Below are 115758 nucleotides of genomic sequence, written 5' to 3'. Positions count from 1 at the left end.
CTAGGTGCTGAGGGGTGGGGAAGGAGTGACCCTTCAGTGTAGGAAACTGGGAGGCAAGTGAGCCCTGTGAAGGAAAAGCGCACCTGAGACATCCACTGGGCTGTGATGAACCCCAGGAGAACAGCCTCACAGACAAAGGAGAGGCTTCTGGATGGGCCAGCCTGGACTTCCTGTGACTTCCGGGAGTTCCCTGATGCCTGGTGTCATCTAGGCTTATCGCAGGGGCCCTGTATAACTGCTGGCCAGTGGGTTGGAACCATGAAAATACATGAGTGGCAGTTTTATTTTTACTATGAACCTCATGGCTTGAACCCTGTGAGGTAGAACTCCATCATATACAGAAGAGGAGACAGGCTCAGCGAGGCCAAGCCACACCAGCACCTCACACAGGATTAGAACCCAGAACCCTTGATCTTAACCACGGTACCCTGCCACCTACTATTTGGGATCTCTGCCCACATGGTGCCTTATATATTTTTTAACTGCTTGTGAGCACAGCAGCTGAATCACGGCATCATAGAATCCTAGATGCCCACCTTGTGGTCTAGGTAGGTGATCAGTCGTAGAGAGGTCAAGGAACAGGCTTCAGGTCACACAACAGTTTGGAGGTGGAACTACTCCGTACCCCAGATCCCCACCCTCCCCTTGTTTCCCTCTCGAGGCCTGGCACCCCCATGCACGAAATACTAGTTGTTAGCACATATTGAGTCCCTATATGTGCCATTCAGTCATCATCACCACAGCCATGAGAGGTATGTGCTAAGATTATATCCATTTTACAGATAAAGAAGCTGAGGTTCAGGGACTTCCTTGGTGGTCCAGAGGTTAAAAATCTTCCTTGCAATGCAGGGGACACGTGTTTGATCCTTGGTCAGGAAACTAAGATTCCACCTGCCGTGGAGCAACTAAGCCTGTGCGCCGTAACTCTAGAGAGTCCATGTGCTACAACGAAGGATTCCACATGACCCAGCGAAGACCCCGCATGCTGCAATTAAGACCTGACCCAGCCAAATAAAAGAAATGAATATTAAATAAAAGAAAGAAACTGAGGCTCAGAGGAAGGGAAATCATTTGCCCAAGTTGACACAGCATGTTGGTGGTAGGGCTGGAATTTGAACCAATCCCTTGGTAGACCCAGGAAGCCTCACTGGAGGCATGAAGACCTCTGGACAGGAGGTGGGCAGCCCCTTTGCAGGCTCCCGAGATAAGCAGTGTCCAATTTATAGTTTCCACACAGGCCTGGCCTCCCCGGGGCGGGCAGAAAAGTGCTGAGGCTGTAGAAATGCTCTGAACCTTCCCAGAGGAGGCGGCCACGGTGGGAGGGAGTGTTTGGTGTGGACCTCAGAGCCAAGTGTAGACGTGGTGGCTGGGCCCGCTGCAGGCGAGGGAGGGCAGGTGGGGTGGAGCCCCGAATCGAACTGGCCTCTTAGTAGCGTTCCAGCCATCCGCCAGCCAGGCCCGGCCCCACCCGCCCTTCTAGCTCCTCATCTGGATTTGAGATGAGGACGCTGGGCCTAATAAAAGCAGAATGGTAGCAAAGGCAGGGCCTGGAACCACAGCCAGCAGGATGCTGGGATCCCCCATCATCTCATGCTGGCCTGGAACAGGTTTCTGAATATTTAAAATAATAGCAACTGCTTATGAAGTGGACACGTACCAGGCATTGTGCTAAGGTCAGCCCACGGTAACTCATTTATTCCTCATGATCACCCCAATGAGATAAGACTCTTATTAGCTCTATTTAATGATAGAGAAACTGAGGCACAGAGAGTTAAGCAACTTGCCCCTGATGGTTATAACAGTGTTTTACTGCTAAGCACACACATGTCCGTCCCAGGCTTCATGCTAAGCACTTTCCATGTGTTTTCCCATTTGAGGAAAAGGCATGAGGCATCCTAGGCAGATAAGCATTTATTTAGATGATGAAAAGAAATGAGATCCAGAGAGAAAAGGGACTTGCCTGAGGTCACATGGCTGCAAGGGGCCACTCAGACCCTGGACGCTAATACTAGAGAGAGTAAGACCTTGGCTTCTGGACTCAAGACAGACCTAAATATGCTGGTGACATCACGGATCCTTAGCTGTGTGGCCTCGGCAAGTCACATCACCTGCCTGAGCTTGTTTTCTCCTCTGTAAAATGGGGGTTGGTTGACATGATACTAATACCACCTGCCGGCTATTAAGCCCAGCTTGGGAATAGTAGATCATTTACATCACGCGTTTAGTTTGTGCATGGGCTGTGCTTAGTCGCTCAGTTGTATCCTACTCTTTGTGACCCCCAAGGACTCTAGCCGGCCAGGCTCCTCTGTTCATGGGGATTCTCCAGGCAATAATACTGGAGTGGGTTGCCATGCCCCACTCCAGGGGATCTTTCCGACCCAGGGATCAAACCAGGGTCTCCTGCATTGCAGGTGGATCCTTTACCAGCTGAACTACCAGAGAAGCCACTAGTTTGTGTATCCCCTCATTCAATCCTCACAACAGCGCCGTGTGGTTTGTAGCTTTTCATTCAAAGCGTGGTCAGCAACTTTGGCATCTCCTAGGAGCTTGTTGGAAATGCAGAATCTCAGGCCTCGCCCCAGACCTACTGAATCAGGATCTGTATTTTAACATGACTCTCAGGGGGGTTCATGTGCACACTATAGTTTGGGTTCATGACCACAGGAATCAACTGGGTGATGAGGGTGGGGAGGTGTCCCTTATACCTGAATGTTCCTAGAAGAGCTGCTGCCTCCGTGATCTCCAGGAGAAAGATGTTCCCTAGGGTCCACTGAGGAGAGGTCAGTGAAATCAGCAGTCTTGGGCTGCTGTACTGATTCATCCTTAGGTGCTGGCTGGGGAGGAGTCAGCCCACAGCAGACTGCTCCTCATGTAGCAGATGGGCCTGGGAAACCTGGCTTGTGACCTGCCAAGGAGAAAACTACTCAGGACTTTGGAGGGAATCTACTATACGTTGCTGGATTCCTACTTAAGGGACTTTTTTTTTTTCAATTTTGTTCTAAGGTTTTTTTTTTTTTTTAATGTGGACCACTTTTACAATCTTTATTGAATTTGTTACGATATTGCTTGTTTTATGTTTTGGTTTTTTGGCCTCAAGGCAACTGGGATCCTAGATCCCAATCCCCAAAGGGGATTGCACTCGAACCCCCTGCATTGGAAGGCAAAGTCTTAACCACTGGATGACCATGGACATCTAGGGGATTCTATTTTGAAAGGCTCATCTGCTTGGCTGAAGGAAGGTAGGGGGTGGCCCGGGCGGATGTTGGAGCTGGGACCTTCACTTCGCCTGCTCCCATCCAGGCAAGCAGTTCCTAAAAAGCTGCCCTCAGAGCATGAATTGGGACCAGCCATATTGACTCGGCCCTGTAGGAGTTCCAAAGCACCTTCACCCTTTATCGTTTTTGATCTTCATAACGATCTTATACAAAATATGTAAACAAACAAAAAGAACAAAACCACCAGTCAAGCATGGAAGTTTCCTGCCTTTAAAGAAGGGTGAAGTGCAATCCCAGGAGTGTTGCTACTTAACTTGTACCTCCTTCTTATTTTGTTAAAATCCTGTTCTCAGATTAAAGGTGCTGTTGGATTAAGAGGTTAGGTCATGGGTGAGTCCATTCTTTCAATTTATGAAGTTGTTCATTTAAAGCATGCCTGTGTAGCTCTCTCAGTAAGACATAAGTATCCACGCAGGTTTATTCAGTACTCTCTGGAGCTCAAGAGTTTCCCTTTAAGGGCCAGAGCACTATTTGAGGAGGCCAATTCCTCCTTCTCCCATTTCTGCCATTGGAGAAGGGATCTCCTGCCTGCCACCCGCAGGTCCCAAGCATTACTCAGTACCATGAGGCAGCTCCCCAAATTGCAGGCAGACGCTCTAGGAGGAATCTGTCAGTCTCTACAAGGCTTGCCTTGTGTCTCCAAAACTTATTAAGTGACATCATAAGGCTTGGCAAATAGGATGAGGGAGTCTGACCAGTGAGGACAGACAGAAGCCTGCAGGCATGGGTGCAAAAGGGTGTTGAAAGAGTTTGTCACTCTGTCGTGTCCAGCTTTTTGCGACCCCATGGACTGTAGCCCACCAGGCTTCTCTGTCCCTGGAATTCTCCAGGCAAGAAATACTGGAGTCAGTATCCATTTCCTTCTCCAGGGGATCTTTCCTACCCAGGGATTGAACCCAGGTCTCTTGCATTTTGGGCAGATTCTTTATCATCTGAGTCACCAGGGAAACCTCCAAGCAGAACAGAAATGGAGACTGCCAGGAGGCAGAGGTGAGGACAGCGCTGAGTGCTTTGAAGAGAGAATGAAAAACCCCAGTTAGCTTTACAGGACACGTTCATAAGCAGGGTCTCCTCCAGCCTCAGCAGCCTTGTGTGGCAAAATTTAATCACACCCAATTCACAAATGAGGATCCTAAGGTCCTGCAAGGTCATTGAGCTACACTTAACCGAGCCATGTATCTTAGACCTGTGCTTGTATGAGTGAATAGTTGACGTTTGTTGAATAAAAGTAGAAAGTGTGCATTACATGGCACCTTTAAAAAGAACTGTAGGGATTTCCTTGGCAGTCTAGTGCCCATTGCAGGGGGCACAAAGATTCCACATGCTGTGCACTGCGGCCAAAAAATAAATAAAAAGAATTGCAAATGATGAGAACTTTACATTTTTAGATAGTCTTAAGTATCTTCCTACCAGATACTAATTACAAAGATACCCTTTATCATAGAGAAACCTCCTTAAAACAAGTGAGATATATATATATATATATATATATATATATCAGTTATAAAAAAGAACACAATTTTCTCATTTGCAGGAACATGGATGGACTTGGAAGTCAATACACTAAGTGAAATAAGTCCAGCAAAGGTTAACACTGTATGATGTTACCTATATGTGGAATGTAGAAAATATAATGGGGCTTCCCTGGTGGCTCAGACAGTAAAGAGTTTGCCTGCAGTGCGGGAGACTCGGGTTTGATCCCTGGGTTGGGAAGATCCCCTGGAGAAAGAAATGGCAAAGCACTCCAGTATCCTTGCCTGGAAAATTCAACGGACTAAGGAGCCTGGTGGGCTACACAGTCCATGGGGTCACAGAGTTGGACATATATATATATGTGTGTGTGTGTGTGTGTGTATGTATATATATGTGTGTGTATATATAAACAAAAAATAAAGAAGTAGACACATAGATACAGAGAACAAACTAGTGGGTACTAGTTGGGGGACAACGTAGGGATAGGGGAGTGGGTGGTATTGGGTGTAAGACCAATATTGGGTTTAAGACCTTTTGAGGATGTATTGTACCAGACATGAAGAATATAGCTAAAGTTTTGTAATAATTATAAATGTAACATTTACAATTGCATAAAAATTTTTAAAAATTAGATAAACTATAAAAATCTTGACAAAGTGACACATTAATATATAGCTCCTTTGGATGACACCTTCTCTACCACTGCTCATTTTTCTCTTCTAATTTGAGAAAATATTTCAAGTCTCTGTATATTCCAGATTATTCTCACCTCGAAAGCCACCTCTCCCAAGAAGTTCTACATAATCTCTACTGCTAGAAGTTGGGTCTTCCTCCCTTGAAATCCCACGACCCTTACTGGCACCTCTCTTAGGGCATTTATCACCTCGTGGTGGACATCTATGATATCGTCCACCCAGCCCCACTGTCCAGCTCTTTTTCCTCTCTCCCTGACTCCAACCATGATGTTCTTACTGGGAGCCACGATGTTGTTACAGATCCCACTCCAAGCGACAGTTGATTGGTCTAGAGGGTAGACGTCTGACTCTGCAGGGCCAATCGGAGACTTAGTTCCAAAGGGGGACGGGAACTCAGTCCCTCCCCCACTGGAACTGAGAAGTTCATTGGTCTGTTCCTGGTTCCTGGAGCCTGGAGATAGGAAATAATGGAAGCCATTAGCCATCGTGTCCTCTGACACATGGAGGAACTCTGTCTGCAACTAGAGAGAGAAGATGGCTAACACAGCAAAAGAAGGAGGGAGAGAGAGCTGGTTCCATCTGGCTTTTTGCTTGGATTTGTGGGTTTTTGTTTGTTTGTTTAAGTAGCAGATTAATTTCTCACAATTTTGGAAGTCTGAGATCAGGCTGCCAGCATGGCTGAGTTTTGGTGAAGGCCTATTTCTTGGATTGAGACAGAAGCTTTCTAATTGTATTCTTACTTGGTAAGAGCAAAGAGAGGACTCTGATTCTATCTGCTCTTGAAGTTTTCCATCGTTTCCAGGAATAGTTGATTGGTTGGTTGGCCCTGCTGTCTACTAGGTAACTCTCAGAATCCAAGCTTCTGATAAAATCTCCTTCCAATAAATCTTTATTAAGGTAGCCAGCATAGTTTTCTGTGGCTTTCAATCAAAAGATACTCAGAGTATAACTACTCTGCGTTATTTACATCAATGTTTTACCTCTCCCTCTCATCTGGGGATCGCCAAATGTCCATCTTAGATACAGTTCTGCCTGGCCTGCAGCTGGTGAGAAAACTGGGACAGTTACTTACAAAGATAATTTTCAAAAATTACTAAATTCTGAGATAAGTCCTTTTTAAATTTTATGGTGACAGAAAGTAATGCTCTATTTCACCTTTTCTTTAATGTTCTTTGACAAATAACAACGTGTTGGCAACTGTGTGCCTCTTTCAGGGATGTGAAATCCCAGAGTCTGGGGAACGCTGTCCAGGTATTGATTCCTTTGGCAGGGCCCTCGTCTGGCTCCTCCCGAAGCTCCTGGCATAGCACAGGGTAGGAGATGCCTCCAAAAGTGAGTGGTAATGGGTATAGAGAGCAGTTCTGGTCTCCTGCCTGTGACGAGATGATCTGATTTAAAACTTACAGCTTGTCCATTCATTCTTTTATGATTTTTCAAAGGAAGCTTCATTTTTAAAATTTTATGTATGTATTTACTTTTGGCTGTGCTGAGTCTTCATTGCTGTGCAGGCTTTTCTCTAGTTGCAGCAAGCAGGGGCTTCTCATTGCAGTGGTTTCTTTGGAGCTTGGGCTCCAGGTGCATGGGCTTCGGTAGTTGTAGCACATGGGCTCAGTAGATGTGGCACACCGGTTTAGTTACTCCAAGGCATGAGGGATCTTCTTGGACCAGGGATCGAACCTGTGTCTTCTGCATTGTCAGGTAGATTCTTTACCACTGAGCCACCAGGGAAGCCCCCCTCCCCGCCCCAATCTCTTTATATATTTGCATAATGTCTCACTAGACTTGCCTGACTTTTCCTTTTAAGTGGACATCAGATAATTTTCCCCTTTATCCTAATTGTCAAGGAATGGCGTGGCTAGGAGGAAAGCTCAGAATGAGCTCACTGTGGTGGGAGAGAACACTGGAATGGAATTCAGACAGCACTGTAGTCCAGCTCTGGCTTCCCCTCCGGCTTGCTGCAAGGTCTTAGGCTGCTGCTGCTGCTGCTAAGTCGCTTCAGTCGTGTCCGACTCTGTGCGACCCCATAGACGGCAGCCCACCAGGCTCCCCCGTCCCTGGGATTCTCCAGGCAAGAACACTGGAGTGGGTTGCCATTTCCTTCTCCAATGCATGAAAGTGAAAAGTGCAAGTGAAGTAGCTCAGTCGTGTCCAACTCTTAGCCACCCCATGGACTGCAGCCTACCAAGCTCCTCCGTCCATGGGATTTTCTAGGCAAGAGTACTGGAGTGGGGTGCCATTGCCTTCTCCGAAGGTCTTAGGCAACCTGCTTCATTTCTGTGAGCCTTGGTATCCCCATCTGTGAAATGGGAATGATATCTAGTCTTCCTTCTGTACAGGACTGATGGGGCTGAGTAAGGCTTTGGCAGCAATTTGGGAATTGGATGTGGAGGAAACAGGTACCGAGCGTTGTTTTACAGGAGCTGTTGGGGGCATTGGATAGGGAAATGATTAAGAAATAGAAATGGAATTCAGGGAAGTGCAGGGGAGTGGCAAAGGGCTTCTAGCTAGTCCTGGCTCTGTCTGTTACTTGCATGTGACCTCACCTCTCTGTGCCTCAGTTTCTTTATCTGGAAACCCAGGTCCCACTGTCAGGAAGTAACTCTTCCTGATCCTTCACACAGGGCATCAAAGTATGCGGACAGCTAGTTGGAGGGAGAGGAGCACTCTGGGGGGCGGAGTCTGCATGAGGAAGGCTTGCAGTTAGGAATTACTGGATAAGAAATACTGGTCTCACGTGTTTCGTTTCATGGGGACAATCATAAGATTGGTTTGGCCAAAAAGCTTGGTTATGGAAAACTCGAACGAACTTCTTTGACCAGGCTGATGCTTCTCTATCGTGATGAGAATTAAACAAGATAATGTAGAACACTTAGCACAGGCTGGCACATCGCAGACTCAGTAATGATGCTTGTCCTTGCTGCTCTTGTTTTATTTTACAGATAAGGAAAATGGAGCCTCCGAGAAGATGTTGCGGCCAGCCCAGGCACACAGCCATCAGTGGTCGAGCAGGATTTGAATCCACGTCTTCCTGACTCTGAGGCCAGGCTCTGAACCACTGTGTTACAGTCACCCCATTGTGGGGCCTCTTTGCCAGACCCCAGCTGCCGGCCTGACTCAGCATCTGTGGGTGGCCTCGCTCCAGTGCGTGGGCAGCAGAGCCAGTGAGAAGCCTCCCAGTTCCTTGAAAACCAAATATGGCCAGACCAGGCCCTCGGAGGTCCGACCCCCAGGCTAGGCCTGCTCCTGCCTGCTCCTCTGTGCTGTGGGGCCCTGCTCGCTGTGCAGCCTCCTGGCTCTGCCCCAGAGGACTCTGGGAGAGCCCCCATCCAGATCCCTCTCTTCATAGGATCTTGTTGAGCAAGTTACTGAAGGAGAACACGCGAGACCAGTGTCTCTTCTGTGCTGTGGTGATTCCCAGCTCCAAGCCTTTGCTCACACAGTCTTCTCCGCCCGGACTTCCTCTCCCTCTCTAGCCAGCTCTTATGCATTCTTTGGTGCCCAGTGTGAGTTGTCAGGATGTGTGTGACCTTGAGTAAATCTCTCATCCTCTCCATCCATCCATCCATCCATCCATTCACCCATCCTTCCATCCAGTGGGCACTTACAAGGTGTCAAGCATTTTGACATATAGTCACTCCTTCCAGACTAGAAGCTCCTTGAGAATTGCAGACCAGAGGTAGAAGATAATTGTTCAACTCATATCCATGGGCCAAGTCTTATCCGTACCATAGTCCTGGCGAGGCTCTTATCATGATCACCCCCTTTTCACAGTTGGAAAGACTGTACTCAGATAGTTCAGTTCAGTCGCTCAGTCGTGTCTCACTCTTTGCTACCCCATGGACTGCAGCACACCAGGCTTCCCTGTCCATCACCAACTCCTGGAGCCTACTCAAACTCATGTCCATTGAGTCAGTGATGCCATCCAACCATCTCATCCTCTGTCATCCCCTTCTCCTCTTGCCTTCAATCTTTCCCAGAATCAGAGTCTTTTCCAATGAGTCAGTTCTTCCCATAAGGTGGCCGAAGTATCAGAGCTCCAGCTTCAGCATCAGTCCTTTCAATGACTATTCAGAACTGATTCCTTTAAGAATGACTGGACTCCTTGCAGTCCAAAGGACTCTCAAGAGTCTTCTCTGACAATGTACTCAGACAGTGGATGTCCAAAGGACTCAGCAGAGGGGACTTCCCTGGTGGTCCAGTGGTTAAGAATCTGCCTTGCAATGCAGGGGACAAGGGTTCAATCCCTGGTTGGGGAACTAAGATCCCACATTCTGAGGAGGCAACAGCCCATAGGCTACAACTAGAGAGTCTGTGCACTGCCATGAAAGATCCCATATGCCAAAACTAAGACTCAACACAGCCGCATAAATAAATATTTAAAACAAATACACCCCCCACCCCAGACTCAACAGAGATGAGTAGAGGTGAGGCTTGAACCCTGACCTGTTGGACTCTGGAGGCCAGATTCCTGGCCACTAGGCAGTACTGCCCGCTCCCCGTGGAGAGCTGGATGGCGGTGAGAGCTGGGTTCTGGGGAAGGGCTGGGCCCACTTCTCCGTCCGCTCCTGGCTCTTGAGTAGTCTCCTTAATCCAGCGCCTTTCCAGTCTGGAGGCAGCTGTTCCTCACTTACCTTCCCTACTCAGCCCCTCTGTGACCAGAGGTAGTCTGACACTTGCCAGGGTGGCTGGGGGAGGATTAATTTTTTTTCCCTTGCCTCCCCCTGACTGAGACGTTGAGAATGCCTATCCCATCTCAGCTTTCCAGTTGGTGCTAGTGGTAAAGAACCCGCCTGCCAATGCAGGAGACATAAGATGCTGGTTTGATCCCTGGGTTGGGAAGGTCCCCTGGAGGAGGGCATGGCAACCCACTCCAGTATTCTTGCCTGGAGAATCCCATGGACAGAGGAGTCTGGCGGGCTACAGTCCATAGGGTCATAAAGAGTTGGACAAGACTGAAGTGACTTAGCATGCACAGCATGCACGTCCCATCTCAGAGCCTACAAAGTCCTTTTCAAGATCAGCAATGTTTCACCTCAGCCCTGCAGGGGAGGCAGGGCAGGGAGGCCCTTCCTCATAGTTCCGCTGGGGGAACTATGGCCCCAGCACATCAGGAGGCGGCCCGGCTGCGCCTGAAATCTTTTGCTTCAAGGAATGGAGTGTGGAATTGTCTGCTAGATCTTTCCTGAAGCCATGGTCTGAGGTACTTAAGAGTCTGACAGAGATTCCAGCTCTGCTACCCACTAGCTGTGCAGCCTTGTGGGAGTCACTTCACCTCTCTGAGCTTCAGTCTCCTCCTCTGAAACACAGGGGCAGTGCGACTTAGCATGCACACGTGCTTGTACCCATCTGAGAGAGGCTGGGAGGCTGAAATGAACTAATGCTCGCGAAGCACATAGCCGCAAACATAGTGGGTGCTCAGACAATGAGGTTATTATTGTTCTAAGTGCATAACATGGAATATCAGATCAGGAGGCTCATCCAGGCCAAGGGTAATAGTCCCTAACATTCCTTTATCATTGCTGTGTACCAGACTCGTTCATCAGAACAACATCCCTGTAATTCAGTGCTTCAAGGAACAGAGTGTGAATTGTCTGCTGGATCTTTCCTGAGGCCATGATATGAAATACTTAAGAGTCTGACAGATCCCAGCTCTGCTACCCAACCAGCTCTGCAGCCTTGTGGGAGTTACTTCACTCTCTGAACCTCAGTCTCCTCCTCGGAAATATGGGGGCAGTGCTAGCAGCCATCTGAAAGAGGTTGGGAAGATGAAATGAACTAATGAACTAATTTTACAGATGGGGTAACTGAGGCTCAGAGAGGGAAAATGACTCGCCCTAACTCCCTGCCCAGTGAGGGGAAGAGCCTGGGCATGGACTCCAGTCTGTGTCAACAACATCAGCTTGGATCCACTGTGCTGGATTCTTCATCTCCCTCACGCTAAGGCCCAGAAAGGGAAAGAGAGTTACTTGGGGCCCCACAGCAGTTGAGGGTGGGTCAAACCACATTGCAGAGGCCTTTTCCATTCTGGCAGCTCCACATGGGTCTGGATAATTCTCCAGCCCTAGGGCTAAAACTAATACATTCACAGTCCTCAGAACTCAGGTCTGGGGGTCTCATCCACAATCTCAGGTTGCCCCCCAGATCCCATCTTCCCCAGACATCCCATGATCATCCCTTCCCCACTGCAAGCTTTCCACATGGACCCCCCCTTTGAAAAAAAAATCAGCTGAAACTTTGGCCAAAGAAAACTCATTGATGCCCACAAACCAGCCAGCCAGGGAGGAGGCTGCCCTGGAATGTTGGAGGGGGGTCATCAAGCTGTTTGTGAGCTGGCCAGCCGAGAAATAAGAGCAGCTACCATTTTTGGTGAAAGCCATAACTCCCTCTATGGGAAAGGATCCAGGGCAGGCCAATTCAGAGGCTCCGGCCTCAGTTTCCCCTTCATCACCACCATAGAATTTATGGGGTTTGAATAACTTCAGCTATTAATTCAACAAATATCGGTTGGGTGCCTGCCGTGTGCCAGGCACTGAGCTGGCTGCTTGGGGGCACAGTGGGGTGAAAGCTAAGCTCTGTCCTCCAGGACTCACTTTCCAGCAGAAGGCAATCTCTCGGTAAGTCTCTCAAAGAACCAGAGCCTGGTGGTCCAGGCCCACAATGCTAGATCAATACTCTTGGGTCTGGATGGGTTTCAGAATTCAGAAATTTGGGGGATCTTAAATGGTGATGGGGTGGGGTCTGGGCCCACTCATTCCAATCAAACAACAGATATTGCTGTAGTGAGAAGTGTGAGCGTTGGTAAATAAAAGTTCTACACAGCTTCAGTCCATTTGGGTCAGATTTTGCCTCCAAATGAGTTTTCTTGGAGTCTACAGAAAAGCTCTTGGTTGTCTAGGTGTTCTGGACTATGGTGTGAAAGGTAGGTGTTAAGGACCTGATTCCTCTCCCCATTATACAGATGAGAAAACTGAGACACAGGGCAGAGGAATCACATGCCCAAGTTCCTGGAGCAAGCAAATGGTAGGTGGGAATGCTGGCCTCACTGACTCTAAATTTAGGGCTTGCCATCGCCAGGGACCCTGGCTGGGAGAGAAGCAGGGACGGAGGAGAGAAGGTTCCTTGGCTCAGCCTCCATGGCCCAGCAGCCAGTTCTGCCAGGAAGGAGTTAAGCCCCACCTGGGCCTCCGCCAGGCCTCTGCACCGCGTCTCCTTGCAGGGCCTGCCTGTCTGGGGCCTGTTTACCAGGCCGCGCTTGCATCACCGGCTTCGACGTGCAGTGCAAACACACTCACATTCTTGGGTCATGAGAAATGCACAGTTGCGGTGACATCATGCCCGGAGAGGAGGTTTTTGCCAGCCTCCTGCTGCCCACAGTCAGAGCTGTTTAATTAGCACTCTTAACTGGAACTCTTGTCTTCCTATAAAAACCAACTGGAGGAACTCTCATGGGTGGAGATGATGGGGGTTGGAGTGTGTGTGTGTTTTAAGGGATAAAAATAGCCCATCTGGGACTCCTTTTGGGGTATTTGTAAGTATTAATGCATCACTGTTTATATTAAATCTATGTCACTCGGACATTTTCGTTTGAATCTGGCTTGGAGATGGGACCAGAGAAACCACCCATGTCCTTTTGTTGCCTCTAGTTTTTCCTTTTGGGAGGGAGACACGTAGGCCAAGTGAAAGGGCCCTTGGAGACCATTCAGACCAACCCTTCATTATGCAGCCAAGGAAAGGGAGGCCCAGAGAAGGCAGGGCCTTCCCTGAGGCCACACAGCAAGTCTCCATGTTCCCACACCCCGTGCACGCATTTTGCAGCGCTGCCCCCACCCCCAACTTTGGTTTTGTGAGTTGGCTTTTCAGGGTGTTGAGAAGAGAGGTACTTCTGGCTGGAAACTTCCTAGGTGTGTTTGAGATTAGAGTGGAGGTGATGGTGGTGGTGGTGGGAACAGAGAAGACCGATTGGGACACAGGAGACTTCAACCTCACCCACCTTGCCTCCCTAATAAAACCTCATCCAGGCTTTGAAATGTCTGTTCCTCTCCCTAGACAGTCCCAGTCTCCTTTTGCCCAAGAAATACTCTCATTGGCCTCCTTTTTGTGACTATTGAAGACTTATTTCCCACAGAGTGGGTGCTAGAGTATTAGCAAATGAAAATAGAAGACACTCAGTTAAGTCTGACTTTCAGACATACAAAAAGTAGTATTTTCATACAAGTATGTCCCATGTGATTTTTTTTTTTTTGCTATACTGCATGACTTGCGGAAACTTAGTTCCCCAACTAGGGATCGAACTTGCGCCCTTGGCAGTGACAGGAGGAGGTCCTATGCCAGGGAATTCCCTGTCTCATGCATACTGAGACAGAGAGTTATCTGGCAGCCCTATTCTCTTTCATCCTTGTCATCATGACTGTGGCTGACACACTCGACCATCTTCCCATCAGCCTTCCTTCTCCTTCTTCATTAACTGAGCCCTGATTTTGTCTGGAGCCGCATTGTGTCCCAGGCAATGAATCATATGTGTATAAGCTAGTCCTGACAACTCTGGTCTCCTTTGCTTTCCCAAATTCCCCTGCAGTCAAGGATGATCTGGTGACTGCAAGTTTCTTGACACCTTCCTTTTCAAAGAGAAGAAGCTCACTCCCTCTCCTTGAATATAGGCTGGACTTCCTGACTCATTTCAAAGAGTGACTTCCAAGGCTAGGTCACAAAGACCATTGTTGCCCCGCTCTCTTTGATGACTCACTCTGGGTGAAATTAGCTGCCATTTTGTGAGAACACTCAACAGCCCTGTGGAGAGGCCCATGTGGGAAGAACTAAGTCCTCCCTCCAACAGCCAGCACCAACATGCAGGCTCATGGGTGAGTGGCTCCAGCCCCAGTCAGGCCTTCACGTGATTACAGTATGGGCCGATATTCTGACTGCATCATGAGCCAGGGAGATACTCGTATTAATCATAGTTTTAATTTTCTATGTTTTATGATGTTTTAATATCTTTGGGGACTTTGGTGTCTGGGAAGAGACTGCCCCTCCCGAGCCCAGCTCATTCCTAGACACAGTAAACAGCTTGTTCCGTGAGCCTACTCTTCATGTACAAACCAACCAACTCTGAGTCCATACCCACAACTACCTCCTTATCTAACTGTCACATACCAAACCAGTATTTCCTGCGCTGTAAGTCAACCCAGAGAGGGGCAGGCACTGGACAGCAAGGGGCAGTCCCTACGCCCCCAAAGCCCACTGGAATTTTTCAAGCTAGCCAGTCCTAAGCAGTTTACTCTGCCCTGGTTTGCCCTTTCCACAGAAACCCCAGGAAAGGCTGTGCTCTTGAGCTTCTCTTCCCTCTCTGCCTCCTGACTGACACTGCTGCTTTCACCTGTAGCCCTTCGTGGCTCACTATACCTTCTGCTTCTAGGGGCACTGTAAGTAACATTAAACTTTTCTTTCAATGGTATTGACTTCCCCATGTTGGCACACAGTTACCTTTATAAACTGAGTCAGGCACAGATCACTCCTGAGAGATCCTTATCTAGAACCACCCCACTAAGCCATTCCTGGATACTTAACTCACAGAAACTTCTAGAGATGGTGGATGTTTACTGCAGCAGCTAGGTTTTGGGTAATTTGTTTTACAGCAGTGGATTACTAATGCAGATGGTCATGTGACCTAGTTCCAGCTAATGAGACGTAAGAGAAAACATGCTGAGATGCTTCTAGGGAGCTTCCCTGATAAAAGAATCAGAAGGAAGAGAACTCAGTTAGGGTTACAAGGATGATGGTTACAGAAGTGATAGCCATCCTGGGACCATGAGGTTCTCAAATATAATGATGAAGGAGTGAAAAAGTAGGAAGAATCCATGTCTTTTATGACATCATTAAGCTGCTGGAACAACTCTGTGGTCTCCTGCATCCAGATTTGTAGACAGGCAAACAATAAATATTAGGGTAGGAAATGGCACCCACTCCAGTGTTCTTGCCTGGAACAAACTATGGGCAGAGGAGCCTGGTGGGCTACAGTCCATAGAGTCCCAGAGTCGGATATGACTTAGCGACTGAGCACAAATAATAAATATTTTTGTAGTTTTAGCCACTGTGTCCTACAACTTGCAGCTTAATGCATCTCTAACTGATAGAATGTGCACGCCCAATAGCATCTCACTTAATGGGAGTAACTTTATTCGGTGACTTTATTATCTAGAATCTGAAATGGCTAGAAAAGGACATCTGAGCACCAAAACCAGCATCACAGTGTCTACACCAAGCACCTTACTCTTAGGTAAGCTTTCTGAGCCTTCACTCATAGCCTTTTTACTTTTACTTTTCATACAGTAATAACCAGCTTTTTTTCCCCTTATTTTTTGGCTGCATCACATGCATATGGGATATTTTCTTAGTTCCCTGACCAGAGGTCAAACCCGTGCCCTCTGTGGTGGAAGGATAGACTCTTAACCATCGGACCACCAGGGAAATCCCCCAACAAGATTTCCCAGGGCATCTTCCCAGGCCATAGCTGGAAATCAATCAATCCCATAATTAATCATCGGCTACATGCAAAGCACTGCAGGAGTCACCATGTTCGCACAGATGAGTTTCAAGCTGGAAAGCAACATGGTTCAAACTTGAGCTGCAATGTCGAGATTGCAGCAAGCCTGGAAAAAAGAGAATATTTTCTAGTGGAGTGTCAATTTATTAAGGAAGCATATATTTAAAATTATTTCCCATGGAAAATTCCATCTACAGGGCAAATCACTCTAACTCTTCTTATGTGTTGCTAATACTGGTTTCCAAAATACTTGTCTGTTTTGACTTTCTGAACCCCGTAAAAGTTTTTAGAAATGAAATAATGTGCCAGGCCTGAGTTCTGAGGAGATGCAGCAGTTCTAAGCTATGCCAAAGCACGATTATTCTGCCTCTAGACCACATAGACTCTAAGACCCAGGGAAGGAAAAGGAACAGCTCAGTAAACGAGGGGCAGAGTGAGGACTAGAACCCAGGACTGTATACTTTCCCTTTCTCCGGGCAGTGAGGAAGGCAGTGCTGATTCCCTCAAACCACTCAAACATTTCCTCGCAGGAGGAGCAGAGCCTTGACCCAGTGCTGCGAGCTCCCCCGGGGTCAGGAAGCTCAGCCTCCCCAGGATTTCCTGTGTGTGGGAAAGAAACAGGATGAGCAGATAAATCCTCTGAGGCTTATTTCCAAGCGTGTGAAGACTTCTCCTTGGTGAATCTGCAGCAGCCCTGGCCAAGTGGAGCGACCCGCTGATGTGTTTTGTGCATTTCTAAAAGTAATAAAAAAAGGATGACCTGCACCCACGAAGCACAAGGCTGGACATGGTAGGGAGAAGAGCGTGGGTCACTGTCCCTGCCCTTGAGAACAGCCTTGGTGTGCATTCTCCCTGAAATGGACTCTAAGACAAGCATTTAAGAGCAAGTAACCTATCTTGGAGGTAATTCCAGGGCATCCTTGTAGGGGAAGGAAGGGAAGGTAGCCAGTAAAGGGAACATTATCCAGGCAGTTGCTGTGATGGGAAACCAGAGCTCAGGAACTCTCAGAGACAGGGTAGAGGAGCCTCACTTAGCCCAACACAGGGGCGAGGGAGCTGGGATACCCATCCTTTGCTGATTGAGTTCTGGGGTGTGGGGGTGGAGGTTGGGGTGAGTCAGAGGGATAGGAGCCAACTCTCAGGGCACTTCCAGCTTGCCTGCGTGCAGACCTCCAAAACGCTCCTGGGTCCAGAACAATGCCCTTCCCCAAAAGCAGCCTTTGTTGAATCCTGCAGCTGTCAGGGGGATATGGGTGGTGTCTGCTCTGGGGTCTGAACAGTAATTGGTTTTACACTCACAGGAAAAGACCGACACAGGCCCAGGAGACCTGCCTCCCCTCCCTGTGTGAGGATGTGGAGGCTGTGGACAGTGCAATAGTCGGGGCGGTTGCCTGTCCAGGTCCCTGTCACTGCTTTCTTCTCATGCTGGGGAACCACGTTGCCCACTGCCACACAGGCACCTGTCTGCCTGAACATCTGCGTCTTCCTCTTCTACACTCAGTGAGACCACATCTCCCAGCCTCCCTTGCGGTTAGGAGGGGTCATGTGACTAATTACCGCCAATGAAATGTGAGCATAAGGGACACGCATCATTCACAGACTTAGGCCACTGAAAGCTTCTAGGTTCCCTTCTGTTTCTCTTTACCTCTCAAGGCGGCCTGGGAAGCCATGTGACGTGGGTGGTGGGCTGTCTTCCGTGGTCCTGGGAGGAAGATGGCATCACACAAATCACTATTGCCAGTTAGCTCTAAGGAGAGAGTTTAGGTGCCTTGGGCACTCTGGTGATCCAGGCTGAGGACACTGCATGGGCAAAGGCCCTCAAGCAGAAATAAGGAAGCCAAAACGAGCCTGTGTGACTAGAGGTAATGAGCAAGGGAGAGTGGCTTCAGAGGAAGATGGCTTAAGATACAAGAGTGGCTTGTATCATGATCCTTAGACAAGATTCACGGGTTTTGGGGAACAATTTAATGGGCATGGCCCAGACACCTCCTTAGCAGCCTCCTCACTCTCCCTGGCTGCAGAGCACCAGTTTAAGGAACCAGATTGTCAGACACTTTCCTGGTGGTCCAGTGGCTGAGACTCTGTGCTCCCAGTGCAGAGTGCTGGGATTCCATCCCTCCTCGGGGAACTAGATCCCACAAACCACAAGTAAGAGTTCGCATATCACAACCAAAGATCCCACATGCCGCATTTTCAATGAAGACTGAAGATTTTGGATGTGGCAACTAAGACCCAGTGTGGCCAAAAACACAAAATAATTAAAAATATGTTTTTTAAAAAGGAAACCAGATTATCCAAGAGGGGTCGAACCTAGAAACTCAGAATGTACGTGTGTGAGTGGTTTGGATGGTCATGGGGTTCACAGAGCCCCGTGTCTGGAGTCCCTTGTCCCAGAGTCAGTGCCCCCTGCTCGGTCTATGGTGGGGGAGGGGCTTTCCTGTCACTTCAGAAGATTGTAGGTCACAAGGCCTGAATTTGGTGACTCTTGAAATCAGCCGGCCCAGGCCCTCTGGTGACCCGGGTCTCTCTTATCATGTCTAGAGAGATGACTCCAATATCAACGATTTAGGCTTTCCTTATGGGCTAGCCTGGGAACCACACCACATTGTTTGGTTAAACCTCGGGTAAGGATGGACTTAATAATGAACTGTTGGGCCAGCGCTACTTGCTTGACCTCCAGGGCTGTCTTTTGCCTGCCGCTCCCTCTCCCCCAGAGCAGTGTCCTCTCGGGAAATGCAGCTGACCGGGCTGCATCCGTGGGAAGGCCTGGCCCTGCTGAGGCTGCAGGAAATGACCCTCTTAGCAGCCACGAGCTGTGATCCAGAGGACAATGACAGGGGGACGGAAGCCTGTGTGTCCCAGCAAGCTTGTCCCTTTGGGTGTGTGCCAGCTGCTGGAAACACAGCCCTGAAGATTCAGTGGAAAAAAAAAAACAAAAACATTTTTAAGAGAATTAACAGACCCTCCTATGGGCTTTAGCCAACTTCAGAGGCGCTGAGGGGTTTTGTTTACTTTATTGGTGTGTGTATGGGCATGTGCTTTTAAAACATAAACAAGACATAATCAGAGAATCTAAGGTTTGGAAGGTCAGCTGTCCCACCCAAGCAGGAGGCCCCTGGTGGCATCTGTCTTCATGTGGCTGGGCCCCCCCTCTCCACACCGCTGTTAATCTCGTCACTTGGCTCTGGCCACTGTCTCCACCCCATCTCCACTTACTACCTAGAATCCAGAGAGTTCTTCTCAGACACAAATCAGGTCAACACCTCTTGGGCTCTGCAGGCTGGCCCTGTCTCTCCACTTATCACCTGTAATGCCACCTCCTCCAAGGGGCTTCCTGGCCGCTGTCTATGAAATGGCATCTCTCAACGGTGCTCTCTCATAGCACCTATCACACTGAACCCCATTCAGAATGCTCTGGCTTGTTTACACATGCCAGGCACACAGTAGGCACTCAATTAATGTGTGCTAATCGACCGAATGTTTTTCAGTGGTTGTTGCATTCACATCAGAGTTGGCTGAGAGAAGCCAGATTTTACTGTATTTCAACTAACATTATTGAGTACAAATTGTGTTCCAGGACTGCGAGGCAACTCAATCAGGAATTCCGCTCATTCATTCACTTGTTCAGGAGCTTCCCCGGTGGTTCAGCGGTAAAAGAATCTGCCTGCTAAGCAGGAGGCATCTGTTCCATCTCCAGGTTGGGAAGATCCCCTGGATAAGGAAGTACCTATTCCAGTATTCTTGCCTGGGAAATCCCACGGACAGAGGAGCCTGGTGGGCTACAATCCATGAAGAGTTGGACGTGACTGAGTGGCTGAACGATAACAACAAATGCATTTGTCCACTTGGAGGGGAGAGTCCTGAGTGAACAGTGACTCGGTCGAGAGGTGCAGAAAACTTCACAGGAGAGGGCATGTGAGGTGGGCTTTCCGTCAAAAGGAAAGCCAGGTGGGGTGGAGGAGATTCTCTACCTGGAAGGAAGTGCAGAGGTTTGGAAGCTGATAGTGAATGTGTTTGGAAAAGGAGATAACTGTGGAGTGTGGAATTTACTTTATTCCCGCTTTGGATGCCCAGGAAAGGCTGGGACCTGGCAGCAGGGGAGGACACTCCATCTTGTTTAAACAATGAGATGGATGTGCGTGGCTGAGCTGAGAGACAAAGCTGTTCTGTGGAGGCCTTGAATGCCGTGCTAAGTAGTCGGACTTTTCATCCATAGGCAACAGAATCTAATAAAAATAATCTGTTTTTTTCTCAGTGCATGGCTCTTGAGATCTTAGTTCCCTGACCAGGGATTGAATCGGAACCCTCAGCCGTGAGAGTGTGGAGTCCTAACCGCTGTACCACCAGTGAATACCTCTAAAAATAATCACTTTGGGAAGTCTGTTTTAAGAGCCTAGATGTCATCAGCTCCTGCACTGCAGTTCTCTATCAATGCAGACAACCTCAGGATACTTCTAGAAAATATAGTGGCCCCATCCTGGAAGAGTCTGACTCTCTGTAAGTCAGGGTTGGGGCCTGGTCCCTCTGATTTTCACTTTTTCTCTGTGTTCTCATCATTCACAGGGTGTGGTGACTAGTGAGGCTCAGAGAGGTAAAGGCATTTGCCTAAGGTCACCCAGGCAGACAGGGGCAAAAGGGGCATTTTGAACCAGGTCCTCCACTTTGTATCGGCAGCCTCCTCTGGACAAGATCCTTTCTACAGTTTTATTTTTCCCTGAATGCAAGAATCTGGGCCATGGCTGGGTCCGCCTGCCCCTGCGCTCCCTGTGTCTCCCGGCTCCCAGCCTCAAAGGTCAGGTATCTCCCAGCTTCCCGCGGGCATGTCCATTTATGGCTCTGTTGTTCCAAAATGTGGCCAAATTTATAAACTCCCCTTTCCCGGAGCCATGAAGCAATTTGTACGCAGAGTGCAGTGCGGGGGCAGAGCTGGGAGCTCCGTCCGAAGCCTGGACTTCAGCCCGGGGCCCGGGCCTAGTGAGCTCTGGCATTGGAAGGGACCCAGACCCTCCCTGGGCCTCAGTTTCTCCACCGACAGTGAAAAGGAACTGGACTAGACCGCTCCATAAACCCTGAGTCTAGACACTTCCAACTTACGGCTTACAGATGCCAATTCCTAAATCCCTGGGCCCAATAATTGTAAAAAGAGGTGTTGGAGAATGGAGTGCATGCAGCCTCTGGCCTCTTCCTTTGCATTGCTTTCTTTTTTCTGCTTGATTTTTTTTTTTTTTTTCTTCTTTTTTCCTTTTTTTGGGCCACACGTGGGATCTTTAGTTCTCCTACCAGGGATCAAACCCGAGACCCTGCATTGGAAGCACAGAGTCCTAACCGCTGGACCACCAGGGAAGTCCCTATAACACATTGTCTTTTGCATCTGACTTTTTTTTCTTAGCATAACTGTTTGGACATTCATCCATCCTGGAGAGTATATTGTCTTTTTTTTTTTTTTTTTTTTTTGGCTACTCTTCCATTGTATAGATATTTTGCTTTCTAAAGACATTGTATAGATATTTTGCATTGTACAGACATTTTGCTTATCCATTTACCAGCTGATGGACAGTTGGAATGTTTCCAATTTGGGGCTATTGGGAATAACATTGCTATAAATGTTTGCACCCAAGTCTTTGTGTGGGCGTGTGCTCTCATGTCTCTTTGGTGGACACGATACTCCCAGCCTTTTAAAGTGCTGTGGTGTCCTCCACTGGCGGGACATATTCTGATGTTATCACCAGTCCCCTATCTGTGGACACTTAGGATGTTTCCAAGCTCACAAACCTTGCTGCTCTGAGCTGCTTCTCGCACCCATCTTTGGGCACGTGTGCAAGGAGAGAGCTGAGTCAGAGAGTATGTACAGTTTACATTTTTACAAATCGCTCCCCCCCACCCCCGGGATAATCTTGCCTTCTTTTCAAAAGAACAGGAAATGATGAAAGAGAGAGAGAATCTACTGTAAAGATATCACCCTCCCCACCCCACCCACTGAGCTTGAGGGACTGGACAAGGAGAGAAAAGGCTGCTTCAGGGGAAAAGTCCCCAGGACAGGGCAGTCCCAGGATGGCCGAGGCCAGGAAGGAGGAGGCAGAGGCTTGTATAGGGACTAGAACCCTTCCCCCTAAACTTCTCCTTTGCAGGGCAGGTAGGTAAAGAGCTCTCAGTTGTTGAGGGTATGCAGAGACTGGCCAGCCATGTGGCTATAAAGAAATTTTCAAAATCTGATAGGGGTGGGGTAGGGTGGGTACTTCCCTGGTGGCTCAGTGGTTAAGAATCCACTTTCCAATGCAGGGGACATGGTTCAGTCCCTGGTCAGGGAACTAAGACCCCACATACCGTGGGACAACTAAGCCCATTCGCTTCACCCAGATAAACCAGTGAGCTACGGCGACTGAGCCCACGTTCTCTAGAGCTCGCGCTCCACAAGGAAAACTTGCTCACCACAGCGAGAAGCCCTAGCGTTACAATTAGAGAAAGCCCACGTGCCGCAAGAAAGACCCAGTACAGCCAAAAAAAAAAAAAACAAAACAAAAAACTGATAAGGAACTGGGCTGCATGGCTTCTAAGACAGCCGTGTGGCTGTGGGGCAAAGAATGTGGTAGATTTTTGCTAGTAAGGACCCTTGATTTAAACCCCAGCTCTGCTGTTTCCTAGCTCTGTGATGCTGAGTGCCTCCAGCCTCAGTTCTCTTAGCTGCAAAATGGGGATATGATTCCATCTCCCATAGTCAGTGGGGAGATGTCAGTGATGTCATGTGTGTGGGGTTCAATTTTGGGACCTATGATTTTGACTGTCTTGATCCTGTGATCATGGGCTAATCTGCCTCAGGAACTGGGCACTGGAGGGCAGTGACATGTGCCCAGTAGCCTCCAGAGAAGGAATGCCCTCAGCAGCCCTCATAGCCTGTATTTATATCTAGGTCCTCCCTATTCCAGCCATGTGACCTTGGGCAAGGATGTAATCTGTAGCTCAATGTCCTCATCTGTACAACAGTAACAAAACCAACCTCATAGGGCTGTTGGGCATGGAGAATAGGTTAAAATTTCATGTGACAGAAAATCCCAAAATAACAGTGGCTTACCCAAGAATTGTTTCTGTCACCTCTAGAGATGAGCAGGTGAGAAATCCAGGGCGGGTGTGACAGCTCTGTGGAGTAGTTAGGGATCTAGTGACCAGCTCTTCCAACCTCAGTATATGGCTCCAATCCTCACAATCCAACAGAGCAGCCAGGGATCCAGCTGTCACATCTATATTCAAAAAGGAACATGGAGGAAGAGGGGGCAAAAGGGCAAAGAATAGGAACCAGTCCTTGAAGGTTTCCCCCACTGTGTCCAGACCGTTCCACTTACATTTTAAGGACCAGAACTTTGTCAAGTAGCTACAATAGTGGTAAGGGAGAGGGGAACAGATATAGGATAGACAGGGAACAGCGTTGTTTCCTCCAGTACGCAGGGAACCATTATTCCAACTCCTGTCACCATAGATTTATCTTGCCTGGTCTAGAACTTTATACAAATGTCATCACACTGAACATTCTCTTGTATCTGGCTTATTTCATTCCACATTATGTTATGAACTGAATTTTTTTTTTAAATCTCCCTCCATCCAGAAGGAGACATTCATCAACATTTGGTCTTTCATTAATTTCTTCCATCACTGAGTCACTCATTCAACAGCTATTTCTTGACCCCTTACTATGTGGGGAGGGCTGGCCAAACACAATCATTCACAGCAAAGACTGATGAGCTCTGAGTCTCCCAGGATGTTCTCTGACCCCAAACTCTTTTGGCTCCAAATTATGATGGAGACAGCCCTCCTCTGAACTTCTCCAGTATGGAGGAGAATCTTCAGTAGGCAGAGGCCCCATAGGCTATGTGGCTAGGAGCTGGAACTCTGGCACCCTGAGATGGGCACTTAGTAGGTGTTTAATAAACAGCAGCTGCAACTGTTTTCTTGGCACTGGCACAGGAGCCTTGTAAGGAGCAGAGCCCTCCTCTTTTCTAATTCTTCACTGGCCTTGTAAGGTAGGTACCGTTACGTTTTACCAATGAGAAAATGCTCAGAGAGGTGAAGAAACTCCCCTGAGGTGGCACAGCTGGCGAGTGGCTGGGCCGGGATTCAAACCCAGGTCTGTTGAGTGTGGAGGCTTGAGCTTCTCTGCTCTGGGCAGCCAGCTCATGGCTCCCTGTGCTTCCTTCAAGCCTTGCCTCCCTCAAGGGAGAGCCCAGCGCTGTCATGGACAAAGGCTGCACGCATTTTGCTTTGCCATTCTTGTTGTCTTTCTCCCACTTGGGGGTCAACCCAGGGTGCTCTCTTGGCTCCAAAGCCAGGCGTGTCTGTTTCTGCTTAAAATCATGTTGGAGGGGGTAGGGAGGGCATAACTTGCCAGCGGTTCTTGCCCATGTCCAACAGCTCATCCTGGGTGCTAGCCTAGATGGTTTCACAGCCATTTTCCCCACCCTCCATCTTGCTTCCTGGCGACTGTCACCTCGGGGCTGTAGGAGCTCTGCTTCTAAGCTTCTGCGGAGTGGCCCCAAATGGCTGCATTTTCCTAAGCGACATTTTCTAAGTGATGTGCATGAGATTACACATCTTGGTCGGTTGTTCCCAGTGTCCTGACTCACCCAGCCCGCTCCTGTGAGTGAATGAGCCTTTCATTCGAAAGTCTGGCTTTTAAAGGGCCCTTGCATCTGTTTTTCCGACCACAGAAAACCTATTAGAGAGGGGGATAAAATGTCAAACAAACAGTTAAGTTTTCTCCATGGAAGCAAATTTTCCAGGGAAGAAAATATGTCAATCTTGTGATATAATTGAGTGGCTCTCAAAAAATATGTTTTCAGCATGAATCCTTTTGCAGAGGCCGGTTAAGCTGAAGTTCAATGTCCAAATGGTAGAGGTGGAGCTATTGGGATAGGAGGAGTGGGGTGACAGCGGAATGGCTTCCTTCTAACTCCCCAGACACCCACATCTCTCTAAACTCGCTTCTGGGTGTGGAACCCAGTTTGAGAACCTCTGAGACTCAGAAGTTTGGGAACCTTGGGCCCGAGCCCTGGGGTCCTCACATGTGATTCATGTGAGGGAGTGGGCTTCCCTGGACTCAGTTTTCCGATCTGGGAAATGGCACGGTTGTACTAAATATTTCCTAACCTTTCCAGTTCTAAAATTCTGTGTGACTGGGGAGAATTTAGTCTGAAGTGCTGAACTGCTGGAATATAGACTTTTTGAAAAAAGAAACAGAGTTCTCTTGTTTGAGGAGCTCGAGTAACAAACCAACTGCTATAAAAGCGTTTTCCAAGTAGAGGTGCTGTGGGCCTCCTTTCAAGAACTGATAGAAAAATGACCATTTACTTCATTATTTGAAAGTAGGAGGACTTCCCTGGTGGTCCAGTGGCTAAGACTCCGTGCTCCAAATGCAAGAGGTCCTGGGTTCGATCCCTGGTCAGGGAACTAGACCCCAGTGCCTCAATTAAAAAATCCCACATGCAGCAACAAAGATGGAAGATCCTTCAGGCTGCAACTAAGACCCAGCACAGCCAAAAAAGTAAAATAAATAAATATATATATGGATACATTTAAAAAGACCATCTGAAAGAGAAGCTATTATATTTTTTAAAAAAGAAGGTAAAGTTGAATCATTATGCACTTTAAAATTAAATAATGCTGAATGTCAGCATATCTCAATAAAACTAAGGGGGAAATGGGAATAATATTAAAATGCAAAAAAAAAAAAATACTACTCAAGAAATATCACTCCCATAAATCAATCAAAAAAAAAAAAAAGTCCCTAATGTATTATCTTATCCAGCATGTGGAACACTCTAAGGAAAAAAAAAAAAAAAGTAGGCTAAAGATGTCCCCTGCTCTCCCATCTGTGTAATTAATTTGTCAGTAATCCTTCCCTCATGCTCGGTATATGTAACGGACTAAGTAGGAAAAGTATTTAGCAATGAAAAGTCAAAGTGAACGTTAATATAGACAGTTACTAAACATTAACGCCAGTGGTAAAGAACTTGCCTGCCAATGCAGGAGACATAAGAGATGCAGGTTCAATCCCTGGGTTGGGAAGATGCCCTGGAGGAGGGCATGGCAGCCCACTCCAGTATTCTTACCTGGAGAATCCCATGGACAGAGGAGCCTGGTGGGCTATAGTCCATGGGCTCACAAAGAGTCAGACACAGCTGAAGAGACTTAGCATGCACAAACATTAATGGAGACAATTTAAAAAATCAAGCATACACATACAACTGAAATAAATAACTATTCCGTTTTGCTCTGACTGAGGGGTTTCTTGGAACACAGGACTTTCAGTGGCTAAAACCAAGAACATCCCAGGTAAACCAAGATGAGTTGGTCACCAACCTTACACAGCAGTTACTATGTGCCAGACACTGTTCTAAACATTTTTCACATTTTAACTCTTTCAATTTGCATTACAACCCTATAAAGTACATACTATTAATACCTCCATTTTTACAGATCTTCAGGGAAAACTCAAGCTCAGAGAGGTTAAGTGGCTTTTCCAGGGTCACACAGCTGACTGGAGCCAGAGCCAAGATGAAAACCCACCCAATATGACTCTAGTGTTCCTAATTGTTACATCATATCATCTTTGCTCCTGAATCGTACCTTTGGCACATGACAGAGCTGTGGCCAGCCTGTGACCAAGGCCAGTTTGGCAGCAGGAGACTCAAGCTTGGCTCTCTGTGGAATAATATTGAGCAGCCCCCAGCTTCTCTGAGTCCTGGCTTGTAGCTCGGTGAAATGAAGAGGCTGGTCTGGAGTAGTGGTTTTCCTTTTTTTTTTTTAAACAGGAGAGCTTGTCAGATAATTGGGACCCCAATATATAAAACAGACCATAGTCAGGAAATTTATGTCTTCAGGGTTGAGCTGAAAATTCTTTAGAGTATATAGAATTCCCGAAACTCTGCCCCATAGCCTGAGGCTTCCAGAAGCTGAGTGTGAAAACTCGTGATTTAATTGCTCTCTAAGGACCTTTTAGGCTTTAAAATTAAATCCAACATTTAATTTAAACATTTTATTCGTTCACACTGCAAAAATGTTTGAGCAGGATAAGATTTGCCAGGTGCTGGTCCAGGCGCTGGGGCTTCAGAGATGAGGTAGAAAGGGTTTCTCTGCTGTCTTCTGGGGCCGCATGGTTCTTTGTTCTGTCCTGCGCATTGTGGAACGCTCAGCAGTATTCCCGACACCGGCTCGCAAGGCGCGGGGAGCGCCTGCGCAGCTGTGACAGCCCAAGGTGCCTTCAGCCAATGCCAAATATCCCCTGGGGATAAAAATCGGCCCTGGTTATGAAGTACTGAGCTGAACTAATGAAGACCTCTTATCTCATGAGCTTGTGTTCCTTCCCTGGGAAAGAGAAAGCCAACAAACATATTTTTTGGAAAAAAGAAATAAATGGGAATTCCCTGGCAGTCTAGTGATTAAGACTGAGCTTCCACTGCAAGAGCACAAGGTTCAGTCCCTGGTCGGGGAACTAAAAATCCCACCATCCACATGGCACGGCTGAGAAAAAAAACAAAGAAATTTTCATAGAATGATCAATGTATGATGAAACTAAAATGAGAAGATAGGTGTTATTGAAGCACTTCTTCAGGGGGGGTTGGGTGGGCCGAGAAGATGTCTCTGAGAAGGTGATATTTGATCTGAGTGTTGAGCAGGAAGGAGCCAGTCACACAAAGATCTGAAGGAAGAATGTTTTGGTCAGAGGAAGAGTGAGCGCAAAGGATAAGAGGATGGAGGGAACTTGGCTTGTTTAAAGAACAGAACAAAGGCAAATATGGCAGGAGCATTGAGGATAAGGGGCAGAGGGGGAGAGGTGGGCTGAGCTGGGTGTGGAAGGCAGGTAGAGATGGGGAGGATCAGATCATCGAGGGCCTCTTAGGCCAGGGGAGGGAGGTTTGATTTTATTTAAAATATAAACATCCTCTATGTGCTCCTGGGCTGGTGCTGGGGGACACAAAGGTGAGTAAGATAGTTTATTTGTGAGCCCACAGAGGATGAGGCAATTAATTTTATCTGGTGTGAGTCTAGGAAGGCTTCATGGTGGAGGTGACATCAGCGCTCACTTGAAGGATGAATAAGAACCTGTTATGCGTAGATAAAGGATGGTGGAAGTTGTTTAGTGCACGTTATACAAGTGATTCTTTCTACACAAGTTGTTAAATAAATTGCTAACTCCTGGATCCTGTCCCTAGAGGTGCCAGGGCCCAGGAATCTGTACTGAAGCAGTACTGTAATGATTCTGATGCAGGTGGGGGGAACCCCACTTTGATAACGGTGCTCCGTGGCTTTTGTGCCACTCATGGAGGGCTCAGTGGAGTATGAATGATGTCTTCTTCCAAGTGGAAAACATTCACTGTTCTGTCTTGTACCAGGATCAAGGATAGAAGACAAATGGAGAAGTACCCAGTTTCTGCCTTTCTAACACCCTCAGTTACTCACTTCTCTTGTATAAGGAAACTTCTCTTGTATAAGCAGATGTAGAAAGGAGGGGACTTCCCCAGTGGTCTAGTGGTTAAGACTTTGCCTTTCAATGCAAGGGTTGCAGGTTCAATCCCTGGTAAAGGAGCTAAGATCCTACATGCCTCATGGCCAACAAACCAAAACATAAAACAGAAGCAATACTGTAACAAATTCAATAAAGACTTTAAAAAATGGTCCACATTAAAAAAAAAGTGTATATATATATATTTTTATATATATATATGTGGAAGAAAGAAAGAGAGGGTAAGTGTGTATATATATATATACACTATATATATACCACTATGTATATATACTGCTATATATTGCCACTATATGTGTGTGTGTGTGTGTATATATATATATATATGGAAGAAAGAAACTTAGAGAGGGTAAGTGTATATCCCCCAGGGTCTCATGGGTGTTTCCAGGTGGTACTAGTGGTAAAGAATCTGCCTGCCAATTCTGGAGATGCAAGAGACTCAGGTTCAGTCCCTGGGTTGGGAAGATCCCCTGAAGAAAGAAATGGCAACCCACTCCAGTATTCTTGCCTGATGAATCCCATGGTCATAGGAGCCTGGTGGGTTATATCGTCCATGGGGTTGCAAAGAGTGGGACACGACTGAGCGGCTGAGCACAGGGCCACGCAGCTCAGAAGAGACCCATCTGGACACTGAATTCAGGCCTGTGGACTCCTAGTCCAGGGCTCTTCCTCTTCCACCAGCCACACTCAGGCCGCTCTTCCCTGGAGGTGATCCCTTACAGCCACCTGTGAAGCCAGCGTCCACTGGTTGCAAATCAGCCCTGACTCACCCCAGACTGCCCTGAGTTAAGCCCCCAGGCCAGGAACAAAGGAGCCGAGGAGGAGCGTGTACACAAGGCACTACGTGCGAGGCTGCGAACGCGCAAGTGCCCTGAGTGTGGCTTGCTTTCCTTCCATCTCGACAAGCACTTAAATGTTCAGGCCAGAGGAAATGTGTTGGCAGCTGTCAGATGTGTAGACAGGGGCTCTTGCAAGAACTGGCTGGTAGGAGGCAGGAGCCAGGGATGAGAGTGGGCCTGGCTGCTGGGAACGTGACTAAGAGCCTTCCTTCCCTGCAATCCAACTCTCTTTCCTTGTTAACGGGGTGTCTTTGCAGCTGGGGCTCCATTGGGTCTGAGTCTGGACCTATGTAAGTGGGTCCTAACGTGTAATTGGGTCAGAGTGTGTAATTGTGTGGGATTCCCTGGTGGCTCAGAGGTTAAAGCGTCTGTCTGCAATGCGGGAGACCTGGGTTCTATCCCTGGGTCGGGAAGATCCCCTGGAGAAGGAAATGGCAACCCACTCCAGTATTCTTGCCTGGAGAATGTGTAAGTGGCTACACAGGTAAGAGGGAGAGTGAGCAGATGAGCAGGTGAGTATGTGACTGTGTTAGTACCTGAGAGGGTAAGCATGTAAAAGACACGAGCGCAAGAAGGTATGCATGCAGCATATAAGGAGGTAAACAGACAGGCTGGTAAGACTATAAGCATGTAATTGAGTAACTAGGTCAGGGAGTAAGTGTGTAGCTGTAGAGAGTCAGCAAACAAAAAAGTGATTGTGCAGGCTGGCCAGTGTGTAAGTGGGTACGTGCACAAACATGGGAGCATTTGTGTGTGCTTGACGAGAGACACGCAGCCTCCAGACACGGCACTGGTATGTACCAAGGTTGCTTTCAGAACTTCAGTCTGATTGTGGTTTCGGCCTGTCATCGGGTGAAGCGACAACATCTAAGACCCAGTCTGGAGTATTGTAAGCACAAAACAGCCTCAGGCTATTTGGGAGATTAATCCTACTCACCGCCCCCTGCGGGCACAGCAAGCCTCAGTGCATCAGTGTGCTGCAGGGGTGATGCCCCGAAGTGGCCTCCGTGTCCACGAGATGATTTCAGGTGCAACAAGGATAAATGCTTTCCCCTATCATTTCATGTGCTTTAGAGGAAAAATTTAACACTGGACATCCAAACTCGTGATTTCATTATGGCTGTTGGTTTTGGGGAAGTGTTTATTATTTTTTTTTAAAGATTTATTTTTAAAAATGTATGTATTGATTTTGGCTATGCTGGGTCTTAGTTGCAGCGCATGGGACCTTCGCTCTTCGTTGAGGCATGTGGGATCTTTAGTTGCAGCATACAAACTCTTAATTGTGGCAGGTGGGATCTAGTTCCCTGACCATGAATGGAATCCAGGTCCCTGCATTGGGAGCTTGGTGTCTTAGCCACTGGACCACGAGGGAAGTCCCAAGTTCATTATTATTATTATTATTAATTTTTTTTTTTTTTTGGTCATTACCATGAAGCTTATGGGATCTTGGGCTTCCCTAGTGGCTCAGATGGTAAAGAATCAGCCTGCAATGCAGGAGCCATGGGTTCCATCCCTGGGTTGGGAAGATCCCCTGGAGAATGGAATGGTGACCTACTCCAGTATCCTTGCCTGGAAGAGTCCATGGACAGAGGAACCTGATGGGCTGCAGTCCACAGGGCCACAAAGACTAAGGGATCATAGTTCCCCAACCAGGGATTGAACCCGTGGCAGTGAAAGTGAAAGTCCTCACCCCTCGACTGCTAGGGAATTCCCAGGGTGAGTTTAAATTGCTAATAGATATATTTGAGTTTTGAAAACGTGAGGTAAACTCAGTCCACAACTGGGGTCTATGCAGAGCCTGATCTACCAGCTGCAGTAGCAGCAGCAAAGCGAGAGGCTCCCGTAGCTCTCATTCCACATCCAGGCACTACTGGGCGGTGCCATCCATCGTAGTGGCGGCAGCAGCGCACGAGAAGTCGCTCGGTCGTGTCCACTCTGAGACCTCATAGACCACAGCCCGCCAGGCTCCTCCGTCCATGGAATTCTCCGGGCAAGAATACTGGAGTGGGTTGCCAGTCCCTCCTGCAGGGGATCTTCAGCAGCAGCAAAATCGTGTTTCCCTGCTCTCTACCCGGTGGCATACGAATACCTACAGGGCTCAGCAGCTTCTGCCCACCCTGACCTCTTCCACAAGGTCCTCAATGACAGTAGATGACCCAGAATAGCACATCTTCTACCTATGGCACCAAAAGGAACTGAGCAGAAGCCCCAGCATCACGAGAAGAATGAAACAGGTTAACAATAACATTACAAGGACTTGGAAAAATTAAGCTGTCATTGGAACTGAAGACCACAGAAATAGTCCAGAACCTATGCTGAAAAAGGGTGATTTCTAAAATACAAGATTTGAATAGGCTCAAGAATCTCCTAACAAAATAACCAAAATGTCCAGGATGCAATAAAAAATCATAGTTTATACCAAGAACTAGAAAAATCACAATTTGAATAAGAAAAGATCAACAGATGCTAATATCAAGATGGAGTAGATGTTGGAACTATTTGATAAGGATTTTGAAGCAGTTATCATAAACAGGCTTCGATAATAATAACAAATTCTCTGGAGACAATATTTTTTAAAAATGTATTTATTTAGGCTCTGCTGGGTCTTTGTTGCTACGCGGGCTTTTCTCTAGTTGTGGTGCTAGAGGAGAGGGCATGTGGGATCTTCCCGGATCAGGATCAAACCCATGTCTCCTGCATTGGCAGGCAGATTCCTCACCACTGAGCCACCGGGGAAGTCCCAGAGGACAAATTTAAAAATTGAAAATCTTATGTTTCTCTGTTGGTCCAGTAGTAAGGAATCTGCCTGCCAATGAGGGACACTGGTTTGGTCCCTGGTCCAGGAAGACCCCACACACCTTGGAGCAGTTGGGCCCATGCAGCACTATTACTGACCCTGTGCTCCAGAGCCTGGGGACCGCAGCTGCTGAGCCTGCGCACCATCGAGCCTGTGCTCCACAAGAGAAGCCACCCCACTGAGAAGCCCGCACCGCAACTAGAGAAAATCCTGTGCAGCAACAAAGACGCAGCACAGCTGAAAACAAATACAAACAAGTCAAATGCTAATCTCATAAAAAATAGAAAATCTCAACAAGGAAACAGAAATTATAAAAACAACCAAATAGCATTTCTAGAACTGAGAAATACAGTAACTAAAATAAAAACCTTGCTCGATGGACTCAGCAGGGATGACAAAGAATAGAATTAGTGAATTGAAGATGTGTCAATAAAATTCAATCTGCACAACAGAGAGAATAAAGACTGAAAATATATGAAAAAAATATATCTGATAAATGACTCTTACCCAATATATACAAAGAACATTTAAAACTCAACAATAAGAAAACAACCTGACTGGGAATTCCCTGGTGGTCTAGTGGTTAGGACTCCTGTGCTTCAACTGCAGAGGGCCAGAGTTCAATCCCTGGTCAGGGAACTACGATTCCAAAAGCTGTGCAACCAAAAACAACCCCAAACCCAAAACAAACGAACAAAATACCAACCAAACACAATCTGATTAAAAAATAGGCCAAAGATTTTAATAGGCACTTCACCAAAGAAGACATAAAGATGGCAAATAAGCATATGAAAAGATGCTCTACAACATATGTCCACATATAAAGCATATTAAAGCAATAGTTAGATACCACTACACACTTAGCAGAATGTTCAAAATCCAGAACATGGACAACATCAAATGCTGGATGTGAAGCCATGGGAACTCTCATTCATTGCTGGTGGGGATGCAAGATGGTACAGCGACTTTGGAAGACAGCATGGCAGTTTCTTACGAAACTAAACATGTTCTTACTATACAATCCAGCAATCACACTCCTAGGTACTTACCTAAAGGAGCTGAAAAGTTATGCCCACACAAAAACCTATACAAAGACTTTCTTAGAAGATTTACTCATAATGGCCAAAACATGGAAACAACCAAGATGTCCTTGTGTAGAGAATGGATAAATAAATATGGTACACCCAGACAATGGAATATTACACACTGTTAAAGAGAAATGAGCTGTCAAGCCAGGAAAAGATATAGAGGGAACTTAAGTGCATAATATTAAGTGAAAGAGGCTAGTCTGAAAAGCCTATATACTGTATGATCTCCACTCGTGACATTCTGGAAAAGGCAAAACTATGGAAACAATAAAAATATCAATGGTCATGAGGACGTGGGGGATGGGGGATGAATAGCCAGAGCACAAAAGGTTTTTAGAGCAGTGAAAATAATGCTATAATTTGGACACACGTCATCATGCACTTGTCCAAACTCATAGAACGCATGAAACAAAAAGGTGACTGTGTAATTCGGGTGATTATGATGTGTCAACGCGGACTCACCAGTTGTAACAAACGTTCCATTTTGTGGGGAATGTTGATAATAGGGGAGGCTGTGCACGTGTAGGGGCATGGAGTATGTGGGAAATCCCTGTTCCTTCATCTTGATTTTGCTTTGAAGCTAAAACTGTTCTTTAAAAAAAAAAAAAAAAAGGATTAAAAAAATTGAATAGAATCTTGCAGATCTGTGGGACAATAACAATGGACTTCACCTTTGTATTATTGGAGTTTCAGAAGAGGAGAAAGGAACTTCCCTGGTGGTCCAGTGTCTAAGGCTCTGTGCTCCCAGGGCAGGGGGCCCGGGTTTGATCCCAGGTCAGGGAACTAGATCCCTCATGCCACAACTAAGACCTGATACAGCTAAATAAATAAAATATTTCTTAAAAGAAGTAGAGGAGAAAGTGTAGGGTAAAAATGTTCAAGGAAATAATATTTGGTCATGTTCCAAATTTGGTGAAAGACATAAAAATATAGATACAAGGAGTCAAGTGAATCCCAAACAGGATAAATTCAAAGGGAGCCACAGCAAGATACCTCATATTTAAACATTAAAAAAAAAAACAAAGACAAAGAAAAAAGGTTAAAAAGCAGCAGAGAGAAATGATGCATACTTATATAGGAATACCACCTTGGATCACAGCAGATTTCTCGCCGGAAGCCATGGAAGCAGGAGGGAAATGGCACAACATTTTTCCAGCGTTGAAGAAAATGAGCTGGATCCAGTGAAACTATCTTGCAGGAGTGAAGGGGGAAATAAAGACATTCTCATATGAATGGAAACTAAGAGAACTTCTTGCTAGCAGACTTGCCACGGACAAATGGTTAAAGAATGTTCTCTCATCAGAAAGAAAATCATCACAGAAAAAGTCTGAAGCCTTTAGAAATGAAAGAACAATGGAATGGGTAAAAATAGAAGAAACCTATTCTTCACTTCACGATTTTAAACCATATTTTGTGGTTGAAGCAAAATTTATAATGCCATCTGATGTGGTGGTATTGGGAGGCAGAGATATTGAATAATATCCTCCACACTGAGAAGGAACGTTGAGGCTGAAAAATGAAGTAGGCAACTCCATAAAGTCCAATTATGAAGTTTATTGTGAGTAACTTGCATACAGGTAGGAAGGATTGGGCGGATGGATGATCAGAGGCACTCACAGCTATATTTCATGCCGCTGAGGGGTACTGGAAATTTGAATTTTACTAAAGGTACAAATGAAATATGACCACTAGCGAGAAGCACAGTCACACCAGTGGGAACCAGGGGGTTTTTCCGACCCCATTAACCATCCGTGTTAGTGAGAGGAGGCTCATGCCCATTAGCTATCTGTGTTGGTGAGAGGCACTCTTCCGGGTTTCAGGTCAGATGAAAGCAAGGGTGAAAGCTGATGGGGAACTCCTCTGGTCTGGGCACATTCCTTGGTGAGTTAGGCTATAGTTCATTCACATGGAAGGCTGAGCTGACAAAACGTGAGTCTAAGATGGAACTGACAAAGGGGAGTCTGTGTGGTTCTGCTGCAATGTACGTAGAAGAAATGCTTAGGACAGTTACATTTAAAAAGTGAGAGGGTGAAGGGATCTAAATCAAAGTATGGTTTCCAGGGACCTGCCTGGTGGTCCAGTGCCTAAGACTCTGGGCTCCCAGGGCAGGGGGCCTGGGTCTGATCCCTGCTTAGGGAACCAGATCCCACATGCGACAGCTAAGGGATCCCTCAGGCTGCAGGTAAAGACCCTGAGTGCCACAGTGAAGACCGAAGATCCTGAGAGCCGCAGCTAAGACCCAGAGCAGCCAGGCAAATAAATATTAAAAAAAAAAAAAAAAGTATGGTTTCTACATTTCACACAGCGTGGTAAGCATGGACACCAGTGTGCTGTGATGGATTACACAGTGATACCGAGAACAAGAATTAGAAAAAAACCCTATGTATACATTTATACATATTGCTGCTGCTGCTGCTAAGTCACTTCAGTCGTGTCCGACTCTGTGCGACCCCATAGATAGCAACCCACCAGGATCCCCCGTCCCTGGGATTCTCAAGGCAAGAACACTGGAGTGGGTTGCTATTTCCTTCTCCAATGCATGAAAGTGAAAAGTGAAAGTGAAGTCTCTCAGTTGGGTCCAACTCTTAGCGACCCCATGGACTGCAGCCTACCAGGCTCCTCCATCCATGGGATTTTCCAGGCAAAAGTACTGGAGTAGGGTGCCATTGCCTTCCCCAATTTATACATACATGTGTATATAAATGTATATTCATACATACATTTACTATACAAAGCAATATACTAAAAATATTATAAATATGTCACATTTGGACTCTAAAAATAATACCTAAATGCTTAGGTAACTCACATGAAGGCAGTAGGAAGCAACAGGGGATGAGAAATAGAAGGAAAAGATAGAAATATGTATAAAATGGCACATTTAGGCCATAACACATCAATAGCTACTTTAAATTTTTTTTTTAATTTAAAACTTTTATGTATTTATTTTGGTGGCGCTGGGTCTTTGGAGCTGCGGGAGGAGTTGTGAGCTTTGCAGCGCTCGGGCTGCTCATTGCGGGGCTCCTCCTGTTGAGGAGCACAGGCTGTGGGGCACACGGGCCTCAGTAGCTGTGGCTCATGGGCTTAACTGCTCCACAGCCATGTGGAGTCTTCCTGGACGAGGGATCAAACCCATGTCCCCTGCATTGGCAGGCAGATTCTTATCCACTGGACCACGAGGGAAGTCCATCCATAGTTACTTTAAATATAAATGGTGTAGATATACCAAATAAAAGAGACTGGCAGAATGTGTAAAAAATTATGATCCAGCTGGGGGAATCTAGGGAATTCCCCTGACTGTACACCATTTAGGATCAATCAGCCATTTTGATACATTACTATTAACTAAAGCCCTTTCTTGGTAGCTTGGATGGTAAAGTGTCTGCCTGCAATGCAGGCAATCCCTGGGTCGGGAAGATTCCTGAGTTGGGAAGACCCTCTGGAGAAGGAACTGGCAACCCACTCCAGTATTCTTGCCTGGAAAATCTCTTGGACAGTGGAGCCTGGCAGGCTATGGTCAATGGGGTCGCAAAAAGTTGGACACGACTGAGCAACTAACACTTTTCAAAGCCCATAGTTTATTTAGATTTTCTTAGTCCTTCTTCTGTTCCAGGATCCCATCCAGGAGACCACTTGCCATTTAATTGTCACTTCTCCTCAGGCTCCTTTAGGCTGTAAGTTTCTCATAATTTCCTTGTTTATGACTTTGACAGTTTTTTTTTTTGGCTGAGCCGCATGGCTAGTGGGATCTCAGTTCCCTGACCAGGGATTGAACCTGGACTCTCAGCAGTGAGAGCTCGGAGTCCTAACTGCTGGACCGCCAAGGAATTTGCAACCTAGACAGTTTTCTTAAAACTTTTTGGCCTTGCCATGCAGCATGTGGAATCTTAGTTCCCTGACCAGGGATCGAAACTGTACATTCTGCATTGAAAGTACAGTCTTAACCACTGGCCCACCAGGGAATACCCAATTTTGGCAGTTTTGAAAAGAACCGGTCAAGTATTTTGGAGTCTGCTCCAAAATGGATACTGGATTCGTCCAGTGTTTTTCTCAGAAAACCAGGTTATCGGCGGGGGCTTGGGTGGGAGGGGTGGGGAGAAACCTCAGAGCTCTCCATTTTTCCATGACATCATATCAAGCACATGGGCTATCAACGTGATTGATGACTGTTGATGTTGGCCTCGATCACCTGGCTGACGTAGTGCTTTTTAGGTTTCTCCATTGTCAAATTATACTTTGTTCCTCTCTCCATGTTGTACGTTTTGGAAAGAAGTCCCAGTGCACAGGCTGGGCCTAATAAGCGGAGAGTTATGCTCCCCTGCCTTGAGGGTAGAGTAGCTACATGAATTCTTTGGAATTCTTTTGTGTATTAGTTTCCTCAAGCTGCCATAACAAATTACCACACACTAGATGGCTTAAAATAAGATATGTATTCTCTCAGAGCTCTGGAGGCTAGAAGTCTGAGGTCGAGGTGTCTACAGGGCCATATTCCTCTGAAGGGACCGGGAAGGATATGTTCCTTGCCTTTTCCAGCTTTCTGGTGGCCTCAGGCATCACTTGGTTTGTGGCAGCAGGACTCCAGTCTACCGCCACCAGGTCATCTTCTCTGTGTATCTCTATGTCCTTGTTATAAGGACACCAGTTGGGACTTCCCTGGTGGTCCAGTGGCTAAGACTTGTTGCTCCCAGTGCAGGGGGCCCTGGTTCAATTCCTGGTCAGGGAACTAGATCCCACATGCCACAACTAAGAGTTCTCATGCTTCAACAAAGACCTGTTGCAGCCAAAATTTTTTTTTTAAAGGACAGCAATCATTGGATTAGGGGCTCACCTTGAATCCAGTATATCTTGAGATCCTTAACTAATTACACTTGCAAAGACCCTATTTTTGAATAAAATCACGTTCTGAGTTTCCAGGAGACCTGAGTTTTGGGGACACACCCTTCAGCCCACTCCATCCAATGTGGGATATCTCGTCTCTGGCCCTCATTAATTTATTCAATCATTTATATCATTATGAATTAATGGCTGGACTGGAAGAAACACAAACTGGAATCAAGATTGCCGGGAGAAATATCAATAACCTCAGATATGCAGAGGACACCACCCTTATGGCAGAAAGTGAAGAGGAACTCAAAAGCCTCTTGATGAAAGTAAAAGTGGAGAGTGAAAAAGTTGGCTTAAAGCTCAACATTCAGAAAACGAAGATCATGGCATCCGGTCCCACCACTTCATGGGAAATAGATGGGGAAACAGTGGAAACAGTGTCAGACTTTATTTTTCTGGGCTCCAGGGTCACTGCAGATGGTGACTGCAGCCATGAAATTAAAAGACACTTGCTCCTTGGAAGGAAAGTTATGACCAACCTAGATAGCATATTCAAAAGCAGAGACATTACTTTGCCAACAAAGGTTCGTCTAGTCAAGGCTATGGTTTTTTCTGTGGTCATGTATGGATGTGAGAGTTGGACTGTGAAGAAGGCTGAGCGCCAAAGAATTGATGCTTTTGAATTGTGGTGTTGGGGAAGACTCTTGAGAGTCCCTTGGACTGCAAGGAGATCCAACCAGTCCATTCTGAAGGAGATCGGTCCTGGGTGTTCATTGGAAGGAATGATGTTAAAGCTGAAACTCCAGTACTTTGGCCACCTCATGCTAAGAGTTGACTCATTGGAAAAGACTCTGATGCTGGGAGGGATTGGGGGCAGGAGGAGAAGGGGATGACAGAGGATGAGATGGCTGGATGGTATCACTGACTCGATGGACGTGAGTCTGGGTGAACTCCGGGAGTTGGTGATGGACAGGGAGGCCTGGCGTGCTGCAATTCATGGGGTCGCAAAGAGTCGGACATGACTGAGCGACTGATCTGATCTGATCTTATTTTTTTACTTTGAGTCATAATCCAATGCTACTTTAACTTTTTGCTCAAGTTGTTTCAGCTTTGGTCATTAAAAGCTTCTTCAGTTGGTTCCTGTGATAGTATTCTTATTAGGAGCACTTCCTTGCTCTCTAGCAGTACAAGATACTTCAGACTCATCTTGTATATTTCCTACTCCAGTCTTAGAATCAGCCATTTCTCTAAGGAGCCCTGGTTCCTTTTATTGGGGAATGGCATTAGAATCCAAAATCTGGGCATTAGGCCAGATTCTTAAGGTTTCTGGAGTGTCATTTCTTTTAGGCCCTCTCAGCTGAGAGAGCGAAAAATGTTTTCCATATATATAGCACATACACATATTAAACACATTTATTACATAACAAATACTATTGTTATATAATAACAATAAAATAAATTGCTTCAGTAGTGTCTGACTGTGCAACCCTATGGATTGTAGCTTGCCATGGGATTCTCCAGGTAAGAATACTGGAGTGGGTTGCTATGCTCCCCCCTCCAGGGGATCTTCCTGACCCAGGGATCGAACCCATGTCTCTTACATCTCCTGCACTGGCAGGCAGGTTCTTTACCACTAGTGCCTCCTGGGAAGCCCATTATATAACATGAGTGAATGATAATCGCGCAGTTGTATCCAACTCTTTGCGACCCCATGGACTGTAACCTGCCAGGCTCCTCTGTCCATGGACTTCTTCAGGCCAGAATACTGGAGTGGGTTGCCATTTCCTTTTCCAGGATTACATAACATATGTATATATATATATATTAAAATTTGAAGAAGGCTGAACACCAAAAAAATGATGCTTTTGAACTGTGGTGCCAGAGAAGACTCTTGAGAGTCCCTTGGACTGCAAGGAGATCAAACTAGTCAATCCTAAAGGAAATCAACCCCCAGTATTCATTGGAAGGACTGATGCTGAAGCTGAAGCTCCAATACTTTGGCCACCTGATGCGAAATGAGGCTGGGAAAGATTGAGGGCAAAAGGAGAAGGAGGCGGCAGAAGATAAGATGGTTAAGTAGCATCAGTGAATCAAGGACATGAATTTGAGCAAACCTTGGACGACAGTGGAAGACAGAGGAGCCTGGCATGCTATAGTCCATGGGGTTGCAAGGAGTTGGACACGACTTAGTGACTGAACAGCAACAAAGTGGTGGTTCTGAGATTCAAAGAGGGACTGTTCTTTTGGCTTGGAAAATCCTTCTCCACTCCCAGACCAGGGCTTTGACCACTTGACCATTCCTGCCCTGGTCTTTACCCAGAGGGCTTCACTAGTGTCTCACTGCTTCTTACTCCTCCACCTCCAACTCCTTGAACCTCAAACTGAACTCATTACTTTCTTCCTCAAACCTGCACTGAATTCTTTATTTACTCTTTCGGAAGGGGCAACCTTTCCCCTATCATGCATGCCTGCCTCTGCTTCCTCCATATCTGGTCAGTTATCCAGCCTGTGAACTAACCCTGATGTCTCTTCCTCCTCCTCTCCATCACCATGGCTGCTCCTAAGGGCGGAGTCTTTCTAATCTGCCCCGGACACTCTGGACTTGGTGCTTCAGACAAACCATGCTCTTTCATGCCTTTGCACCTTTGCATTAACTGTTCTCTCTGCCAGGTTGTACCCTTCCCCTCATTAACTGCCTGGAAAATTCATAATTATCTTTTAAAATTCTGCTTGGGCATCTGGAAAGCTTTTCTTATCTTCTGTTTATACTCTTGCTACTCAAAATGTGGTCTGCAAATGACCACACTTTGGAACATCACTGGGGAACTGGTGAGTGAGTGAGTGAAAGTGAAAGTCGCTCAGTCGTGTCCGACTCTTTGTGACCCCATAGACTATACAGTCCATGGAATTCTCCAGGCCAGAATATTGGAGAGGGTAGCCTTTCCCTTCTCCAGGGGGATCTTCCCAACCCAGGGATCGAACCCAGATCTCCTGCATTATAGGAGGATTCTTTACCAGCTGAGCCTCAAGGGAAGCCCAAACTGGTAGGAATGTAGAATCTTAATTTCTATCCCAGACCTTCTGAATCTACATCTGTTTTTCAAAAGATGCACAGGGGATCTGTGTGCAGGCTGGACTTTGAGAAGTGTCATATACCACTTCTGACCCTGCCCTTCCATTGTGACCTGAGGTGCATTTTTGGTAATTACTTGTGTTCTTTTTCCCCTCAGGACTGTGAATTCCCTGAGGTCAGGGTCAGGGTTCATGCCCCATTCAGGGGTCAGTCCAAGCCTTGGCAATTAATTGGTTGAACCCTCAGGGTTCTTTAGATCTTGTCTGAGCCCAGTGGCAAAAAAGAATTATGGAAGTAATGTTCTTTTCGAACATTATTTTACTTTATTCTCACAAAAATATTATCAAATAATGCATGTGTGTGCAGGCTGAGTTGCTCAGTCATATCCGACTCTTTGCAACCCCCTGGACTGTAGCCTGCCAGGCTCCTCTGTCCTAGGAATTTTCCAGGCAAGAATACTGGAGTGGGTTGCTAATACCTTCTTCAGGGGATCTTCCCGATCCAGGGCTCGAACTGGAGTCCCCCGCATCTCCTGAATTGGCAGGCAGATTCTTTACCACTGAGCCATCTGAAAACTGCCAAACAATGCATATGGCCCCACTTCTCCTACACCCCCCAACTTAGGATGAATTCACAGAAGAATCAAATGGAAAAATGAACAAGGGTTAATGTTTAAGACTGTTTATAATTATAAAAAATTAGAAAGGATTTAATTGTCCTATTTTATGCAGCCATTAAAAACGGTGTTAGGACTTCCCTGGTGGTGCAGTGGATAAGAATCTGTCTGCCAGTGCAGGAGACATGTGTTCAATCCCTGGTCCGGGAAGATTCCACATGCCACGGAGCAATGAAGCCCGGGTGCCACAACTACTGAGCCTGCGCTCCAGCACATGCAAGCCACAACTACCGAAAGCCGCGCATCTGGAGCCTGTGCTCCACAACAAGCCACAACTACCGAAAGCCGCGCATCTGGAGCCTGTGCTCCACAACAAACGAAGCCGCTGCAATGAAACGCCCAGGGGCCACAAGGAAGAGGAGCTCGCACTCAGCGCAACGAGAGGAAGCCCATGCAAAGCGACGAAGACCCAGCACCACCAGGAAATAAATAACATTTTAAAAAGGAAAACATAGCGTTATGTGGGAGCTCTCTGCTTGTCCAGTGGGTAAGACTCGGTGCTTTCACTGCAAAGCCTGGGGTTCTGTCCCTGGTCCGGGAAGTATGATCCCAAAAGCCACATGGTGTGGTGACAAAGAAGTGTTATGTGACTATATACAGAAAAGTAATATTCATAATATAAAGGCAACTTTATAATTTAAAAATTATGTATAAATTTGACAAATTCATACATATATACATATATAAAAATATATTCTTTTTCAGATTCTTTTCCTTTATAGGTTATTGCATAATGTTGAATACAGTTTCTTGTGCTGAATAGTAGGTCCTTGTTGGTTGTTAAAAATTATAGTTTATGTCTCCATTTTTTAATCATTATAAGAAACTGAACACACAATATGATGTTGTGCCATATTCTTTTAGGTCATTTCAGTCATTTGAAGTTAGTATTCAGTTCAATTTAATTCAATTCAAATGAACAATTTGACGTTAGTATTTAATAGCTGTATGTTGTGTATGGCTTGTGCATGCAGATATTCTGATTGTTGAGCTCCATGTATTAATTTTTTTAGTTTCTCGTTTACTTGTTTCTGGCTTATCTTCTTTTACTATTTTATGCACTATTGCCCTGCATTTAAATCTAAAATTAAATCAAGAAAACACAGTTACCACTATAATATGACTGGCAAAATTATGTAATGCTTGTATTGTTTTATAATGACATGAGAAAATTCTTTGTGTATGAGAAGTGTGTCTATCCATTATTAGTCACATGTGGATAACATTCGTGTATTTGAAAAATACATAGAACTCACAAAAAATTTTTTTAACCAATTCAAGCACCATAGACTTATGTTGGTAAGCATTAAAAGTAACAGTCTGTTCCCCAGCATCTGTTAACTGATGGGCTTTTCTCACTGATTGTTCTGAGTCATTCCCAACAAGGGTACTTGTCCTCGGAGGCCTGATGTCTTCGGAGCCAAAAAGAGATCGAATTCCATTCAGAAGCAAAGGAAAGCTTTATAGTTTCATCAGAGAATTGAGAGCTAGGAGTGTTGCACTCTAGAGTACGTAGCTCCCGCTCCTTCTCAGGCTGTGAGGGGGATGCGTTCTAGAGTTCTTCTCTGCAGGGAAGGGGGCAGCTCAGGGCTCAGTGTTGAGTGCAGTGTCTGCACACGGCCCGCCGCCGCCATCTTGAACTGCCTGTGGCGCGCAGCCCTTCTGCGGAGCTGAGACGTGGAAGCAGCCATTCCGCATCAGAACTCGTGTCTGAAGTGCTCTGTGGGTGCGGGCTGCTGCATGCCGCCCTGCTATGAGCAAGTAAAACTAGACTACGTACAAAGGAAAAAGAAAAGGTTAGACTTTATTACCCAGATTCTATTTTTATTTCCTAGGAACTGTTAATGGGCTTTGCAGGTGACACTTTCTTCCTCTTAGAACTTCTGGTACACAACATTGTGAAGCAACTACCCTCAAAAAAAAAAAAAAAATTAAACTCCCCCCCCCCCCCCAAAATGAGAACTTGTTTTTCTGCCATTTGCTTTCTTTAATATTTTTCCAAGTCCTTTCACATGTCTACCTTGATTTTTTCAAATGGCAACATCATTTAAAGGAGTAGAAATGATTTATTTCATTCCCTTGTTGACAGACATTTTAGTTGTCTCATCTGTCATTGTTTCTTATTATATGAACAATATCATAAATAAGCTTTTACATATATATTTGGCTTTCTTTTATAAAATGTTTTTCTGATTTAAAAATAATGCATATGCATGGTTAAGTTTTTAAAGAAATGTATAAGAAAGCATAATGCCTAAAGGTGAAAATTTAAAAATCATCCTTAATTCATCAACATGAGATACTGAATCTCAGTTTCTCAAAATATTTTAATTACTTTTCCTAGAATTAATAGAATAAAAAGAATGGAAGTAAAACCAAAATCTTCCTTCACCCACCTCCCAACTGCTCTATATTTCTAAAGTGATTGTGAAATAGTAAGAGATGGGAACATTCTGTATTTGGTTGAACTTTTTCTTAGTTGGTATAACTTTAAATTTCCATGTAATAAAATTTTGTCACTTGTGGAATAAAAATCAGAAAACAAGTATGATGGCTAAATAGACAATAAACACACTATACATTTAAAAAATTTATTGAAAGGAACAGAGTTTAAAACCTGAATCCTCAGCACTTCCTTGGTGGGCCTGTGGCTAAGACTCCATGCTCCCAATGCAGAAGGCCCAGGTTCAATCCCTGGTCAGGGAACTAGATCCCCCATGCTGCAACTAAAACCTGGTGCAGCCAAATCAATGAATAAAAATAAATACTTAAAAAAAGACTCAAACCCTCTAGAAAAAAGTAATTGAGAAAACTTGGTCTCTAAGAAAATATTCAATAGAAGTGATAATTACGAGTAGGAAAAAGAAAAAAAAAGACATCTGAGGAAGACACACCTGTTATCTAGTCTTTTTGTGTGTGTGTGTGTGTCTTTTTAAAAATCTTTAGAGGATAATTGCTTTACAATATTGTGTTGGCTTCTGCCGTACAACAATGTACAACATTGTGTGTGTCTTTTTAAAAATCTTTAGAGGATAATTGCTTTACAATATTGTGTTGGCTTCTGCCGTACAACAATCAGCCACAAGTACACATTTGTCCCCTGCCTCCTGAATCTCCCCCACTCCCCACCCCATCTCACCCCTCTCGGGTGTCACAGAGCACCAAGATGAGTTCCCTGTGCCCATATGGCACCTTTTCACTGGCCATCTATTTCACAAATGATAGTGTATTTATGTCAATGCAACTCTCTCCATGTGTCCCACCCTTCCCTTTCCCCCTCTGTGTTCAAAGTCCGTTCTCTATGTCTGCATCTCTATTGCTGCCCTGCAAATTGGGTCATCAGTACTATTTTTCTAGATTCCATATATTTGCATTAATATATGAAATTTGTTTTTCTCTTTCTGACTTGCTCATGCTGTACAAGCATGAAGCTCTAGGTTCATGTATAAGCTCTAGGTTCATCCACCTCACTAGAACTGACTCAAAAACATTCCTTTTTATGGCTGAGTAATATTCCATTGTATATATGTATCATATCTTATTTATCCATTCATCGTCCAATGGACATCTAGGTTGCTTCCATGTCCTAGCTATTGTAAATAGTGCTGCAGTGAACATTGGGGGTACATGTCTTTTTCATTTATGGTTTTTTCAGGATGGCACCCTACTCCAATACTCTTGCCTGGAAAATCCCATGGACAGAGGAGCCTGGTAGGCTGCAGTCCATGAGGTCGCTAAGAGTCAGGCACGACTGAACGACTTCACTTTCACTATTCACTTTCCTGCATTGGAGAAGGAAATGCAACCCACTCCAGTGTTCTTGCCTGGAGAATCCCAGGGACGGGGGAGCCTGGTGGGCTGCTGTCTATGGGATCACACAGAGTTGGACACGACTGAAGTGACTTAGCAGCAGCAGCAGCAGCAGTGAGGTTGCTGTGTCATATGGTAGTTTTATTCCTAGTTTTAAAAGAATCTCCATATTGTTCTCCATAGTGGCTGTATTAATTTACGTTACCACCAGCAGTGCAAGAGGGTTCCCCTTTCTCCACATTGCCTCCAGCTTTTATTTTTTGTAGATTTTTTGATGATAGCCATTCTAACCAGAATTTTGGAAAACTCAGCAGTGGCCATAGGACTGGAAAAGGTTAGTTTTCATTCCAATCTCTAAGAAAGGCAATGTCAAAGAATGCTCAAACTACCGCACAATTGCACTCATCTCACACGCTAGTAAAGTAATGCTCAAAATTCTCCAAGCCAGGCTTAAACAATACATAAATGGTGAACTTTCAGATGTTCAAGCTGGATTTAGAAAAGGCAGAGGAACCAGAGATCAAATTGCCAACATCCTCTGGATCATCAAAAAAGCAAGAGAGTTCCAGAAAAACATCTATTTCTGCTTTATTGACTATGCCAAAGCCTTTGACTGTGTGGATCACAACAAACTGTGGAAAATTCTTAAAGAGATGGGACTACCAGACCACCTGACCTGCCTCCTGAGAAATCTGTATGTAGGTCAGGAAGCAACAGTTAGAACTGGACATGGAACAACAGACTGGGTCCCAATAGGAAAAGGAGTATGTCAAGGCTGTATATTGTCACTCTGCTTATTTCATTTATATGCAGCATACACCATGAGAAACGCTGGACTCGGTGAAGCACAAGCTGGAATCAAGATGGCTGGGAGAAATATCAATAACCTCAGATATGCAGATGACACCACCCTTATGGCAGAAAGTGAAGAGGAACTAAAGAGCCTCTTGATGAAAGTGAAAGAGGAGAGTGAAAAAGTTGGCTTAAAACTCAGCATTCAGAAAACTAAGATCATGGCATCTGGTCCCATCACTTTATGGCAAATAGATAGGGAAACAATGAAAACAGTGGCAGATTTTATTTTTGGGGGGCTCCAGAATCACTGCAGATGGTGACTGCAGCCATGAAATTAAAAAACACTTGCTCCTTGGAAGAAAAGCTATGACCAACCTAGACAGCATATTAAAAAGCAGAGACATTACTTTGCCAACAAAGGTCCGTCTAGTCAAAGCTATGGTTTTTCCAGTAGTCATGTATGGATGTGAGAGCTGGACTATAAAAAAAGCTGAGTGCCAAAGAATTGATGCTTTTGAACAGTGGTGTTGGAGAAGACTCTTGAGAGTCCCTTGGACAGCAGGGAGATCTAACCAGTCCATCCTAAAGGAAATCAGTCCTGAATATTCATTTATTGGAAGGACTGATGCTAAAGCTGAAACTCCTATACTTTGTCCACCTGATGCAAAGAACTGACTCCTTGGAAAAGACCCTGATACTGGGAAAGATTGAAGGCGGGAGGAAAAGGGGACGACAGATGAGATGGTTGGATGGCATCACCGACTCAATGGACATGAGTTTGAGTAAACTCCAGGAGTTGGTGATGGACAGGGAGGCCTGGCGTGCTGTGGTTCATTGGGTCGCAGAGTCGGACACAACTGAGCTACTAAACTGAATTCATGTCTTGGCTATTGTAAATACTGCTGCAATGAACACTGGCATATACGTATCCTTTCAGGTCATGTTTTTTTCTGGGTAAATGCCCAGGAGTGGGATTGCTGGATCAAATGGCAGCTCTATTTTTAGTTTTTTAGTTATTTTTAGTTTTCTAAAGGACCTTCATCCTGTTCTCCATAGGTTCTCCAATTTATATTCCCATCAACAGTGGAGGAGGGTTCCCGTTTCTCCACACTCTCTCCAGCATTTTTTGTTTGTAGAATTTTGATAATGGCCATTCTGACCAGCGGAACAATAACACAGTTTATAAATGTTTAACTAACTCAGACATCCTTTTAAAAAAATCTTCATTAAACATTATTTTTCCGTTACAGAAGTAACACCTATTCATTGTATCACACTCAAATATAGAAGTATGGTTTAGGATTGGGACCATGCTGTACTTACTTTCACAGGCCTGGATTTCAGAGGTTTGATAAAGTTCACTGAATGAATGAATGATTCCTGCCTTCCTTCTCCATCTCACTATCTTCCTATTCACATTTAAAGGAAGTCAGACCCTTAAAGTTCTAGAATGTGTCTCCAGGAATCGAATTTCAGCTGCTGTGGGAGCCGGGGAGAATCAGGCTCCATGGTGGTGAGCTGTCCAGGTCTCAGGCAGGGGGGTGCTGGGTTTCCCCTCTTCTAGGCCCCTTTCATCAAGAGTGAGACTGCGGCTTACATGAACTGAACTCCGGCAATAATTCCAAAGGTAACAGCTTAGGGAATATAGCAGCTCAACTACAATGTTCTGAGGAGGTTGGAGGGGCAAAAATTTCTGGGTGACAACAGCCTGTGTAGCCTCAGTTTCCTTTATGAGTCTCTTTTGCCAAAGCCCAGCCTGGGAAAAACCTGAAGTCATTAACAGTGGGATCTGGCAACATCCCAAAATACCAGGAACAAATTCACCCTTCTGATGCTTCAAATTCTTTAGAAAACATGGGCTGATGCTGTGGAAAGGGCAAGTTGCAAAACAGTCTGTACAGAGAGTACAGAGCTTTCTCTGTAACTTTATTCAGCTTCTCTGCATAGAACCAAGTTGGGGAAGGAAGGCTGTTTGGCAGTGTGTTATCTGCGGTTATCTCAGGGGGTGGGAGGAAATTATTCCCAGTGATTTTTATTTTCTTTTTGGTGTGCCTCCAAAACTTCTACAGTGAACATCTATCACTTTTCATAATCAAGAAATCTTTAAAAAATTAAAAAAAAAAAACCAACCAGGCAGTTTGATACATGTCCTTTGTCCTGCTTGGTAAGTTTAGGACTTGTTCTAGATAGAATTAGTAAAAAGAGGAACAATCTAGCAGCCTGGTTACGGGAGATTGTGGGATTGTCTGATGCATTCATTTGTTTTCCCTTGCTGTGTAACAAAAGACCACTGAGTGAGTGGCTTAGAGCAGCATATATTTATGATCTCAGTTTCCATGGGTTGGCAGTCCAGGCACAGCTTAAATAACTCTTCTTCTCTGGGGCCCACAAGGCTACCATCAAGGTGTTGACCAGGCTGCTTTCTCATCTGGAGGCTAGAATGGGGAAGAACCTGTTTCCAAGGACACTCAGGGAGTTGGCAGATTTCAATTCCTAGGTCTGTAGGACTGAGGGCCCCAGCCTCTCACTCTTTCTTTGGTTCGAAACTGCCCTCAGCTTCTAGAGGCCAAGTGTAGTTTCTTGTCACGTGGGCTTTCCCAATATGGCCACTTCCTTCAACAAACCAGCAAGAAGAGCCTCTAGAGCAAATTTGCTAGCAAGATGTTGTGTGCATTAGTTGCTCAGTCATGTCTGACTCTTTGTAACTCTGTCCGTGGGATTCTCAAGGCAAGAATACTGGAGTGGGTTACCATTTCCTTCTCCAGGGGATATTCCCAACCCAGGGATCAAACCTGGGTATCCTGCATTGCAGGTGGATTCTTTACCATGTGAGCCACCATGGAAGCAAGCAAAGTGTTATCTTTAAAAAAAAATTTTTTTTTTGCCACACTGCACTGTATGTGGGATCTTAGTTCCCTGACTAGGGATAGAACCTGTGTTCCTTGCATTGGAAGGGTGGAGTCTTAACTGCTGGACCACCAGGCAAGTCCCCAAGATGGGGGACTGTGTCTTATACAATGTAATACAGTCACAGAATGACATCCCATCCTCTTGGCCAGGTGCCAGTGGTTAGAAGTAAATTGCAAGTCCCACCTCAGGGGGATGTCTGACTTCAGGGGAAAGCATTAGCTGAAGGTGGTGTTATGAGATGAAGGTCTGTATCCCGCCCCCCAATTCATGTTGAAGACCTAACTTCCAGCGTGGCTGTGTTTGGAGATGAATTCTCAAAGGAAGTAATTAAGGTTAAATAAGGTTATAAAGGTGGGGTCCTTATCTAATAGGATTAATGTCCTTATAAGAAAAAGCTCCAGAGATTTCTCTCCTTTCACACACACACGGAGGACAGAATGAGAAGGCAGCCACCTGTAAGCCAGGCAGAGAGCCTCCCTAGAAGCCACATGGGCTGGTGACCCTGATCCAGGACATCCAGCCTCCAGCACTTTGAGAGAATACATTGTGTTGTTAGAGCTGTCCAGTCCGTGGTATTGTTATGGCTGCCTGGGCCAACTTGGACTTAGCGTCAATGCCAGTGGCCACTGACCACGGTAAGGGCAACTTAGAGTCCATCAGCCACACTTAATATTGTGAGAGTGGCTGGAATTCCAAGTAGAAATTCCAGAAGCTTCTAGTAACGTGGATATTTTTGTAAAAATACAGATTCTTCTCAGAGATCATCCTTCTGTAGACCAGTGTAGGGCCTGAGAGCTTTCCATGAACCCTCCCAAGGTGATTCCAATGCTGAAGCACATCATCCACGTTTGATGGTTGGAGTCCAACAGCTTCGAGTTCCAGCCCACTTGCTGGCTATGGGACCTTAGATCAGGGAGTCCTCCTTCCAGCTAATGTTCCTTCATCTGCTGAAACATGTCAAGTTATTAAAAGAAAATAAAAAATACCCTCTGGGGAATTCCCCTGGTGGTCTGATGGTTAGGACTCAGCATTTTCACTGCCATGGGCTTAGGTTTGATCCCTGGGTGGGGAACTGAGATCCTGTAAGCCACATAGAGTGGCCAAAACCGCCCCTGAAACAAAAAACAAGCAAACCCACCCCCTGGTGTTAGCAGCTCCTCTTCCCAGTCCAGCTTCAGCAAAAGGAGGCTAGAATCTCATGGAAAAGTTCGAAATCAGAAGGGGTACAAGGTTTGGGGGCTGTTCAAACATGGAGGTGACTTAGGTCTTGCTTCTTCTCATGTTTCCTTTTGGGGAATGCTGAAATATACCGTGGAGGCCTGGAGAAGGTGAAGGTCCAGATATAGATCTGAAGTCAGCTGGGGGATGAAGTAAGGACCAGTGTTCCTGGACACCAGGAGGAAAAGCAGTCTTTGGCCAGGCTGTCCATGAGCAGGTGGAGTGGCCTCCATGGGGTGACTGCCATGCAGGGGCCTCAGTTTTCTGGCATCACAAGGACAGCATGGCTGGGAGTAGGGCTGTGTGTGCGTTAGTTGACTCAAGAGAGTATTAAGTGACCTACCGAAATAAAGTATGGGAAACTTCTTGTACTAGGTCAACAGAATATAATTTGCACCAGAATCTTGTCAAATGAGAAGGTGCATGAAAACTGCAGAGCCCCGTGCCTGGTGTGTACTATGGGTTTGCTAAACAGAAGTTATTTATCTATTATATCAGAATCTCCTGGAGCATTTGAGTGCCTATAACACCTCTGTTCATATTGTCCACCGTCATGGGTCCCGTTCCTTTTGAAGCTGAGAGATCTGGGGTTTGAAGGATGAGGTTTGGTCCCCACAAACTGAGGGACCCTGGTGTTCCTCCTTTGTGATGGCTGGAGTACTCTGAGTATTAATTGAGCTATTAAAAGCAGAGGGCTTAGCTCCACTCCCAGCTCTAGCAAGTGCTATTACTGTGTGTTGTAATAAGGACACCAAACGGTGGCAGACTGGGCGGCATGGATGTGTTTTAGTCTGGGAACCAAGGGGTATTTAGGTGAAATATATCACCAGGTCCAGATCCCTGGGCACGTGACCTGTGCAGTCACAGGGCCCCATACTTCAAGAGCCCGACGCTCAGGAGGCCCTCAAATTTGGCTCAATGCTCTGGTGTCACCATCTTGAAATTCTTCCTAAGGTTTGACAAAGGCCCCTTAATTTTTGTTTTGCACTGGACCCCATAATTATATAACTGGTCCTGTCATATTACATCTTGACTCAGGGTTCTTAGGAGCCATCTTCATGTGAAGTTTCCAAATTTCTTATATCCCTTTATCTTGTATGAGTCTTTTTCTTAAAATTAAAAAAAAAAAAAACTGGCTATGCTAGGTCTTAGTTGTGGCACGCAGGATCTTTGATTTTCACTGTGGCATGCGAATTCTTAATTGCGGCGTGTGGGATCTAGTTGCCTGAACAGGGCTCGAACCTGGGCCCCCTGCATTGGGAGTGAGGAGTCTTAGCTACTGGACCACCAGGGAAGTCACTATCTTGTACGAGTCTTGATATATCTTGAGTGCCTCCTTCAATATGAAATTTCAGAAGGCAGGGGTTAGGAGATGGTGGACACTCGAGGACTAGATAAGGGGGAAGGAGCCAGGGCTGGAGACAGTGTTCAGGATACCCTCAGTATAGTCCTGACACGTGCAGATGGATTAAAGGATGTGGTTTCCTGTTAAGACCCATGCATGGGGCACATGGAGGCTTGACTCGAATTTTTAGTGGAAGGTAGAGCGCAGACTAAGAGAAGCAGGGGAGGAGGGGCACAAGCAGGTTCCACCTCTCCTTCTTAGGCTGGTAGGCCCAAGGACAAGTACAGAAAGTGAAGCCAAAAGTATCTAGTTATCATGAAACAGGTTCACGCAGGCGAGGCCAGGCTCTGGGGGACAGAATGCTATTAGAGCAAAGCTCTTCGCCTTAAAAAGAGGGAACTCAGAGAGGTATCCAGGCAGGGAGCCATAAACACAGCCTGAGCCCTCGTTCCCTTTTTGGGCGCCCCAGGCACAAGGAAACTGCATCCCATTTGGCAAAGTGCTAAGAACAACTTGGTATCGATTTGCTTTTCGGCCCAAGCCAATGATGCCTGTTAAAGACTCGAGGTTTCTTGAAATTTTTCCAGTCACTTTTGATTATTGCAGGTTTTCCTATAGTTAGAGATAATGAAAGCCCCCAAAGTGGTTGAAGGGCTTGTTCTGGGTCAGGAAGTGATGGGAAGAAGATATGTAACTACCTACTTCCTCTGTAGGGCTCTTGAAGAGGGCCATCCCCTCCCATTGCCATGGAGACCCCAGCGAGGCCCTGCCTCTGGGGCTGGCTCCCTGGGCTATCAGCTCAGTGGTAGGGGGTGTGTGTGTGTGTGTCTCTGGGCTCTGATTTCATGCTTGCTTTGTCGTATTCTCTTCAAAACTTGTGGTATAACACAAATGATCACACTGGAAAATGAATGTGGTAAAATACACAGAATATACTGTGGTATAATTGTGCTGGTCATGGAGAAGTGGATATATTTATTTTAAAATGTCAACTCATAGCGCACTATGAATGATGTGTTCTGACGATGGGATGTCTTGAGGACTGTTGTTGCTGTCTTTTTGTGTGCTCAGTCGTGTCTGACTCTTTGTGACCCCGTGGACTGTAGCCCATCAGGCTCCTCTGTCCATGGGGTTTCCCAGGCAAGAATACTGGAGTGGGCTGCCATTTCCTTCTCCAGGGGATCTTCCCGACTCAGGGATTGAACCCGCATCTCTTGCATCTCCTGTATTGGCAGGCGGATTCTGTACCACAGCGCCACCTGGGTGAGGACTGTTGTCGCTGTCTTTTGAGCATGTCAGCAAAGTCTGGGCTCCTTGGTCATCCTGTCCCGCCTTCCCTCCCTACCAACCTGTGAAGGCGTTGAAACCCTGATCTGTGTATGCCTGAAGTCCTAGACCACCTAAAACAGTGTCTGCACTTGAATACTTTCTCTGGGCGAACTGTCTTCTCCCCGGCTCCAAACAGTCCCAGGCACCTTCCAAACCCGGGAAGTCAGAGCTCCTGTCCAGAGAGGCGAGGCCAGACGCTGAGTCAATGACTGGGGTGTTTCTGTTCTGCTGCTGTTGCCTCGGCGAGTGACGAGGATGAGCCTGGGGTGCCCCAAGGCCTACAGCACTAGCCAACTGCTGCAGTCAGCTTCGGCCTATTTCCCAGGCCTAACAACTAGGTCTGATATCACCTACTTTCCCTAAGACTTAAAGGTAGTTAAGGATGGCAAGGGGATAAAGTCATAAGGTCTTCAGTGCATATGCTCAGTCAAGTTCGACTCTTTGTGACCTCATGGACTATAGCCGGCCGGCTGCTCTCTCCATGGGGTTTTCCAGGCAAGAATACTGGAGTGGGTTGCCATTTCCTACTCCAGGGGATCTTCAGGATTGAACCCGAGTTTGTTGTGTCTCCTGGGCTTCCCAGGCATTGCTAGTGGTCAAGAATCCACCTACCAATGCAGGAGATGCAAGGGCTTCTGAGATATTCAGAATTAGACCTGAATAGGAAAACATCTTTTATTTTTATTTATGTTAAGGATCAGGGTCTTAACTCTGTATATTAAATATACATATTTTTAACACAAGGAGCAGTGGGAGTGCTGGTTCTTGATCTGACCAACCATCTGGAATGTGCCCAGGGTCCCAGGCTGACTGTCTGATCTGATACAGATGAAGGAGGACATATTTCTATTAACAGGAATTGGACCTCCTTAATCCAGGCTTCCTACCACATCTGCTAACAGGCCAACTGGCCCAGGTGTCGTCAAAGGACCTCAGCCCACGAGAGGAATGGAACGTGACATGTTTTGCTGCTACCAGCACTCCAGTGGTGATGGGGCAAATAAGGAATTGATTTTCCTTATAAAAGAGTCCGAGTAATAGTGTGTTCTGTGAACACTGGCAAGTTGAGGTTAAAAAGATAGCAAGAGAATGGTTGTCTGCTGAGTTGAGGCTTTCAGGGAATTGTTGTCTTAATAATACCATTATTAACATTTACTGAGAACTTACTAAGTACCTCGCCCTGTGTTCAGTGCTGTGTGTACATCATTCTCTCCTAATACTCAATCTTTGAGGTATGGACTGTTGCTACCCCTCTTTTTATAAAGAAGCAGGCTTAGAGAGGTTAAGTAGCTTGCCAGCATCCTCAGCTTTGCCAGTGCAGAAACTCCGTGGCTCAGTCTGCTAGAGTTAGCAGGTTCTAGCTTGCCTTTTACAAAATGATCTCATATTTCCTAAATACGTACTGTGTGGCAGGTGCTGGTAATAAGGTGAATTGGAATGGTTTAGTCAGGGCTCTGGCCACTTCGTGAAGAGATGACAACTCAAACTGAATAGGCAGAAATTGGATTTATTGACTTACAAAAAATGTCCAGGGTTGGTTTTGCTTCAGGCATGGCTGGATCCAGCAGACAAAAATGTCTTTGGGATTCTGTTCCTTAGTTGCCATGTAGGTTCCATTCTCAGATAGGCAATCTTGGGGTAGCAAGATGGTTGCCAACAGTGCCAGGCTTGCAACCTTACAGTTCTAAGTTCAGCAAATTAGAAGCAAAAGGAAATGCCTTTTGCTGTTAGAAAACATTCGCTCACCACCCCACCAAAATTCGGTTTGTGTAAGACTGGTTTGGCTTGGATCATATACTCATTCCTTTCCAACCACCCTGGCCAAGGGGCTACAGGACTCTGGTAGGTTAATCTGCAGTATGTGTTCACCTTGGAGCCATGGGTAGTCATCAGAGGGATAAAACTGGAGGAGGGCTGAAAACCCAGCAGGCAATTGATGTGCAGTTATCAAAAGAAGTGGGGATGGATATTGGGGGGACAAAGGCAACAGTAGGGAGTTCTGAGAATATAAAGAAGGGGCACCTAACTAATAAAGCAAGGGGCCAAATTATTAACTTATGGAGATATATGCCTGGTTCATGACCCAACTAGATACCCACCTAGAGCACTGCCCGCATGTCAGTCCAGCTAGGAGCAGGTTGATTTAGTATAAAATCAGAACAAATGGAATTATGTGTTTCTAAGAAATTTGTTGTTGTTTAGTCACTAAGTCAAGTCCGACTTATTGTAACCTCATGGACTACAGCACACCAGGCTTCTCTGTCCTCCACTGTCTCCCTCAAATTTAAGAGTTTGCTTAAATTCATGTCCATTGAGTTGGCGATGCTAAAAATCTCATCCTCTTCTGCCCTCTTCTCCCTTTACATTCAATCTTTCCCAGCATCAGGGTCTTTTCCGATGAGTCAACTCTTCACATCAGGTGGCCAAAGTATTGGAGCTTCAGCTTCGGCATCAGTCCTCCCAGTGAATATTCAGGGTTCATTTCCTTAAGATTGACTGGTTTGATCTCCTGCAGTCCAAGGGACTCTCAAGAAAGAGTCTTTAGCATCACAGTTCAAAAGCATCAGTTCTTCAGTGCTCAGCCTTCTTAATGTCCAACTCTCAGATCTGTACATGACTACTGGAAAAAATCTAGCTTTTGACTATATGGACTTTTGTCAGCAAAGTGATGCCCCAGCTTTATAATATGCTGTCTAGGTTTGTCATAGCCTTACTTCTGAGGAGCAAGAAATATGTCCATCAAAGCATTTGTGGGCAAGTTGGCTCAGTTGTGAGGAAAAGAAAACCTAAAATACCAATTATTTAAAGAGGATGTAAGTTTATTTATAGTTAAAGCAAGTCCAGAGATAAATGGGTTAGGCCTGGTATGGTGGCTCCATGTTCATCACGCACCCAGGCTCCTTCTCACTTGTGGCTCCATCACCATTCACACATAGCTCCTTCATGGATCAAGTGATGTGTTCAAGTTCCAGCCATTGAGCCCACATTCTACCCTGCAGAATGAAGGGAGCAGACGGGCACATACTCTTTCAAGAACAATCCCAGGAGTTGCTCACACCCCACAAGCAAAAATTGAATCAATGGGTTCTATCTATCTGCAAGGAAGGCTGGGAAATGTGGGGTTTACTCTGGGAAGAACAGATACAGGGAGACAACAGGTCTTTGTCAGAAGGGCACCGCATCGGATAGCCCCTTTTCTGCTACAGACAGTGGCCTCACCAATGGTTGAAGACTAGTCACCTGGAACCCAAGCACCTTCCAAAGGCAACCCTAAACGTGTAGGACGTAAGCAACTGTCACTGTTTGTTGCGCTCTTGTTTGATCATCACTCTTCTATTAGCATATTCTACTATGAAAAAGTCCAGTTGCAATTCAACTGCTTCTTCCTTTTCTAAAAAATTTTTATTTTTAGTTGTACCGGGTCTTGGTTGCTACATACAGGCTTTCTCCACCTGTGGTGAGTGTGGGCTTCTCACTGCAGTGGATTCTCTTGCGTAGCACAGGCTCTAGGGAGCATGGGCTCAGTAGTTGCAGCTCACAGGCTTAGTTGCCTTGCAACACCTGCAATCTTCCAAGACCAAGGATCAAACCCATGTTCCCTGCATTGGCGGCAGATTCTTAACCACTGGACCACTGCTAAGTCACTTCAGTCGTGTCCGACTCTGTGCGACCCCATAGACGGCAGCAAGTTCTAACTGCTTCTTAAAATTACACATTATTTTTCTTAGAAATGAGTATGTTTTTAAATTAAAAGAAAATGTGTTTTCAATAAGCACTAAAACAATGCCAATATGTATAAAGTACTAACTTTCTCCAAACCCTTTATTTTAAACCATAGCAGCCTGCTGCAGGGCTTCCCTGATAGCTCAGTTGGAAAAGAATCCATCCGCTTGCAATGCAAGAGACTCTGGTTCGATTCCTGGGTCAGGAAGTTCCCCTGGAGAAGGGACAGGCTACCACTCCAGTATTCTTGGGCTTCCCTTGTAGCTCAGCTGGTAAAAGAATCATCCTGCAGTGCGGGAGACCTGGGTTTGATCCCTGGGTTGGGAAGATCCCTTGGAGAAAGGAAAGGCTACCCATTCCAGTATTTTGGCCTGGAGAGTTCCATGGACTGTGTTGTCCATGGCGTTCGCAAAGAGTTGGACACGCCTGAGTGACTTCCACTTTCACTGTTCAGCCTGCTCCATGTCCTCTCGCCTTTCTTTCATGATCATTTAAACACAGCTGTATGTTTCATTTTCACAAAAATGGGTTATCATGATATACATAACTGAAATTTTCTTTTTGATTAAGAAATACATCATCGACATGTCAGAGGTTAAGAGCTAGATATCTGACTCATTTTAACAGCTACATAATGCTCCAGAATATAGCTCTTCTATAAGTGATTCAAGCATTCCTTTTGATGGGCTGTCATTTCCATTCTTCTGCTACCTTAGGCATGTTGCAGTATACCTGTTGTATGGATGCCCTTATTTATATCTCAGTGCTCTTAGTTCTGAGATGGGGTCTTTGAAGTAGCACTGTTGGGTTAAAGAAAAAAGAAAAGCCATTCAGTCGTGTCTGACTCTTTGCGACCCCATGGACTATATAGTCCGTGGAATTCTCCAGGCCAGAATACTGGAGTGGGTAGCCTTTCCCTTCTCCAGGGGATCTTCACAACTCAGGGATCGAACCCAGGTCTCCTGTGTTGCAGGCGGATTCTTTAACAGCTGAGCCACAAGATGCATTTAAAAATTTTTAATCAATATGATGAGATTACCTGGTAAAAGATGGCTGGAACAAATCACATTCCCACCCATAATGTGTGGAAGTTTTCACTGACCCTAATTCTTGCCAGTACCAGAGGTCACTGCTCTTCTGATCGACAGATTGTTGCCATCTGGTTGACAGTGACTTATGGTACCTTGTTGCTTTGCTTCACATCTTACTGACCACGTGTACACTTGATCCTCTTTCATATGCTTAGTGAAATGCAGACAAGCATAATGGTTCAAGGATTCTGGAGTCATTCCACCCAAGTCTGTGTCCTGGTTTAAGATGTGTGACTAGCCACTGTATAACTTGGGCAAGTTACTTCATTCCTCTGAGCCTATTTCCTTAGCTGAAAAACAGGGATATTATTTATTTCATAGGGTAAGTTGTGAGAATTGAAAGAGATATACTTGTAAAGTATCCAAAACTCTATCTAGTCTATAGCAAGTACTAAATAAATGGTTGGTGACTATTACTGTTGAAATTTTAGATTTCTTGAGTTGCCTATTGGGTGCTCTACTGGTGTGATTGTTTTGTAGGGATGAATTTGTGGTAACTCTTTGTATATTAGCCATACTAATCTTAATCTGTCATTTATGTGGGAAATATTTCCCCAGTCTATCATGCATCTTTTACAGAAGGTTTTCACAAATTTCTGCTTATGTAGTCAAATATGTAATTTCCTTTAGGGTTTCTAGGCTTCTTGTTTCACTTATGATCTCCTGTTATAAAATTATAGTCTCCTAAAAATTCTTCCAATAATTTTCATTTCAACATTTATATCTGTAGTCCTTCTGGTATTTTATGTGTATGATGTGAGGTATGGATTTGGTTGTTCTCTGGAGTTCTGTTTGAATAGTAGTTCCACATATCAGATTTAATTGAGAAACTTCATGAAAAGAGAAATTTGGGAAGAAAATAAATTACAGTATTTGTGGCAGTAAGTAATTAATTGGGTAGTTCTGAGTTTTAATGGAATTTGGTTTTTTCTCTTAATGGACTCCTCCCCTTCTCTCTTTTTTCACATGAAATGTTATAGGAAACTCCAACATACAAAACTGGCTGTAACTGTTTGACATGGTGAAAGATAATGATGTTACAAAGTTGAAGAGTAAGATAATCAAGAGCCTTGTAAACAAGGATAAAATTTTATAATAAAAGTTTAGATTTTATTGTGAAATGGGGGAAATGACTAAAAGATTTTAGGCAGAGGAGTGACACAATAAGCTCTTCCAAGAACGGGCTGAAGGAAGACAACAGTGCTTGGGAGTAACACCGCTAGAAAAGCGCCAAGTCCCAGCGACACACTGTTCCCGCGGACAAACGTGATGGACATGGAGATGGTTGCGGAGTGTGTTTAAATGACACATAACGGGATTTAATGGCTGACTAGGATATCTGGGGTGAGAGAGAAGAAAGCGTCAAGAATTATGTCTGTGTGGTGGTTTGAGCAACAGTGGAGGAGGGTGCCATTTATCGAGAAGGAAACAGTGGAAGAACAGCAGATTGAAGGGGAAATGGTGGGGTTAGTGTTGTAAGGTGTGCCTGTGTGTATGCTTAATTGTGTCTGAGCCTTTGTGACTCCATGGACTGCAGACCAACAGGCTCCTTGGTCCATGACATTTTCCAGGCAAGAACACTGGAGTGGGTTGCCATTTCCTACTCCGCAAGGTATCTGGATGTTAAATAAATGGGGGAATATCCAGATGACAGGTGGTCATTCAGACATGGAGCTCAGGGAATATGCCTGGACTTAAGATAGGAGTCTGACATTTATCAACATACAGTCGGAAACCACAAAGCCATGAAACTGGATGAGATTTCTCAGACCGTCTATAGGGCAAGAAGACCTAACACATAGGAGGGCCTCTGCTTTGGTTGGGTTCTTGGACTGTAAGGAACAAAACTCAACTCTGGCAACTGAGCCTCTGCATATGGTTGTACAAGAGGTACCTAGTACAGTGACAGGTTAACAGTCTTCTCAGGCAGTGTAATTTATTGGAGGGATATGAGGCAGCTCTCAAAAATCAAAGAAGCTTAACATTCAAGAAAATCAAGAACCTGAACCGAGGAAATCTCAGTAACAGGAACTTACATGCCTCTTACATATTATCTGCTGGCTAGCTTCCCAAAGGGAAGGTGAGGTGCTATTCTCAGAAAAAGGAGGGGAAAAGTACAGTGAGTAAGCAAATGCAGCTGTCTACCCTTGGCTTTCCAGTACATGCATTCTTTAGAACAATTTTATAAATGACTCCATTCAACATACTGTAGAAAATGAATTCCATCTTCTCAGGGGAAATAATCTAAAATGATTTCTAGTTACCACATTCAGTGTCAAATCTAGATTTCTGGGTGATAGTCATTCCCCTCTAGATCTTAACCCCATCTTGAGAGTCTACAATCTATGGCTTTACTGGTACATAATCATCACCAGCACACCCGTATGTATTAGTTTGGGGGAACACTGCCAGCAGAATAGCTCAGGTCCAATGGAGGAAAGTTTGATTGGGGTAACTTGGAACATGCTCGAACTTCAGCCAGGAAGTGTGAGGGGCAAAGTATTGAAATGGAGGAGAAGGATAAAAAGACAAGGTAGGAAATATGGGTAGAAGCTATACAGACTTATTTCTACAAGTCACAGGGCTAGAGCTGGTAGTTCTCCTAAGGTATGCATAGGTGACTGGTTCCAGGACCCCAGTGGATACCAGTATCTCAGGATGCTCAAGTCTCTTGGGTAAATGGCATACTACAGTTGGCTTTCTGCACCCATGGGTGCCACATCCCCAGATTCAACTGTCAAGTGTGATCCATGTTGAATCCAGGTGCAGAACTTGTGGTTGTGGACAGCCAACTGTGCATTCTCTTCTTCCTTGCTTATACACTGTATTTTTCCTTCAGTCAAGAGTTTTTGACTAGTGGGAAGACCTACATTTTTATTCCTGAGGTATACGTGGGTTGAAAATTTCCAAGTCTTTTGAATCTTCCCAGATACCAATATTACATAAATCAGTTTCTATTCAAACTGTCTTTTCACAAAAAATCTTAGTAATATGGCAAATTACCCTCATAATTCTGCAACTTGTGGAATCAATCTCCAAGTTTTAGTTTATAATTAAGCATGCCTAACTCAAGTGGTCTTAACCTTCCATATCCACTTCAGATTGTTCTACTATCAACAGCGACCTGGTCATCCAGATGTTTTCTCAACAGGTACAAGATTCCAATGACACGGGGAGTATCTCTACTAGCTTTTTTGCCATTGTAAGTGGCTCATTGCCCTCCACCCCCACCCCAGTCCACAGACAGCAAGTGTTCCTGCTGCCTTTAATTCAATCAGTGCAATAATCAATTCCAGATCCCCATGCTTCTGAGGGTTTGAAGCCTACTATTTAACTGTTAACAATTTCTGTAACCAGTCATTTGGTTACAAGCAAAAAAAACCCCACTTTGTTTGACAAAAACAATGAAGATATATGGTGGTCTCAGAAACAATGGAAAATCTGGATAATCAGGTTCTGACAACAGAAACCAGGGCATCTTTGGGGATGTCTTCATGTAACTCTTATGATTTCCTTGGGACACTACAATCAGGACTCAGTTCCTATAATTTTGTGTCACCTCTCTTAAGACTCCAAGTCCTGGTGGGAGGGGAATTTAGATTGTACAAGCTTGGATCACACAATCCAACCTGAGTCAGACAGGGGGCATGAGACAAAAATACTGTCATTTACAGCATTCCCACAGAATGGCAAAGAGGAGCATTCTGAAGGAAAAATGGGTACCTATCACTAAAAAAAAGGTGGGGGTAGGAGACAACAATCAATGGATGTCTGCTATACCAATACTGAGAACTGAACCTACAAAGGAGCAATAGCCGGCAGGGAAGGAGGGAAATGACACTTCAGGAGTCAGGAGCTGGTGGGAGTTGGTGTGCTGCTGAACATTCAGATGTTTATGTAATGGATTTAGCAGTAGAAGGCCATTATTGACTTTGACTGCAGGAAGACCGGAATACTCAGATTTCAAGGAAAATGTGACTTTATCCTTCTCTCTGCCTAGTGTGAATACTGCAAGAGGTCTTAAATAGATTAATGTTGGTTGAGAACTGGAATAACCTTTGATGAACACCAAAATTATAAAGTTTGTAAGCCAAATAACACTCAGACATTAAAAATTAAGGAAGTTACCGAGCTCAGAAAGGTTCAAGAGTCATCAGTTTGAGTAATGGATGAATATATTTATCTAAATATTCACTAATATAAAGGTAGGTCTTTTAAATTATTTGACAAAACAGGCTCAGTGTTAACTAACTTGTCAAGGTTGAACAGTAAGCATTATATTTAATTTTTAAAATTCTTTATTTTAAAATAAGAGTTTAAATGTGAGTAGTGTAAAATATTCAAGTACAGAAATGTATAAAGTTGAAAGTCATGTAATCTACACTGAGACTTTGCATTATGAACATAAACACAAATTTTTAGATGAGTTCATACTACACATTTTTCTAGCAATGGTTGTTTCACTTAATAAATTATGGCCATTTTCCCATGCCCATATGTAATAAGTGTATTTTATTCTTTACAACAGACATGTAAATGTTCTTATATGGTGGAACCAGGTGTTTTATAGTGGTTATAACAAATTCTTTGCTGATAAGCATTTAGATTTTTTACTATATTTTTCTACCATGTAATTAATTTTTATGCTTCTGTAGTAACTTAAATATGTCAGCTCTTGTTCCACTCTATCTTCTGGACTGGAAAATAATATCAGTGTGGCCTTGACCTCTAGTTTAATAAAGATTCTGATATTGGTAGACAAGTATCTTAGGACTCAATTTCAAGTAATAGAAACCCAACTCAAAGTAACTTAAGCAAAGAAGGGTATTTATTGATTCACATAACTGAAAAGTCCAGGGGATATACTAGCTTCAGGCACGGTTTGATCCAGGGGGCACAAACATTGTCATCAGGACTCAAGTCTCTCCATCATTTGGCTCCATTTTCCTCTGTACTGGCTTCATTCTCCGACTGGCTCATTTGATATGTTGGGCCCTGTTGGTTTGAGCTTTTCATCCTACAGAGCTAAGCAATCTCAGTAAAGAGCTTCTCTTCCGTAGTTCACTAAAACTCTTAGGGTTGAGAATCACTGGACCAACTTGAATCACATGACCAATCCTGCATCAATCACTATGGTCAAGGAGATGGACTGTGCTGATTGATCAGGTCTGAATTACATGTCCATCCATGAAACCTAAGATTAGGTCAGATTGAACCATGTGGACTGAAGAAAGGGAGAGGAGGTTCGAAGAAACATCAGGGAGTTGTTACAAAGGAATGGAATGGAGGCTGGTCAATCAAAAACAACTGATGTCAGTGGTAAGACCAGATACTGAAAAAGTTTAATCTCTGCTCATAAAGTTGAATGGTAACCACTGGCATTGTTCCTTCCTTGATGATAAAAGTATTCTCGAAAAAAATCATGAGTAGTAAGTTTGTCTTCTACTCAGGAGGCTTGTAATCCATCTGAATGGAATAATCATGTCCAATACCATATCTGGATGATACACGAGTTTCAATGTAAGTAAACTCAGTCGTCATGAGCCTAAGAGCCCAACTGTCTTGCTGACATGAAACAGGACAACCAGCCTCCCACTGGCAAAGAGTTCTGTGAGACTTCCTCAAGTCAGTGGTAAATTTTAAGTTCAGTGGTAAAGTTTTATGTTCCTTTAAGTCTTTTGCCAAGTTGAACTGGTACGTTTCTGTGAATACTGGTAAATCAGATTCATCTCCGTATGACCATAGAATGGAGGAATGGACAGTGCTTTCAATCTGCTCTGCTCCTTCAGATCTGGCAGAAAGGGTCCCAAGTGCTGAAAATGATGATCTAATATATATAGGCATAGAGACTTACTCTGCAGTTAAAAAAAAAAAATCTGCTGGTCAAGGAGTATGTAGCATGCTCCTTCCTGTTGTGAACAAAGTCCCAGAGAGTACAGAAGTACAGGTTGCTTCTGTTCAAAACTTCTTGGTGGAAATGGATATAAGATAGCCGAGATCAGCTGTAGTCTTCTGAAGGACAGTGTCTGATTGCAGCAACATGTCAGAAAGGCAGGCAATGGCTGAGTCAGGTAAATAGACAAGTAAGGTACCTTCAGCAGGGCCAGTCATATCAGTAGCCAGGCTAAGATCTGGAAAAACAGGCAGTTTAACGTTGAAGTTCTGTAAATTAGCTTTAACCCTGAGTATTCCAGGGTTAATCCATACGGTTTACTCTAGATACAATTTTCTGATCTTAAAGGGCCAGTCAGGTATAGCAACTTTCACTTTCCTGCTGATCTGTCCAAGAACTTTCAGCTCAGGAGAAGGGTATCTCTTAAATCCAGACTTGAGGCTCTGTTTAGGAGTCTATGCTACATCTGGGAGTGACAGGGTTGGGAGAGCCAGGTTCATCAAGGTTGGCCCTACTTTCTTTGGTAATCAAGTCTCCATCTTCTGTAATTCAGCTCATCTCTGAGAAACATCTTATCAACAAGTCAAGGCCTCAGACTGGTTGAATGGTACTGCTGCAAGTTGAGATCTGAGGCATGGAGATAGTTACTAGGTTTGAGTTTTAGGCTTTTTCCACCATCAATTCTTATACACAGCATACATTAGACTCTTGAACAGATGATCATCTTTACCTTTTTAAGTCTCTCATTTTAACAGGGTTAAAGGGAATGACTGGCAGTGATAGATCAATGTTATCTTCTGGTCAAGTCCAGGAGAAAAAGAAAATCGACTTGACATTATGAAGGTAGTGAAAATACAGAGTTTGTAGACAATTTCTTCTTTACAAATAATAGTTGTATATACACAAGCAGGCTAGTCATCAGATTTTGTTGAAGATGAGCAGTATAGAATAACCAGACTTAGGCTTTGTTTGATGATTTGTACACTGAGTCACATAATCACAATTAGTGTAGAGGATAAGAGACAAAGATATAAACATTCCCAACTTTTAACCAGTGCATTCATTAAAGTAGTTGAGGACAGCTGGCCCTTAAGTCAATTCTGAAGAAATAAGATTTTTTTCTCAGGGCGTGGATTAAAGTCTACTTGTTCTACATGATCTGGTCTGGGAATTCATGTATCAAATCCCTCCTGAACAGACAAGTTGTCTTAATGCCTGAGAGTACTTCATGACAAGGAATGAAGTCAGCCACTGTGATTCAGTTAAAACAACAGATGAAATTCCATGGAAACATCCACAAGGACAAGGGACCGTGGTCTTGTGACATTAGGAAGACTCAAGAAGCTTGAGCCTATTGATAAAACTCTTTAGCTGCAGGCTTTGTAGATTTCCTTTCACGTTAGTCTACATTTCCAGCAAAAAGGTAGATATGGAATTTGAGATGCCCACCAAGTAAGCTATCAAGGCCTGATCCAAAGGCCTACCTCTAAATATCATTAACATCAACAACTGATGGTATCAGACATCAAAAGATTCATCTTAAACTCTCTCATTGGCTGGAAGAAAATTTTTACAATGGCCACATTTTAAATTACACACACAAGAAAAGGGTGTTCAGAGATTGTCTCTTGTGGATCAGGTATTACATGTAGAGCTGCGTACTCCTAATTTCTGAGCAGAACAGGCAGATGTGCCAGTGATGGAGGAATTGTTTTAGCAGTTTTTCAAAGGTTATTTGCTTCTTTATTCTGGAAACAGCAGTTAAACTGAATAAAAACCAAGTAGTAGTGTAACTGCCAATGGCTGAGTGATAGTTGATGTAGTTTGAGAAGATGAATAATCATCAGGTGCCCTTTTAGGTAATGTTGCCAGTCTCTGAATTCTGCTTTCATAGTTTATAGTTATCCCTTGCACACAAAGTAGAGTACCATGGCTGAGAATGGGAGGTCCAATGTATAGCTGGTCTAATACTGCCTCAATGAGGCATCAGCTTCAATACTTGGTGTTCACTGTATTCAAGGAGGATCAAGACTTCAAGGTCATGCATTTTAAGTACCACTAGAGCATCCGGTGTTTGTGGAAGAAGTTGAATAAGGGGGTTTGTCAGTGTAACGTACAAATTGCTCTCTGGCTGTATCATTCAGGAATCACTGGAAGTCTATTTGTGGTTAGAGGGCTATTATTCTAGGTCCATTTGATATTACTTTCAGCCCATATGACTAATCTTGGGGGCAAAGATATGTCCATCTTCTTGCACTCTCTGAGTATTTCTAAGAATGCTCATTATCAACTGAACACCGACATGTTGGGTAGAGGTACAGAACAGAATGCCATTCAGGTCAAACATACTGTTGTCTAGGGCAGTGGTTTCCAAACTGTGTTCTGAAGAATTCTAGTTGTTGTAAAGAAGTCTCCTTAGGTGTCACCATGATGGTAAAGTAAGATGCTTGTGGCAGGTTTCAGGCCCCCCACTTCTGCTTCCTCCAGAGCAGCTTCACTTTTACTCTGGGCTTCCATAAAGTTTTCATTCAAAGGGCTTCATGGCCACAAAGCCTTTGGAAAACCAATGATCTAAGAGTAAGTTGTTCACAAAATGCTGAAATAAAAAAAATAGGTCACAGAAACCAGAAACTGTGAGCAAAGCCTGTGGTAAGCCAAACCATTTTCCTATTTATTCCTTCTCTAGTGTGGGCCACATTACAAAATGAAGAAGTTAACATTCCAGTCTGCTACAAACTCAGATTGCCTGATTGGGCTTTACGTGACTATCAGGGCAAGGCTATTGGTTTTAAGTGACAATAGCGCTGGGTTTTCTTGCAGTCAGCAAATGACTGCAAAATGCATTAGTTTCTTTGTAAATATTATTTCAAGAAGTCCTTGCCTGGATGACTTCAAGTATTATAAGATTTCAATGGGCCACAACTTAAATCCTAAGAAAATATCTCCTTCTCATCCATTCCCTTTTACTCTATTTTTCTCCTCTTCCCTCCTCACTCACCTGAGATGTAGTTCCCTTAAACTAGATTTACAGCACAAACATCATAGAATTAATCCATCTTTCTGGCAGAATTAACTTCCCCACACCCCTCTCCCATGTAGCCCCACAAATCTTCTAGAGGTTTCTTTGACAGAAAACAAAGCTAACTGTCAAAATGTAGGCTTCTCAGATGATAAAGACATACTAATTCAAGAAGTTATTGACAAGGTAAGAAAAAAAGCGGGGGGGTGGGGTGGGGGGGTGGGTTCCAAAGATACTGTATTCCTAGGTCTCCAGGGCAGTTATGTTGGCAATCAGGAAACACTGGCTATATTGCTCTAAAGAAGTTTTCCCATTCCATTAAAAGAAATGCTACAAAAATAACATTATGTATTTGATTAAACTTAGGACACACTGGGCCAAACAACTAAATGAGGCTCTTTATGTAAGCCTTTTGAGATCCTTTAATACACTACACTGCATTAACAATCAGGGAAGGGGACACATTTTACAGTATTTTACCACATTATTGGACTACAGAAGCTCTTTATATATGATACATATTACATGTGTATATCAAATATATACATACACACACATACATATGAACAGTACTGTTCTAAAAAAAACTGATGGCTCATTCTATGTAAATATTAATTTGGGGATAGAGCACCACAGAGTTGGTGTCTGGGAATATTATTAAGAATTAAAAAAAGAAAAAGGAAGACATGGAATCAACAGGGATCCCCAATCAACTAGGCCATCTTTGTGAAGACCACAAAGATGGATGGAAGATCTAAAAGTAGCTTTGTGTTTTCTAATGGGTAATCTTGTTGTCAGATGAATATACTACCATAAAGACAGTCTACTACTGCCAAACCTCAGAGATGATGCCATGGACTTCAGGTCCAGGCACAACTATGGCAAAATCACATCTCGGACATCCTAACTGACTGAGGGCACTGACTGAGATCAGGAAGTTGAAAACTTTTCTGGGGTTCCCAATCTCCAGTTATTTTAACACTGCACATAAAATAGAGGCTAAGTTAATTTCAAAGAGAGAACTGGACTGGGAGTCAGAAGGCCTGGCTTCTACCATTTTGCAGCTGTGTAACCTTGGATAACTTTTAAATTTCCATTTCCTTATCTGCAAAAAGGGATTATAATTTGAGTTATTTGGTAATTAAGATTAATACAAGTGAAAGTGCTTTGAAACTGTAAAGTGCTAGATAAACATAAGGGATTACCATATAGGTTCTACCTGGATGTATCAAGAGGCCTTTTCTGGAATCTGATTGGAGCTTTGTGAGATGCTGTTAGGTAAAGGGATTCCTTGGTAGAATTTCTTACATTTGTGTGAAAAGTTCTGGTTCCTGAGTAATCCCAAAGAAGATGCTGTGAGTTCACTGTGCCTTTGTTTTAATCCCAACGGGTCAGAATATCTGCTTGCTCATTCAGTAGGCTACTACAGATTTTAAATGGAAAAAGAATGGGGTCCAGATTAGACAATTCCTGAATTTCAATCATTTGAGACAGTGGGGCGTGGTCCGATATGGTTCTCAAAAAGATGCTGCCATTCTTCAGACAGTGCTGATAACTAAAAATCCCCTGGTCCAAATTTATTATGTGTCTCTGAAAGCTTTAACTGGAGAAACGAAATGCACACTTATGGAACAAGCTGAACCTTTGTTGTGATAAAACAGCTTCAGCTATTTGGCTTGAGAAGTTGAACTTCACTACAAAAGGCTGTGTTGAATCTGGGTAGAACAGGATGGGAGCGGAGGTGAAGGCCACATCATGATTCGCTGGATACGCCTCCTAGATCACAGTGGTCCACTGGAATGATGTCTTCTTCAGTACTGAGGTGGCAGAATCCATCACCATGGGCAAAAATCCAGGTACCAGATCTGTAGGCTGATGGAATAGCACAAAGGTGATCAGAAGATCCAGATGAACACTCGGCAACCAGGAGGCACAGGACTGGAGAGGAGAGTGACAAAACATATGAGATAACAAATGCTTGGCATTAGAAACACGGGACACTGGGGTGGGGCTGCTGTCAGCATACCCACTGCCTGATGGATACTGATTCTTGACAAATGTGGGGGGGCGGAGCTTACGGTTAATAATCAGTGATGATAAGAACGGAGAGTTCTCAGACAAAGACTGTTTTTGGACTCTTGAGGACAAACTGTTTCAGGGAAGCAGCAAATAGGAATGGCTCCAATTCTCATACTCTGGGGGAGTAATTTATCTGTATTCAGATTCCTAGGCAGTGGTTGGTGGGGGAGAACAAAGTGGCTCCCAGGTGGTCTGAGAACTGGATTTAAGTTGATATACAAACACCAAAGCAAAGGAGACACTGCTGTTCTTCCTTTTTCAATGCCTTTCACAAACTGTCTTATAACTTCATATCGATACTTGTAAAACTTAACTTTAATTTTAATGATTCCATCTTGAGCAGGAGAGAGTAAGGTATACAGGGAACAAAACCCTTGCCCTCCTCTATTATACCCTATGCAATATGGTTGTTTCTCTTCATATTTGAGGGGGTCCCTAAAATCTTTTTAAAGTTAAAATTAAAAAATAATAAAACATCAAGTAAAGGAGGAGACATGGCCCATAATTAGTGACTTTTTCAATAATGAAGAATTAGGTTATCAGACAGCAACTAAGCAAATATTGAGTGCTTATTTGGCGACGGACTGGTCTCTAAATTTCTCCTTTCTACTAAAGCTTCATCATATGTGGTTAACATGTCTTGGCAAAAGTTCTGCTTTCAAGGGGCTGTTACCTGTAAAGAGAACTAATGCAATGCACACAAAAAAGGACTTTATAAGCTACTGTATATAAGGATAAATGAAAGATTAAAAAAAAAAACATTAAAAAACTTTAAAAAGGTTAATTTCTGCCTAAGGTTAAGAGATTCATGGAGAAGAGAGCATCTGAGTTGGATATTGAGGAAACAGCAGTTTTGACAGATGAAGAAGCAGAGGAAGGTATTCCAGGATACAGAAGAGAGCATGAACAAATGTGCAGAGATGGTAAAGAAAAAGGCATTTTGGAAAATGGCAAGTACCGTAGTTCACTTTGGATGGAGCATCGCCCGAGTTTGCACTGAGCGTTTGGTGGTCTCCGGATTTCCAGTGATAGCGCTGGTGGCAGTGCTTGCTCGGTCACTGTCTCTTTTTCACAACAAGGACAACACTCCTCAAATTCAAAAACAAGTCCAGCTCCCGAGTTCCTGTCACACCCTGGTATTTTCTTCCAGGTCCCAGATCCAGTTCTTGAAATTCTGGAAATCTGGAGCCCATGCGGTGATGACACTGAAAGACATCGGTTCCAGCGAGTGCAGAACGCTGTAGTGAAACCCTTTCAACCTCCTATTCTGGACAGTTCATGTTTTGTCACAGAATTTCAAGCTTTGAGTTCCAGTTGGTTTTCTCCTCCTTTCTCCTGAGGAAAGCATAGTATCACCACAGTCTCAAGATTCTTTTGAGGTACATCCAGATTTAATTACAAAAGAGCTAAAAGACCAACACATTTGTCTCCAAAACAGTCATTTCTCTGGAATTGAGATCATTTGTCTCTGCCCTCCAGGTAAAGGGAACAGTCAATTGATTTTTTCCAGACATTTGTATGAAATAGCAGAACCGGCTAACACCTAACAGACAAAACACTTAAGTGTGTTTGCATTTGCTTACTTAGAGCTGTACCACGGTAAGCACCACTCCACAAAACGAAAATGTTTGAAATCCAAGTGTTCAAACATTTCTATAGTGTTTGCTGGACAATGGCCTGGAATCTGATAAAAAGCAGCTGACAATTAACAAAGAAGCAAAAACTGGCATTTTGGCCATCTTAATAACACACTTGCAAGCAAAGAGAATACAAAGCAGGCAGGGAGGAAAGTTAAGGTTTGAAACACTTCCAGACTACTGACTTTGAGGTTCAGAGGAAGTTCTAACAAAACTTTTCAGAGAATGTCAACCTTCAATTAATAAAAACAAACATCTTCAGGAATTCCATGTCTAGTTCAGTCTATTCCAGTGAGGCAGCTTGCTAAAAACCCACCTGCACCATTAATTAGCTGGACTTGGCAGCACCATTTAAAAATAAGCCTGCTCACTACCAACCACACAGAACTAGGAATATAAAACAAGAGCAAGTAACGGATGGCAACCATGGTCATGGAAAATGGTCAATGAAAGAGTCAGAACGGTAGTCAGGCACCAGAAAATAAAAAGTTGTTGGGCCAAAGATTGAATAGGCTTCTTGACACTAGAGAACACATCCACTCCTAGTTTCAGCTGCTTTATATTGGGTGTCAATGTACCATAAGCATCAGCCGCCCTTCAGGCAACCCATAGTGAAAGGACTCAGAACAGAAGCCAAGCAGTGGAGTGTTGTTACCCCGAATATCCACTATGCATAGAACAGCTCACATATCCCAGGGATTCAACAGGGGCTTCAACTTGGTTGTTACGGGTCCCAAATGACATCTAAGCCTCAGTTTCCTCCTTGTGGCAAAGGAACTGTGGTTCTTAACTCTTCCGGGTCACAGCCCCCTCTGAAAACTTGATGGTGATGGATCCTCATTTCCCTTAATTGCATATTCCCACTAACTTCTGCACACAATTTCAGGGAGTTTGGGGATCTCCATCTCCAATCCAAGGTTTCCAGGTTCAATATCCAAGGACTGGGAATTTCTAAGTTTTCTTACAACTCCAAAAAAAAAAAAAAAAAGCCAACTATAACGAACAATAATCATTCCTTTCATCCACCGACGCTTTATGGTTTACAAAGCGCTTTCAATCCCACAAACGTTGATAGAGGAGGAAACTGAGGCGCAGACAAATTACTGAGTGACTTGCTTAAGGTCACTCGGCCAGCTGGTGGCTAGGCCCGGAAGCAAACACAGCTCTTCCGACTCCGGAGCTCGCTTCTCCACCCCGGAGTTGCCGCCAGAGCTCCCGCCCCTCACTAAGGCGGCATAAGGAGGAAAAGGCAAAGTAGAAAGCCCACCACCAACCATCCCCCGGCTCCCTCCTGCCCTCCCAATTGGGTCCTTGCAGGCCCCGAAGGGTGGCGCCAGGCCTCCAGGCCGGCCCCGGCCACCCCAGCTTCCCCGGCCGCGCCAAATCCCGCCGCCGCCGCCTCCCCGGGAGCGGGGCGGAGCAGCTGCCCGCCGCCGCCAACCACCCGGACGACTCCTCGTCGAATCGCAAACGCATAGGCCGCCGCCCGAGTTCTGCGTACGAGAAGAAAGACGCGGCGCGAGCGCCAACGGCCACCGGGCGCGCGCCGCGGCGGCCGGGCCTGCGCCCCAAGAGCTGGATGCCAGAGCAGGAGAAAGAGCCGCCAACCGATCGCTCGATCGACTGCGCGCCCGCTCCTTCGCCCTACCAGACCGGGAAGGGGGGGAGGGCGCGCCAGGGCTTCTTTGAGTTAGGGGCCTGACTCCCCGGCGACGAGACAAGATGGCTCCTCCGGTCCGCGCTGCAGCTGCCGTCCCGGCTGCGTCGTTCGGCCCGCCCCCGGTACTGTTTCTTTAAATGGCGGAGAGGGTCAAGAAAGCAGGAAGAGAGGCGCGCGCACTCACGTGACAGGGGCGGGCCCGGCAACAAAATCCGGTCACGTGGAGACTCGCTACCCACCAATCAGGAGGCGTCGCATCAGGGCGGGGGCGGGAGGAGCTGCGGCTCTATGATTGGCGGAATACGCCGCGGAGGCCTCGGGGACTTTGGGCGTCGGGGAGTGCGCGAGGCGGCCCGGGTTGTGTGCACTAGCGGAGACAAAGAGGTGGCGGTGGCGGCAGCGGCGGAGCAGCCCTAGACGCCGAATTTTGTAGTGCTGAGTCCCGTCGCCATCTCATCTAGCGCGGCGCGAGGGCGGCTGGTCTCGCGGCGGCGGCGGCGGACGCGGAGGTGGCGGCAGCACATGGTTCCAAGAGCGCCCTGCGGTTGTTGGGTTCCAATTCCGTGGGGAGGGACAAAGGCAGCTGTGAGCGCTGGGCAACGCCCGGTCGGGTGGTGCTCTCGCCACTGCCCTCGATCCGGGCCTTGAAAACTGGGACTAATTTGTCTCCGTGAGGAGGAGACCACGGGACCGAGGCCCAGTGAGGGCCTGAGAGGCTGAGGCCGCTGTCTGAGGGAAAGGGGGAGGGGCGCGGCCCGCCTGAGTTGATAGGGTGGGTCAATTCTGTGGCGACTTAGTGGGCCACTGTGAGGTAATTTGACTCACTACCCTGAGGAAATTGGGGCGCACAGCAAGCTAGGTTTGATCTGGCTTTGAAAACGGAAATCGGTCTTCAGCGTTTAGGAAATTTTTCAGTTGGTAGGTGGTGAAGCCGAAACTAACGCCATATTCACTCGAGCAACATCGTGATCGCCAGTCTGAGGCTTATTTGATGGCGAAGACATGTGTGGCTATCCAGTTTTATGACTGCAGTTGCTAGACTTCCGGATTGGTAAGTTTCCGGATTGGTGAATTTCCTCACAGGAAATTGAGAGGAACAACAACAAAAAACTCGGAAGAACATGAAGATGGAGCAGTAATTAAGTCGCCAACTCCAGTATCAGCTACTCTAGGACGAACCACATTCCACTCAGTGAATTATCGCAAATTCGTGCTAAAGTTCCTTAAGACTACAGATTTATGACGTAGTTTATTCCAAAGTATTACATCGTAATCATTGAGAGGATAAAAAAGATTAAGAAATCAGTTTTTGTTTTAGACGTCTTTTTGAATATATTTTAGATGGATAACTAGATAACTTTGCTTAACTGAGCAGAGATTTACCAACTCTTTACTGGAAGGAGTCCTGAAAAATCTATTCCATTGTAAGCTTGTATTTCCCAATTAGTGGTTAAAGAACTGGAGACGTCACCGCAATCATGGCTTTCTCGAATTACAGCAGTCTGAATCGAGCTCAGCTAACCTTTGAATATCTACACACAAATTCGTAAGTATTCTGTAGGTGCCTTTGAGGTCACTGATAACTCATTGCTCGATATTCATATGGAAGTCTTTCCCAGGAAGTCGCGCATTTTTTTTTTTTTTTTTGGGATGTGTCACTGGAGGAGTCTTGAGCTCTGTATGGAAGAACTGAGATCAGTGAAATGTCTATTGTTAATCCAGAAGAATATGATCTTCCTTTACTGGATCCAAATTTATTTGATAGAAGGCAAACTAGTTCCTTGGAGTCTGTGTATTGAGTTTCATTCAAGTGTTTGATAGGAATCCAACAAGTACTCTTCTTGGATCGCCAAAAATTGGACTATTCAACTCCTTGTCTTTGGTGTCAACAGCCAATACAGTTGGGTAATAACAAGTCTTTTTTTTTTTTCTAAGAAGGAAAAAAGAAAAAAGAATGAAGACATTTAAATGACAACGTGTGAGAAGAAGTTATTTTTCCCCCTAGAAAACAGTTTGCTTTATTTTTCTGGGAAATTTATCCTCATCCAAAACAGTTTTTAATACGTTAAGCAGGAAGTGATAACTTGGTTAAATCCATGATTTAAATAGCCTTTCCACCAAAGTTTCACAAATCATTGAATACATGCTGTGTTTGTAGTTCTTTGAGTTTGTGAAGAGATTGCCATCACTCCATTGATCTGAAATATTTCAAGGTTAATCCTTACTCCCACTTTTTTGGAGTTGATGCAATGAGGGTATCATTGTTTAGTCTTTTAGTACATTCATTTGGCACTTTTGAGATGAAGGTAAGTTTCTCATTTTAGTACTGGAGAAGTGGTGAGCAGCTTAATGAATGGTCCAGAGATCAGAAGAACCACCTTCAGGATTGAGAATATAGACTCTAGTTTTCAAGTAATAGTAACTTTAGTTGGCAATTAATAGTACAATAATATAATAACCGTTTACAGAAAAGAACCACGTATTTGTGATAGTATCTGTAATTTTTTGATTGCTGTTTTTCCAATGAAGGAAATAAAATTTTTCTGAGTAGTGAATTGTCAAATAGCCTGGTTTTGTTTAGGAAGGTTCTTACTGAACTAGAGTATTAGAGTAGGGATTGTAGAGGTCACCTAGGTGTAGTTTTGTGTTGCAGCCTGATGAATCTGAAATCCAACTAGATAAGGTCTCTGATCAAAAGTTATACCCATCTTGCTCATGGCATAGCCATGAGCAGAACCTTTAGTATCCTTGTTTGTATTTGAGCTGCCACATTAAGAACAAGCAGTTGAAGGCCACTTAGATGTTCACAGATTGTGTTTGATAAACTCAGTTCTGAGTTTTGGGGTGAGGGGCCAAATTTGGAATGACAGACTATGTGATCTTGGAAGACCATTGAAGGAAACTGGAGACATTAGATTCTGGGTTCTTGTTTTAGCTTACCCGAAGATTGTATTTGATAATAAAACAATAGTGAAAAGTGAAAGTGTTAATTGCTCAGTCAAGTTTGACTCGTGGCCGCATAGTCTGTAGCCTACCAGGTTCCTCTGTCCGTGGAATTCTCCAGGCAAGGATACTGGAGTGGGTAGTAGCCATTCCCTTCTCTGGGGGATGTTGCCAACCCAGGGATGGAACCTGGGTCTCCTGCATTGCAGGCAGATTCTTTACCATCTGAGCCATACCATCTGAGTTACCAGGGACTGTGGCTTCTGCCAGTCACATTTAAACATGGTCAAAAATCATCTTTTTAGCAGTCCTACTAGAGTAAGGATTATTCCTGTTTTGCATTTGAGAAGACTGAAGTTCAAAGAGATTATTACGTGCCAGAGGTTACACAGCTTCAAGGCAGCTTCAAGGCACCGCTTCAAAGCGGTAAGATTTATCTGGCCACATGATTAGTGCTTTTAACCATTAGGCAACACCAGCTGTAGTCAGTTTTACCTTTAAAGGCTTGTTTCCTTGTATATATGCCAGAAGGTTTACTTTCCATTTTGAAAGTCTTCAATTTTAGACTGGGCTTCCCTTGTGGCTTAGCTGGTAATGAATCCACCTTCAATTCAGGGAGACCTGGGTTTGATCCCTGGGTTAGGAAGATCCCCTGGAGAAGGGAAAGGCTACCCTCTCCAGTATCCTGGCCAGGAGATAAATTTTAGTTTATCTCAGTGAACCTCTTAAATTGAGGATTCTGGGATATTTCATTTCTGTTGCTATTTTATGGCTTATTGAAAACAGAACAGAGCAGAGGGAAAGAATTGAACCTCAGTTAAGTCTCTTGTTTGAAATTGGAGACTTTTCTGGAAATTTGACTTACTGTGTTGAACTGGAACCACTTGCTTGCATAAATGTTTTTGAAAGTCGGATGTCTCATTTTGGAAGCTCTGGAATTTATTATCTGGATCAGACCTTAGAAGTTGTTTACTTTTGAATGTATCCAGTTCTACGAGAAGAAAATATGAAGCCCAGAACACCTAGATAAGTTTTTGGTTTGTAACCAGTTTCAAGACCTTTATTGTGACCGGACTGGAAGTTCATTTCTAGAGGAAACAAATTTAAAAATTTTCAGAAAATGTGACTTGTTAATGGTAATGATGATAGATGTGTCCACTGGGTTAAGTGGTATGGTGGTAACCTTCAGAGAAGGGAGGGCTTCCCTTCTCCCTTTTTATAATTAAAAAAACACAAGACTATTTTAGGCTGTCTGATATCTATAAATTGCCATGGTGTATATTGTGAAAGAAATGACTCCTTAGCACCCATTTAGCAGAATCCAGGATAGAAGGGTAGAAATCAGTGTGATGCAGTAGAAAGAGCATGGGCTTGGGAGCCAGCCAGGCTTCTCTTTGCTTCCTGGCTGTGTTCTTGGGTAGGTCTAACTTATCTGAGCCTTAGTTTCATCATTTACAAAACAGGACTAATCTGACAATGTTTATGAGGATTGTATAAAATAATGTTTATAAGTAATTAGATTGCACATAGTTCATAGTAAATATCAAATAGATAATGACAGTTATTTGTTCTAGTTATAATATTAGCTCATATAAACCAAAAGTTGGTCAGTGTGATAGCAACTTGATGTTTGGGGATGGTCATTAGGCAGATTAATTTTTAATAAGTTCTGGAGCATCTGTTGAAGATAATAAACACCTGCTTAGAATTATTATTGTTTTGGTATTGTTCTACATTAACTTGATTATACCAGTAAGGGTTTGAGGCAGGTCTGGGAAATCCTAACATGGAAGTCTTAGGTGAATTTCTTTAAAATACTGCAAATTGGTGATACGAGATGATTGAAATTAGGGTTTTTGAATAAAAATAGTTTTATGCTTTTACTGCTGTTTGGTGTGGTGGGTTTTGTGACTGCTGCTGAAAAGTCCATGAGCAGTCTAAGTGCCAGATTCAAGATGGAGTAATAGTCGTGATGTTCCTTTGGCAGAAGGTACATATCTTAAGTCCTTCTGTTTGCAGTATCGCTAAGTGGTTTGATAGAGCAGGGTGCTTATGTATAAGATGCCTGCTGTGTATGTCTGCTCCTGTCGGCACATTTAAAAGCTTACTGTCCCAGCCATTTTGTATCTTTGAGTTGTTTTATTGATATGGGAAGTGAAGGTAGAGGAACCTTTCAACTTTACATTTCTTGTGATTTATAATCCTGTTGAAATATGGGTTCACACTAAATATATTAAAGCCTTTGAATGTAAAAAGGTTTCCCTGGAATTTTTCAGCTTTATTTTCTAGCAGTTAAGGCAATTAACTCTGGACTGCATATCTAAGAACTCAGAACCTATCACTGTGTGATGGGGTTATAAATATTCTATTGCTTTAAATTCAGACTGAATATAAATAGACCATTTTCCTTACATAATAAGTAGATTTACACTTGAATTTGTCATTGGAAATGCTGAGATGCAAAGCTATTTTGATTGTGGCACAATTGGTATAAAAGCCACAATCAGTTGAAAGTGAAAGAGTTCGTTAAAAATCTTTGTCTTTTTCCAGATGGTTGATCTTTCTTGGATTACATGTAAAGAATCTTTATGTCTGTGAAGAAAAGAATTTCCTTTGATCCTTATATAAATAACTCTAAACTGCTCGCTAGCAATGAGTGCATCTCTTTGAATATTATTTGAAAAAAAGGGAAGATCTTTTATAGTTGGTATTTTTTTTTGTTATGATTTGAGAGATATTTCGAACTTTAGCATTTATTAGTGGGATCAGTTGGAGGTTTGAAGATTCTGAGTGTCGTCTCTGACCGTAGCAACAGTTGTCGCAAAAGGCCCCTTTTATGAAGTGACAGTGCACATCATAAAAACACCCCTTAGCTACGTTGAAAGATACGTTAACTTACCTGAAATCCGTTTTGTGGAACAGCATTGGTACTGTGTGGAACAACAAAGACATTTGGAATGTTTTTAGATTCTAAATATACAAAGCAGTTTTCTAATTGTGTAGAAAACAGTGAAAACTTAGCCAGAAGTGCTTTGTCCTTTCCTTTTTGAGAAGTTGCTGAATTCTGAATGTCTTTAATTTTCATGTGAAGTGACAAAAAATAGGTTTTGTGAGAAGCCATTGCTATATCTGTTTTTGTTTTTTTTTATTTCTTTGCCTGGATGGCAGAGGTATCAGAATTAGTTTTCCAGATTATTCATATTCACCACTGTCACTACCATAGGCCAGAGATTTCATTCTTCCTTTATTTCTACACAGATTGTAGTCTCAGATTGTATTCTTGTGTCCCCCACCCCTACCCTAGGAGCTTACTTCTGAGATTCCTTGAATTCAAGGAAATAAGAAGTATTGCAGTGGAATTTGTTATTTTACATTTTAACCTTCAAAAAATTTTAAAATGTATAGAAAACTAATTCACTTCATAAGTTACTTAGTCACTACAAAGTCAGACAGGAAAATGATTGGTTGAAAGCTTTAGAGCAATTACTAGTTTTTACTTTTAACTTGTATTACTTTCAGCAAATCAATTTATTTAATCTAGCTTATTTCTCCCGATTTAATACATGGAGTGATATGCAGAAAATTTTTTGTTTCTTCAGTAGATAATTTGAAGAATTTAGGGTGATACTTTTGGAGACAAAATTTTTTGAATAATTAAAGATATAGATGTTTTATGCAGGTTTTTTTCCTTGCGAAAATTTTTTTATTTCGTGTAAAATAATTAAGAATTAGATTTAGAGGAATTTGAGGTCTTTTCAGGGAAATTGGAGATTAAATTTCTACTTTTTGTTAAAGCATGGTACTTCATTTGGATCAGCAACAGATATATTCACTGTTCTCATGGGGAAAAGTTCTTCCTAAAATTCCAAGGACTAGTAGTTTGAATTTAAAAAATTGCATTTATAAAAATTTGAAGATTTATTTGAGGAAAAAACTGTTCCTGGACAGTTGAGTTTTGGTATTTATTTTATAAACAAGTGTTTTACAATTTGTTTTGAACAATACAGTAAGTACTCACAAATCCTAGATGCTGGCTATTTAATATTGGTATATTCTAAATATATATAGAAATTTTCACTTCATCTACTGACTGAAACTTTGTATACAAAAAAATTAACTGGAATAATATGGTTTTTTTTACATTATGATAGTAACATATTATGTGGGTTAATGCTTACAAAAGGAAGAGTCTCTTTATTTCCCTGGCAGTCCAGTGGTTAAGACTGCTGTTCCATTGCAAAGGGCATGGGTTTGATCCCTTTTCAGGGAACTAAGATCCATATGTTTGCACCACAAGGCCAGGAAAAAAAAAAAAAAAAATTCTAGGTGGTTCTAGGTTAATGCATCTACTCTTATATCTAATGAGGGCTATTATGGGAAATAGCACAAATTAAAGACGGTGTAAATAGAGGAAAACGTGCATTAATACCATCTTTATTGTGCTGTGAATATGGTAATTGTGAATTTATCCTACCTAAATTTTGAGTAGCCTCCTAGAGAAGGAGATGACCATTGGCTATCCTTCTGGAAGGGACTAACTTGAGCAACGACCCTAGGAGACCACACCAAACCTTTTTCCTCTTAGGAAGGGGTTGTTCAGGAGTATTATGGATTCCTTTATGTGGAGAAAGTTTTGGTTTTGGCCAAAATCAGGGAGCATCAAAAACTGGATTATTTTCTCCTTTCTCCCTACTTTCAAGTAGAGTATTTTTGCATATAAATTGCACAAGACTGAATGGTTTTTCATCAGTAAATCATCACAAAGGTATTGGTAAAGCTAAATGGTAATGATTTCTCCATTGAGTGTTCTTAGAGATATGCAGAAACTGATAGCCGGTAAAGGCAATGATAAATAAAATACAGATATTTTTCTAGGTAGAATATGAATAATGAAAAACATTGCTTTAGCAGTAGTACATCTGAGCTCTAGAAAGAATTGTGGAGAAGTTTAAAACTTGAGTAGTGTAAATTGATGCAAGTAGCAATTTTAGTTTTTTCTCAAAAAAACCTTTTAAATATTTTATAACCTTGACATTTTATTAGAACTATAGCTTAATTCATAATTCTTTTGCTGATTCTTAATATTTATCATTTCAGAACCACTCATGAATTCTTGTTTGGTGCTCTTGCTGAACTAGTTGATAATGCAAGGTATGTAGTCTTCAGGTGTGCAGTCTGTTCTTGAAAACTTTTTGGGTTTTTGTAATCTCTGATCTCTGAAGACTTGGGAGGAAGGCAGTTCTTTTGCATATGTGACTCACTCCTAGGAGGCATCTTACCCAAAAAGTATTTTAAATAGCACATCGGTTGATAATCCATTCATTTCTATGTTGCAGACTAAAAATAGTGAACTTACAACCTCCAAAGCTACTTTTCCTGTGTGTTAGAACAAGATGATTGTTGTGAAACACAGGGAATTAAGATAAAAACTTAGGGATCTAATTACTAGGACAAACTGTTTTAATTTGCACTACCAGGACAGTAAACCATCTATGTCTTTAAAATTATTTCTGAGTTCTGTGTCTTCCCAAAATGTACAGTCAGCCCTCTGTATCTGCAGGTTCTGCATCTGTGGATTCAAGGAACCACAGATCGAAAGTATTGGAGAAGTTCCAGAAGGTTCCAAAGGCAAAACTTGAGTTCACTGCTTGTTTGCAACTATTTACATAGCATTTACATTGTGTTAGTTATCATAAGTAACATAGAGATGATTTGGAGTAAACAGGAGAATGTGCATAGATTATATGCAAGTACTACACAATTTTATAGAAGGCAGTTGAGCATCTGAAGATATTGTTGTCCTTGGTGGTCTTAAACCATTCCCCGGAGGATACTAAGGAGTGAGTTTGTTTTTTTGTCAGATTAGACTAATTGATCAAAGCATCTTCCATTGTTAGCAGCTGTGCTTGGAAGAAATCATTCTTCAGCACGGTGTTATACTGAGTTCTTAGTGATAGAAGCCTCTAAATGTTACTGTGCAAGACTGAAAAGAAGTTTGGATTGCTTCAGGGATGGTGAAGTCCCAAATCAAAAGTCTGCCTATAATTATATCACAGATTTCTGAATGCACACATAAAATTCAGACACGGTGTTTATTGACCAATATGACTAATAAAGAAGAAGATAAGAGTTGACAAAAATACTTTCTAAACAGATGTCCAGTTAATGACATAATGGTAATTATGTCTACCGTTATACTTTTATTGTTATTATTTACTGGACTGCACATGGAAGGGTGCTAGTTAACAACTTGTTTAACCTGAAAAGTCCCATTTTCAGTGTTTTTCAATTGTTTCGGTCCTGGTTGACTCAATTTTTATATTTAAAAATGTAGCTTAATGGAACTATGTTTGAATTTGCCACTTGTTTAGTGATACGACAGTGTGTTTTGGCAAGCTGCTTTTTTATATATTACATGGTGAACTGGAGATTGCCCGGGAGTGTATGTTCCTGCTCATACACATACTTTGCCAATCTCTTCTGTTTTTGAAATGTTTTTATGTTTTTGGGAATAAGTAGCTGTAGAGTTGTATGGATTTGAGTGGATTATTTTGCATTTAAAAGCACTGAAACTCAGCGCCTCATTTTCTTTGCCTGCAGTTGGCAGAATTGGGCTAGATTACTTTCAAGCCTTTATGGAAGACTTCACTGATGACTGAGCTTTTATTTCAGCTGATGACTGGAACCTAATGGGGTGCCCTAAACTTCCTTTCAGGTTTAGGGAGGATAAGATTATAGGCTCATGAGTCAGTGTACTGACTGTAGTGTATATACCGTAAGACCTGATTTTCTTAGGCTTTGTGGCAGAGTATTGTTTTCCTTTTTTTCTCAAATCTTGGTGAGAAAGAACAATGGATGAAATATTGGAACATTGTTTATGATCGCAGTCAAACGAGTGATTGGAGTCATTTAGTGTGTAAAGGAATGTTCTTATTTATCCTCTAGCTGTTTTCACTGTGAAATTTTTATTTAAAAAAAGTGTATTCAGACCCTATGTATCTTGTGATTGTTTTAAATAACTTGGAGCTCCAGAGGTGTTTCACAGACATATAAGGAAAAGTGTGTTACCAAATGTAAAAGTATATCTTTAATGTATATAGAATTTCTTTTATGATTTCCTGAAAATAGATTCAAAATAGTATGTATCCCACTCAGTACTGTGCATCTTGATGGTTATACTTCATATTCTCATTTGAATATTGATTTTTTTCCCCAACTTTGCAGAGATGCTGATGCCACGAGAATTGATATTTATGCAGGTAAGACAGATACCAGTCTTCCTTCTCATGCCCAGTTCCCAGAAGAATTTACTGTTGTGCCTAAAAATAAATGAGTGGGAGATAACTAGTTTCTGGAGTCTGGGTAGACAGCCTGATTACTCCAGGTTATTAGGCAAAACAGGTAGCCCTGATCAGGTGTATAATAGAAATCAAGAATATTGGTATTAAGGGAACTACTGTGAGGTGCGAGGTGCCCAGATCTATCAGTCATTTCAGTTCAGTCGCTCAGTTGTGTCTGACTCTTTGCAACCCCATGGACTGCAGCACGCCAGGCCTCCCTTTCCATCACCAACTTCCGGAGTTTACTCAAACTCATGTCCATTGAGTTGGTGATGACATCCAGCCATCTTATCCTTTGTCGCCCCCTTCTCCTTCTGCCTTCAGTCTTTCCCAGCATCAGGGTCTTTTCAAATGAGTCAGTTCTTCACATCAGGTGGCCAAAGTATTAGAGTTTCAGCTTTGTCATCAGTCCTTCCAATGAATATTCAGGACTGATTTCCTTTAGGACAGACTGGTTGGATCTCTTTGCAGTCGAAGGGACTCTCAAGAGTCTTCTCCAACAGTTCAGAAGCATCAGTTCTTCAGTGCTCAGCTTTCTTTATAATCCAGCTCTCACATCCATACATGACTACTGGAAAAACCATAGTTTTGACTAGATAGACCTTTGTTGGTAAAGTAATGTCTCTCTGCTTTATGCTGTCTAGGTTGGTCGTAACTTTTCTTCCAAGGAGCAAGCGTCTTTTAATTTCACGGCTGCAGTCACCCATCTGCAGTGATTTTGGAGCCCCCCAAAATAAAGTCTCTCACTCTTTCCATTGTTTCCCCATCTATTTGCCATGAAGTGATGGGACTGGATGCCATCCATGATATTAGTTTTCTGAATGTTGAGTTTTAAACCAACTTTTTCACTCTCCTCTTTCACTTTCATCAAGAGGCTCTTTAGTTCTTCTTCGCTTTCTGCCATAAGTGTGGTGTCATCTGCATATGGATATTGATATTTCTTCCAGCAATCTTGATTCCAGCTTGTGCTTCACCGAGTCCAGCGTTTCTCATGATGTACCCTGCATATAAGTTAAATAAGCAGGGTGACGGTATACAGCCTTGATGAACTCCTTTTCCAATTTGGAACCAGTCTGTTATTCCATGTCCAGTTCTAACTATTATTTCTTGACCTGCATACAGATTTCTCAGGAGGCAAGTCAGGTGGTCTGGTATTCCCATCTCTTTAAGAATTTTCCACAGTTTATTGTGATCCATATAATCAAAGACTTTGGCATAGTCAATAAAGCAGAAGTAGATGTTTTTCTGGAACTCGCTTGCTTTTTCTATGATCCAGTGGATATTGGCAATTTGATCTCTGGTTCCTCTGCCTTTTCTAAATCCAGCTTGAACATCTGGAAGTTCATGGTTCACGTACTGTTGAAGCCTGGCTTGGAGAGTTTTAAGCTTTACTTTGATAGTGTGTGAGATGAGTACAGTTGTGAGGTAGTTTGAGCATTCTTTGGCATTGCCTTTCTTTGGGATTGGAATGAAAACTGACCTTTTCCAGTCCTGTGGCCGCTGCTGAGTTTTCTAGATTTACTGTCCTACTGAGTGCAGCACTTTCACAGCATCATCTTTTAGGATTTGAAATAACTCAACTGGAGTTCCATCACCTCCACTAGCTTTGTTCATACTGATGCTTCCTAAGGCCCACTTGACTTCACATTCTAGGATGTCTGGCTCTAGGTGAGTGATCCCACCATTGTGGTTATCTGGGTCTTGAAGATCTTTTTTGTATAGTTTTTCTGTGTATTCTTGCCACCTCTTCTTAATATCTTCTGCTTCTGTTAGGCCCATATCATTTCTGTCCTTTATTGTACCCATCTTTGCTTGAAATGTTCCCTTGGTATCTCTAATTTTCTTGAAGAGATCTCTAGTCTTTCCCATTCTACTGTTCTCCTCTGTTTCTTTGCATGGATCACTGAGGAGGGCTTTCTTATCTCTCCTTGCTATTCTTTGGAACTCTGCTTTCAAATGGGTACATCTTTCCTTTTCTACTTTGCTTTTTGCTTCTCTTCTTTTCATAGCTATTTGTAAGGCCTCCTCAGACAACCATTTTGCCTTTTTGCATTTCTGTTTCTTGGGGATGGTCTTGATCCCTGCCTTGTGTACAATGTCACAAACCTCTATCCATAGTTCTTGAGGCACTCTGTCTGTCAGATCTAATCCCTTGAGTCTATTTCTCACTGTATAATCGTAAGGGATTTGATTTAGGTCATACATGAATTGATGCTTTTGAACTGTGGTGTTGGAGAAGACTCTTGAGAGTCCCTTGGACTGCAAGGAGATCCAACCAGTGCATTCTGAAGGAGATCAGCCCTGGGATTTCTTTGGAAGGAATGATGCTGAAGCTGAAACTCCAGTACTTTGGCCACCTCATGCGAAGAGTTGACTCATTGGAAAAGACTGATGCTGGGAGGGATTGGGGGCAGGAGCAGAAGGGGACGACAGAGGATGAGATGGCTGGATGGCATCACTGACTCGATGGACGTGAGTCTGAGTGAACTCTGGGAGTTGGTGATGGACAGGGAGGCCTGACGTGCTGCAGTTCATGGGGTCGCAAAGAGTCAGACATGACTGAGCGACTGATCTGATCTGATCTGAGTGGTCTAGTGGTTTTCCCTACTTTCCTCAATTTAAGTCTGAATTTGGCAATAAGGAGTTCATGACCTGAACCATAGTCAGCTCCTCGTCTTGTTTTTGCTGACTGTATAGCGCTTTTCCAGAGCTATGTATCTATTTAAAGAAAGCCACTGGGAGATTAATTGGGTTGATTCGGAGTGAAATGACCAAGTACCACTGATTTTCTTGATTGGAGTTAGCAGGTGGCCAGGTTTGTGGGGTTCGTAGTTTCTGCAGCCAAAGAAAGATCTTCTTGAAGGCCATCTTATCCCTCTGTAATCTTGGTGAGGACAAATCCCAACTTGAAGAGCTGCTGGTGTCAGTTGTACAAAACAGATGTGTAACTGGATTGGCACTGAGGTTTGCAGAGATGTTCTCAGGCAGAGGAGTCAGGTAGGAAATAGGGCTGCTTTGCTTAGAATTTAAAAACATTGACACCGTCTATTATTCTTGCCTGATTGGCTCCGCTCTTTGGCAGTAAGGCCCTCTCTTTGTTATGGAGTGTGCACGGCAGTGACGGAAATCTTAGTCATTGTCGTTGCCCTGCTGCTGCTGCTTCTGCCAAGTCGCTTCATTCGTGTCCGACTCTGTGCGACCCCATAGACGGCAGCCCACCAGGCTCCCCTGTCCCTGGGATTCTCCAGGCAAGAACACTGGAGTGGGGTGCTATTTCCTTCTCCAGTGCGTGAAAGTGAAAAGTGAAAGTGAAGTCCCTCAGTCGTGTCTGACTAGTAGCCACCCCGTGGACTGCAGCCTACCAGGCTCCTCCATCCGTGAGATTTTCTAGGCAAGAGTACTGGAGTGGGGTGCCCTTGCCTTCTTCGTTGCCCTGCCCCCCTTTTAATAAACAGCTTGCTTTCTGCCTGTTCAGTGTTTGTACCAGCACATTTTTTGTCATTTGAGTGCTAAAAATTTGGAAGTGGAACAGAGGAAGATGGCTTTTAAATCCAATTTGGTTGGCATTGCCTCACTTTTGAAAAACTTGAGTTTTTATGGGAATATATGGTTATCATATAATCCCCCTTTCTCTTTACAGACCCATTTTGATCAATGGGAATAAGCCCTCAATAGGAAGTAATTCTTAGAACTTCCAGTGTCATATAATTGTAAAGAATATTCCCAGATACGATTTCCTTCTGCCTGATACACTTTGGAGCAAAGAAAATACTCAAAACAGTTAAAAATCAGCTACCCTGCTTAAGTTCTAAAAACCTCTGTTCAAAAGGCTCTGCCAAGTGGTGAAAATAAGACTTCTTTTATTTTTAGAAGAGAAGAACAGGAGAATGGGTCATAGCATAAGAAAGTTAGAAGATGGTTTTTAATAACCCTTAGGCCAGGAGGAACTTTCTTGCTTTTTCCATGATCCAGCGGATGTTGGCAATTTGATCTCTGGTTCCTCTGCCTTTTCTAAAACCAGCTTGAACATCAGGAAGTTCATGGTTCACGTATTGCTGAAGCCTGGCTTGGAGAATCTTGAGCATTACTTTACTAGCATATGAGATGAGTGCAATTGTGTGGTAGTTTGAGCATTCTTTGGCATTGCCTTTCTTTGGGATTGGAATGAAAACTGACCTTTTCCAGTCCTGTGGCCACTGCTGAGTTTTCCAAATTTGCTGGCATATTGAGTGCAGCACTTTCACAGCATCATCTTTCACGATTTGAAATAACTCAACTGGAATTCCATCACCTCCACTAGCTTTGTTCCTAGTGATGCTTTCTAAGGCCCACTTGACTTCACATTCCAGGATGTCTGGCTCTAGATGAGTGATCACACCATCATGATTATCTGGGTCATGAAGATCTTTTTTGTGCAGTTCTTCTTTGTATTCTTGCCACCTCTTCTTAATATTTTCTGCTTCTGTTAGGTCCATATCATTTCTGTCCTTTATCGAGCCCATCTTTGCATGAAATGTTCCTTTGGTATCTCTGATTTTCTTGAAGAGATCTCTAGTCTTTCCCATTCTGTTGTTTTCCTCTATTTCTTTGCATTGATCGCTGAGGAAGGCTTTCTTATCTCTTCTTGCTGATCTTTGGAACTCTGCATTCAGATGCTTATATCTTTCCTTTTCTCCTTTGCTTTTCGCTTCTCTTCTTTTCACAGCTATTTGTAAGGCCTCCCCAGACAGCCATTTTGCTTTTTTGCATTTCTTTTCCATGGGGATGGTCTTGATCCCTGCCTTGTGTACAATGTCACGAACCTCATTCCATAGTTCATCAGGGACTCTGTCTATCAGATCTAGGCCCTTAAATCTATTTCTCACATCCACTGTATAATCATAAGGGATTTGATTTAGGTCATACCTGAATGGTCTAGTTGAGAAATCTGTATTCAGGGCAGGAAGCAACAGTTAGAACTGGACATGGAACAAAGACTGGTTCCAAATAGGAAAAGGAGTACATCAAGGCTGTATATTATCACCCTGCTTATTTAACTTATATGCACAGTACATCATAAGAAACACTGGACTGGAAGAAGCACAAGCTGGAATCAAGATTGCTGGGAGAAATATCAATAACCTCAGATATGCAGAGGACACCACCCTTATGGCAGAAAGTGAAGAGGAACTAAAAAGCCTCTTGATGAAAGTGAAAGAGGAGAGTGAAAAAGTTGGCTTAAAGCTCAACATTCAGAAAAGGAAGATCATGGCATCCGGTCCCATCACTTCATGGGAAATAGATGGGGAAACAGTGTCAGACTTTATTTTTGGGGGCTCCAAAAATCACTGCAGATGGTGACTGCAGGCACGAAATTAAAAGACGCTTACTCCTTGGAAGGAAAGTTATTACCAACCTAGATAGCATATTCAAAAGCAGAGACATTACTTTGCCAACAAAGGTCCGTCTAGTCAAGGCTATGGTTTTTCCTGTGGTCATGTATGGATGTGAGAGTTGGACTGTGAAGAAGGCTGAGCGCTGAAGAATTGATGCTTTTGAACTGTGGTGTTGGAGAAGACTCTTGAGAGTCCCTTGGACTGCAAGGAGATCCAACCAGTGCATTCTGAAGGAGATCAGCCCTGGGATTTCTTTGGAGGGAATGATACTGAAGCCGAAACTCCAGTACTTTGGCCACCTCATGCGAAGAGTTGACTCACTGGAAAAGACTCTGATGCTGGGAGGGATTGGGGGCAGGAGGAGAAGGGGACGATAGAGGATGAGATGGCTGGATGGCATCACCGACTCCATGGATGTGAGTCTGAGTGAACTCCGGGAGTTGATGATGGACAGGGAGGCCTGGTGTGCTGCGATTCACGGGGTCGCAAAGAGTCAGACACGACTGAGCAACTGAACTGAACTGAACTGAACTGGAGGCCAGGTGGAGGTATCATTCCTGCACCACAGTAGGTCTCCCACCCCGGAGTGCTTCAGTGAGGAGCAGGAACTACCACCTCTGGAAGAAGTCGAAGCTGTTTACATCATTGCACAGATGGCAAAGCAGAGAATAGGTCTCCACTGCAAGTGATGTGGAAGGGGAAAAAATCATCCTGTTTTGGAAGAAGCTTTTTTTTTTTTTTTTTTTTGGGCTGTGTAGCTTATGGGATTTTAGTTCCCTGACCAGGGATTGAACCTAAGGTCACAGTGTGAGAGCCAGGAATCCTAGACACTGGACAGCCAGGGAATTCATGGGAAAAACTTTTAAAAGAGATCATCTCTGCTCCTGTTTACCACCTTTGACCTTTCATTTCAGTCTTTCAGTTGTTTACCACCTTCGGTGGGTGGATTTCAGCAAAGACATGCAGTGCTTTCACTTGGAATGCAACAGAGCAGTTGGATTTCAATTTAAATGCAAATAGCCCAGTGTACTTTTATTGTGTGCTCAGTGTTACCTGTTGTGCTTTGGGAGGACTTTGGGAGGAGTCCAGAGAGGATGAGGTGGGGCCTTTGCTAAATTGCCCTTAGAGAATTTAGTTGTTAATCAGAGACAGTTAGTACTCCACAGATGATTAGGGAACAATAACTTGATCTAGAGGGAACTATCAAGGTAGTTACGGATTAAATGGTATGATAGAAGCACTAAGCACTCTACCGTTTTGGGAAAAGACTTCATTTACTCCGAGTGCCTTGAGATTGGGAATCTTGACTGAGGTGCCCCAGCTTCACACTCTTCTACCTCAGTGTTATATTAGCACATTCAATAGAAGTAAAAGCTACCTCATTTTACAAATAGGATAATAGAATTTGTTGTTGTTCAGTTGCTCAGTTGTGTCCGACTCTTTGTGACCCCCTGGACTGCAGCACTCCAGGCCTCCTTGTCCATCACCAACTCCTGGAGCTTGCTCAAACTCATGTGCATCGAGTTGCTGATGCCATCCCATCATCTCATCCTCTGTTGTCCCCTTCTCCTCTTGCCTTCAGTCTTTGTTAGCTTCAGGGTCTTTGATAAGGAGTCAGTTCTTCGCATCAAGTGACCAAAGTATTGGAGCTTCAGTTTCAGCATCCAGTCCTTCCAATGAATGTTCAGGACTGATTTCCTGTAGGATTGACTGGTTTGATCTTGCAGTCCAGGGGACTCTCAAGAGTCTTCTCCAACATGACAGTTCAAAAGCATCAGTTGTTTGGCGCTCAGCCTTGTTTATGGTCCACCCCTCACATCCATACATTGACTTCTGAAAAAACCATAGCTTTCACTCTATAGACCTATGTCACTAAAGTAATGTCTCTGCTTTTTAATATGCTTTCTAGGTTTGTCATAGTTTTACAAAGAGCAAGTGTCTTTTAATTTCGTGGCTGTAGTCACCATCTGCAGTGATTTTTGGAGCCCAAGGAAATAATGTCTGTCAGTGTTTCCATTGTTTCCCCATCTATTTGCCATGAAGTGATAGGACCGCATGTCTTGATCTTCATTTTTTTTTTAATGCTGAGTTTTAAGCCAGCTTTTTCACTCTGCTCTTTCACATTCATCAAGAGGCTCTTTAGTTCATAAAGGACAAACTGTATGGAGGATAATAGAATTAATAATATAATATGAAGTTTTTGTTGTTAATTTATCAGGGAACGTATTTTCCTGTCTCCCTTTCTGAAAGTAGCTTGATCCTGAACTTAGAAATCTTCCCAAACATCAAATGTAGTTTGAATTTGCCACAAATTCACATTACAGCTTAAAGAAGGGTGAGAAAGAAACCAGACTCCGATACCCAACGTGTTCCTGTTAGATGAGGCCAGATTAGAACATGCCTGTCAGACTATGTTTTTATTGACTTTCTGGACTTCCTTCAATAGGGACTGCTGTGCTTCTAAGAAAGATTCCTCTTGTGATGCCAGGTCAGTGGTTAGTAAATGGAAACTTAGAGCAAATGCAGCTGAAATGAATACTGTTCAAACAGATTGCAGAGTACGATGAATAACTTGATGGTCGTTCTGTTACAGCCTCTGCTGAGGACGGCGTTATCTTGTTACCTCTGACGGTTCACTTAAAGCTCCATTTTATGTCTCCTCCAGCTTCTTTTTCCTGTTCTCCTCACTGGGAGCTGGATGGAGGAATGTTGCAGTAATTGGGAGAAGCCAGACTTGGTCATATAGGGGTAGCTTAGATGGGCAGCCTCCCACATGGTTCTGTGATTGTCCTAAGCTGCCACTGGTCTGAGGCACAACTGCACAGAAGGCAGTTTGGTTCTGTCCTCCTCTAGGATGTGAGAGGGGGCGCAGACAATCCCCAGCTGCCCAGAGCCCCTCCTCTGTCCAGAACTCCCACCAGCTTCATAGAATCCTTTCCTCGAGGCTTCGGATGTCATTCAGTTGGTTGATTAAAGTGAGTAGAAGGTGTGAGGCATGCATGTCCTAACTGCTGGAACATCTGGGGGTTTTGTTGCAGGCAGGGGAGCCTCTAGTTCTTGCTAACTCTAGCTCTGCTTTACAAAGAGTGGTCCAGTAGTGGACAGTATTGGCATCGCCTGGGAACAGTTTAGAAATGCAGATGGAGACCTCAGGTCCTCCAGGGTGGAGCCCAGAATCTGTTGTAACAAGCTCTTCAGGTGATTCTTAAACGCACACTGCTTTTGCTCGAGCTGACGCTCTTCTCTGTCTTCTTCTGCTTCTTAACTATATGCTTGCAGGGGATAGTGTCCACTGGACTGGAAGCTCCCTGAAGGCAGTGGTCATAGTGGCATTGTTCTTGGCTATTATCTTCATTACAGGGCCAGGCACATCAAATAAATGTGTGATTGTGAAGCATTGTGAAGATGCCATACTGCCTGTTTTTTGTTTTTTTTTTACGAAGTTGAAGGAGTTACTGCCATGTCAGCTAGTCTGTCTTGGCTGCACATGACCATGGACCTGAACACTGCTAGACGCTTTCAGGCTGTGGGTCATTTATATGGCCAGGAGGACCCTCCATAGGTGTGTCTCTTAAACGGTATGAAAAAGATTTAAAATGAAGTCCTTGAGCAAGAAAGGGATCTCAGAGCCAGTGTTAAGAGATGACTGTGTGTTAAAACAGCCTGTGAGTCCTATTCTACCAAACGCAAGGGCCTGGAAGCAACTTCCTAGGTAGTGTTCAAGAAATACTAGTAATCCTTGGAGATTTTTCAGATGCATTTGGCTTGAACCACTTTCTAGCTCCCAAAGCAGAGTCTTCATGTGCATCTTAGGCTAAATCATCCAGCAAATGGCTCTTGGCTACATTTAGAACACTTCCTGTACCATGCTCTGTCCCTGACCCAGTTGAGTCTCCATCTGACACTTTGCTTCCTCCAGAAGAAAACTTTGAAGATTTTTGTCCCTTTTCTGCACTTGCTTCTGCTTACTAGATCTCATTTGGATTCTCCAGACTGATAAAAGTCTCTGCCACAAGGAGAAATTTTCTTATCTACCAGTCGGGCTTCCAGGAAGGTCCTTATGCTTGAACTATCAAGAAGCATTTGTTAATGTTTCAGCAAAGTTCAGCCATGAAATTAAAAGACGCTTGCTCCTTGGAAGAAAAGCTATGACCAACCTAGATAGCATATTAAAAAGCAGAGACATTACTTTGCCAACAAAGTCAAAGCTAGTCTAGTCAGAGCTATGGTTTTTCCAGTAGTCATGTATGGATGTGAGAGCTGGATTATAAAGAAAATTAAGTGCCGAAGAACTGATGCTTTTGAACTGCAGTGTTGGAGAAGACTCTTGAGACTCCCTTGGGCTGCAAGGAGATCAAACCAGTCAGTCCTAAAGAAATCAGTCCTAAATATTCATTGGAAGGACTGATCCTGAAGCTGAAGCTCCAATACTTTGGCCACCTGAAATGAAGAACTGACTCATTGGAAAAGACCCTGATGCTGGGAAAGATTGAAGGTGGGAGGAGAAGGGGACGACAGAGGATGAGATGGTTGGATGGCATCACCGACTTGATGGACATGAGTTTGAGTAAGCTCTGGGAGTCAGTGATGGACAGGGAAGCCTGGCGTGCTGCAGTCCATGGGGTCACAAAGAGTTGGACACGACTGAGCGACTGAACTGAACTGAAAGTTCAGCTTCCTGAACAGCAAGTGATACTTGAAAATCTCTGTGGTTTATTGTACTTTTGAAATAGCATTTTAAATTACATTAACCCATTTAAGAGGCAATTATAATTTACTTGAATCTTTAGCCGGAGGGGAGGACAGAGCATTTTAGACTGAGATTCCCTTGCTAAGGTAGTTGTATAAAGTGGACAAACTGTAGCTTGGTGGAGACAGAAATGTCCTCAGTTAGGAACTAGACTCCAAAGCCAGTTTGGACTTATCTCTGTAGCACTGTAAACTGGCCTTCCTCCTTTTAGTGTACATGGTCTCCTGATCCCAAGACCTGTGCTGTTCCTCCTTTGCCCGTGTCAACTCATGACTGGAGTCGAAGGGCACCTTGGAAACTCTCGTTTAGCAGCCCTTTCCCTATTGGGGAGACTCTTGTATGGCGTTCGTGGTGTACTTGGACCCAGACTACTCTGAGTGACCACTTGCTGCTGCAGCAGCGGCCCCTGCAGGGGGTTCTTTTTCCCCTCGGGAGGGTGGCCTTAGTCTGTGGGGTTCCTTCCCATCAGCCAGGATGCCTGGCCACAGCTGTACCATATCTTACTGTCCAGTGACTGCCCCTCCTCCCAGGCCCTTGGGTTGAATGAGGCTCAGACCTTTGAGTTTTGAGAGCCTGGGAAAGAAAAGCAAACTTTCCCATTTCCCTCTCCCCTGCTGGCATTGCTAGAAGGAGAAGACCTTTTTGGACCCAGCTCCACAGTGAAACGCCTTCCAATCATACCCAAGTCGCTGCCCTCTGGTGGGTAACCGCCTAGTAATGGCAGCTCCTTCTTTTACAGAAAGGCGAGAGGACCTTCGAGGAGGATTTATGCTTTGTTTTTTGGATGATGGAGCGGGAATGGATCCAAGTAAGTGATGGGCTGATTGCTTCTTTTGGGGAGGATGCAACTAAGCATTTTTATAAAATGCTTATTGTGTTCATTTGTTTTTCTGTTGCCTCACTCTTGTGACTAGAAGGGCGAGGGCAGTCTCTTGCAACATCTCAGGCTTAATTCCACTCACGGATTTGCCAGGTCTTGTCCTAATGTGGGAGATAGGATCTGAATGGCAGCCTTAAGTCCATCAGGCTACTTGTCTGTTGACATTGGCTTGCATAACATCCTGGAGCTGGAACTGTGGCCTGCCCCAGCCTCGTTAGCGCGTTCTGGTAATGGAACTAGGACCTCGTGATGGTGGCGCTGACGGGCCGATCGCAGGTTTCCTCCATTTGCCTCCCAGTTGTGAATTTCCTGGCAGAGGTTTTCAGTAGACAGACAGCCCCGCTTGGATTGATTTTTGAGAGCCTGGGAAAGAAAAGCACACTTTGCCCTTTCTTTCTCGCCTGCCTCTTCAGGTGATGCTGCCAGCGTGATCCAGTTCGGGAAGTCGGCCAAGCGAACGCCTGAGTCCACCCAGATCGGGCAGTACGGGAACGGGTTAAAGTCGTAAGTATACCAGAAGCCCATCACAGGACTCAACAAAATCAAGCGTTGCTCTCCCTGTCACTCCATCACCTTAATCCTGGAACAGGAGGACAGTCAGGAAGGGGTGGTGGTTAGGGGCTTAGCAACTGATGGCCAGAAACGTGAACTAAACCAACTTTCAGTCTGGTTTACGCCACAGATGAAAGAGTGTGAATTTCCAGAACCGTTGAGGAAGGAGAATCTGTAGGCTTCTCTTAGCACTGTGTTCTGGAACGGTGCCTCCCCTCTGGTTGGAAATTCTCATTTGTACCTCTGATTGAGGATGCTCGTGGTCGTTTGGTGTGCTGGGGATGCATCTGAGGCGGTGAGGGTCTCCCGGTGCAGCGTTGTTCCCAGAGCAGCTGTCATGCTTTGTGCCAGGCACTGGGGATCCAGGGTGAGAGACCCAAAGCCTCCCCCGCATGGAGGGCCTGGTTGCTGCTCACATGTCCTGCCAGGCCCTGTAGCAGGGACTTACCTTATGTCTTCATATCCCTTGGGACTTCTTTCTCAGTCCCTTGGTTCCCACTTGTTTGGTGTGTGGAATGTGTTGTTCTGGTTTTGAGCAAAGCCCCAAGAGAAGGGTTTCTATTTCTGAAATGCTCGTTTCCAGCTGTACATACCTTTGGATGGAATAAGATTTATTGGGATTAGAGTTTGTACAGATGGAGTTCTGAGTCATGTTTCTGGTCTTGCTGTGGAAACGTGTTGTGTTCTTTGAGGGTGTGTTTGGCTGGGCAGCAGCATCGGCTGTGCATCTGTGCAGCAGGCTTGGGCTTGTGCGGCAGAGAGACGATGCCTCCCACGACTACACAGACCTAATGCCTGGACTTCCCACTCGTCTCTCAGTGTCAGGCACTTAGCACGTGCTGGACACTGTGCTGAAAAACTTCACCTGGGTGATATAGTTTAATCCTCACCCAAGCCCTGTGAGGTGTAGGTACCATGATTCTCAGCTTCAGATGCAAGAAGCAAGGTTTATCTGGGTGAAGTGACTTGCCCAGAGGTGTGAAAATGCCCAGGTGTAGAGCTGAGGTGTGCACCACGTCTTTCTGATGGCAAGGCCGGAGCTGCTGTCTGCCTCACTTCAGTCAGATAAACCAGGGTTCGGATGTGACATCAGTCACTTACCCTCTGAGGCTCGGCTTCCTCCTTTGTAACTTGGGGTGTAACGCGTGTGAGTGGGTTAAGAACTACGCGCTCTCGCTCAGGGCCATGAGTGCCCTAGCCTGGTTTCTCACTTCTGATTTTCTCTCTCCTTCTTTAATCTTTCCATGCTAAATTTTTGGCCTGCTTTGGTGGACCTGGGGTAGGGTCTGGGAACCTTTTTTTTTGCCCCTGACGTGTTCCCTAGGTGATTCTGGTGTGGTCATCTAAGTTTCCAACCACTGATGTGTCAGATGTAAGAAGCCCGGACTTCCCTCCTGGATGGTAGGCAGCCTCCTCCCATGTGGTTTCATCAGCTCTATGGCTGCAGACAAGCCCTTTCTCCTCTCTGAACGTCTGCTTCCTGCTGTAGAATATGGGCTTCTAATCCCTGACATTCTTCCTTACTGAGCAAGTTTCGGGAGCAGAAGAAATGTGAGCCTGAAAGTGCCTAGAAGACCAGGAAGGAAAACACAGAGGTTGGGAGTGTTGTCATCAGCGCATTTTAGTAGAACGCCTTTTGGGGAGGAGCCATTGAGATGGGGCCATCTAGTGTTCAGACTGAATTCATTTTGAGTTGAATTTAGAAATTGAGAGTTTCAGGAGGAAGTGATTTGTGGTGAGAAGAAGGCTAAGAAGCAGAGAAGTCGGCAGAGAAGTGGCATTTTTGAGTGGTTGCTATTTATTTTCCCTCCAAGGTCAGGATCAAAGACAGAGGGAAGAGGCACAAAAGTGAGATTTTGCCAAATTAGGGCATGAGCAGGCTTTGACAGAAGGCAAGCTGGCTCGCCGCATTTTGCCTCTGGTAGGCTTCAGGGAGGAGAAGGCGATGGCACCCCACTCCAGTACTCTTGCCTGGAAAATCCCATGGATGGAGGAGCCTGGTAGGCTGCAGTCCATGGGGTTGCTAAGAGTTGGACTCAACTGAGTGACTTCCCTTTCACTTTTCACTTTCATGCATTGGAGAAGGAAATGGTAACCCGCTCCAGGGTTCTTGCCTGGAGAATCCCAGGGATGGGGGAGCCTGGTAGGAGGCCGTCTATGGGGTTGCACAGAGTCGGACACGACTGAAGTGACACAGCAGCAGCAGCAGCAGGCTTCAGGGAGGCAGGAGGAGGACCATGGGATCGTCTCGGGGAGGGAGCATTGCCAGCGCCTCGAAAAACGGAGAACGAGAGACAGAACTTGGCAGCCCCCAGGGTGTCTCTGGATAGTGTCCTGGAGTTTTCCCGAATGTTTGGGGAAATCGGTCATGGCATTCACTTGTGTGCTTGGCATGCCGGCCCGGCTTGTGTTTGTACACAGAAGACAGTAATACGGCTTCGCACCACCATCACCACCCTGGGGTCTTAGAGGACTAATGAGGTAGCAGAAGCTGCTCAGGAGACGGGAACCGCGTGGCCATTGTTCGGTGGGCACCCCTCCGCCAGTGTTTCACGCTTTTACCCTGTTTCATATTGTTGGGAAAGATCCTTGCCTGCTCCTCAGAAGGATTAACTCGGCCAAGTTGAGGAAGGGGCAGTTGATTCCATTCAGACTTCTGCCTTCTGGAAGTCAGCCTCAAGGCATATTTCTTCAGAAACCACTCGGGTCCAACAGCAGGGACCTGTGGCTTAATGAGTAGACATAACAATACAATTCAAGACCCAGGATGGCTGTGGTTATAGGCCATGAGCCAGTGGTAGGCCGCCTTGAAACTCTTCAGCAATGATGCTTTGCCTGGTTAGCCCTGTATTCGGCTGAGCCTCGAGGTCACCCTGGTTTTAGAGGACTTGTGAGCACAGGTATTGTGGGCTGTTCCCTTCTCCTGACAGTGCTGTCCTTCAACAAGCGGATGGGGTGGGTTAGTGTGAGCTGGATATGCTCAGCATGGAAGTCAACGTGTTGAAGGTGTTACTGGAGTGAAGCCTGTGTGGCTGGGAGGTGCCCAGAGCACGGAAGCGACAGGCTGGGGCTGGTGCTCGGTGGTGAGAGAGGAGAGAGCCTAGTGTGGTGGGGCCTTGTGGAGAAGGTGGTAAGGAGAGCTGGGCCCGTGAAGGACAGGAGGAGGAGTGTCTCAGGGGAGGAAGGGGCTCGAGGGCTGTGGCGCTCAGCAGGGGGTCCTGGGCCCCACGGACGCCTTCAGGAGAATCCTCCAAAGGCAGTTTCATCACACCCAGAGCAGGGATTTGCTCTTTTTTTCAGTCGAGCTTTTGATTCCCTGGGAGAGTAATCCTTGTCTGCTTCCCTTTCAGGGGCTCGATGCGCATCGGGAAGGATTTTATCCTCTTCACCAAGAAGGAAGACACCATGACCTGCCTCTTCCTGTCACGCACCTTTCATGAGGAGGAAGGCATTGATGAGGTGGGTCCCCCCCTCACGTTCCTAGTCACCATCCCACGTCTCCCAGTTCTGTCCAGGCTCTTCTCGCAGGTCACTTGTATGCTGGGCTTGTTGGGGTTTCAGGATTGCAGCCACACCCCCGGTTAGGGGATTAGCCAGTTGGTTGTATGAATTGGTTAAGGGGTTAAGGCAGGTGTCATTTCACAGCTTTAGAGAAGTTGTTCTAAGAATGAGGCTGCACGTGGCAGGAGCCAAGAAGTGCATTTGTATCTCTCCTAGATCTGCAGCTTGAGTTTGGTCCTGGGGTGTGGGTCGGGGCTGGGGGTGTCCCTCTGGAGAGCTGTTTTATCAGGGGGAGTGTTTGGGGCCTCCCCCACTATGGGTGGAGACCACAGCTGGTGATAATAATAGGAAGAGCGCTGTCTTTCCGGTGTGATGGTGATTTAGTGGCATGTGCCCTGAGTGCATTTTCTGTTCACCGTCAGTATCAGAGAGGCAGTCTGATTACCCGCAGGGGCCTGGGTGGGGAGTGAAGCAAGTAAACACATGGGAAATCAGTGTTAAGTTCTTCGGTAAGTGGCAGCTGTCACTCAGCCCCAGCTGATTATTGTTACACTAGAAGGAAGGTCTAATGACTCTAGAATATTCTGATTTTGAAACCTTTTGGTAATTAAAAACATAAGTTACCCAGCTGATTCTGGGCCTGGTGGCTCAGATATCTGCAGAGCTGGTCTGGTGAGGTCCATGCCCGCTCACTGGAGGATCATGGAAGGCCTGCCCAGCCTCAGGCTGGACTACCTCCTTTGCTGTGAGAAATGGAGGCAAGAGGTTGAGAAAGGGGGCCGAGCGGGTCTGCAGAGAACATGTCTGTCGCGTAAGCAGGCGGATTCGGTCAGAGCTTCAGTGGCTTCCATCTGTGTTGGCTGGCTGTGCCTGGACGGGCCCTGGCCTTGTTTAGATGCGAGGCTGGATCGCAGTAGATGAGCTCCTGCGCATTTTCCTGGTGAGCCAGGGAGCGCGTTTGCCTCTTCAGTGAGTCAGGTGCCGCAGCAGGAGAGCATTCTTGGGAAGGAGGGGCCGGAGGGTGCAGCCCCTGCTGGGCTCTTCGCGTCTTTTCGTGAACGACTGAGGGTGGCAGGAGGAGGGGTGCACGTCAGCAGAAGTGGTCCAGGTCCTGAGAGTGGGTGGGGGCTTGGCAGATGGTAGAAGCCTCTGGAGAACAGGGAGGGCAAGTTGGACTTGACCCCCAGGCCTTGGGAAGTGTGTGAGACTTTATTAAAAGCAGCCACTAAAGGGAATCTAAGCAGGGGTATGACAGTGTCAGATTCTCTTTGGAAAGATCAGTTTGGCTATTTGGTGGCTGGACTGGAAAGATCAGGGCACTGGTGTTGAGAGGCCGCGGCTGTTTGTAGCCTGGCGGGACTCCAGGAAGTTGGATAAATATGAGTGGTCGTCATCTCGTGGGGCTTCAGATTTGGTGGTCAGTCAGTTGGAGAGGGGAAGGGGAAGGAGGAGGGTTCATGGACGGCTGAGGTCCTGGTGTGCCGGGGAAACCAAGAGAGTGGCGACACCGAAAGAAAAGGAGCTGTGTTCCCACGGCAGGCGATGCCAAAAGCCGTGAAGAGCCCACAGGTTAAAGCGATGCGCTTGTCACCTGGGATGCTGAGAAGGATGGGAGGTGTGGCGAGAGGCACAGATTCATAGAACACAAATGGAGCTCAATACCCCTGGCCAAAAAGCTAGGTTGAAATTTTTTCCTTACTTGGTGCTAGAAGGTCACTATTTTGGATCGTGCTCTAGTGTGAACTCAGCCAAGATTTTAAAATAAGATCATTTTCAGCTGGGTAGGAATGTGTCCAAACCAGCCCCAGGGTTGGTTCTTAGGAACCAGTGAAGGGCCTCAGAACTCTTAACAGTTTATCACCACAGAGCTTGTTAAGACACAGAGTCCCCTTCTGCACAGGGTGGGCATCAGTTTCGACCCTGCTGGGGTGTAGAGCTTGTTCCCTCGGGAGAGGGAATCCCAGGCCACAGGGCTCCCCGGGAGCTGCGGGAGGTTCAGTTGATGCCTCTGGAGAAGTGGCATTTGCTGTAGGGTTTTTGAAGAATGAGTAGGACTTTTTGCCCCTAGCTTTACTGAGGTATAATTGACAAGAGTAGGATTTTTTAGAAGATTACTTAGATGTAAGATTAAATCTCATACATATGACAGGGCATATTAAGATCTGGGTATATGTAACTGAATCACTTTGCTATAGAGCAGCAATTAACACTGTAGATCATAGAGCAGGTACTCACATAGCCACCGTCACAGACTGAGGCTGGAGGTCCCTCTGTGCCCCTCACCCACCATATCCTCACTTCACCTCTGAAGAAGCTGCTTTGCTGATGATCGTTTCCTTGTTTTATAGTTCTGTCCCCTGTGTATGCATTCGTGAATAGTAGTTTAGTTTCCTAGTTATGAATTTTATATAAATGGACCCATACTGTAGGGTTGTTTTTTTTTAATTTAACAGAAGGATAATTGCTTTACAGCATTTTGTGGTTTTCTGTCATACATCAACAAGGGGACCCACGTCCCCTCCTCGCGGACCTCCCTCCCTCGGGTTTGTTGTTGATTCTGCTGCTCTCATGTCATTGCCTGTGAGCTCCATCCCTGCTGATGCTAGTAGCTGTAGGTGGTTCATTTTCATCACTGCCCAGAATTCCGTGCTATGAATGTGCTATAGTTTAGCTTATCCATTCCGTAGTTATTTCTATTTTTCTTACACATATGTCGGTAAGTATATACAGGAATTTCTCCTAGGGTAGATAACTGGGGTACAATTGCTGAGTTGTAAGTTACGTCTGTGTGCACCTTCGGATTCACTTCAGTTCAGTTGCTCAATTGTGTCCGACTCTCTGCGGCCCCATGGACTGCCGCACGCCAGGCCTCCCTGTCCATCACCAACTCCCGGAGTTCACTCAAACACATGTCCATTGAGTCGGTGATGCCATTCAGCCATCTCATCCTCTATCGTCCCCTTCTCTTCCTGCCTTCAATCTTTCCCAGCATTGGGGTCTTTTCAGATGAGTCAGTTCTTCGCATCAAGTGGCCAAAGTATTGGAGTTTCACTAGTTGGAAATATATTTTGCTTAGGGGAAAAAGTCAAATTATTACCAAAATGGGGAAGTGACCAAGGACATCCCAAGCAGGGACCTGCTCATGCAGAGACCCCCGGGCCATCAACCAGCATAGGTACCCAGAGGACCTAGCAGCTGAGGCTGAGCCTTGGGAAGGGCCAAAGCTAGAGCCTCTGTCACCTGGCTGGGGACTCTGGGCCAGTGTGGGGCTACCGTGGGGAGGGACAAGATGGATGCGTATTTTGGGGGAAGGCTGTTCTGGGGCTTCCTTCAAAGCATCTGCTGTGCTTACTCCAAAGGTGATAGTCCCGTTGCCCACTTGGAATGCTCGGACCCGGGAACCTGTCACAGACAACGTGGAGAAGTTTGCCATCGAGACGGAACTCATCTACAAATACTCTCCCTTCCGCAATGAAGAGGAGGTGATGACTCAGTTCATGAAGATTCTTGGGGACAGCGGTAAGGACGCTTTGCACCTGCAGCTCTGGCAGCGGAGTGCCAGGGCCCCGAGTGCTGTGGGGTTGGCTGGGGTTGCCTGGCAGAACCATAGGGTTTCTGTTTCCTAGGAACGCTGGTAATCATCTTCAACCTCAAACTCATGGATAACGGAGAGCCAGAGCTGGACATAGTCTCAAATCCAAGGGATATCCAGATGGCAGAGACTTCGCCGGAGGGCACGTGAGTGTGGCTGGGGAGGGAGGCAAAGGGAGGTGGCCTGAGGAGAGGGATGAGCGTGTGCCCTGAACTCCCCAGCTTTAGAGCTGGCAAATCTAAGAATGCACGTCTTCCTGCCATGAGGCAGAAGGGATGAATAGGATGACAGCAGGTCCTCAGCTAATCCAGATCCTTGCCCCAACTCCTTAACTGAGGAAGAGACAGAGGCCTAGAGGGGCGCGGAATTGCCGAGTCTATAGTGGGGATGTGGTGGGCACGTGCCCACCCAGGGAAGGCACCCCTCGACAGCAAGAGAAGCCGAGGTGGGAAGTGGAAAGGTGGAGAGCCTGAGGAGAGGCTGTGCAGCCAGCCCTGGAGTGGCCTGGGAGTGGGGCAGAGACAGACGCTCTGTTCCCGCACCTCCAGGAAGCCAGAGCGCCGCTCCTTCCGTGCCTACGCTGCCGTGCTCTACATTGATCCCCGGATGCGGATCTTCATCCACGGGCACAAGGTGCAGACCAAGCGGCTCTCCTGCTGCCTGTACAAGCCCAGGTAGGGGCCTGCCCACCTGGGCCTGCTGTTTCCTCAGGCCTAGGACAGGGCCTGACCAAGTGTCTTTGGGGCATTGTTGGAGTCCTGGTGGGTGAGTGGCTGACAGTGTTGACTGCATTTGGGCCTTTAAACTGCTTGCGATTTACTGTGGAGAAACTTGTTGGGTACTGAGGGAAGGGTGGAGCTGGCTTGGGGGGCTCGCTGAGTGTGCCTTCTGAGGTGGAGGGTGCTCAGCTGGCACAGGGGGCTATGTCAGTGAGTGCAGGGAGGCTGCTTTTCAGAGATGGAGCAGGAGGCAGAGGGCAAGTGGAGTAGGGAATTGAGTGTTTTTGCTAAAAGAAACCCAGCTTCGACTCATGCGGTGGCCGGCGAGGACCCTTGCTGCCCTGGGTCCCTCTTACTTGGGCCCTGAGGTTACCTACCTCTCCCCCAGGATGTACAAGTACACATCAAGCCGGTTCAAGACCCGTGCGGAGCAGGAGGTGAAGAAAGCTGAGCACGTGGCGAGGATTGGTAATGAACCCTTGGGCAGGAGGGTTGGCAGTATTGTCTGGGGACTTGTGGCAAAAGCAGGATCCAGGCAAAAGCTCCATCCAGCACCCAGGGGTGGGCTGTCCTGAACCTCTGCTCCGGTTCCTCTTGTACCCTCCCTCCTCGTTCCAGTCGCCTCAGCAGTTTTTCTCCCCAGGCTACTCCTTCACCCATTTATAGGCACTTACCTAAAGCAGCACTAACTCCTCAGCTCATCTGCCCAAAGCGAAGAATCCCACGCTGGCCTCTGGCACAGATACTCATGAAATTGGTTTTCTTGACTCCAGGGCAAAAATCGCAAGGTCTCTCATGCTGGCAGAGCTTCTTGGCCGCTCGCAGAGAGTGATTTGCTGAGGACATTGGAAACTTGCAGCTCCTACTGACAGTTTAGTTTTTGCTGCCTCGGGCAGTTTTTTATTTGTCTGATTTATTTGTAGAGTTGGGAAAATGTGTCTATTTTCCTCGCAGCCTCCTTGACTTTCCAAGCAAGTCTGCGCTCCGGCGCTCTCGTGTTCCCGGACAGTGTCAAACATCTCATCCCATGGGGACTGCACACTAAGGGGGAATTGACCAAGAGTTTTGACCTTTTGCGTCCTTATCATGGTTTCTTCTTCTGGGTTTCAGCTGAAGAGAAGGCACGGGAGGCAGAGAGCAAAGCTCGGACGTTGGAAGTGCGCCTGGGCGGAGACCTCACGCGGGACTCCAGGGTGAGACTCAGTGTTGCCGACCTGGCTCCATGTCCTGCCAATCATGAACCCTTGCGCTAAAGCTGTGAAATGTGATATGTTGATGTTTCTGTAGTCACTATTGCACACTCATGGCACCTCGCCACACGAGGAGGACACTGTTATAGTATCCTCAGTTCATAGAAGGAAATGGAAGAGGGTCGATTGCCCAGGTCACACACAGTAGTAATGGTCGAAGCAGTTCTCTGCCCCTCCTCTGCCATATGCACCTCTGTAGACTGTGGCTTTGGTTGGGGTTGTTTCCTTAATGTCAGCAACTCTGATAACATGAAGCACAGCTTTTGAACTTGTCCCTAGTAAGGGCCCTTTTCTGCAGAAAGCTAAATTTCCAGGTCTGGTCTTGGCGTCCACATGATTCACAGTGAGCAGTTCAGGCCTGTTGTTGCGACATTCCCAGCTGTGGCCCAGAGGCCTTCCTCTCCTTACCTGGAGCTGGCGTGTGTCTCTAGGTGATGTTGCGGCAGGTCCAGAACACAGCCATTACTCTGCGCAGGGAAGCTGATGTCAAGAAGCGGATCAAGGAGGCCAAGCAGCGGTGAGTGCCCAGCTGCCCGCGGCTCTGGTGTAACCATGTACTTCTGTGTGGATGATGGACAGAGAGCTCGAGGTCTCCCTCCCCACCCTGCTCGGTTGCCCTCTGTCACACATGGCTCCCTGGAGAAAGCCTTTAATGCTGTGATTCCCAGGAGTGGCTCCTGGCTCAGCTCCCTCCTGAGCCAGGACTCGGCGGGCGGAACCGGCACCGTGAGTGGGGCACCAGCCTGTCCTGGCACTGTCTCGCCTTCCCTCCCATTCCCTCTCTCGCCTCTGTTCTCTCCCCACCTTCCCTGTCCTTGCCCTCTTCCCTTCCTTTTTAGTTTTTCTTTTCATTGAAAGCGTGGATAAAGTGCTCATCATACACAGCTTGGAAAATACAGGACGTGTGAGAAATACAACTGTAAAGTTCCTTATACGCCTCCCACCTGGTGATCCCGCCTCTTAATTTTTATCCCTGGTTACAGATATAGAATAATGCTATAGGTTGAGTTTGTTCCTTTTCATCTAAACTGGGCATTTGTCATGCTCATCGCATGATCTCTGTGTCTGCCTGCGCGTCTGGGGTCTGCAGGCTCTGGGTGTGAGTCCTGCTTGCTTCTTGACCTCCTCACCACAGGCCTAGGTGTCCAGTTTCTGTCTTGTGAGTCCATCCACTGGTTGTCTATCTGCTTTTCAGTTTCCATGATTTTGTTAACATCCCATGAGATGTTTGTTGTCTCACATGTTCATTGTTCTTGTGGATTTCTGTCTCTTTAACATTAACCACTGTCACACTGGTGGAGTGTTGATGCACACTGCAGTGCAAGTGTTGGTCGCTCAGCCGTGTCTGACTCTGTGACCCCGTGAACTGCAGCCACCAGGCTCCTCTGTCCATGGAATTCTCCAGGCAAGAATACTGGAGTGGGTTGTCATTCCCTTCTCCAGGGGATCGTCCCCACCCCAAAGATCGAGGATTGAACCCGAGTCTCCTACATTGCAGGCGGATTCTCTACTGTCTGCAGATTACCTTGTGTTTATTCCAAAGTACAGCTATCTTTGCAGAGATTTGCAGCAGCTTCACAGAACCTGCTTCATTCTTAAATCCATTCCTGTTTGATACCAAAAGCCAAAGTCATTTGCTTTTAATGAGGGGGAACTAAGAGTGACTGCACAGTGACCTTACTGAGTCTTAACAGGTTGCATATTGAACGCAAAGGCAAAACATCTAAGTGTCTCAAGTTTCAGCTTAATCGTAAACACTGTGGTGTGTATTAAGGGGTTGATCTGCTTGAATTTATCTTTCGCCTTCTCAGAGCACTTAAAGAACCTAAGGAACTGAACTTTGTTTTCGGGGTCAACATTGAACACCGGGACCTGGATGGAATGTTCATCTATAACTGTAGCCGCCTGATCAAGATGTATGAGAAAGTGGGCCCACAGCTGGAAGGTGGCATGTGAGTGCTGCCAGGGAGGGCTTCTGCGTGGACAGGTGGTGGGCGGGCTTTGGCCAGTGGGTGAGCAAGGTGTCTCCCTCCGTCTCCTGCAGGGCGTGCGGCGGGGTTGTCGGGGTCGTCGATGTGCCCTACCTGGTCCTGGAGCCCACACACAACAAGCAGGACTTTGCAGACGCCAAGGAGTACCGGCACCTCCTGCGGGCCATGGGGGAGCACCTGGCGCAGTACTGGAAGGACATCGCCATCGGTAGCGCCGCGCCCCTCCCTGCCAGCTGGGGCCCTCCTCCCCGCCAGCTGGGGCCCTCCTCCCCGCCAGCCGGGGTCCTCCCTGCCAGCCGGGGTCCTCCCCGTCCAGGGGCCTGATGCCTCACTCGACTCCTCACTTGACACGTGGCTGTTTGCCTTCCAGCCCAGCGGGGAATCATCAAGTTCTGGGATGAGTTTGGCTACCTCTCTGCCAACTGGAACCAGCCCCCATCCAGTGACCTGCGCTACAAGCGGCGGCGATCCATGGAGATCCCGACCACCATCCAGTGTGGTGAGCTGGGTGTCATGCAGCCCCTCTCCCCGGCTCCTTTCCATCGTGGCCCCGTGCTGGTCTCTGCACTGCGCTGACAGTCAGGGACTTCTGTCTCCCTGGGTATACCAGTCTGTCTGGTGATGGCCCTGGGAACTCAGTCTTGGGACTGTGCCTTGCCCATGTGTTCCACCTGAATGAGGCAGGAGGTCATCTAACCCAGTGTGGTACCACATGGGTAGAAATGTGAGTGATGACTGTTGCAGGATCCTGCTGGAAGCAGGAGAGGGCTGGGGCCGCTGAGGGTGTATGAATAAAGTTTCCATCCTTGCTGGAATCACTGTCCCTGGGAAGAGTGACTGTTCTGTTGGGAAGGCAGAGGTGGAACCAGGCTGAGGATCTTTGCATGGACAGTCAGGGCGTCTCTGCCTTGGGCCTGGCTGGGAGGAGCCTGACTGTTATTGGTGGGCATGGCTGACGCTTGGGGGTGTTTTTTGTGTCACAGATTTGTGTCTGAAGTGGCGGACACTCCCCTTTCAGCTGAATTCTGTGGAGAGAGATTACCCTGACACTTGGGTTTGCTCCATGAACCCTGATCCTGAGCAGGACCGGTGAGCGCTTTTTCTAACAAGGAGTTTGTGGGCATTCCCCCGCACCCCCTGAGCTTCCTCCACCCTTCCACTGTGCTTCTTGAGGTCACCGCTCTATCCTTACATCTCTGTCTTGCTGTGCATACTAAGTGCCTGGAAATACAAACAGAAGCGTGTCCTGCAGTGAGTATTCTGTGCGTTTGGGAGGTCTGAGGTTGCTCTGATGAGAGAGCATGGGCTGGTTGAGGAGAAAGGAGCCTGCCCTGCCTGGAGCCGTCTCGCCATGCCTGCTCTAGCACCTCCTCTCCACAGGTGTGAGGCTTCGGAACAGAAGCAGAAGTTTCCCTTGGGGACACTGAAAAAGGACCTGAAGACACAGGAAGAGAAGCAGAAGCAATTGACAGAAAAAATTCGCCAGCAGCAGGAGAAGCTGGAGGCCCTGCAAGTGAGTGGGCAGTGGGCAGATGGGCAGGGCCCCTCAGTAGCTCATCTGTCCCCTCAGGCTAGTTTCACTCTCCTTTTGAACCCATAAGCACTGCCTGAGCTTCCCAACACCCCCTTCTCCTATGCCTTGATTATTCTGAAAAAAAAATTGTACATGACAAAGAGGTCCAATTCATTTGGAATGTTTTGAAACTCCAGGAAATATCTTATTTTAGAGGTAACTGTTAACTTCATATCCAGCTTTTTATGACCACTAACATAAATACATATATTTGAGATCATGACTTTTGTGTCAAATCACAGACATACTTTTTTTTATGTCTAATTATTTTTATAGGATAGTTTTCCAGAAGTGAATTTGAAAGAGTAAAAGGATTTTAAAAATTCTGTGGATTTATTTCCAAGGTATCTTCCAGAAGATGTATTATATCGTAGGTTTTTTTTTTTAATACTAGTACTTTTTAAATGTTTTTGAAAACTTGAAAAAAGATACACATCTTATAATTTGAATTTCATATTTCTAAAATTGAACCATTTTTTTCATGTATTTCTTTTCAAAACTGGTTATTGTTTTTGCCTTAACTGATTAGTCAGGGTTTTTTAAGATACGTGTGTGGCCTCAACCTTTTATCATGTTTATTACAAAAGCGTTTTCCTTTCTGGCTTCTGGTCAGGCAGGTGCTCTCATCGTATTGTATGTTCCTCCATCTGCCAAATCCCATGTCCTTTCTGGCTTTGTCCATCAGGGATCTCCTGTCTTTTTTCCCTTGTTTTGTGGGAATTTAGTGCATTGATACTTTTCCCGTCTCTTGATTGCTGGAATAATCATGTAGAATCTTGTAATTTGTTGGTGGTTTGCTGTCTGTGAGTTTCTGTCTTCTCAGTGAGAATGGGAGGCTTGTAATATTAGGACTGTGGTCCAGATGGTCTTTATTTGCCCACTGTCCCAAATAGAGAGGGCTCCAAAAAGAGTTGACTTCCAAGCACCAGACAACCTCTTCATCCTGTTTACCCTGCAGAAAACCACACCCATTCGCTCCCAGGCTGACCTGAAGAAACTGCCCTTGGAAGTGACCACCAGACCTTCCTCTGAGGTGAAGCCCTGGGGTGGCCGGGGCTCTTCTTGGGTCTCATGCTGGGATTGGTATTCTCACTCTGAGCCTCTTTCAGGAACCTGCACGTAGACCTCAGCGTCCTCGGTCGCCTCCTTTACCTGCTGTGATCAAGAATGCCCCGAGCAGACCCCCTTCCCTGCAAGCACCCAGGCCAGCCAACCAGCCCAGAAAGGCTCCTGTCATCAGTAACGCCCCAAAGCCTGCTGCCCTGGCCACCCGGGAGGAGGCCAGCACTTCCCGGCTACTCCAGCCTCCCGAGGCACCCCGGAAGCCTGCCAACACTCTGGGCAGGCCTGCGTGCCTGCCCACCCCCCCAGCACAGCCACCGTTACCATCTCCGCAGCCCAACTCCAGGAGCCCTCGGGAGGTCCCTTCCTCCCGAGCTCTGAAGACGCCAGTGGTCAAGAAGCCAGAGCTGCCCACTAAACTCGCCCCGGTGAGCGGCTGCAGCTCCCCCAGCGCCGCCCTCAGTGGTACCAGGATGGAGGGGCAGTGTTGGTTGCATGGGGGCAGTGCTTGGTGGAAATCCCGGCTTCCCTGCTGCCCCTGCAAAGGAGAGGGATGTGAAGGCACTGGGCGGGGGGCACAGAGCTTGTTGGTCGCCTGTCCAGGAAGTTTTCTGGTACCCCTCTGAGGTTTGGTACCCCACAGACTCAAGTCACCTCCACTGGCTTCTCCTGCTGTGGGCAGAGGGTGCATCTTGGGGACAGCAGTGGTGGGTGTGGCTCAGTAAGACGTGAACCGAGGGCCCTGCCGTGACAGCTCTGAGCAGAGGTCCTCGTGGGTGTCGGGCCTGGGGGTTGCTCTGTCCCTCGTTGTGTTGGGTGCCCAGCCCTGGTGGGCACGGAGACCCACAGGCCCCTCTCTGAATGGCTCCTTTACGTCACATGGGCTCTTCCAGCACCTGAGGGGCTGAAAGAGTCCCTCACATTCCTGCTGCTTTTGCAGCAGGCCACTCCCAGTCGGAAGCGGAGCCTCGGGGTCTCTGATGAGGAAGAAGCAGAGGAAGAGGCTGAGAAGAGGAAGGAGAGGTCCAAGCGGGGCAAGTTGGTTGTGAAGGAGGAAAAGAAGGACTTGAATGAGGTAGGTCCTCAGCCTCCTCCCACCCCTGCAGTCTGACACGAGCTGACCAGAAGCCCAGGCCCCCTCTGAGGGGCCTGCAGTCGTACACACGCCTGGAAGCCAGTACATAAGCCTGGAAGCCAGTGCCTGGGAGGGTCTTGAGATGCACTGCACCTCTGCTCACAGGCCTGAGCTGACACCCACACAGATCTGAGCCTCTCTGCCCCTTGCCTCCTCTTGTTCATCGAGGTTTTTGGAGGCAGGTGTGTAGATACTGAGATAGTGGTTGAGAGAGTGGTTCTCCATGAAGCTCGGGCATTTAAGAAGCTGTCTGAGGTGGCATGAGATGACCCCGGGCAGATGGTCTGCTCTGCAGGGGCACTGGCGGTGTCTCTAACAGACTGTCCTTGCAGCTCTCAGACAGCTCTGGGGAAGAGGAGTCGGCTGACCTCAAGAGGGCTCAGAAAGGTAAGTTTAGGAGGTGCCTGGAGCCTCTGGGTCAGTGGGAAAGGGTCCCTTGGTCAGCGGCACCTCATTGCGAAGGCTTTGTTGGCTCTGGGCTCTCCTCCAACAGTGGTTTCAAGTGTGAATTTGGAGAAGCCTTCTGAGGAGAGCACAGCCTCATGTTTATTTTTGGCGTCAGTTCCTTGGTGTTCACCTCTGGCCGTCACTCATGCTGCTGCTCTGTGGCACCCTCGTGAGGGGGAAGTGGGGGACGGAGGCCAAGTTGGCTGGGCTCCACATCCCTGGCGCTGTGGGATCAAGCTTCTAGGGATTCTTGTCTGTGAACCTGGGCGGCCCTGGCTGGGTGGGGGGCTCTAGTGCATCCACTTTTCTGACTCCAGCCCTGCTCCCACTCTCAGATAAAGGGCTGCACGTGGAGGTGCGTGTGAATAGGGAGTGGTACACAGGCCGTGTCACAGCTGTGGAGGTGGGCAAGAATGCGATGCGGTGGAAGGTGAAATTTGACTATGTGCCCACGGACACAACACCAAGAGACCGCTGGTAACACCCCTTCCAGGAAGATGGGTTGACAGTTGGCCAGGGCAGGGGCAGGCAGCCCGCCTGGGAGCCTGGAACACGTGTGGCAAACACTGGGTTCTCTCTAGGGTGGAGAAAGGCAGCGACGACGTGCGGTTGATGAAGCCCCCGTCCCCAGAGTATGAGCGCCCAGACACGCGCCAGGGCAGGGAAGAGGCGGCGGTGGCGGCGGCCCCGGCCGGGGATTTGGTGGCCCAGCAAGCTGTAGCCACGGTGGAGCCCTCCACCTCGGACTGCATCCCCATCGAGCCTGACACCACCGCCCCCAGCACCAACCACGAGACCATCGACCTCCTCGTCCAGATTCTCCGGTGTGTCGTCGTCCCGCTCCGGGACCAGTGGTGGCTCCCCACCGACTCTGTGCCACTCTGATTCCTACCTTCTTTCTTGTTCAGGAATTGTTTACGGTACTTCCTGCCTCCAAGTTTCCCAATCTCTAAGAAGGAGCTGAGTGCTATGAATTCAGATGAGCTGATCTCGTTTCCTCTGGTGAGTCTACCCACCCACCTTGGTGCTTCTTGTGACTGCCAGGTCTCAGTTGTGTGCTCCATAAGGTCTGTCAGAGAGAAAAGCAGGGAGTTTTATCTCCATTCCACTTCAAGGAAATGAGGCTAGGAGTTGAAGAAACTCAGGCTCAGAGAGGTTAACAGTCTGCTGTGATAGAGCCAAGATTTGAACCCGGAACACCTTGAGAGGACAAGGGTCTTGCTGTCCAGGCGATAAGTTCCCAGGGTTCCCAGGGAGCTGCTGCGCCTCAGTACTCGCCCTTGTTTGGGCTGCAGGCATCTTCTGCAGGTCCTGGGAACACACTGCTGATAGGCCAGCGGGCTTGGCCTGCCATCCTCTTGTCAGCTTCATTGCTTTTGGCTTCAGGCTGTTGCCAAAACGAGCAAAGCCTGGGTGCAGTGGGATTTCTACAGTGGGCATGACCCAGGCCAAAGCACGGTCAGCAGGAGTGTCTGAGCCTGAAATAGTCTTTTGGCTCACGCTTGTAAAAGGAGGTACCACTAATGGACCACCTTAATAGCCTCCTAAGGGAAATGCCTAAAATAACTCAAACTTTCATTCTTTCACGTTAGGGACACACCAGAACTAATGTTCACTGTGTCTGTGTCCGTTTGTAAATGACCATCCTACTTCTCCTCATGCTGCGAAAGCGCTCCATGAAGTGCTCAGGTGCCCTGCAATACTAGATTCAAATGTGTACTTTAAAAGGAACACAACTGCATGTGAATCTGTAATGGCTTAAAAGTGAAAAAATTCAAAAACATATAGGAATCATAGTTAGGCTCATGACATTGTATGTTAAATTTTAATACTCTTGGCACCTGCTTGAACATTTATTTTGAGCTGCCAAGTGATAATTATTTTCTGTGCAGAACTTGAAGTTTCTGTTGCCATCTTGATTTACTAGGATAGTATTCTAGATTGTAAATAAAGCATTCTAACAATGTTTTAAAAACAGCACTGAGGAGCCACAGTGCTGGGTAGCTCATAGGTCTTCAGAGAAGTAAATAAATGCTATAGTTGGAGAGACTGTGGTGGTCAGCCAGACTGCTGGTTCTAGGTTTGTGTTTATCAAAATGGCCCTTTCATTCTCACTAGTGATTCATGAGTAAATCATAATAACTTTGAAAATAAATTAAACATGAAGAGATACACCTAAATTGTTTTTCATATTGAGATACCATGTAACTTTCACTCAAAACAAGTGTTCTGCTACTTTGAAAAAGCTCCTGTCTAGAGAAGCTGCTAGTTAACATCACTGCACACTGCTGGGGACTTTCAGGTGCTTGGAGAAGATGGTGAAAAGTCGTGTGCTCTATAAATACACCACACAAACATGGATGGGCTGTCTGCTGCTGACGAGCTCAGTACATACTGGTTGGGTGTGGCCCGGGTGTGGATCGCTCATCAGTGCTGTTGTCGGGTTAAAAGGAGAACGGTTGAGGATCCTGCCTCACGTTTACTCACGGCTTGGGGTTTGCAGAGCTCTTTGCCAAGTGCTTCCTGTGTGTGATCCCGTCTCCACCCTTGAGGCAGCCCTGTGAGGTGGGCCTCAAGGTCTTTCCTCTCGGAGCTGCAGGGACACTGGCTCCTGGGTTTGATATCCATTCAGGCGGAGCTTCCTGGTGCTGAGCCAGTTGGGGACACCAGTGCCCGTCTGGAAGGGCCCTGGGGACCCTTGTGAGCCCACGCACTTACCCACTGGCTTCTCTTCCAACAGAAAGAGTACTTCAAGCAGTATGAAGTCGGGCTCCAGAACCTGTGCCATTCCTACCAGAGCCGTGCTGACTCACGGGCCAAGGCTTCTGAGGAGAGCCTGCGCACATCCGAGAGAAAGCTGCGTGAGACCGAGGAGAAGCTGCAGAAGCTGAGGACCAACATCGTGGCACTCCTGCAAAAGGTGCAGGAGGTGAGCCAGGCCACCCTCTCATTGCAGCGGACCACCTGGTGTCTTGGGCGGGGAGGGGGCTGGGTACCTCGTGCTCCCTTCTCCCCACTCATAGGAATATGTGGTTCCAACCCTGGCGGCACAGCATCCTGACCAGGAGGGCTGGAGGTGGTGCGGCTGCCTGGGCCTCATCCCAGCCAGACCCACGGTATCAGACTTTTGCCCTTGTTTAGACACGGTGGCCTGTAACCTGGTTTGAGACACCTTGGAGTCATGAAACAAAGACATTCTTGGTTTTCCAGATGACACCTGGATGGGAGTGGGTAGCCCACAAGTGGGGAATGTCCTGTGGTCTCAGCCCTTCATCTGGGCAGGAAACTGGGGATCCCTGTCCTGTGACCCCTGGTGACCAATAGGGGCCCTGCTCTTGGAGCACAGCAAGGGGAGGAGACAGAACTGTTGACGGCGGGAAGTGCCACAAAGGAAACAGGAGAGAGCAACGGGAAGCCACTGTACTAGAGTGTCAAGGGAGCCTCTGTGAGGTGGTGGTTGGGCCCAAGGCAGAAGCAGACGTGCTGGGGTGGGGTGTGAGCTGCAGGCAGAGAGAAGAGCAGGGCCCACGGCAGGGCCCTGTACCAGGTGGGAGGTCCCTGGACCTTATGGTGCTGAGATGTGTGCAGCCTAAGACACTTACTTTGGTTGGTTGTAGGAGAGGCCGAGGTTAGAGTCCAGGACTCCACTGAGGAGGTTCCCAGTTATCTGGGTGAGAGATTCTGGAGGCCTGAACCTTGGATGGTGCCAGTGAGGAGGGAGAGAAGTGTCTGAGGGGAGGACGGGGGAACAAGAGCGACTGCTCGAGTCTGTCTGAGTCCCTGAGTGGAGGGAAGGGGGGACGCCTGTACTGAGACGGGAACAACCCGGGGTGGGTGGCGGGACTGAGCTGTTGGATGTGTTGAGTGTAAGAGTGAGGCTGGGGCAGGCGGGACCTGGGTGGGGGGAGGCGGGCAGGAGTGGGAGGACGGGGAGGGGATGGATGATCAAGGGCGGCTCGACAGGGTAGAGGGGGAGAGTAGAGGGCATGGCCTGGGCTGCAAGAAGGCTGGGGAGGCGGGCCTCCCACCACCCTGTGAGCCCCGGCTGACCCTGCCCTGCTCTGTTCCAGGACTTAGACATTAACACAGACGACGAGCTGGATGCCTACATCGAGGACCTGATCACCAAGGGGGACTAGGGCCCGAAGCCAGAGATCAGCTCCCCTGCCCCTCAAGGCAGAGCTCCTGAGGGTGGCGTTTCATTTATGGGTTGATGGACTTACCTTCGTTTGACTCACGGGATATCTGTGCTTTTGGTGGGAGAGAGACTGATTGTTTGACTCTTCCACCCTAAGTTGATAAATATTTATTTTTTGAAAGAAACAACATGCTGTGCCTGCTGTGAGACCATACATTTTTTTTGGTGACTCTTGGGCAAAGGACAGAACCAGGATGCCAAGTCTTGAGTTGCTTCTCTCGGCTCCTGGCTCCTCAAGATGTGGTGAATTCCAGCGCCGTTTGGAAGTTGGAGGGGCTCCAGGGGCAGGGCTGGGGGAGGGACAGGACCCTTCCCAGGCTGGTGCTCCCCCAGGAGCTTCAATCCAGGGGATCTCCATGGGGCTACCATCAGCAGGAGGCTTAGCGCTGAGGAGCTCCCTGCCTCAGGTCAGGGAGGTGAGTGGTGGTCCGAGTGGTCGGTATTCTCGGCTGTGGCACTGTGCAGTCAGCTCGGGGAAGAAAGAGCCTCCTGTTCAGCTTCCCCATCCACCACCTAAATTCTCCCTGTTGGACATTTCCTTAGCTAGCGGTAGATGGTGAGGTTTCCTGCCACAAAAACTTGAGTCCAGGTTAAGGCGTGGACAGATCTGACTGGTCAGACTGCTGACCTGGGTAGCACATCATTTGCGTTCCAAAGGAGTCCCCTTAGGAATCCTTTGAGTGAAGGAGCGCCGTGCTGGTCTGGTGGTGGCCTCGTCCGCCACTGTGGCAGGGTCCTGGGGAGGGCTGCTGCTCTTATTGCTTCCCCTCTGTTCGCCCCACCACACCCTGTCAGGGTCTCTGGTTTGGGGCAGATGGGAGGGGGGGTCACCGAGCCCCTGGGCATGCCATGCCTCCCTCTGCCTAGTCACAGCCTCATACTGCTGTGGTCCTCAAACAACTCAGGGTCAAAGACCAAGGCCAGAGTCGCTGAATTTTCTGTAATGGCCATTGGAAAAGTTCTGGTTCGATTTCCCCCAACTCACTCCTTACCCCCCTGTATTTGGGGTCTTTGGGTTTTCTGAAGGCACAAGAACCATGATCTTGCCCCACTGGTCTGCAATTCTGACCTCTCGGTGTGTTTCCAGCATCGGCCCACCTCTGCTCAGCAGTGGCCACGTGCCGCCCTGTGAAGACTGCAGGAGGTGGAGAAGCAATAGTGAGGGAGGCAGGCCACGGGAATTGAGGTCTTTGCCCACTTGTGCATGTGGCCAGAAGTGCCTATGATTTGTGGGCTTGGGACTTCTCAAAACCACACCCCTGGGCAAGGGCTGTTCCGGAGAAATACCAGGGAGGCCCTGACCTCTTCCTCGGAAGATTTTCCAAGAGTCTTGGGGTTTCTTGAGCTGGTGGTTCCTATCCTGTCCAGCTCGTTCTCTTCATCACAGGCAGCATATGATCCATTTTTGTCCTCAAACTTTGTTTTAATCTAGATACAAGCTGATTCTGCATTTTTACCAGAGGGTAATTCTCAAGGTTTTTATTTACACACCTGTAATCAAAATGCAATACTATAAACTTTTACTGGTGAGACTCCTGAACTCAGTCTTTTTTCTTCTAGTAAAACCCAGCACCTTCCTCTTCTTCATTCTTTCCACCACTGTGTCTTTAAGCTGTCTTCAAGTTCTTCCTCATCTCCATCTTCATTGTCTTACATCTTCACCGTCTTTGACACCCACAGAAATTGACATACTGAATTTTGTAACTATTTGAGCTTCAACTTCCAGGTGTTCCTACTTTGCTGTTTAAACCCAACAATAGCGGTGCTGAATACAGCCTGCTTCCAGGCAGAGCTGTTGCCATTCTGGGCAGGAAGATAAGATGCAGGAACTCCCTTCTAAACTGGGTAACTAAGCTGCTTGGAATTGTCTAACAACTTGGGAAGAAGAGGATGGTCTGGAAGGTCTGTTGCAAGAAGGTGAATGAGTGCAGAAACCTGTTTTTATGGAGCAGGAGGAGTATTTTTGGTGTTTTGTTTTTTTTCAGGTGATACATGCACATGATGAAAATTCACACAGTGTAAAAGGTTGGACCGTGAAAGCAGGGCCCTGCCGCCCCCCACCCCCAGTGCTCTTTCTCCCCAGAGTATCCATTCTGAGCAAGTGCACATCTCCTCTGCTCTGCCTTAGTAGATCCTGGGACTTGTAAGAG

At 45.7% G+C, this 115758-nt stretch overlaps 2 protein-coding genes and 1 long non-coding RNA gene across 10 annotated transcripts; 1 reads left to right on the top strand and 2 right to left on the bottom strand.

Annotated features, from left to right (window-relative positions):
- Positions 1-18561: 18561 nt before the first annotated feature.
- LOC129630179 (uncharacterized) lies at positions 18562-27151 on the bottom strand. The gene is made up of 3 exons (XR_008703586.1): positions 26598-27151; positions 23053-23218; positions 18562-18890 (listed from the first exon to the last, which is right to left on the bottom strand). It is a non-coding gene; the product is annotated as an uncharacterized LOC129630179 (long non-coding RNA).
- Positions 27152-62818: 35667 nt separating this feature from the next.
- Positions 62819-72327, bottom strand: TUG1 (taurine up-regulated 1; the record flags this gene model as incomplete). The annotated part of the gene is made up of 3 exons (XM_055549964.1): positions 62819-66501; positions 68144-68862; positions 69962-72327. A coding segment is annotated over one exon (462 nt), but the record flags the coding sequence as incomplete, so codon positions are not given.
- Positions 72328-72444: 117 nt separating this feature from the next.
- Positions 72445-113736, top strand: MORC2 (MORC family CW-type zinc finger 2). Of its 8 annotated transcripts, XM_055549536.1 has the most exons (28): positions 72449-73846; positions 80341-80394; positions 82468-82502; positions 93448-93516; positions 94002-94092; positions 97491-97599; positions 101001-101160; positions 101268-101379; positions 101782-101907; positions 102341-102420; positions 103063-103145; positions 103634-103719; positions 105014-105154; positions 105247-105401; positions 105564-105692; positions 106177-106282; positions 106574-106706; positions 107725-107799; positions 107876-108256; positions 108769-108903; positions 109296-109350; positions 109746-109887; positions 109992-110234; positions 110319-110412; positions 112151-112339; positions 112434-112526; positions 113028-113081; positions 113481-113736. In XM_055549536.1, the coding sequence occupies exons 1-28, from the start codon at positions 73779-73781 to the stop codon at positions 113547-113549; spliced, it is 3267 nt and encodes a 1088-aa protein (XP_055405511.1). In that variant the 5' UTR covers positions 72449-73778; the 3' UTR covers positions 113550-113736. The 8 variants fall into 8 exon arrangements, with proteins under 8 accessions (XP_055405515.1, XP_055405513.1, XP_055405519.1 ...); XM_055549538.1 differs by lacking the exon at positions 112434-112526 and having other exon boundaries at positions 72446-73846; positions 109728-109887; positions 112151-112330; XM_055549537.1 differs by lacking the exon at positions 112434-112526 and having other exon boundaries at positions 72453-73846; positions 109728-109887.
- The last annotated feature ends 2022 nt before the right edge of the window (positions 113737-115758 follow it).

Source organism: Bubalus kerabau, chromosome 16 (assembly GCF_029407905.1).
Source record: "Bubalus kerabau isolate K-KA32 ecotype Philippines breed swamp buffalo chromosome 16, PCC_UOA_SB_1v2, whole genome shotgun sequence".
Taxonomy (NCBI): Eukaryota; Metazoa; Chordata; class Mammalia; order Artiodactyla; family Bovidae; genus Bubalus; species Bubalus kerabau.
Note: the sequence above shows the minus strand (reverse complement) of the source record. Positions and strands in the feature narration are given on the sequence as shown.

Bases quoted from the DNA above. Each gene is read 5' to 3' on its own strand.
- MORC2 (XM_055549536.1), top strand. From the start codon at position 73,779: ATGGCTTTCTCGAATTACAGCAGTCTGAATCGAGCTCAGCTAACCTTT. The intron at 102,421-103,062 runs GTAATGAACCCT...TCTGGGTTTCAG, and splicing joins TGAGCACGTGGCGAGGATTG to CTGAAGAGAAGGCACGGGAG. The intron at 106,283-106,573 runs GTGAGCGCTTTT...TCCTCTCCACAG, and splicing joins CCTGATCCTGAGCAGGACCG to GTGTGAGGCTTCGGAACAGA.